Here is a 144179-nt window from a genome sequence, read left to right on the forward strand (position 1 = left end):
TGCGAGCCCAGGCAGGTGGGGGACCCTGCCGCGCTGGGACCGCGCTCAAGGAGCCCGTGTGAGAGCGCAGAGAGATCCCAAAAAATAGCCCAGCCCTGACCGAAGGGGTCACAGAGCTGCTCCAAGCAGGAATCAGACATAGGCATTAGACTCCTGAAAGGCTCAAACAAACAACCCAAGGCCCTATAGGGTCAACAACTGACATCATCAGAGGCAAGCCCACAAAGAAAAGTAAAGGACAAAAATACTTAACAGACTCTCACAAAAATGAGAAGAAAAAGAAGTTCCCCTCAAATGAGTGGAAAAGGGGGCTCCCCACAGAGAGAGCTCAATGAAATAGAGGCAAGGGAACTATCAGATATGGAATTAAAAACAATGGTACTAAGGAAGCTCAATGAGCTCAGCCAGCTCAAATAGAACTATGATAAACTGCAGAGAAACTATCAGGATCTTACAGCAAACAATATCAGCCTGGAAAAGGACATAGAAACTATCAGAAGACACAAGAGGATATGAAGAATATCATTTCTGAATTGAAGAACACAGTAGAAGGAATCCAAAGCAGGCTGGATGAAGCCGAGGATCGAATCAGTGAGATGAAGGACAAGGTAGAAAAAAGCTCCCAGAAAGAAGAAGAAATGGAAAAACAGCTCAAAAAGAATGAAGAGGCTTTTAGGGAAATGCAGGACAACCTGAAACGCAATAATATCAGTATAATAGGGATCCCAGAAGGAGAAGAAGAGGAGCAAGGGATAGAGAACCTCCTAAAAAAAGTAATGATGGAAAATTTCCCTAATTTGAGGAGAGAAAGGCTCTCATGGATCCAGGAGGCACAGAGGACCCCACTCAAGAGGGACTCAAGGAGGTCCACTCCAAGACACATCATCATTAAAATGGCAAATGTCAAAGACAAAGAGAGAATCCTCAAGGCAGCAAGGGAGAAGGAGAAAGTAACATCCAAGGGGGCCCGGATACACCTAGGAGCTGACTTCTCAACAGAAACACTACAAGCCGGAAGGGAATGGCAACAAATATTCCAAGCCATGAAAAGCAAGGGCCTACAGCCAAGGCTGCTCTACCCAGCTAGGCTCTCCATTAAAATAGAAGGAGAAATACGGAGATTCCCAGACAAAAGAAAGCTAAAAGAATACATCTCTACCAAACCAGCACTCCAACATATGCTAAGGGGACTGGTTAAAGCAGATGAAGGAAAAGAATGAGACAGAGAGGAACACAAGTACAAAGAGAAAAGATGAGTAAGTTTCTATCAGTAATATCTCTCAATGTGAATGGACTAAATGCCCCAATCAAAAGACACAGGGTAGCCGAATGGATAAGAAAACATGACCGACACATATGCTGCCTACAAGAGACCCACCTCAGAGCAAAAGACCTACACAGATTGAAAGTAAAGGGATAGAAAATAATATTCCAAGCAAATGGACATGAGAAAAAGGCTGGCGTTGCCATACTTGTATCAGACAAAGTAGATTTCAAAGCAAAGGCCATAAAGAGAGACGCAGAGGGGCACTTTATCATACTTAAAGGAACAATCTATCAAGAAGACATCAACATTGTAAACTTATATGTTCCCAATATAGGAGCCCCCATGTTTATAAGGAAATTGTTAGATGACTTCATAAAAGATATAGACAGCAACACACTGGTAGTAGTAGATTTCAACACTCCACTGTCAAAAATGGACAGATCTTCCAAACAAAACATTAATAAACATATCGTGGTGCTGAATGACACACTGAATCAAAGAGACTTAACTGACATATATAGAACCTTACATCCCAAAGAAGAAAAATACACATTCTTTTCAAATGCTCATGGCAGTTTCTCAAAGATAGACCACATGATAGGACACAAAGCAAGCCTCAGCAAATTCAGGAAAATTGAAATAATATCAAATTTTTCTCAGACCACAAGGGCTTGAAACTGGAAATCAACCTCAAAGAGAAACTTCAAAAACTTGGAAACTCATGGAGACTGAACAGTACACTATTAAACAATGAATGGGTCAATAATGAGATAAGAGAAGAAATCAAAACATTTCTGGAAACAAATGAAAATGAACAGACAACTGTTCAAAACCTATGGGACACAGCAAAGGTAGTCCTGAGAGGGAGGTTCATAGCAATACAGGCTTACCTAAAAAAGATAGAAACATTTCAAATAAAAGACTTAACACTACAACTTCAAGAACTGGAGAAACAACAACAAAAAAATCCCAGAGCAAGGAGAAGGAAGGAAATAGTCAAGATTAGAGCAGAACTGAATGACATAGAGACAAAAAGAACAATTCAGAGGATCAGCCAATCCAGAAGCTGGTTCTTTGAAAAGATAAATAAAATTGACAAGCCTTTAAGCAGACTCATCAAGAAAAATTAATAATATCAGAAATGAAAGAGGGGAAATAACAACTGATACCACAGAAATACAAATGATCATCAGAAACTATTATGAACAATTATATGCCAAGAAATTTGAAAATCTTGATGAAATGGACAAATTTTTAGAAAAGTATAATCTTCCAACACTGAAGGAAGAAGAAACAGAAAGCTTGAACAGAGTGATAACAGCTGGGGAATTGAAGCAGTAATCAAGAAACTCCCAGCACACAAAAGCCCAGGGCCGGGCGGTTTCCCAGGAGAATTTTACAAAACACTTAAGGAAGAGCTAACCCCTGTCCTTCTCAGACTATTCCAAAAAATCCAAGAGGAGGGAAGACTCCCAGACTCCTTCTATGAGTCCAGCATCACCCTGATCCCAAAACCAGATAAAGACCCTACAAAGAAACAAAACTGTAGGCCAATTTCGCTGATGAACATAGATGCTAAAATCCTCAACCAAATATTGGCAAACCGCATCCAGCAATACATTAAAAAGATTATCCACCACGATCAAGTAGGATTCATCCCAGGGATGCAGGGATGGTTCAATATAAGCAAATCAGTAAACGTGATACATCACATAATTAAAAGAAAAGACAAAAACCACATGATCGTCTCGATAGATGCAGAAAAACATTTGACAAGGTACAGCACCCATTTATGATCAAAACACTCAGCAAAATGGGAATAAATGGGGCATTCCTCAACATAATAAAGGCCATATATGAAAAACCTACAGCTAATATCTTACTCAACGGGCAAAAACTGAAAGCTTTCCCACTGGTATCGGGAACACGACAAGGATGTCCGCTTTCACCGCTTCTTTCAACATCGTATTGGAAGTCGTAGCCACGGCGGTCAGACAAGAGAAAGAGATAAAAGGCATCCAAATAGGAAAGGAGGAAGTAAAACTATCATTGTTTGCAGATGACATGATAGTGTACATAGAGAACCCTATAGACTCTACCAAAAAACTCCTCAACCTAATAAGTGTATTTGGCAAAACAGCAGGATACAATGTCAACATTCAGAAACCAAAGACGTTTTTTTGACACCAGCAATGCAATAGAAGAAGAAATCAGAAAAAATATACCATTCGATATAGCACGAAAATGATAAAGTACCTAGGGATAAATTTAACCAAAGACACAAAAGACCTGTATGCAGAAAGCTATACAATATTGAAAAAAGAAATTAAGGAAGACACAAATAAATGGAAGCATATACCGTGCTCATGGATTTGAAGAATTAATATCCTCAAAATGTCCATACTACCCAAAGCAATTTCTAGATTCAACGCAATCCCTATTAAGATACCAATGACATATTTCACAGAAATAGAACAGACATTTCAAAAATTTATATGGAACCATAAACGACCCCGAATAGCCGCAGCAATTTTGAAAAAGAAACACAAAGTAGGAGGGATCACAATACCGGACATCAAACTCTACTACAAAGCCACCATACTCAAAACAATCTGGTACTGGCACAAGAACAGACCCATAGACCAGTGGAACAGAATAGAAAGCCCAGAAATAAGCCCAGGTCTCTATGGACATCTAGTATTCGACAAAGCGGGCAGAAGCATAAAATGGATCAATAATAGCCTCTTCAACAAATGGTGTTGGGAGAGCTGGACGGCTACATGCAAAAAATTGAAATTGGATCATCAGCTGACACCGTACAAAAAAATAAACTCAAGATAGATAAAAGACTTAAATATAAGTCGCAACACCATCAAAGTCCTCGAGGAGAACATTGGCAGGAAACTCTCAGATATCCCATGCAGCAATTTTTTCACTGATATGTCTCCTAAAGCAAGGGACATAAAGGAAAGAATAAACAAGTGGGCCCTCATCAAAATAAGAAGCTTCTGCACGGCAAAAGAAAACATCAGCAAAATGAAAAGGGAGCCAACTGTATGGGAAAATATATTTGCTAATGATACATCAGATAGTGGTTTGATCTCCAAGATATATAAAGAACTCCCTGGACTCCACTCCAAGAAGACAGACGATCCAATCAAAAAATGGGCAAAGGACCTGAGCAGATGCTTTTCTAAGGAGGAGATACAGACGGCCCAGAGGCACTGGAAAGGATGCTCAGCATCACTAGCCATCAGAGAAATGCAGATCAAAACCACCATGAGGTACCACCTCACACGGGTCAGAATGGCCATCAGAAACAGATCCACAAACAACAGGTGCTGGCGAGGCTGTGGAGAAAAGGGAACCCTAGTACACTGTTGGTGGTAATGCAGACTGGTGCAGCCACTATGGAAAGCAGTGTGGAATTTCCTCAGAAAGCTGAAAATAGAACTGCCTTCTGATCCAGCGATTCCCCTGCTTGGACTATACGCTGAGAACACCATAATGCCAATACAAAAGAACCTATGCACCCCAATGTTCATAGCAGCACAATTTACAATAGCCCAGTGTTGGAAGCAACCTAAATGCCCATTAGTAGATGATTGGATCAAAAAGTCATGGTACATATACACAATGGAATACTATGCAGCAGAAAGAAAAAAAGAAGTACTAAACTTTGCGACAGCATGGATGAAACTGGAGAGCATCATGCTAAGCAAAATAAGCCAGGGGGCGAAACACAAATACCATATGATCTCACCTATAAGCGGAACCTAACCAACAATGCAAAGATGCAAGGAAAATATGACCAGCAACACTGAAAGGAAAAGAAATCAACAGAGACAAGAGGGAAGGCGGGGGGCAGGGAAAGGGAAGGGAAGGGGAAAGTCAAGGATCATATAGCAAGGACTCATGAACAAAACCGAAGGGGAAGAGCTGAGGGAGGGAAGGTGGGATGGGGCAAGGGAAAGAGGTGGGGAGGAGGCAGAGACAAAGGTATTTAAAAAATAAATAAATAAAAAAATAAAAAAATAAAGATGATACAACATGAAAAAAATAAAAACAAATTAAAAAAATAAAACAGTGGCAAAACAACATGGACATACTTCTGAAAAGAGTGACACCTCCTCAAGAAGAGCCTCAAGCAGGTCTTTCAAGAGGAATTCTAGAAAAAGTCATTCTTATCATAGGAGATGACAGTTCCAAGCATGTGATTGTTCTTGAAGACTTCCCAGTGGGACAAGACATGGAGAGGGAAGATAGTGGAATTGATGATCTTGATCCTGTGTAGGCCCAAGCTAATGTGTGTGGTGTGCCTTAGTTTTTAATAAAAAGAAACTAAAAAGTTCTGAAGAAATTTAAAAATAAAAAAATCTTAAATTAATAAAAAATAATATAAAAGAAAAAAAAGAAAAAAAAGAAAGAAAGAAAGAGAGAGAGAAAGAAAGAAAGAACTCTTACCTTTTACGATAACATGGATGGAACTGTAGAATATTATGCTAACTGAAATAGGTCAGTTAGTGAAAGACAAATACTGTATGATGTCAACCAGAAGTGAAATCCATTCAACAAATAAACTAATGAACAAAGTAAACCGCAGGCATGGTAACATGGGGCTGACTGAAAATGACCAGAGGGTTTGGGGAAAGAGGACATTGGTGTAAAGAAAGGGAAGGGACTAGACAAAGAACATATATGAATGCCCCATGGACATGGACAGCAGTGTGGGAATTGAATGTAGGAGTGGTGTTGGGGGTGGGATAGGTGGAGGAGGGCAAATGGGGGAAAAATTGAGACAACTCTAATAGAATAAACCTAATATGAAAATTAAAAATAAAAAAAGAAAAACAGGGATAAGACTCAAATAAATAATATCAGAAATGAAAGAGGAGAAATTACAACTGATACAACAGAAATACAAAGGATGGCAAAAAATTACTATGGATACTTATATGCCATGAAATTTGAAAACCTGGGTTACATGGACAAATTCATAGAAAATTATAACCTTTCAACACTGAATGAAGAGGAACCCTAAAGCGTGAACAGATGGATAACAGGTGGTGAAATTGAAGCAGTAATCAAATAACTCCTGGCACACAAACACCCTGGACCAGATGGTTTCACAGGAGAATTTTTCAAAAATATTTAAGGAAGAGATAACACCCATCCTTCTCAGACTATTCTAGAAAATCCAAGATGAGCGAAAACTCCCAAACTCTTTTTATGAGGCCAGCATCATCTTATTCCCAAAACCAAATGAAGGCACAAGAAATAAAATAAAACAAAAACTATATGCCAATTTTGCTGATGAACATAGATGCTAAAATCCTCATGAAACATTGGCAATCCACATCCAGCAATATATTAAGAAGATCATCTGCCATGATGAAGTGGGTTTCACCTCAGGGATGCAAGGATGGTTCAATATTCAGAAATCAATAGTTGTAATACATCACATAAACCAAAAGAAAGACATAAATCACATGATCATATCAATACATGTAGACAAAGCATTTGGTAAGATACAGCATCTATCTATGATGAAAACACTCAATAAAGTGGGAAGAAAGGGGGCATGCCTCAACATAACAAAGGCCATATATGAAAAACCTACAGAGCACATCACACTCAATGGGCAAGAGTTAAAATCTTTCTCAGTAAGATCAGGAATAAGACAAGAATGTCCATTCTCACCACTTCTATTCAACATAGCATTGGGTGACCTAGCCACAGTAGTCAGACAAGAAGAAGAAATAAATGGCATCAAAGTTGGAAAGGAGGAAGTAATACTGTCAATGTTTGCTGGTGATATGATAGTGTACATATAAAGCCCTATAGACTCCACAAAAAAACTACATAACCTAATAAGGGAAATTGGCAAACCAGCAGGATATAAAGTCAATACTAGAAATCACATGCATTTTTGTACCACAACAATGAACTATCAGAATCAGAAATCAGGAAAAAAAAATCCCATTTGCTATAGCATCCAGAAAAATTAAGTGCCTAGGAAAAACTTAACCAAGGAGGTAAAATACCTGTACTCAGAAAACTACACATCAATGAAGAAAGAAATTAGGGGAGACACAAATAAATGGAAGTATATACTGTGTTCATGGATTGGAAGAACTAACATAATAAAAATATCCGTGCTACCAAAAGCAATTTATAGATTCATTGCAATTCCCATTAAAGTACCAGTGATGTATTTCACAGATATAGTACAAATATTAAAGAAATTTCAATGGATCCATAAATGAAACTGAATAGGTGGCGCAATTTTGAGAAAGAGAAACAAAGTAGGAGGGATTACGATACCAGACATAAAACTCTATTACAAGGCCACTGTAATCAAAACAGTCTGTTACTGGCCAAAAAAAAAAAAAAACAAAAAAAAACAGACACATGAGGAGGATCAAGATGGCAGAGACGTTAGAGGAAGTCACATTGACCTCCTCCCAGGACAAACCTGAAATTACAACTAAATCGTGGAGAAATCACCTGGAACAAAAAACTGAACAAGAGCGAGAGAGGAGCCTTGGAACCTCAGAGACAGAAGAATCAGCTTTAGTGCAATCTAACTGATAAGGAGTACCGTATAGACCTGAGAAGGTGGGCGGGGCACCCATGGGCGGCAGCACCAGAAGGATATTGAAATGATCAGTTGGATTGCCCTGAGAAGAGTGGGGTCTAAACCAAAAGCAGGGATATCTGGCTCACAGCACCAGAGCCCAAAAAGTACACAGAAAACAGCCAGCTGCAAAAAGCGATAGGGTTGTTCTCTGTAAGAGACAGGTGGCTGGAGACAGAAAGATCTTTCCATAGGGCCAATGCAAAATTTTTACTTGCAGCCACTTACCCTGGTCTCCAGCAAAGGCAGGGGCAGAGTGGGCTAGAGAAGGCTGAGGATAGACTGGGGAAGGAGGCTTTGGGGAGAGAACTGAGAGAGAAGCCAGTGGGATCTTGGTGCAGACTCATCCCCCAAGTGGCAGCAGCCATTTTGACCAGTAAGGGACCATCCCCCTGAGTGGCACCAGTCTCAAAAGAGCCAATAGCCCCGCCCCCAGGTGGGATTCCACCTGACCCTGTGCTGTCTAAGCTACCTGCTGAGTGCAGAGTGGCAGCCACAGACAGTAGATCTCTGGTTAAAGGGGGCACAGAGAAGTCTGGCAACACTTGAGACTTGGGACAGATGCTTTGGGGAGAGAACTGAGAGAGTAGCCAGTCAGATCCCAGTGCAGACTCCTCCCCCATGTGGTGGCAGCAGGAAAGACCCAATAACCCCACCCCCAGAGGGACTCCGCCCTGCACTGAGCTGTCTAAGGTGCCCTGCTGAGTGCATAGTGAATAGATTAACAGCTGAAGGAGACAGAAACAAACAGTATATTCCTGGAAGTCACAAACAGACTGTCTAAGGTCAGACAGGGTCAACATTTAACATCATCAGAGGCAAATCCAGAAACTAAAAACAGTGGTCCCCAATGATAGAAGTTCACTGCATGAAGTCAGGAAATCAAGAAAGATCAACTTAAGAATCAGAAGCAAAAGAGAAGAGTCTCACAAATAATGGGACAAAGAAATACTCCCCACTCAAAGGGAAAGGAGGAATCCCCACTAAACAACTAAATGAAATAGAGGCAAGTAAACTATCAGTTATTGAGTTCCAAATAATCATTCTAAGGAAGCTCAAGAAGTTCAGTAAGCTCAGAGAGAGTTACCAAAAACTACAGAGAAACTATGAGGAACTTACTGCAAATTATATCAACATGAAAAAGGACATAGAAACTATCAATAAAAGTCAAGAGGAAATGAGGAACTTAGGATTTAGAGAATCTTAAAGCAAGCAAGAGAGAAAGAGGTAATAACATATAAGGGAGCCCAATACGGCTAGCATCTGACTTCTCAACAGAAACACTTCAATCCCGAAGGGAATGGCAAGCAATATTCCAAGTCATGAAAAGCAAAGGCCTGCAACCAAGACTGCTCTACCCACCAAGGCTCTCCATTAAAATGGAAGTCGAAATAAGGGGTTTCCCAGACCAAAGAAGGCTAAAAGAATACACCTCCACGAAACCAACACTGCAAAATGTGCTAAAGGGAGTCCTTTAAAATGAAGAAATAGTTTCTAGGAATACCTAGTTCCTTTCAGAGTTGCCAATATTTGATATTACCAATATTTTTAATACCCATTAATATGATTGTGGCAATGATGTTATTTTAATTGTTCCTTTACTATTTGTTGAAATGAAACCTGTTTTAGTATATTTCTTGCATATTGTTATTTTTTCAAAAAAAGCTTTAAATGATTTTTTGGTATTCTTCACCCATTTATTGATTAAATGTTTGTAGAACTTTTTTCCCTAAAAACAAACAAACAAACAAAAAAACTTTTAACCATGTTTTAGATGTGTTGCAAACACTTTCCTATTCTATTCCTTGTTCTTTATCTTTTTTATAGGTATATTACTCTATAGTTCAATATTTAATATACTCATATTGTCAATATTTACATTATAGCTTCTGGGGTCGAATATTTTACTTCAGGTCATGAAAAATATTTGTTCTATTTCCTTTGAAACTCCTTAGATTCTACATATTGATTTTTAACTCACCTGAATATTTCTTGTATAATGTGTGAAGTAGGACTCTATATTTGTTTTACTTCAAGTAGTATTGGTCCATTCACCTTATTTGTTGAATAAGCCTTATTTTCCTCATTGATTTGAAATATCAACTTAATCATACTTACATTAATCAGATATATACATTTCTCTCTAGAATGCTCATTATATTCCATTGATCTACTTGATTATATCTGTGCTGGTATCATGTTGGTTTATCTGCTGAGACTTCATAATGGTTTAAATTTTAAAAAATATTTTTAATTAACTTTTACACTGAAGAAAAATCAATCTACATTTAAGAAAGAGAGAGGCAGAGATGGAACTCCTGCCTTTTGCGACAGCATGGATGGAAGTGGAGAATATTAACCTAAGTGAAACAAGCAAGTTGATGAAAGACAAGTACCATATGATCTCACTTATAAGTGGACTCTATTCAACAAAATTATCTGAACAAAATAAACCGCAGGCACGGAAACATGGAGCAGACTGAAAGTGACCAGAGGGGAGGGGGAAAGAGGCCAATGGTGGAAAGAATGGGATGGTACTAGAGAACGAACATTTATGAATGACCCATGGATATGGACAGCAGAGTGTGAATTGACTGTGGGAGAAAGGGGTGGTGATGGGATGGGTGGAGGGGGTAAAGGGGGTAAATTGATAGTATTGTAATAGAATAGACATGATTTATATATAAATAAATATATATATATATAAATGAAGCTGAAAGACCTGGGAATTTTTGAACCAAACAAACAAAAAAAAGAGGTCTGGGAATGTTGCAGCATCTCTTGGCACGAGGAAAGAAAGAGGAGGCAAGAAGTGGTGAGGGGCATGTGTAATTTTTAAAAATTCCACCAATGAGTCTAATACATACACAATCCACCATGCTCACCCCGCACACATGGTTGAGAATCACTTTTCATCAGGAAATAAACCAACCAGCTAAGTATTACGGGAAGGAAATTTTAGGAAATAATATTATATTATAGTTGATGCCATCTAACAATGCAATAGACTGCCTTATGAGGCAGCAAGTCTCAAAATCTCAGAAAATATTTAAATAGAAACTGGACACCCACTGTCAGCGGTTTTAAAGAGCAAATTATTTGAGGAGTCAGTTGTCGAAGGAGATGGCCTAAATAATTAAGATGTTATTATTCTGTCCTTCCACTTCTCTGAATTCTCGAACCACTTAGCTTGCCCTGGTTCTCTGGCAATTACCACTCATTTCTTCAGATAGTATTTATATATGACTGTGTGAGGGTGGATTCTATGCACAGAAATTTACACAGGGTAAGCTGTCAAGTGATTAATGAGTAAATGACTCCTTAAATTGTAAAAAAAAAATTATGAAATTTCAGAAAACCAAGTGTTAGCAACATTTACTTGAAAATACACTGAAATTGGATTAAGAATACCTGGGTTCTAGGCCCATTTCAGCCACATATTAACCTTTGACCTTGGGCAAGTGATTTGAAGTTAATTAACCTTTGTTTTCTTATCTGTAAGATAAGAATAAAAATGCTTGCCTTAGCTATCACATGAGGTAATGATTCAACAGGGTAGTATATCATAAACTCTAAGCTGTAAAATTATTTCATAAACTATAAAGAACCAAATATCACTCAACTCACTGACATGAATGGGTATTCAACCCACTGACTACCTCTTTGGCAGAATTCTATTGTCACCAATATCAATATCATACCTCACACCACTTGCCTCCATCCCCATTCCAAGAGTGTGTAACCATTCTTATGGCTTAAACCATTTGGTGCTTCCTATGAGACCTAATTCCTCTCCCTGCTTGTAAACATTAAGTGAGTACAAGGAACTTCTAAAAGTGTGTTGACATAATGGAAACTATTTGGTAATGGAAGATAATTTGTCCCCTACATCCTTCATCACCCGTCTTTTAAGAATTCTCTCCTCTACTTTCATAACCCTTAGCCAAGTTTCCAATTTTTTCTCCTATTTTTATGTTTGTAAGTAGAGCCATTACAGCATTCTCCTCAGACAGCCCCCTTGGGCCTCCTTCCCTTTCTCATTTACTTTGATAACTTATTTTCTTCATCTCACTTCTGAATAACTTTTTCTTGGAAAGGTTGTGAAAAAAATCTTCCAGGCTAAAGTGCTAAGAGCTAATACTGTGTATTTTTCCTTCTCTTCTCTGTGAACTATCCATTGATATGGAACAAATACCTTTTTTATGACAAAGGCACTAGGGTACAGGTTTACCATTATTTAAGGACACAGAACCTTTCCAGAATCTCTCACATATAATCACATAGGCAACAGACTCCTCTAAAAAAGAAATGTCTCCCCCAGTACATCTGTACTCTCTGAGCCCAGTCACATTCTAGTTTGTATCTAGGTGTACGTGGTTGACCATGTAATTGTGTCCTGGGTTGAAAAGTCAGATAGATGACAGCACTCAGATCCCAGCAATATGTAGGTTGTGGTGTGAATATCAATAATAAAGTGAAAACGTGTGTCCCTTCAACCATCCATCTTCATGATTTTCCAAAATAAAGATTGCACACAGAGTCACTTGTTGTGCAGTTTGTGCATTTGAGGCTCAATATTACAATTGGATTCACTGACTGGATCTAAAGCAACACAGATATTGAAAGTGATATGAAAAGGCAGCCTTGCCAATATTTGTAGATTTAAAAAAATTGTGTTAAAGCCCCTGGCAAGCTTTCATTTTTAGACACTAATACAATTTAAACAATTTTCACAACTTTTGACTTAAGAAATCATTCTTTGTATTTAACTTCTCCCTCTGTTTACTCTTATAAAGCCAACTGGATAATGGAAGAATAAATTAAATCAATGCAACCAGCTGTGTATCTCAAATCACATTTATCTCTTTATACAGACAGGCAGAGCCCTAAACTTACGTAAGTTGCTCTAGACAAATTTATTAAGGTAGAATTTGCAGTAGCATCCGCTGTAAGAAAAAAAAATGTTTTAAAAAAATGTCACAGTATTTGGATTTTCATATTTAAAAAAATCCCCCTCACTTCATGTTCTATGCCAGGATGGTGGAGAATCATGGACCAAACTCATAAGATTCCTATTCTTGCTTTACCTCTGGTCACTAATTAGTTATGATCCCTAAGCAAATCACTTTCCCTCTCTGGGCCCCCTTTTTTTAAACTGTAGAATGAATGTAGTTGGACTAAGTCAATTGTTCCTAGATAGCAATCTGTAGACAGGAATCAGTCAGTGACAAAATACTTATCAGTCATTCCTGAACAAAACATGATATAAAGACAATGTAGTAGGTTTTTCATTATGGTAAATTCATTGATTTTTTAAAATTATGACCTATGTACTTACTGGCATTTGACTAAAGGTAGGCTATTAATTTATGATATGTTGACAGTAGAAATGGTAACATTTTTCTTTAATCATGTCTCTACTTGGCAATATTCAAATATAACAAAGTTATATGTTTTCATTTTCAAATTTTTTAAATATTATTGGTATACTATAATCAAAATTCAATACGTGGTATATAAAATTCCTTTTTGCTCAAAAGTCCTAGAATTATGCATCTTATAACTTTTTCTTGCCAAGGTTTTGCCACCTCTTTAGAGCCACATGCAAAAGTTTTGTCTTAAGAACCACTGTATTATCGGTTTTAAAAGGCATCTCCAAGAGATGTAAAGTAGTCTACTAAAACTTGGTGGATCCCTTTAACTCCCTCAATCATAATCCCAATGAACTCCAATATACAATATCCAAATGTTACCCCTCTCCAATTTTGGGGGATTCAGCTATGGCTGATGTAGCACAGAGAGAGGAAGAGAGAGAGAAGACAAATGAGAACTCCATATTCCCTCTGCCCAAAGGATTTGGGGATCTCAGGATTGTCTGAATAAATATCACTGCTCCCATTATGAAGCAATGTTTTTCTTGGTACCACACGAGAAATCACCGATCTTTCCCTCACTGCAGTAGCCACAATCCCTTTTAATCCACAATGATACTACTACATCACAAAGGCGCAGAGGTTTATTCATTTCAAAAGCAGTTTCTATTCTTTATCTTGTTGGAGCTATCCCATAGAAGATAGGCTTACCACCTGAGGAAGAGGTCATTGGCATGACATACATTGCATAAAATAAAATTAAAAAATAGTTACCACTAACATAACCAGAGTCTATGTTATCCTGATTTAAAGTAGCTTTTGTGTGGAAAAAAAAGTAGTTTTTGTGAAAGTGTCCAGTTTACTCTCAGAGACTCAAAATAAATATAAACTTTTGTTGTCATTTTGTTTGTTTGGGGTGTGTGTGTGTGTGTGTGTGTGTGTGTGTGTGTGTGTGTGTGTGAGAGAGAGAGAGAGAGAGAGAGAGAGAGAGAGAGAGAGAGAGAGAGAGGGCATATTTTTGAATAAAAGTTTTTCCTACCTGCATTGCTGACAAATCATGCATGCTTTTGTGATTTTTGAAAACACTTCTAGAGAGAATTTCTGCAGTTATAGGACATTACAGTCATGGCTAAGCCAAGCAATTTTCAAAATTAAAAAAAGAACATCAGAATGAGGAAGTACTGGGAGGGAAATAGGCAAGAAAAGGGCTCTTTGATGGCAGGTTTCAAAGATACTTAAAATAATCAGGAATCTCCTTCTCTAGAAAGAGCCTTAAAAACCAAAGTTGCATTTCTTGATGGAAGCAATATTGTAAAAGAAAGAGTTTTTATGAATTACCCTATTCCAAAGCAGTGAAGGATATCTAAAAAAAAAAAAACTACTGAGTAGTAAAATGCCTTGCCAGTGACTCTGCAACCTGTCAACTCATTCTTTTTTTTTTTTCCCTCTGCCATCAAATGAAGGAAAAGATAACCAGAGGAAATAAGGTGTTTTGTAATAAATTAACCCCATAAAATGGCAGGAATCACAGTACTTGACATTCAAAGTGTGGTTGCTTGCTCATGGTCATGGGATAACCATACACTTTACCATTCAAGCTGGGACAATTTTTAAGGGTAAAAGTGGAAGCTATTAATAATTTCACTAGCCTTGTAGGTATGAATTATAACTACCCCCAGACAAACCAGCTAGTCTGGTCACTCCCATCATGAACTCTAGTCATGAAGAATAGAATCCAGGTGGTGAATTTAGTTTCAGACATTGCTGACTAAATAGAGGCTGTGACAGTCTGACTGCAGTCAAGTTGGGGGCTGATGCTTCACTCAGATGTCAGATGATTGTTCAAAGATAGCCAGATATTCTCCAGAAAAAACACAAGTCTGTCAAAGTTTGTCCCCAATTTTAGATTTATGATGTGTTTCATTCTGTAAAAGTACTAATTAAGAAAGACAACTGTTACAGCACAGAATAAAAAGTATGTAAACAATTCTACTGCATTACCATATTACCAAGATTATGAGGAAAACAACTTTCCATGGAAGAGTCACTGATCTAAAGACAAGAGAAAAGGGCTCATACTGACATTTTTGACATTTATTTATTATCTTATCTACTTTTTAAAAAAATTTTTAAGATTCTATTTCTTTTTAGAGAGGGAAAGAAGGGAAGAAGAGAGGGAGAAAAACATCAATGTATGTTTGCCTCTTGCATGTCCCCAGCTGGGGACCTGGGCTGCAACCCACGCATGTGCCCTGACTAGGAGTCAAACTGACTACGCTTTGGTTCACAGGTCGACACTGAATCCACTGAATCATACCACCCAGGGCTTATAGTTTAAATTTTTAAATTTCATACTGATTTTTATTTTATTTTTTATTGTTCTTCAATTACAGTTGTCCCAATATTTCACCATTACTCTCCCCTGCCCTACCCACACCCCACCACCTAAATTAAATTCTCCCCCCACTTCTTTGTCTGTGGCTCCTTTCTACAAGTTAATGACTTGACCATTCCCATGCTTTCCCCTGTTATCCAACTCCCCTTCCCCTCTGGTCACTGTAAGGTTGTTCTTTATTTCCATGTATCCAGTTTTATTTAGCTCGCTTGTTTATATTGTTGAATAGGGTCCAATTATAGGTGAGATCATATGATAAATGTCTTTCACTGTCTAGCTTATTTCACTTAGCATGATGTTCTCCAGTTCCATCCATTCTATTGAAAAGGGTAGAATATTGTTTTTCTTTCTGCATCATAGTATTCCAATGTATAAATGTACCAGTTTTTTGATCCACTCATTTACTGACAGACATTTAGGGAATTTCTAGCACATAGCTATTGTAAATAGCACTGCTCTGAACATTGAAGTGTATAGATTCTTTTGAATTGGTGTTTCAGGATTCCTAGGGTATAATCAGAGCAGTCAAATTGCTAGGTCAAAAGGCAGTTCTATTTTTAACTTTTTGAGGAAATTCCAAACTGTTTTCCACGGTGGCTGCACCAGTCTGAATTCCCAGCAAGAGTGTACTAGGGTTCCCTATTCTGCACAACGTTGCAAACACTTGTTATTCCTTGATTTGCTTATGATAGCCATTCTGACTGGTGTGAAGTGCGATATCATTGTGGTTTTAATTTGCATTTCTCTGACAGCTAGTGATGATGAGCATCCTTCCATATGTCTCTGGGCTCTCTGTATGTCCTCCATGGAGAAGTGTCTATTCGCTTTATAATGGTTTTAAAAATATTTTATAATTAACTTTGACATTAAAAAATAAATCAATTTGTATTTAAGAAAGAAAGAAAGAAAGAAAAGAAAGAAAGAAAGAAAGAAAGAAAGAAAGAAAGAAAGAAAGAAAGAAAGAAAGAAAGGAAGGAAGATAAAAGAAAGAAACTCCTACCTTTTGTGACAACATAGATGGAACTGGAGAATATTACGCTAAGTGAAATAAGCCAGTTGATGAAAGACAAATACCATATGATCTCACTTATAGGTGGACTCTATTCAACAAAATAAACTAATGAACAAAATAAACCATAAGCATGGAAATATGGAGCAGACTAAAAGTGACAAGAGGGGTTGAGGAAAGAGGACAATGATGGAAAGAAAGGGAAGGGTCTAGACAAAGAACATGTATGAATAACCCATGGACATGGACAACATAGTGGGAATTGACTGTGGTGTGAGAGGTGGGGGTGAGATGGGTGGAGGGGGGTAAAGGAGGAAAAATTGAGACAACTGTTATAGAATAAACATAATTTAAAATTAAAAAAATAAAAACTACAAATGTCAAAAATAAAAAGTAAAAAATAAATGTCTTTCAGGTCCTTTGCCCATTTTTAAATTGAGTTGTTTGTCTTCTTGGAGTAGAGTCATGTGACTTCTGTATATATTTTGCAGATCAAACCCTTCTCTGAGGTATCATTGGCAACTCTACTTTCCCATACAGGTAGATCCCTTTTAATTTTGCTGATGTTTTCTTTAGCCATACAGAAGCTTCTTATTTTGAGGAAGTTCAATTAGTTTACTCTTTTCATTATGCCTCTTGCTACTGGGGATATATTGGTGAAAATACTGATACATGGAATATCTTAGAGTTTCTTGCCTATGTTCTCCACTAGGATTTTTATGGTGTCGTGACTTATACTTAAGTCTTTTATTTCTCTTTCATTCGTGTTTGTGTATGGTGTGAGTTGGTGGTTGACTTACATTGTTTTGCAGGTAGCTATCCAGATCACCACCACCATATCTTGAAGTAAATATTTTTTTTTTACATGTACCGTATTTATTGAAAAATTCCATGTATAAATAGGCCCTTGTGAGTCAAACTCATGTTGTTCAAGGGTCAACTGTATATATCAGTGCTTTATAAAATATAAAATTTACAAATATTATAATCCTTCAGGGTATCATTTTTGCCTTTACCCAATGCCAAAGCCATAACAAACAAATTTCCTTGCCAGCTCATCTATTAGACTTATTATTGTTTTTCCTTTCACTGATAGTGTAGCAAGTTCCCAAGCAGGGCATCTTAGACATCTTATTAATCTCCTGTTAGAGTTTCTTTTTTCCTTTTACGGTTATTCTATTACAATTGTCCCAATGTCCCCAACCCCTGCCCTCTTCTGTCCATCCAACCCCCAGCTCCCATAATCTCCACACCGTTGTCTATGTCCATGGGCCATTCATACATGTTCTTTGACTAGTCTCTTCGCCTTCTTTCTACACTATCCCCCTTAACACTTCACCTCTGTCCACTGTCAGTCTGTTCCATGTTTCCAAGTCTCTGGTTCTATTTTGCTTGTTAGTTTACTTTGTTCATTAGATTCCTCAAGTAAGTGAGATCATATGGTATTTGACTTTCACCATCTGGCTTATTTCACTTAGCATAATGCTATCAAGTTCCATCCATGCTGTTGCAAAGCGTAGTAGTTCCTTCTTTCTTTCTGCTGCGTATTATCCCATTGTGTAAGTGTATGATAGTTTTTTGATCCACTCCTTCACTGATGGGCCCTTAGGCCATTTCCATGGTTTAGCGATTGTACATAGTGCCACTATGAACATATGGGTGCCTAAGTTCTTTTCAATTGGTGACTTGGGGTTCTTAGGGTATATTCCCAGCAGTGGAATCACTGGGTCAAAAGACAGTACTGTTTTTACTTTTTTGAGGAAATTCCAAACTGTTTTCCACAGTGGCTGCACCAGTCTGCATTCCCACCAACAGTGCACCAGGGTTCCCTTTTCTCCATAACCTTGCCAGCACTTGGTGTTTGATTTGTTTATGATGGCCATTCTGAGAGGTGTGAGGTGCTATCTCACTGTGATTTATTTTATTATTTTTTTAATTTTAATTATTTTTTTAATTTAATTTTAATTTATTTTTTTCAAATACATTTGTCTCTGACTACCCCCCACCATTTTCCCTTGCCCCTCCCTCCTTCCCTCCCTCAGCTCTTCCCCTTTGGTTTTGTCCATGAGTTCTTGCTATATGTTCCTTGACTTTCCCCTTCCCTTCCTTTTCCCAGGCCCCCCTCCCTCCTTCCCTCTTGTCTCTGTTGATTTCTTTTCCTTTCAGTGTTGCTGGTCTTATTTCCTTGCATCTTTGTATTGTTGGTTAGGTTCCACATATAGGTGAGATCATATAGTATTTGTCTTTCGCCCCCTGGCTTATTTCACTTAGCATAATGTTCTCAAGTTCCACCCATGCTGTCGCAAACTTTAGTAGTTCTTTTTTTTCTTTCTGCTGCATAGTATTCCATTGTGTATATGTACCATGACTTTTTGATCCAATTACCTACTGATGGGCATTTATGTTGCTTCCAACATTTAGCTATTGTAAATTGTGCTGCTATGAACATTGGGGTGCATAGGTTCTTTTGTATTGGCATTTTGGGATTCTTAGGGTATAGTCCCAGCAGGGGAATCACTGGATCAAAAGGCAGTTCCATTTCAGCTTTTAGAGGAAATTCCACACTGCTTTCCACAGTGGCTGCACCAGTCTGCATTACCACCAACAGTGGACTAGTACTCCCTTTTCTCCAAAGCCTGGCTAGCACCTGTTGTTTCTTGATCTGTTTCTGATGGCCATTCTCACTGGTGTGAGGTGGTACCTCATGGTGGTTTTGAATTGCATTTCTCTGATGGCTAGTGATGCTGAGCATCCTTTCAAATGCCTCTGGGCCCTCTGTATTTCCTCCTTGGAAAAGCATCTGCCAAGGACCTTTGCCCATTTTTTGATTGGATCATTTGTCTTCTTGGAGTGGAGTCGAGTGAGTTCTTTATATATCTTGGAGATCAAACTTCTATTTGATGTATCATTAGCGAATATGTTTTCCAATACTGTTGGCTCCCTTTTCATTTTGCTGATGTTTTCTTTTGCCATGCAGAAGCTTCTTATTTTGATGAGGGCCCACTTGTTTATTCTTTCCTTTATGTCCCTTGCTTTAGGAGACATATCAGTGAAAAAATTGCTGCATGGGGTATCTGAGAGTTTCCTGCCAATGTTCTCCTCTGGGACTTGTATGGTGTTGCGACTTATAGTGAAGTATTTTATCCATCTTGAGTTTATTTTTGTGTATGGTGTCAGCTGATGATCCAATTTCAATTTTTTGCAAGTAGCTGTCCAGCTCTCCCAACACCATTTGTTGAAGAGGCTATTATCGCTCCATTTTATGCTTCTGCCCCCTTTGTGAAGTATTAGATGCCCATAGAGACCTGGGCTTATTTCTGGGCTTTCTATTCTGTTCCACTGGTCTATGGGTCTGTTCTTGTGCCAGTACCAGATTGTTTTGAGTATAGTGGCTTTGTAGTAGAGTTTGATATCCGGTATTGTGATCCCTTTAACTTTGTTTTTATTTCTCAAAATTGCTGCGGCTATTCAGGGTCATTTATGGTTCCATATAAATTTTTGAAATGTCTGTTCTATTTCTGTGAAATACGTCATTCGTATCTTAATAGGGACTGTGTTGAATCTATAAATTGCTTTGGGTAGTATAGACATTTTGATGATATTAATTTTTCCAATCCATGAGCACGGTATATGCTTCCATTTATTTGTGTCTTCCTTAATTTCTTTTTTCAATGCTGTATAGTTTTCTGTGTACAGGTCTCTTACGTCTTTGGTTAAATTTAGGCCTCGGTATGTTAATTTTCTTCTTGCTATATCGAATGGTATTTTTTTCTCTGATTTCTTCTTCTTCTATTGCATTGCTGGTGTACAAATGTGCCTTTGATTTCTCAATGTTGACTTTGTATCCTGCTGTTTTGCCAAATTCACTTATTAGGTTGAGGAGATTTTTAGTAGAGTCTAAAGGGTTCTCTATGTATACTATCATATCATCTGCAAATAATGATAGTTTTACTTCCTCCTTTCCTATTTGGATACCTTTTATCTCTTTCTCTTGTCTGACCACTGTGCCTAGGACTTCCAATACAATGCTGAAAAAGCGGTGAAACAGGACATCCTTGTCGTGTTCCCGATCTTAGTGGGAAAGCCTTCAGTTTTTGCCCATTGAGTGTGATATTAGCTGTAGGTTTTTCATATATGGCCTTTATTATGTTGAGGAATGACCCATTTATTCCCATTTTGTTGAGTGTTTTGATCATACATGGGTGCTGTGCCTTATTGAATGCTTTTTCTGTGTCTATCGAGATGATCATGTGGTTTTTGTCTTTTCTTTTATTTATGTCATGTATCACGTTTCCTGATTTGCGTATATTGAACCATCCCTGCATGACTGGGATGAATCCCACTTGATTGTGATGGATAATCTTTTTTAATCCACCACGGATTATTGCTGGATGCGATTTGCCAATATTTTGTTGACGATTTTAGCATCTATGTTCATTAGCGAAACTGGCCTGTAGTTTTCTTTCTTTGTAGGGTCTTTATCTGGTTTTGGGATCAGGGTGAAGCTGGCCTCATATAGTCTGGGAGTCTTCCCTCCTCTTGGATTTTTTGGAATAGTCTGAGAAGGGCAAGGGTTAGCTCTTCCGTAAATGTTTTGTAAAATTCTCCTGTGAAACCGTCTAGCCCTGGGCTTTTGTGTGCCGGGATTTTCTTGATTACTGCTTCACTTTCCCCACCTGTTATCTGTCTGTTCAAGCTTTCTGTTTCTTCCTACTTCAGTGTTGGAAGATTATACTTTTCCAAAAATTTGTCCATTTCATCAACATTATCAAATTTCTTGGCATATAATTGTTCTTAGTAGTTTCTCATGATCCTTTGTATTTTTGTGGTATCAGTTGTTATTTCTCCTCTTTCGTTTCTGATATTATTAATTTGGGTCCTCTCCCTTTTATTCTTGATGAGTCTGCTTAAAAGCTTGTCAATTTTATTTATCTTTTCAAAGAACCAGCTTCTGGATTGGTTAATCCTCTGAATTGTTCTTTTTGTCTCTATGTCATTCAGTTCTGCTCTAATCTTGACTATTTCCTTCCTTTTCCTTGCTCTGGGACTTATTTGTTGTTGTTTCTCCAGTTCTTTAAGTTGTAGTGTTAGGTCTTTTATTTTAAATGTTTCTATCTTTTTTAGGTAAGCCTGTATTGCTATGAACTTCCCACTCAAGACCGCCTTTGCTGTGTCCCATAGGTTTTGGACTTTTGTCTGCTCATTTTCATTTGTTTCCAGAAACTTTTTGGTTTCTTCTGTTATATCATTATTGACCCATCCATTGTTTAATAGTATACTGTTCAGTTTCCATGAGTTTGGAAGTTTTTGAAGTTTCTATTTGAGGTTGATTTCCAGTTTCAAGCCCTTGTGGTCCGAGAAAAGGTTTGGTAGTATTTCAATTTTCCTGAATTTGCTGAGGTCTGCTTTGTGTCCTATCATGTGATCTATCTTTGAAAACTGCCATGAGCATTTGAAAAGAATGTTTATTTTTCTTTTTTGGGAAGTAAGGTTCTATATATGTCAGTTAAGTCTCTTTGATTCAGTGTGTCATTTAGTGCCACAATATGTTTATTAATGTTTTGTTTGGAAGATCTGTCCATTTTTGACAGTGGGGTGTTGAAATCCCCTACTATCAGTGTGTTTTTGTCTACATCTTTTTTGAAGTCATCCAACAATTTCCTTATAAACTTGGGGGCTCCTATATTGGGACCATATAAGTTTACAATGTTGATGTCTTCTTGATAGATTCTTCCTTTAAGTATGATAAAGTGCCCCTCTGGGTCTCTCTTTATGGCCTTTGCTTTGAAATCTACTTTGTCTGACACAAGTATGGCAACGCCAGCCTTTTTCTCATGCCCATTTGCTTGGAATATTATTTTCCATCCCTTTACTTTCAATCTGTGTTGGTCTCTTGCTCTGAGGTGGGTTCTTGTAGGCAGCATATGTGTGGGTCATGTTTTCTTATCCATTCATCTACCCTGTGTCTTTTGATTGGGGCATTTAGTGTATTCACATTGAGAGATATTACTGATAGAAACTTACTCATCTTTTCTCTTTGTACCTGTGTTCTTCTCTCTCTCATTCTTTTCCTTCATGTGTTTAAACCAGTCCCCTTAGCATATGTTGGAGTGCTGGTTTGGTACAGTTGTATTCTTTTAGCCTTCTCTTGTCTGGGAAACTCCATATTTCCCCTTCTATTTTAATGGAGAGCCTAGCTGGGTAGAGCAGCCTTGGCTGTACACTCTTGCTTTTCAGGACTTGTAATATTTATTGTCATTCCCTTCTGGCTTGGAGTGTTTCTGTTGAGAAGTCAGCTCCTAGGCGTATCAGGGCCCCCTTGTATGTTACTTTCTCCTTCTACCTTGCTGCCCTGATGATTCTCTCTTTGTCTTTGATAGTTGCCATTTTAATGATGATGTGTCTTGGAGTGGACCTCTTTGAGTCCTTCTTGAGTGAGGTCCTCTGTGCCTCCTGGATCCATGAGACCTTTCTCTCCTCAAATTAGGGAAATTTCCTGACCCCTTTGGTCAGGGCTAGGCTATTTTTGCGGATCACTCTGCACTCTCACGCTGGCTCCCTGAGTGTGCTCCCCGATGCAGCGTGATCCCCCGCCTGCCTGGGCTCACATGTGCTTGCCCCAGACCGGGGGGCTTTTTGCGACCTCGCATACTCATCTGGCCCCCCTGGGTGGCCAGCTCCCCATCACTGGTCAGTTTAGTGTCTTCTATTTTGTGTTTTCCCCGCTTTTGGCTCTTTGGGTGCGTTGCTTGCCCTCGCCAAATGGGGACTACGGAAATGGGAGGAAGTCAGCTCCAGGACTCTCCGGTTAATCCTGTCTCTGGTCTCTCCTCCAGGGACTCTGGGCAGCTCTCTGACGTGTTCAGCTGGGGATCTACTAATTTTGTGGGCCGCTTGGCAATCGCGGGCGAGTGGGTCAATTTACGCATGTCCTTGTTGCTCTGTGCACTCCCTCACAGTCCGTATCTGTGCCAATCTGTGGGAGGCCTTGCTGGCCGGTGCAAGCGTTCTCCAGCCTGCGAGGTCACACACACGCTTGCAAACCCTTGCCGGTCACTCGGCGCAAGTGTGTGTGCCTACACTGGGTGTTTTGGGGGTGTCTATGGGTGCTTCTCAGGTTTTGGCTCTTTGGGGGTTGTGGCCTCTTCCTGTGCAATGGAGACTATGGCAAGGAGAAGGAGTCGGGACTCCCCAGTTCCTCCTCCCGTTCTTCCCCCAATGCCTCTGTTTCTAGTTTCTCCTCAGGGGTCTCTGGCCAGTTCTGTGACCCCTTCAGCCATGGATTCACCATCTGTATGGCCTACTTTTCGATCGCAGGCAGTCTTATTCCTGCGCGCCCCTCTTCTGCCTCTTTGGGGGTGCGCCTTTCCTGCCCACAATGGAGACTCCGGAACTGGGAGGGAGTCGGGAATCCCAGGTTCCTCCTCCCGTTCTTTCCCCAATGCCTCCATCTCCAGTCTCTCCTCAAGGCTCTCCCAGCCAGTCTGCACCCAGTCCCCCAGCTTACATGCACAAGCTGTGTGCAGAGTGCACAAAAGTCAGGTTAATTGATTCCCTTATGCCTGAGCGAGATGGTAGCTGCAGAGTGGGAGGTGTGTTATCACCCGGGCTCCACCGGCCGCTGTGTCAGTTCTCTTCACAAAGTTTTTCTCACCAGTCTTTTCCCAGGCACCAGCCCACCCTGCTGCTGCATCTACCCAGAGATCAAGGAGGGTGGCTGCCACTACAATATTTGCGTTGGCCCTTTAAATGTCTCTTTGCATCCCCAGCCACCTGTCTCTGGCAGAGAGCACCCCTAAGCTTTTCAGGGCTGCGTTTTGCCTGTATTTTCTTGGTTTTAGCTGCTGTAGTTTAGGGGTCCCTGATTATGATTCAGACCCCGTTCTTCTCAGGGGAGCTAACTGGCCATTTCAATGTCCCACTGGTGCCAGTGCCTGTGGGCATCCAGCCCACCCTCTCGAGCCTCCACCGCACTTCTCACCCGTTGGGATGTGTGAGAGTAGAATCCACTGTCCGCGGCACCAAGGTTCCTCTCCCACTATCGCTCCACTGCTTTCCAGGTGATTACTCCAGTATTTAGTCGAAATTCCAGTTTGGTCTTGGGAGGAGGTCAGCGTGACTCCCATTCACTCCTCCGCCATCTATGAAAATCTCTCTGAAGTAAATACTCTTACTACATTTTCTACTTCCGTCCACTTTGTCAAATATTAATTCACTATAGAGACATGTTTTTATTTCAGGGCTGTCTACTCTGTACCATTGATCTATATGTCTTATTTATTATTATTATTATTATTATTATTTTATATATAAATCATGTTAATTCTATTACAGTTGTCAATTATTCCTCCTTTACCCCCGTTCACACATCCCACCCCATCTCCGGCTCCCACAGTCAATCCCCACTCTGTTGTCCATGTCCATAGGTCATTCATACATGTTCTTTTTCTAGTCCCTTCCCCTTCTTTCCACCATTGTCCTCTTTCCCCCTCCCCTTTGGTCACTTTCAGTCTGCTCCATGTTTCCATGCCTGTTTTTTTTTTTTTTTTGTTCATTAGTTTATTTTGTTAAATAGAGTTAACTTATAAATGAGATCATATGATAATTGTCTTTCATCAAGTGACTTATTTAACTTAGCTTAATATTCTCCACTTCCATCTATGTTGTCACAAAAGCTAGGAGTTCCATCTCTCTCTCTTTCTGTCTTTCTTAAATGTAGATTGATTTTATTTATTTTCTAAAATGTCAAGGTTAATTATAAAATATTTAAAAAATTTAAAACCATTATAAAGCAATTAAACCAACATGACACCAGCACAGAAATTATCAAGTAGATCAATGGAATATAATGAGCGTTCTAGAGACAAACGTATATATCTGATTAATATAAGTATGATTAAGTTGATATTTCAAATCAATGGGGGAAATAAGGCTTATTCAACAAATAAGGTACATGGACCACTATTACTTGAAATAAAACAAATATAGAGCACTATTTCACACATTATACAAGAAATATTCAGGTGAGTTAAAAATCAGTAAGTAGAATCCAAGGAGTTTTAGAAGAAAATAGAACTAACATTTTTCATGACCTGAAGTAAAATATTCAAACCCAGATAGTATAAAATGAATATTGACAATATGACTATATTAAACATTTAACTATAGACTAAGGTACATATAAAAATGTTAAAGGACAAGGAATAGAATAGGAAAGTATTTGCAACACATCTAAAACATGGTTAATAAGTTTTCTGGGTTTTTTTTTTTGTTTGTTTTTTTGTTTTTTCTTAGGGACAAAAGTTCTACAAACCTTTAATGAATAAATGGGTAAAGAATACCAAAAAGTCATTTAAAGCTTTTATTGAAAAAAATAATAGGCAAGAAATATGCTAAAACAGGTTTCATTTCAACAAATATTAAAGGAACAATTAAAATAACATCATTGTCACAGTAAGATTAATGAGTATTAAAAATATTGGTAATATCAAGTATTGGCAACTCTGAAAGGAACTAGGTATTCCTAGAAACTATGTTTTCATTTTAAAGCAGTCCATTTAGCACATTTTGCAGTGCTGGTTTGGTGAAGGTGTATTCTTTTAGCCTTCTCTTGTTTGGGAAATTCTTTATTTCATCTTCCATTTTAATTGAGAGCTTTGCTGGGTAGAGCAGTCTTGGTTGCAGGCCTTTGCTTTTCATGACTTGGAATATTGCTTGCCATTCCCTTCTGGATTGAAGTGTTTCTGTTGGGAAATCAGATGCTAGCTGTATTGGGGCTCCCTTATTTTTTATTACCTCTTTATCCCTTGCTTGCTTTAGGCTTCTTGGATTGTCTTTGATATTTGCCATTTTAATGATGATGTGTCTTGGAGTGGTCCTCATTGGGTTCCTCTTGAATGGGACCCGCTGTGCTTCCTGGACTTGTGTGACCTTTTTTCTCCTCTAATTAGGGAGGTTTTCCCTCATTACTTTTTCAAACAGATTCTCTATCCCTTCCTCCTCCTATTCTCCTTCAGGTATTCCTATTATACATATATTGTTATGTTTCAGGTTGTGCTGCATTTCCCTAAATGCCTCTTCATTCTTTTTTAGTCTTTTTTTCATTTTCTTGCTGTTTTGGGGAGTTTTTTCTACCTTGTCCTCCATCTTGCTGATTCCATCTTCAGCTTCATTGAGCTTGCTTTTGATTCCTTCTACTGTGTTCTTCAATTCAGAAATTGTACTCTTCATTTTGTCTCTTCTCTTATTGATATTTTCTACGTCCTTTTTCATGCTGATATAGTTTGAAGTAAGTTTCTTGTAGATTCCCTGTAGTTTTTGGTAATTCTCTCTGAGATAACTGAGCTCAATGACCTTCCTTAGAACCATTGTTTTGAACTCAATATCTGATAGCTTACTTGTCTTTATTTCATTTAATTCTCTCTCAGGGGATTCCTCCTTTCCCTTTAAATGGAGGGTGTTTCTTTGTCTTTCCATTATTTCTGAGACTCTTCTTTTTTGCTTCTCTTCTTAAGTTGATTTGTCTTGATTTCCTGATGTTGTAGTGTGGACTTCTATGGTAGGAGACCTCTCTTTTTTTTCCTGGATCTGCCTCTGATGATGTCAGATATTGACCCTGTCTGACCTTAGGGAGTCTGTTGGAAAATTCCAGGAATCTACTGTCTGTGAATGTCTCTCTCAGTTGTTAATCTAGTCGCTCTGCACACAGCAGTAGGCTTAGACTTCACAGTGCGTGGCAGGGTCCCACCTGAGGCAGGGTTATTGAGTCCTCTCATGTTGCTGCCACTCAGGGTAGTGGTCTTCCTGTGCCACATGGCTACTGCCATATGGGGAATAGTCAGCACTGGGATCCCTCAGACTACTCTCCCCATTCTCTGCCTAATACCTCCATCTACAGACTCTCCTTGAGTGTCTGTAGACCACTCTGTGCCCTCTTCATCCAGGGATCGACTCTCTGTGGCTGTCGTTCTGTACCCAACAGTCAGGCTTTAGCACCACCGGGCCAGGGAAGAGTGTTCTTTGAGCAGGGCCATTGTGTCCTCTCACACTGTTACCCTTCAGGGGAGTGGTCTGCCTGAGCAAGATTGTGGCTGCCATATGGCAGAGGAGTCAACGCCAGGATCCCACTTGCTATTCACTCAGTTCTTTACCCGAAGACTCCTTCTCCTGTCCCTCCTCTGGTGTTCTAGCCTACTCTGCCGCTGCCTTTGTGGAGATCAGGGTAAGTGGTTGCAAATATAAATATATGCGTTGGCCATTTAAAAGTCTCTTTGCATCTCCAGGCACCTGTGGCTGTAAGAATGCAACCCTTTCACTTTTCGCAGCTTGCTGTTATCTATGTACTTTTTGGGCTCTGATGTGGTAGGGTGGAGATCCTTGCTTATGGTTTAGGCTCCACTCCTCTCAGGTGGATTCAACTGACTGTTTCAATATCCTTCTGGTGCTGCTGCATTGGGCACCCTTCCTGCCTTCTTGTGTCTCTTCTGGACTCCTTACGTCCTTACAAGTTAGGTTGTGCTAAAGCTGATTCCTCTGTCTGTTGTAGGTTATAAGGCTCATCTCTTGCTGTTTTTCAGTTGTTTGTTCCAGGTGATTTCTCTACAATTTAGCTGTAATTCCAAATTGGTTTGGGAGGAGGTGAGTGTGACTTCCATTAATTCCTCCACTATCTTGTTTTGGTCACTGCTGGCTTACACTGACCTTGAGACCAACTAAAATCCCCAGGTCTATTTCACACAAGCTGTTGTCAAGTCCAGTCTCTCCCTATCCTGTTCCCGTGGATTGATATTTTGAATGCTATTCCTAGTGCATATTATTGAATTTTTTTGGTTTAGGCATTTTATTTTGTTTTATAGTTATCATTTTGAATCTTGATTTGGTTATACAACTCATTGACTATTTCTTCTCAGGAATGTGTGTAATGCTCACATTTTATATGTTTGTCTTCTGTATTCAGTCAGGTTGCTGTAAAACTTTCTGTTTAGAGGGTGTGGGGATTAGAATGGGCTTCAAGGAGGAGGTTGATATTTTTGTTAGGGCCTTGGTGTGGATTCCCTTACTCTCCAAGGACATGAAATTTCCTGATTTGGAGAAAGTCTAAAATTAGAGCTGTTCATTTGTCTATTCATGCATTGAATATTTCCTGGGCTCCCATAATATCCTCAACATCATTCAAAGTGCTGGGGCTACAGTTGCAAACATGATAGTTATAATAACTACCCTTAGGAAGCTTAAAGTTCTGTTGGCTGACTAAAATATAGCTCATTAGAGCTACTCATAATTGCCAGATAATGTTAAATATCCAAACTATAAGTTTATTCTTTTGGTAGCTTTCATTTCTGTGGAATTTCAAATACAGTTATATTCAATTTGATTCAACTCAACAAATACTTATTTACTAAGTACTTTGTTAGGTGTTGAGATATATGGAGAAAAATAAATACATTGTATCTGTTTTATTAACCTTATAGTTTAATACATATAATTAGGCCAGCAAATAAACAATTATAATGCAGTGTGATGAGGAATCTTCTCTGACAGGGATATGCATTGTGTTATGATTACATATAGCAGTATCAACTAACCCAGACTTGTGGAGTGGGGATGATCAGGGAAATCTTTTTGAGAGAATGACATTCTGGTGGGATCAGAAAGATGAGTAAACACAAGTGAAATAGCAGGGTAAGAATATTCTAGGCAGAGAAAATAGCTGATATGAAGGTTTAGAGGAACAAAAGAGCACAGTCCATTGGAACAACTCTACGATATTCCTGGGGTGAAGCAGATATTGAAGGGCTGGGGATTGCCTGTTAAGTTAATTTGACCTACATAATGAGTTTGGGGTACTGAGTTGTTATTTGACTCACCCTGTTTATTTCTAAGGATCTGCTATGGAAGGCAGATCGCTACTTAATACCTGCTATAGCTTTCAAGGATGGCATTATAAAATCACTTCCATTTTCCTAAAGCCTAAATGTCTTTAGGAAATAGTTGTTGCTGTAATAATTAAAGTTCTTCACCTTTATAAGTACTTTACTTTTCTCCATGTTTCCTTTAACACTTTGGATATTTTAAAAATATAGTTATATAAACTGATCATTTGATTCAATCTTGCTAAGTTGTTTGAACCTGGGGATGAAGGTCATTCATTATAAACACTGCCTTTTGCTTACCTTGTTGAAATAGAAACAGTGCAATTGCTTTATGGCAAAAATAAGACAATTGTAATTGAAAATAAATGGTAGGTCTAACCATATGGTATATGCACTCTAAATATTTCAGTGTGGGGGTTAAGAATTCAAACTTTTATTCAGTGTGAATCAAGTTAACGTAACAATTTGGTTCTTTGCGAAGGATTTGAAAGGGAACTGATCTATGTATAGAAAGGGTGCTGTGAAGGGGACTTAAAACCTTTGTTTGAGATATGATACAATGAAGACATTCTCAGAGATCATGTCTACAAGAAAGGATTCTGAAATTGGGTAGATGCTTAAGACAGGTGTTTTCAAGGATTGATTAGTAAATTTAGTTATTATGGGAGAAAAATCTTATGCTTGATTAAAAAAAATTCTGAGACTCTTGTTTCTCTGAGAATTCTTCTCCTTTGGCATGGCACTTTTATTTTAGAGGGAATGTTTACATAATTTACTGCATTTTTTCTGTGTATAATGTGCACTTTTTTGCTTACATTTTTTAGGGAAAAATAAGGATGCACATTATATATACATAGTATTAAGGATGTGTATTATACATGGGTAGCACTAAAATGTGAGTGCATATTATATAGGGCAGAATATGGGTAATCCATTGCTTTTTTATTTTATTCTTTTGATTGAAGTATAGTTGGTATATGATGCTATATTACATTCAGGTGTAGGCATGGCACTTTTAAATTTTGTGGAGATTCTGAATCCATATTATAACTAGTAAATCTTACAGCTGGACCATGGCTTGTAGAGTACTAAGGGGTATATGCCACAGCTGCATTTGTGCTAGAAAATTGTCAGGCATATCTCAAAATGTAGGGAAGGTAATTCCTTTATTTTATACATGAAAATATTAATAATATACTAATAATGATAGTGAAGATTTATTAAACACAATATATGCCAGACACTATGCCAAGTGTTTTATATGCATGATCATACTACAACTTTATGAGTTATTTACCATAACCTTATTAACCTAATTTTATGGGTGAGAAAACAAGGACCCAGAGATAATTAGAGATGCTCCTCAACTTATAATCAGGTTAAGTCCTAATAAACCCATCATAAGCTGGAGATACATTTAATACACCTAACATACTGAACATCATAGCTTAGCCTAGCCTACCTTAAATGTTTTCAGAACACTTATATTAGCCTACAGTTGGACAAAATCATCTAACACAATGAATACACCAGACCAACAATTTCAACATTTTTCATCTCGTGGATCACATAAACTAATTACTAAAATTTGCAGCACACCAAAATTTTGATTCACTCACACCAGATGGCCTATTATGTTGGCTGTTGCCATTTTTGTAATTTGACAATCTAAAGGAAAAGAGGTCAGTGCCCCTGATTAATAGTCAGGTATTGCATGTTTAAAAATTCTGTGGCACATTGGTTGAAAATATTGCTGCACTAGAGTATTGGTTGTTTACCTTCATGATCACATGGATGACTGAGAGCTGCAACTCATTGCCACTGCACAGCATCACAAGAATGTACCACATATCACTAACCAGGGAGAGGTAAAAATTAAAAATTCAAAGTGTATTGCTTCCTCAACATTATAAAGTTGAAAAATTTTAAGTTGAACCATCATAAGACAGGAAGTGTCTTCACATCATCCAAGATCCCACAACTAGCAAGTGGTAAAACTGGTTTTTCCAGGTCTTTCTGATGCTAAGCTCACGTTGGTAACACTTATGTTGTCTTTTCACCACCACATCCAAGAGGAAGGGGCTCTTAAGATGGTGCGGAACCTTCTCTTAGTCAACAGGTCAATACTACTGCTGAAAATGATCACTTTCTTTCTCTGCCTCTCACATAGCTGAGGCACAGTGTTTACACTGAAAAGGGTATAGGCTTCGGATTCAAGCAGAGCAGGTCCAATCCTTGCTGTCCAACTTAAAGTTGTGTGAGGATGAGTAAGTGACTTAATTTCCCTAACTCAATTGCCAAATCTGTAAAATGAATGTCATGATGTCTACTTGGCAAGATTGTTTTTAGGATCAAATGCAACAAAATAAGCAACGTGCCTAATTTAAAGTCTGATGAATCATAGGTACCCAGTAAGGGTGGCTGTTTCAGTCATTAGAAGGGGTCCAATTAGATTACTGGTTTGCTATATATTTTGGTGATGAGTACTTAACATCTTTACTCAGAGCCAAGGGGATAAAAACAGCAACTGCAGGTAGCTCTTTAAGCAGGTCTAATTCAATGTGTAGCTTCTAATCTCTCCTGCCTCTAACTGCTACTTCCAATAGATTAGCCTTAATAAAGGTGACAGAAATTGATATCCGTAAATTGTGGTACTAACCTAAATTCAATTAAAGTGCCACATTGTATTACTGTACTCCTCCACCCATTTGTGATTTCACACCACTCGACGAAATGCTGGTTTCCATGGCTTTGTTTCAAAGCAACACATACAACACATGGAACTCAGGCTACAGTACAGAGAGGGACATGATGAGAAGTTACTTGCAGGTTAAGGAAAAACAAAGTATCCTTAATTTATACCTCATTCACAATGCACAGCCATTTGTTGAGCAAATATCATTGCAACATTTACACAGTAAATTATTTGCTGGAAATTTGAACTACAGAACGAAGCTGAGTTCAATTTCTTTGAATTCAATTGCAGCAAACCTACTTATTTTCATTCTTTTGCCTGGGAAAGTAAATCCTTTAGTCTAGTGCATTCCCCACACAGTCAAGACTTGGTTATTTTTCACTGTTGAATTTTCATACCCCTACTTTTCATCAGAAGCAATTATAAAGCCATGATCATGAAAATAATGAACACAGATACATGTTTCAACATGTCTGCATTATGACTCTTTGGTCCATTCAAATAAAGCTCCAGGGTTAATTTCTTTACACCCAATTTACAATTCTTCCTCTTTGGCCCTACATGTGCTAAAAATCATTATTGTCACGCAGCTCTCTCTTCTGTGTCCTCCGATATTTGAATATGATGAATAAAACAAGAGTGAGAAATAAGCTGAGGGGAAAAATCCCACAGAGAAGATTTTTTTTACATTTTTATTATTTTTTAAAATTTATAAATAATGTTTATTACAGTTGTCTCAGTTTTTACCCCTTTACCACCCTCCACCCATCTGACCCCCACCCCCAACTCCCACAGTCGATTCCTACTCTGTTGTCCATGTCCATGGGTCATTCATACATATTCTTTGTCTAGTCCCTTCCCCTTCTTTCCACCATTGTCTTCTTTCCCCATCCCCTTTAGTCACTTTCAGTCTGCTCCATGTTTCTGTGCCTGCGGTTTATTTTGTTCATTAGTTTATTTTGTTGAATAGAGTCCACTTAGAGGTGAGATCATATGGTAATTGTATTTAATCAACAGGCTTATTTAACTTAGCTTAATATTCTCCAGGTCCATCCATGTTGTTATAAAAGGTAGGAGTTTCAGCTCTTTCTTCCTTTCCTCCTTCCTTTCCTCCTTCCTTCCTTCCTTCCTTGCTCCCTTCCTTTCTTTCTCTTCTTTCTTAAATGCAGATTGATTTTATTTATTTTTAAATGTCAAAGTGAATTATAAAATATTAACAAAATTTAAAACCATTATAAAGTCTCAGCAATTAAACCAACATGACACCAGCACAGAAATAATCAACCAAATCAATGAAATATAATGAGAATTCTAGAGACAATCATATATATCTAACAATAAACTATATGATTAAGTTGATAGTTCAAGTCAATGGGGATATATAAGGCTTATTCAATAAATAAGGTGCTTAGCCCACTATTACTTGGAATAAAACAAATATAGAGCCCTATTTCACACATTATACAAGAAATATTCAGGTGAGTTAAAAATCAATATGTAGAATCTAAGTAATTTTAGAATCTTAAGACAATTCATTCAGCTGAATACCAGAGGGAAAAACCTGGTTCTCCCCTGCACAAACACTGACAATTGTTTGGAAAATGTCACCAGCTCAAGGATGTTTTGAAAGAAGAGTGAGACAAGGTTCATTTCTATCAACATGTAAAAGTGCTTGGAAGATTCCGAAATTATCCTTACCTATTAAAATTAATCCCAGCCCTGGCTGGTATGGCTCAGTGGATTGAGAACTGGCCATCTAGCCGGGGGGGTTGCTGGTTTGATTCCCAGTGTAGGGCACATGCCTGGGTTGCGGGCCAGGTCTCCAGTGAGGGGCATGTGAGATGCGGCCACACATTGATGTTTCTCTCCCTTTTTCCCTCTCTTCCCCTCTCTAAAAATGAATAAATTATTTAAAAAAAATAATCCCAAAGAAAAGGACATGCCCCATTTTTCAGTGGATATTTTAGGCCAGGAAGCATAAAATCCATCAACAAACAGAAACTAGTTATAAGGCTTGAAGGATATAACACATTTGAGCACCCAGCATTGTGATTGGCCAACTACAGGCTGAACAACAGTCAAGAATCCAATTAATAAGGGCTTCATATGGGAACAGCATGATGCTAAAGAATTATTGAAATATCAACAGACTTAAGGTATCATCTTAGTCCTTAAAGCTTATCATAAGCTGTGTGATCCAAGGCCCACTATTAAAGAAAGAGAAGCAGTAATATGGTGCAGTGTATGTAAGTGTCAAATGATGGATGCAAACAATGAGGAAGTAAACTAGAGTTTGTTGAGCATCTATTTCATTCCATTGATTCTTCACAACAATTATAGTAGTTTGGCTCTATGATTATTTCCATTTTACAGATGACAAAGGTGAAGTTTAGAGTGGTACTATGGTTTTGTCCTAATCACACAGGTAGTAAATGACATCTGGGATTTTCCCCACTGTTCCAAATTCTCTACTCTTTCTATAGTATGTACCATGTTTTTTTGTGGACAACTGGAGAGAGCCCCCTTCATCCTTCTTGATCACCTATTATTTGCTAGACTTCTTGTCTTTAGACTTCTTTTGCCTTTGCATTTGGCAGCATATTACTATAGTGTAAGGGTTAAGTTCACGGACTCCCTAGGTTTAACTCTTCTCCACCCACCAGCTGTGTGACCTTGGGCAAATTATTTAACCTTTCTGTGCCTCAGAAGTATATAAATATATTAAACACACTTACAAAAAGTTTTGGCATGTTGTAAGTAAAATATAAGTGATTATTATTATTATTTTTATTATTTAATCCTTACAAATCATTATGAAGTAAGGACTATGGTTATGTTCACTTTACAGATGAGGGAGTTGCCCATTAAGGAGATAAAATGACATTTCTAAAGTTATCATGGCAATAAATTCTTGAGTTAGAATTCATGTACTAGCATTTCTTACTCCAAACTTTTTTTTTCTTACTGTACTGAATTGCTGCCCTAAGTGCTATTGCTGCTCAAGAGAGGGAGAAGTCTGTGAGAGCTGAAGGCTTTATTGAGGATGTGAGACTCTAGGTTAGAAAAGGATGAGAAAAATAATATGCATAGGAAGCTTGGATAGCATATGTAGAGGGGATGATGAGGGAGGACCAAACCTCTCTCCTTCCAGAAGACTGTTAAAATCTGAGAAAAGCCAATCTTACAATTAGTAACATGGAAACAAGCACAGGCTTATTCAAAGGAGCCTGTCCTTCAAATGAGTCATAAGTAAGATGTAGAGGGCAGCAGGCAGCCCTCACCTTCCCAAGAAGAGTAAATCTGAGGAAAGCTGTAAATGAATATGAAAGTAATCTCTTAAAAAGGTGTGCCTGGAATCCTACATCTGAGTTTACTGAAGCCCTGTCTGCCTCCAGGTTGTTTCTACAGTCAGGCCCATTGCAGACAGTCCCAGAGCAGAGGAATATCAGGAGGAGAAACTAGCACTTAAAGCACCACATTATGAAGAAAAGAATCCAATTGTTTAATTGAAAATCTGTAAAAAATATGCACCATTATAAGTCAATTACATCATGAAGCACAAACCTACACTGCAGAGTTGTTTAACTGATGTTCGTATCCTGTTCTGCATAGCTGAGTCTCCCAGGGGCCCTTGCTTTGGCAGTTTGGTTATCTCAGCTGGTATTGTGCCTCCTCATTGTCTTCCATTACCATTTTGAGTAGTGTGACTTGGGAAGCCGACCATGTCCTTTGTGAAGCCTGCCAGTTTGCGTATGTAGCTGGTAAGTGCTGGTGATTTATGTTTGAGAGTTTGTTTAGGGTTTTTGCCTGCCTGAAGATTCCAGTGGTAATAGCCCTCCTAATTAACTGTGTTATTCTTTATTTTCATCCTCTGAGCTTCCTTTGAAACTCTCCCAACTTTGGATGACTCAGAGTTTTAAAGAAGCATTTTTCTTGTAGAGGAATTTCATTTAGGCACCATCCAGTCTTTCAAGTCTCACATTGGCACCTGTGCCTGCATGCACTTTCTACTGAACTCCAGTGTTTCAGTAGAGAATTGCCTCGATGAATCACAATTACACAGACTTGAGCTAAATGACTCTGTGACAACCTACAGGGAAAATTCATTTGTTCAAGATCTTATGTCTGAAGAAAGTATACCTGTGCCCGTTGACTCTAAATGGATGATAGGCTGACCTAAAGCAATGAGATTCTGAATGAAAAATTCCCAAAGCAAAAGGGGAAAGTTCTGAATTAGCTTTGCAAACAAAACACCTTTCTGTGCTTCTGAGATGCAGTTAGGAGATGGCTTGACACAGATTCAGAAAAGAGTTATACCATATCCTTCCCAAGCCTGATTTGCTGACTCAGGGTTTTATCATTTACATATGATACAGAGAGCACTCTATAACTTCTGAATGTTCTAGGCTGACATGGTGGAAGACAAATTAATTTCCATATAAGCTATCCCAGGATACTTTCTCATGACCCTTTATTAATGATTGGATAGAGTGATATAATCCTATTGTAAAAATATGATCAAGGGAAGACTGAAGGTTGTGTTGCCTTATTGGGATCTCGGTGACATGGGTAAATGAGGCAAAATGAATTACCAGGTTGGGAAGACCTATATTTCTCTGATTCATTAGGACTAAGTACTCATGCAATGCTTACATTCTTTTAATCTGGCTCTGCCTATATCCACTAGGTGTTTGGAGCACAAACTGAGAAGTATAAGGTTCTTATCAATGTTTTTTTTTTCCTTACTTTACCATCTTTATATCAATTTGTTGTCCTGAATCATTGACATTTGTGCTGAAGCTCATGGGAGGTTCAAACACTCTGATTATGTCACCTCTCTTGGTTTCTACACACTACTCAGCAAAATACCAATGATGTCCACTGATATTACTATGCCAAACTCTGAGGGACAAATCACTGTGAGTAAAGCAAACAAAAACTACTTTTTCTTTGAGTAAAAGTGAGATTGTGACAGGATAAATAGTTGAAAAGGAAGTGAAAATGTAGAGACAATAACTGTTGTCTACTTCTTTTAAAAGTGAAATTGTGGACCAGGGACATTTAGAAGGATTTTTCAGTGCCCACTGGGGTATCTATTAAGACACAGCTAAGTTTGGACACTAATACTTCAGACCACAAAGCACATTTGCTTGATTTTTATAAATTCAGTTATGGCCTATAGCCTGAATGTCACAATAGGTAAGGTAGGTAGTGGGATTGATTAAAAGCTAAACGTTTTCAAGGAGACAGTGGATTTAAAGGTATTGAAAAAAGAATGTTTAAAGATTGGATTGTAGATTTGATGCAATGGAGAAAAGAAAGTGAAGACAGAAATGGACCAATAAATTCACAAAAATGAAAGACTCACAGGACTGGGGAACTCAGTGAAAGTGAAGATCAGGGGAGGTGGGAGTAATAGAATGAGTTTAACAAATAAAATTAGTGCTCAAAGAAAGAGCTATTGGCAGCTAAGATTTCTCAAGTGGAACAGTTGTGGTAGGAGACAAAGTTTACTCTGTGGCCCTTAGAGTATGCTTCTGAAATGGAATGGAGGGGAAACACTTTGCAGTAGATGTAGAAAAACTGTGGGCAGCAATGGGCTTGCAGCATGATTTAGATACTGGAGTTGAGGTGGAGAAATTGACTAATAGTGTGGTGTCAAAGACCTTAGGGAATGTGGGTGAGTGGTCTAGGAACCCAGAGAAGACAGTGATGAACAACAATAAAAAAAAATATGTCGTGATCCCTGAGAAAGGACGGTGTTCTGTAAGAGAGTGGAAGGCAGCATTGTGAGGTTAGGGTAATTAATTGTTAAAATACTTTAGCCACTCTAATGGCCAGAACAGAAACTTCTAAATTAAGTGAGTGTGAGGTAGAGAAATGATTTCGTGGTTTCTGAGAGCCTCCTTGGAAAAACACTGGGTTCCATGTGCATGCTATAAACCAGTGCAATCATTATCCTTGCAACTATTGATGTAGAATGAAAGAGTAGAATGATTTACAATGGTTCCTCATGCTGGTCCTGTGGGATAAGGGAGTTCAATCATTCCCATTTGAAAAGGAAGGAATAAATAATGGTTCTGTGGTCAGATTTAAAGCAAAGTTATTGATTGAACTCCTTTTAATTGGCTATCATTTTCTAATTGGCTGATGATGTACAGGTCCCTTGAAACTCCCAAGAGAATTTCCAGGAATCCAGGCTGCATGGTAGTGATAAATGATAACTTGAATAACCTTGTTTCTTTGCTAAGGACATCCACTGGTCAAGTCTGTAAGACTGTGTTGTGAGCCTTTCCCCCTTACTTCCAGGTAAGGATGTGAGATATTTTCACCATCAGTACTTTTGATTATTAGGACATAAAGGACATATTATTTGTATTTAGTTTTTAACTTATTTATAGCCAAAGATACTGTGAATTTAGATGGTTGTCTGCTAAGCATTTATATTTGGTGCAAATAAAATAGTTTTATCCCTCCTGTACTAATCTTTTTATCACTTTCAAGAATAACACCTTCCTTACTTTGTTAAATTTATGGACATTATACTATGCGGTCAAGGGAAAGTTTTCCCTTTCCAGAGCTCACTATGAATTTTACAGCCAGTTCTGGATTTGGGCACTGGGAGGATCAAGCTGTTTTGGAAGAATAGTGCCTGTAACAATTAACAAGATAGTAGAAATTAATACTTGAAATGTGTACAGAATCATGGACCAGATTGTTTATCCTAGATGTTTCTCTGTAGAAAGCTATAGCTAAAGGTTTTTTTTTTTCCCTCTTCTTCTCTAAGGGTCGGGGATTATTTTGGTATCTTTCACAGAATTTCTTTCTTTTCCTTTATCTTTCTTTGTTGTCAGGTAGATTAAAAAATCTATCTAAATGTATGTGATCATCTTATTTGTAGGCAAATGGCTCTGACTCAAAGTTGCTTTGAGTGAATATGTATTTTAAAAAGGACTCTAAGCTTGCTTTGAGGTGAGGAATTTTGTTTTGGGTACAGACCATCTACAGAGCAAGTGCTCTCTTGTGTTAGTGACCTTTAGGTTACTTGGTTGAATGAAATATGGCTTCTCCTCACTGTATTGTTTTTTGCTGATACAAATTGTTAGAACTTAGGCTTTACTTGCACTCAGACACTATGTAGTTTTACTTGGCAAATGTATCTAAAATCCTTAATATTTCTGAGAATTTTGAGTTGAAGGGAGACAACACATTCCATTAAATCACATCTTAAATTATTTATCTTTCCATTCTTTCCCAATCAATGCCTTGGGGGTTTGTGTTATTGTTCATGATTTGATTCTCTATTTTTTTTCCAGTAAACAGCAATAACTCTCAGGTACACCCCAAGGATCTTATTCCCCAGTTTCCTTAGTGAGTTTCCTTAGATGAGACTGTGACAGATACTTGAAGAAGCCCTCAGATATGGAGAGATGAGGTGACTTTTCACACCTCTCTGCAGTTTCATACTTGTATATGGACACTTCCTTGAACACCCACACCCCATCTTTTCTTACATCAGTCCCATAAAGCTAGATATCATTGTTAATAGCACATTTCCCCCTGGATTTGTTTGAATAGAAAGTTACTTTCAAGTTGATCACTCTTTTTTCCTCAGGTAGTTTGGGGGAGCACTAGGATAAAATAATTCAGATATTGTTTCCTTCTGGAATTGGATCTCAGAGATTCATTCAGGTGTAGTAATGCACTCTCCAAGAGTATACAAGGTCTGTCCAGGAAAAGTCCAGCCATTGTTAATATAACAAGAACCTGGCAGCCAATAAGAGTAGACTGGAGTGTGCATGCATGAACAATGATGACTTCACTGTACTAATTATTGGGGACAATAGATGCTGTTGAGTGAGCATGTGTACTATGTGGCTGTTGCATTCAAAATGACTGAGTAAAGCAATGAATCTGCATCAAATTTGCATTAGGCTTGAACATTCCTCCATTTAAGCTATTTGGGTGATTCAGAAGACCACAGCTATGGGCAACTAACTGGTGATTGGCAACTTCATCACAACAATGTGCCTGCTCATGTATCATGTGTCATGCAGAGTTTTTTTTTTTTTGTTTGTTTTTTGAAACATCAAATCACCTAAGAGATTCAGCCCTCTACAGCCCAGATTTGGTGCCCTGCGACTTCTGGCTTTTCCTAAAACTAAAAGCACCTTTAAAGGGAAGAGATTTCATACCATCAAAGAGATTCAGGAAAATAGAATGGGGCAGCTGATGGTGATTGGGAAAACTGTGAGAGGTCCCAAGGTGCCTACCTTAAATGGGACTGAGACATTATTGCCCTATGTACAATGTTGCTTGTATCTTGTATCTTTCTCAATAAACTTCTCTATTTTTCATATTACATGGTCGCATATCTTCTGGGAAGACCTCATATTACTGGCCTTCCAAGAAGGTGATAGACATACCAGATGAAGAACAGCCCTAGAGGATCATATGCTCTTTTTACTCAGCGGGTTACGTTGGTTCATATTTGATGGACCAGAGCGATTGTTAAAAAGTTTCCTTCAGAGAGGGCAGAGGCATCATGAAATGTCTAGGTGTGATATGGGCTTCAGAGGTTAATTGACTGAGTCAGTGTTTGCTTCTTACATTCAGCCCTGCCAATATCATGAAGCTTTGTGGGTTTGGATTTGGATTGGTAGCTTGAATGCTTTACCAGCATCAGAACAAATATAGACAATATCATATGCAGCATGCTGAATTTGGCAAGTAAACATCAGCTTGAATTGACCTGCACTTCTAGGTCAAATTTCTATAGAATTGCTTTCAATGACTTTCAACCTGTCAGAGACAGCTACTGACTACTTTATTTTCTCTGTTTTTAGTGTGTTCTAAGCTCCATACTCACCCCCACAAATAACCCCATTTCATTAGGTCTCTGAGGAGATTCACTTTTCTCTTGGAACATCCTTAAACACTCTTTTCTTCAAATTACTCTTCTTGAGTAAAAATAATACAAAATATTTTAAATATAATGAAAATTCTAAAGAAAGTATTTACTTTGATAAATTGATGTTCTGTTCAATCACACATTTCTAGACTTGGTTGTTGGAGAACTTTATTAAAAGCTATAAAATTGAATGTGTCCTCCACTTCCCTTTGCTCTATCCTCCCTTGCCGTTCTCTACATACCCCTTGCTCTCCCTTTCTTATCGCCTTTAGCTGTTTTTTCCCCATACTTTTACTAGTTCTCTTTGTTCCAAAAATCTTAATCTTACTTGACTGGGTTCTGAGTTGCAAAAGGAAAGATAAATGCATCTCTTTTATCTGAATTATTTTGCTAATGTTCTTCTATCTAGAAGTGTTTATTTTTATTTTTATTTTTATTTAAATCTGTCTAAATGTTTGCTATTTTACATTGGTGTTTTTCTCGGTGTCCTCATATGTTGACACCTACACCATGATGGGATCTCAATTGCTCCACTGATCTCTCTTCAGAGTCCTTATATTTACCTCTGCATTTCCCTTTTCCCCCTGTAGTTTAACAGAGAACCTGAATATGACACCAAACTTAAGAATTTGGAGAACTTTGTGCTCTCTCCATATCTTCAGCCTTTTTTCTTGGATTACTATGAAAATGTAGACCCTTTTCAATTAAAACAGGACCAGATTTAAAATGATTCCAGCATGAAAGAAATATTAGCCTCTCAAATGAATCACTGACTAATCTCTTACATTTTATAAGATTAATGCTGCTATAGATATTGTTTTGTGTATTTAAATGTAAGGATACACTAAAAAGACATCATTAATTGTAACAGTAAAAAGTAGACTTAATGAGCAGAAAAGAAAATCCTCCAGTTTTAATCTAAATTGGTAGTCCAATGATTTTAAAATGTTTTGACTTCTGATGGGCTAGTTCTACAATAAGGGATAGAGTATCTGATAAGATAGAAGAACCCTGGGGATAAGAGTGTGGGTCCTGCACTCTCCATATGTTCAAATTCCAACTCTACAACTTTCTAGTTGTGTGACCTTTGCAAGTAAGTTAACTATCTTCTCTTAGTCACATTTTCCTTATATGTAAAATGAGAATAATTATAGTACCCCATCTAATAAGGTTGAGAATTATATGGGTAAAATATGTAAATGCATATATGTGACACATATAATTTGATACATGTTAGATGTCAAGTTTATGATGATAGATTCCTCATGGCAGTAACAGGACATTATAATATAATTAAATGTGCTGAGATTTGTAATTGAAGTTACAATTCAGATTTCACTAGGGTTTGTCTTTCTTGTGAATATGATAATAAAATTATTTAAGTGTGTGGCTGGTTGCCTGTGTAACAGATTTTCTCCATTTGAAATATCTTACTTTGTAATCTTGGCCTTGTTAACTTGGCATGCTTTCCAGATGCAAATTTCTAGCCCTCAAACTTTTTTTTTGTGTGTGTTAACTTTTTATGGGTAAGATAGGCATTCTCTCCCCACCCTTATCCTTCCTGTATATATGCTGAAGACCTAGTATTGGCAATTATTTCTGGATGGTCCTGTAGCATAATACTTTGAGAGATTGCTTTAGCGGGCAGGAGGGCCTAACAATGTCCATCACTGCATTTGGTTTTGTAATTCAGTCATTTTCTTATTATGATATATATTTTTTTAATATCCTTAATGAGAAAATGGCTCCAATTTGGATCAGAATTAATTATCACAGTGAAAATAGTAGTGTAGTGAGAAACACATACTATGATGCTCTTGACTTGTTTTCTGCTTAGAGATTTTCAAGGTGGTAAAGCTTTAGGTGGCCTTTATGTGTTAAAGCCACAGTAGTCTTACTTTAAAACTACGTAGGTTGGGAGTGGCACTTCCTTGTCCTGTTGATGTCTGTCTGTGAAACTTTAGATATGTTGGCTCTGATAAAGTGTGTTAGTGGACAACAGAGAGAGGGTTCTTTTATTAGAATTCCAGTTGACTCTTGTTTCTTTTGGCTAAAAATAGCAACTAGATGTTCTCTCTCTCTCTCCTTGTCTCTCTCTCTTTCTCTCTCTCTTTCTTAATGTACCATACATAGTTCTTCTCAGATTTTAATATGCATAGATATGAGGTGGGGCATGTGATTCTGCATTTCTAAAAGATGCCAGGATATTCTGATGGTGCTACTCAGTTGCCTTGTGTGATTAGTAAGGATGATGGTGATGCCCCATCCATGTTTCTTGACAGTGACTCCTACACACTGGAGGTTGCTTACCGTGAACAACTTTGACTCTCTGCCTGGTTTTCTTTTTTGTCTGTGGAAGCACTTGTTCTGTATCCAGGGAAGCCTCAAGTGCCAGAGAATTAATGGCACTTGAAGTAGTCATTAACCAATGTCTGATGGGAAGTTTGTGGAAAAATATTCTAGTCTCCTTGTCTCTTAGTCAGAATAAATTTCTCAAGTTCCACACCAAGATTCAGCACCTGTTGTCATCCTTTATTGGCCTCTTTCCCTTCCATGACTGACTTATCCATTCTTCTGTAGATGTTTCCTGGGATCAGCCTCCCCAAAACTTATAGAACTTGAATCTTATCTCACTATATGTTCCTGGGGGAACCCAAATCAATAGCTTTGCTAAATATATATTTTTATTTTATTAACCTGGTTACTTGAAATATACATCCTTTACTATAAACAATACTTCATTTGGCTTGATGAGTCAAATTATGTTAACTGTTGGATCATAGATTTGACCTCCACATTAAGGAACATGAAGAATCTCTGAATTGGAATTGACTAGTTCCAGAAATTCCGTAAAAACACACTAATACTGGCTTTCAGTACTTGGTACTGAACTCCAATCAACTCCATGACACCAGATAAGGGAGAATTGTTTGGAAAGAATGTTTAAGTGCAAAGAAATGAATAATTTTATCTAAACTAAGTATGTTTCATGTCAAAAAGGATACTCATGAATTGAGTACATCACATACATTAGAAAAATAAAACCCTGAAAGAGTATTTAAGAGCAACCCTTGGCCAGCTGGACTGTAACTCCCAAAGGTGACTTTTATACTAAAAAATCCCATTTGAGTCCCACTTTAACATTCAGTTATCACTAAAGTCCCTGAGTGCAACTGCATAGCATCCCCCTAGAACAGCTTCTTTAGTCTAATGGGAGTTTAATAATTAAACATTAAAATTCTGCAGAGGTGTTCTCCCACTCTGCTTGTATTTGGAGCTCACTAATACTGTGGTAAATTGGGGTTGGTAGATTACCAAGTTTTGGATGCACTACCTGCCTTATTTTATCAAAAAGTTGTCTAAAGAAGTATGTGTTCAAATGTTTGTTTTGACCATCAATGTTAACATGCAGTAAAATTGTGTGGGCCCAGTAAAACATTGATTATGGCAAAGCTATAGCTGAAATTATTATAAGCCTTTAGCTTTGTGTAACACTTCCCCACTTTCAAAGTGCATTCTCTCATGTTATCTGATGTAAAATACCTTGATATTTTAAGTAGACAATTAAAAATTCATTGAATGATGAAGTTAACAAAGCATGAATGGCCAGTTTGAAACAGTACCCCCTACCAACCAACATCCTACCAAAGTAAGCCAAAGCTTCAGTATAGCAAAATGGATGAACTACCAGGGACAAAGTAAAGGGCCATGGTTAAACTTTGATTTAGATTTATATCCTGGCTGTCATTCATCTAATTTTATGCAGAGTGGGTTTACCAAACCCCAGTAACTTTAATGTGAATTTATTTCTAACCATACCTCTACCCTCTAGCTCTCAACCTCTGCAGTGGCTTCAAAATTTCTATAGAGGAAGAGCTAACAGGCAATTATCTATTGGTTGTGAGTTTAGGAGACTTGTCTTAAAATGTTTAGCAGTATACTCTTTTATTTAAGTTGTATGTTATGAATCATTTTAAAAATTGCCAAGTCTTTCAATTTTTTTTTTATTTATTTAAACAGTATAAGATTCTCTTATTGTTTCCTAATTTTATTTAGAGTGCCTTTGGGAAAAGATTGCCCAAACCACCTTTATAGGTTACATCATGAGAAACTTCAAGACTTAATTAATTTGCCAGAACCTGTTTAGCATTATAGAACTATGTGTTGCTGGAGAAGTCTGTTAATCCCTTCATTTTTGTTTCCTGTGAAGCCTGCTGTTGCCGTTTGTTGAGTGATTGTGTTAACAATCTATCAGGCATGCCTTCCTGCATTCTCTTTTTTTTGGGGTCAATTTTGGCTTTTTGATAGAAAGAAGCTGCTTTCAAAAGATCATTCAAAAACTTCCTATTTCTTGTTTTCGTAGGCTAGCCTCCTGTTAAACTGTTACAAAAACACACATATTTTTTGAAAACCCATAAGAAGCCTCTTTCACGTCCATGTGCAGATATTCCTTACATCACCAATCCAGAATTTTATGGATTCTGGAGTTCCAGTGAGAAACTTGTTTTTCTTCCACTGATTTTTAGGACATATTCAACAGGAACTGATTATGCAAAGACAGTTGCTGCCCAATTGGCTTTCTTGCTAAGACAGATTCTTATAATTATTTGGAATAGAATATAGAGAAAAATAGACCCATTTACCAGTATATTGCAAACAGTGCTCTCTCAGTAATCAATGATGCTGTTAAAGAAGAGTTTCAGAATCTCCAGCTTTTGTATTCTGATGATACACATAAATCCCAAAGTATGGTTTATACGAGAATTACAATTTTGACTTGCCTTTAGTATCAGTCAACTATATAGGAATTTGGTACACTGCTGGGCAATTGTGCTGGGGATTCCCCCCACTCTTTTATACAGGTGAAGGAAGAAAGATTAAGGAAGGTTCTTTAGAACACATTATTAAAAGACCAATTTAGTGAGTACATAGTTGGGGTTTAATAGCTCCTTATTGAAATGCCAGAACTTGCTCGGCAGTTTAGAAATCCCACTGAATAAACCATTTTCTTTTGTACCTATCCCATTATTCAAAGATATAAATCAATTGCTACACACATTTTGAAAAGTATATGTTTGTTTTAAATTATTTTTTTAAAATATACCACGAAAAGCAAAACATCTCCATGAAAAAGGAAAAGGTAGTCGTGGACATGGGCAACAGTGTGGTGATTGCAGAGAGGGGGGGAAGGGGTATAAGGGGGAAAATGGTAATGGAAGAAATACAATAAAAAACACAGGAATTATCAGTTTAGAAATTTATCCGTGTGTCAACTAGGCATTATTCTGACTAGACATTTTTTTTTTTGAAAAAAAAAATGGTTGTTGACACTATTACAGATGTCCCACACTTTCTCCCTTTTTCCCTTCTCCACCAAACTCCCCCACCCCAGCCTTCTCCACATTGTTGTCTCTGTCCATGGACTATGCATATACATTCCCCAGCTATATATCTTTAATATAATTTCAAAGAGATAAGAAAGAATGTATATTAACAGCCAAATTGATTGGCTTCCCACAGATTGTATGCTCTTTTCTGTACCCTAAAAGTCAACTTTCCTCTTTCTCACAACACAGTTCCCTGGGCCCTCCCCATAGGTTACTGCAGCTTCTTCCAATGATAAGCTACTGATTTGATATATTATAAAGAATAGAAGCAACAAACTAGTTTGGGCTAGAATTGGGAGTGGGAGACTGAAGGAAAGCTGAACCTTCCTGGAACAGTGGTAATAAACAATATGGTCCCTGTTTTTTTTGACAGAGTTTAAAGGAGAGCAGAGCACTGTTTGATTAAGAGCAGTGACCCTCCTTCCCTCCCTCATTACGAGTAAATTAGACAAATAATATTACATTTCTTCTGACCTCATGCACTGAGAGGAACTCAACATCACCTCTGGAGTATAACCTGAACTAACAAGGAAAATGGGGACAGACTCAGGTGGAGAGCAGCATGACAGCTCATGGGGAGGGGGACGACAGGGGGTGGAGGGGTTGAGCAAAAAGGAAAGAGGTCACCTGGACAACAGCGTGGTGATTGCTGGCAAGGGAGGGGAGATAAGGGGACTAAATGGAAATGGAAAAATACAATAAAATTAAATCAAAATGCAAAAAAAATAAAGAGCAGTGACCCTGTATGAATGCCAGGAAATATGCCTCAAGTTGATGAATTACCATGGCTTTATATAATATCATGGATATGTCAGAATTTGATTGTTCTGACACTCCAAGAATCAAACAAACCACTGCGGTCCTTTTGAAAGCAAAGATATTCCTAGCAATATAAACAAATGCAACAAGGGCAAGTTATTTAAGCTGCTCCACTTCTTAATAGTAGCCAAACAGATGTATTACATACCTAAGACTTCTTCTGTTCCTTTCTGCATTCTGACCAGACCTGGGACTGGTTAATAACATGAATGATTACTCTCTATACCATTTTCATGGAATATTATCAGCTGTGTAATAAAGACTCCTCTGCTGTAGAAAGTAACATAAAGCTTAGAATTCTTTATTTTATGTTCAGCATCCCTTAAAAAAGAATATATTAAAAACAAATGTCAGAAATAGAAATGATTAGAAAAATGAGAAATATCTGGAAGAGGCAAGATTTAAACATTCTAGATTGTTTCCCTTTTGAAAAAGGAAGAGGGAATAGGGGAGATGGGTAAACATGATTAACAATAGAGGGCTGGCAGAGTGTTACCTTTACAATTTCTTATGATGTAGGAATAAGAAAATATTTTGTGAAATTAAGCAGCAAGCATCTTGAAAAAAGCTCAAAGCCAATCCTTTTCCATGTGTCACATGAAATAAATGAGATCATTTATGTAACCTGGCATGCCAACACTTTTTTTTTTTCATTTTAGTAGGTTTATCTTAAATGAATTAACTTTCATGAGCAGATACAATAGCAGGGTTAAATTTACCAGGACCATTAAACTTTATGCCTCAGGATGGTCAATTCATTCTTGAAGTGATCAAAAAAGAAAATTTCTCATCTACTCAATTCTTTCTAGGAACATTTTATCTCCCTTAGGAACTAGTAAAAAATGGGTCTTTGCTACATTTTCTTCATAGCATTATTCAGAACTTGGAATTGTTGTCTTCATTTGTTTACTTCTTTACTGTACATTTTTACTAGATTGTAAGTTCTATGAAATCATGGATCACATCAGTGAGGTTCACCATTGATTCCCCAACACATATTAGGTCCTCAGTAAGTATGTGCCGAAATATCGAACGAATGATCGAGTGACCTCTACATATGATGGCATAAGATTGGCATTGCATTATATTACAGTAAAACACAGCTATGTTTCTGTATCACCTTTTAGATGCACCTGATAAAAATACCCTGAAATCTTTTAGTAAAAGGGCCCCAAAAGTACTTAACATGTGCAGAAGTGCATTTTAGAATTAATAAAGCATGGACAAGGAACTGTCATCACACTTCTTACAATCATATTTTCACCTGTCTTGTATGTCAGCAACTGGAAGCTGGTAGGCAGTATTTACCAAATGAAGAAAACTCATCACCACCAAACTTGCTTTGGACAATCTGTTTTGCACCTTTAAAAATATTTTAAAATGAGACACACATCTTCATTGGTTGATTCAGTTAATTCTCCTACAGTTGAGGTTCAACAAAAGAGTGATGGGGAGGTGTTTCTGTTCTTTGAATTTAAATGATTGAACAAGCATTTCTGTTGTCTAATTTCAAGTCCTAACAAACATTGTAACTATAGCCATAATTACTAGATTTCATTTTTGTTCTGCTGAACCATTTTTTTTTTTTTTGCGGTCTTCTGTTAGAATGCGCTCTTTTTTAAAAATTTTATTTTAATTTATTTTTTCAAATACATTTGTCTCTGTCTCTCCCCCACCACTTTCCCTTGCCCCCTCCCCCCTTCTCTCCCTCAGCTCTTTCCCTTTGGTTTTATTGAAAAATACCAAGCACAGGCAAGATTGCATATAAACATTGAATTTAAACAAAATGACTCTAGAATTCAGCAGACCTAAAGAGCATTAATAATAATAAAAAATATGGCTACTGATTTTCCCCTTGGAATTTGCATTTTCTCACTCATATTCTCATCCTATAATCATGCTAAAGTTATCATTGTTTTGCAGGTATTAATATGAGAGCTACTTGATTTCCCAGAAAAGATTTTAATGATCCACTTCCATTCTGTTTCATTATAGGGAAAATTAAGAGCCTTTGTTGTGCATGCTCACTCTCTTGTAATTTCTTCCTTCTCATTTTTTATTCCAAATGCCAAAAATGTGCGCCTATCTATTCTGACATCAACAGAATGGGACTGGACCAAATAGCAAACATAGTGACCTCAGTTTCTCCCTTTACCTTAGAAGGTTCCTAAGGTCGCCTTTGGAGGTACTGATGACATAAAACTTGCTCTCTGCCTTATCTACCAGGTCTTTATGGAAAAAGTTCAGCCATTGTTAATATAACAAGGATGGTTTGCATGACATTGATGTAACCTGGAAGCCAGAGAGAATGGACTGGAATGTGCATGCGTGAACAATGACTACTTCACTGTAATAGTCACTGGGGGTGGCAGATGCTGTTGAGTGAGCAGGTATGCTGTGTGGCCATCACATTCAAAATGACTGAGTAAAGCAACAAATCTGCATCAAATTTTGCATTAAGCTTGGACATTCCTCCATGTATATTATTCAGGTGATTCAGAAGGCCACAGCTATGGGCAACTGGTAATTGTCAACTTCATTATAACAATGCACATGATCATGCATCATGTGTTGTGCAGAGTGTTTTTTTGTTTGTTTGTTTTCTTTTTTGTTTTTTGGTGAAATATCAATTCACCCAAGGCATTCAGCCCTCTATAGCCCATATTTGGTGCCCTAAGGCTTCTGGTTCTTCCTAAAACTAAAATCATCTTTCAAAGAGAAGAGATTTCATACCATCAAAGAGATTCAGGAAAATAGGATGTGGCAGGTGATGGCGATTGGGAGAACTGTGTGAGGTCCCAAGGTGTCTATTTTGAAGGGGACTGAGACATCATTGTCTTATATACAATGTTTCTTGTATCTTTCTCAATAAATATCTCTATTTTTCATAGTACATGGCTGGATACCTTCTGGACAGACTTAGTATATCCCGTTTGTAAATCTTCAAAGTAGAATACTTTTGTAGAATTGGCAAGGTGTATGGTGGATGAGAATTTCCATTCATTGCCTGTTTACTATTACACAAATAACTTTCATGTAGCATCTCATTTGCCATTTCAACATATAGATTAAAAAATACTGGAACCTAACCAACAATACAAAGATGCAAGGAAAATAAGACCAGCAACACTGAAAGGAAAAGAAATCAACAGAGACAAGAGGGAAGGAGGGAGGGGGGCGGGGAAGAGGAAGGGAAGGGGAAAGTCAAGGAACATATAGCAAGGACTCATGGACAAAACCAAAGGGGAAGAGCTGAGGGAGGGAAGGAGGGAGGGGGCAAGGGAAAGTGGTGGAGGGTAGGCAGAGACAAATGTATTTGAAAAAATAAATTAAAATAAACTTTAAAAAAATAAAGTCTTTCAGAAAGAATAGTTTTCAAAAAAAAAAATACTGAAGTCTAGGGAGGTAAAGTGACTTGTTCAAGGCCACACTCAGTAAATGGTGGAGCTGGGGTAAAAATTCAAATTAGTTGCCAAAGCTCTTCATCACTATGATAAGCTGCAAGCATGGCTTTTTTTATGTTCTAGAAAGTCAATGCCTAGATGTAAGTTTAAGGAACAGCTTCATAAATGGACACTACAAATATAGATTTTAATGGCAGGGCTTTTCATCATCACCTCTAGCTGCCTGCCCAGATGGGGGTTATTAAGCTATACAAACATATAGATTTAGCTTTTGACTTGAAACTCCCTAAGTAATTCATCTAAGAAACCCCTTCCATAGCTTTATAATAATGTATTCATCAACTACTAAGGAAAGAATCAGGCACAATATGACTTTTATTAATTAAGTACTCTATACAAGCTGAGACACGGTGCAGAATATGGAGTGCTACTGTTTCTATGTAGATGATAAAACAAGTGGTTGAGTGCACAAATGCCTATTTCTGGGCCCTGTGAGAGCCTGTCACTGGACTTGTGTGGCTGAAATTGGAAAACATTATCAGTAATATGTTTATTGGTTCATTTGTAAGAAAAGTTATATTGTGCTAGGTAGCAAGAAGAAATACAAAAGACAATGATTGAAACCAATTTTAGAAAACACATAAAATGCACAAAAATCATTGATCAATTTTTATAAAACACATTGATACCACCAAGACATTAAGACATCAAGAAGGGCCAATGCGAGGGTTTAATTTAGGGACAGAAAGCAAAAAATAGTTCTCAGTTCCTCCGAAGATGATGGGAGGAAATGGAAAAGGAAAAATATCTTTTGGGAGGAGAAAAGAAGACAAGGTAGGAGTGAAGGATTAAATTAACTTTCCTCAACTTATGTGGGAAATATGTTACAAATTTACTTATTAGTGTATGTGACATATTGTCTTGATGCTTCTGTATGTGGGTAGCAAGGCACTATATCATTGTAAGAATTGGGGGAGGTACGGGGAAGAGTGTGGGATATAGAAACAGAGTCCCTCAGATCAAACACCAGTTCTGTAATTTATTAGCTATGTGACTTTGAATAAATTACTTTACATTTCTGTACCTTATTTTCATAACTTGTAAAATGAGAACATCACTAGTATTTACATCATAGGGTTGTTATAAGAATTGAAAGAAATAATTAACCTTAATTACTTAACATAGTTTCTAGTATAGAGTAAGAGCTTAATAATTTCCAGCTGCGTCTACTTTATGTTTTTAGCATGATGTTGTCAATGTGTCTGTATAATTGTTAACCATAGTAGTGTATTCTATTGGAGTTTCTTGAGGGATGGGTATGTATGAACTTCCCTCCTCATTAACTTTCCTTTGAGATTTGGCAAACAGGTGTTATTTGCAAAGATGTGAGGACAGAGTTGACTGTGTTTGGAAATTGTTATGACTATTAACATGGAGACTTTCAGATCAGAAATGCCTGTGGGTGTTTTGTGATTACATTTTTATTCCCTAAAAAAATCCCTACATCCCTTCATCACCCTAATCTTGACCTAAGTCCAGGGTTCATTTTGCTTGTACCTCTACAGGTATTAAGAAGGTATTTGGGAAATGGACAACAAGGAGACAAGAGAGGTAGGCTAAGCCGAACATACAGTGTTGGCAGAGAGCCACAATTTCATTGATAACTTCAGTGCCAGAAGAAAGCTCCAGTTTCTCTCACTCTTTGATGGTTCTCTTTGCATGGTTGAAAAATAAAACCCAATATGCCACATAACTAATTGAATTCCTTTTAAGTGCTTAATTCCACACTCTGTGCAAACCAAATTCCTTATGATAAGTTTACTGTTCGTTCCAGATGTTAGTCCTGAAAACAATTTTATGTGGAATGGAAGTCCAATCCAGGAAATAGAAGTAAAATATTGATTTGATATGGTACTAATGAGTCAGCCTAGAAGCCTTGATGTACCTGGTATTTAGAAATTGTAATGATCAACATTAAGTAGGTTCTGGAGTTGTTTGAACCACTTGAATGAGAATCTGAAAGCTTAGAGTTAATTGTTCCATTTTATGGATGGAAGTGTTGACATTTAAAGCTCATATGTCTGAAGCTGTCTTAGCCTGATGAGTTGCTTTACTTGAATCCAAAGATAAATGTTAGTCTAGTTTGGAGGTTCATGTGGCCTGAGGTTTCAAGGGGATTGCAGATATAGTCAAGTCTTTCCATTGAGACTTGTTTCCAAGATTCAAATGTTCCTTTTTGCATTCCAGCTCACTAAAAAATAAATTAAACAATGGATTCCCATTATTTTTGACTGACTACTGAATAGCTGTCAGCAACAAACTGGCAGGGTAGGTAACAAAGGGGAAAGAAAACTTCTATGTAACAATATTGTGCTTTTAAAAAAGACTCCTTAAGTACTGCATGACATCTGGGAATCATATTCACTTTAATAGCTATACATTGTTTCACATAGGGTCTCAATGAAGTGTTTAAAAATATATTCATGAATTCATGCTTGGTTTTTTCAATAAAAAGTTGATATTAAATTGTCTCTCTAACTCAACATGCTTTATTTTCTTAATATATTTAGAAAGCTTATGAAGAGATTTGTGGGGGCAGTTAAAAGTGCACCAGCAATAACAACAAAAACTCACATTCATATTGATAAAAGCCTCACTCCTACACCAGATTTTGAAAGGTAAGATTTCTATGAGTCTAAACTGTGGAAAAATACTCTACTCACGTGGGTATAACTAGAGGCCAGACACACTAAGTATATTGATTGGGTTGTCTGTTCCTTTTGGAATGCTGGTTGATCCTAGAGTCACCTAGTTGCACAATTTTATTAGTCACAGATACTGAATACTTTATATACCTAGCCTGAAACTTGTTCTTTCCTGGAGAAATGATTATTCTCTAAGTATCATGTATACTTTTGACACTGGTGCTTTAAATAGTGGTAAAAAATGTATTTCAGAATGAATGTTGATGGTGGTCTGTCATGGACAAAATAGTGATAATCCAATCCAATGTACACATCTGTTACTGTCTACAAGAAATCAATACATGGTGTTGAGAGAACCGGACTAGTACACACAAAATATAAAATAAAACTAGGCCACTAATTTACACCATACACCAGAATAAACTCAAAATGGACAAAAGACATAAATATAAGTCAGGATACCATAAAAGCCCTAGTAGAAAACATAGACAGTAAAATTTCAGAGATAGCTGTTCTTTTAATAGCACTTAAAATTGTCTGGTTGGTTCACATTAAATTAAAAAGCTTCTGCACGGCTAAAGAAAACATCAACAAAGTAAAAAGGGAACCAACTGTATAGGAAAATATATTTGCCAATGATATCTCAGACAAGGGTTTAATCTCCAAAATACATAAAGAACTCTATGACTCCACACTGGGAAGACAAAAAATCCAATTTAAAAAATGGGTAAAGGACCTGGACAGACACTTCTCTGAGGAGGAGATACAGAGGGCCCAGAGGCATAGGAAAGGATACTCAGCATCACTACCCATCAGAGAGATGCAAATTAAGACCACAATGATATACCACTTCACACCAGTCAGAATGGCCATCATAACCAAATCAACAAACAAGTGCTGGAGACATTGTGGAGAAAAGAGAACCCTAGTGCACTGTTGGTGGGAATCCAGACTGGTGCCACTGTGGAAACAGTATGGATTCTCTGCAAAAAACTAAAAATGGAATACACAAATGGTTATGCCTTTTGATCCAGAGATTCCGCTACTGGGATTATACCCTAAGAATCCTGAAACACCAATTCAAAATAATCTATGCACCCTAATGTTCATATCAGCACAATTGACAATAGCCAAGTGCTGGAAACAGCCCAAGTTTCCATCACTAAATGAGTGGATCAAACAACTATGGTACATTTACAGAATGGAATACTGTGCAGCAGAAATGAAGAAGGGGCTCCTACCCTTCATGACAGTATGGATGGAACTGGAGAATATTATGCTAAGTGAAACAAGCCAGGTGGTGAAACAAAAATACCACATGACCTCACCTATAAGTGGATCCTAATAAACAAAATAAACAAGCAAGCAAAATAGGACCAGAGGCATGGAAATAAAGATCAAACTGGCAGTAGCCAGAGAAGGGGGGGATAATGGGAGAAATAAAGGGAAGGATCAAATTAAGGAACATGCTTTCTCTGCATCTATTGATATGATCATGTGGTTTTTGTCTTTCCTTTTGTTTATGTGATGTATTGTATTTATTGATTTGCATATATTGTACCATCCTTACATTCCTGGGATGAATCCCACTTGACGATGGTGAATGATCTTTTTAATATATTGCTGGATCAGTTTTGTTAATATTTTTTGAGGATTTTAGTGTCTATGTGAATCAGCAATATTGGCCTGCAGTTTTCTTTGTTGTATCTTTACCTGGTTTTGGAATAAGGTAATACTGGCCTCATTAAAAGAGTTTTGGACTCTTCCTTCTTGAAACTTCTGGAATAGTTTGACAAGGGTCAGATTTAGCTCTCCCCTAAATATTTGGTAAAATTTGCTTATGAAGCCATCCATTACAGAGCTTTTGTGAGACAGGAGTTTTTTGATTACTACTCCAATTTAACTAATTGTTATCAGTCTATTCAGGATTTCTGTTTCTTCTTGGCCCAGTTAGGGAAGATCATATGTTTCTAGAAATTTGTACATTTTGCCCAAACGTTGTCAGATACCTTTGTGTATAGTTGTTCATAGTAATTTCTTACAACCCTTTGTATTTCTGTGGTATCAGTTGTGATTTCTCCTCTTTAATTTTTACTTTTATTTATTTGGGTCCTCTATTTTTTTCTTGATGAACTTGGTTAAAGGCTTTTTCATTTTGTTTATCTTTTCAAAGAACAATCTGCTGGATGTATTGTATCTTTGAATTGTTCTTTCAGTATCTATGTAATTTAATTCTGCCCTCATTTTGATTATTTCCTTCTTTCTTCCTGGAGGTGAGTTAAGCTCATTTGATCTAGCATGTCGTTCGGTGCCACAAGGTTCTTGTTGATTCTTTGGAAAATTTTTCCAATGTTGACAATGGGGAGTTAAAGTCCCATACTACAAATGTGTTGTTGTCTATATCTTTCTTGAGGTCCCCCAAGATTTTCTTTATATATTTGGGTGCCCCTCTGTTGGGTGCATATATATTTACATTGTTTATAACTTCCTGGTAGATTCTTCCCATTAGAACTATTAAGTGACCTTCTCTGTCTCTTTTTATGACCTTTTTTTTTTGAAATCTATTTTGTCTGATATAAGTATTACTAACTTGGCTTTTATTTCCCTTGTCCATTTTCTCAAAATATGTTTTCCCACCCTTCATTTTCAGTCTGTGTAGGTCTTTGTTCTGAGTTTGGCCTCTTGGAGACAGCATACGCAGAGGTCATGTTTTCTTATCCATTGAGCTACCCCATTCTTTGGATTGGGGCAATTAATCCACTTACCTTTAAAGTTATTATGAATATATATTAATTGTCATTTTCCCCTTTGTATCTCTGTTCTTCTCTTTCTCATTCTATACCTTCATCTTCGTAAAGCATCCCCTTTAATATATCTTGCAATGCTGGTTAGGTGTAGGTGTATTCTTTTAACCGTCTTTTGTCTGGCAAACTACTTATATCATCTTACATTTTATATGAGAGCCTAGGTAGGTGGAGTAGTCTTGGTTGCAGGTCTTTGCTTTTCATTATAAGGAATATTTCCTGCCAGTCACTTGTGTCTTGTAGCATTGCTGTTGAGAAATGATCTGCTAGCCCACTTGTATGTTACTGTCTGTTTATCCCTTCCTGCCTTTAAGATTCTCTCATTTTGTTTAAAATTTGACATTTTAAATATGATGTATCTTGGAGTAGGACTTTTTGGGTTCATCTAGATTTGGACCCTCTGTACTTCCTGAAATTACATGACTTTTCCCTTTTCCAGACTAGGGATGTTTTATGTCATCATTTTTTCAAACAGGTTTTGTATTGTATTCCATGCTCCTTTTCTTTTCCTTCTGGTATTCTTATCATGCGAATGTTGTTACATTTCATTTTGTCCTGAAGTTCCCTTAAACTATTCTTATACTTTTTGGGTCTTTTTTTCATTTTGTTGTTCTATCTGTGTTATTTATTTCTACCTTGTTTTCCAGCTCACTGATTCAGTCCTCTGCTTCATCCAGCCTGGTTGTAATTCCTTCTAGTGTATTTTTTATTTCAGATATTGTATCCTTTGTTTCTTCCTCATACTTGCTTTTGGTTTATATTTCTTTTTTTCATGCTCTGTGGTTGCCACTCAGTTCCTTGTAATTGTCACTGAGTTCTTTGAGCATCCTTATAACCATTTTTTTAATTCTATGTCTCATAGAGTGCTTTCTTCAATTTCATTTTGCTCTTTTACTAGGGATTCTTCCATTCCACTTAATTGAGAGTTCTTTCTTTGTCTCCCCATTTTAAGAGACTCATTTTGTTCATTATTCTCTGCTTTGCCTGCCTGTCTTCATGGGGTGGACTCCTGTGGTAGGAGTTCTGTGGAACTCAATGGTCTCTTTGATCTTCTTGTCTGGATGCTCTAGGGTTGCCCTTTCTTCCATTTGTTTGGGTTCTCTTGCTGTACTTAGGCTTTACTTGTTGGTGGCAGCCTCTCCTGTCCAGTGGGATTACTGGCAGTCACAACTCCCACCTTGTCCTATATGCTGTTGTACAGCTGTCAGTTAAAAAAAAAAACACAACAAAACCCTACCATATCAGCAGTCTCAACTGCAACTGAGCAAAAATTAATAAAGGTGAAGAGAGATTACAAATATAATGTATCTCAAAGAGAATATGAGATAATGTTTTTGAGTGGGAAGAGGGAAGAGAATTGATAATAGTATGGATAAACACAAGGTGAGGAAAGGGAGAGAACAAAATTTAAAACATAAGTAAAACACATAAGGGTGATTGGAACAATGGGGTAAGAAGAGGGAAAAGTATAAAATGAGGTTTGCAGTAAAATTAAAAATGTATTGGGCCGATGGTAGCAACATTGCAGAAAACCCATGGCACAATTGATAGCAAAAACAGTTGAATGAAGTTTAATAAAGGTTGGATGGGAACAAGAATATTGTACAAAAGTGAAAAGTGAATATCAGATGTCTAGGGAAAAGAAAAATGATTTTGAGATGATGTGTGAAACAAAGTAGTAAGAGTAGGGAGTAAAGCCCAGGTGAGAGAGGGGGAAAATGGAAAAAAAAATTCTCACTCTACTAATCAGAGGCAGGGGGAAGGCAAAATGGAGTAAGCAAAAGGAGAGAATACAATGGGATTTAAAGTTCAAACAAATAGTGAGCAAATAAGAGTCCTTTGGAGAAGTACAACAATAACTGTGGTATTTTGATGAACTAGCCACTGTTTGTAAAAGTTGCAAAGGAAGTAGGACTCATAAGTGTGGAAGAAGGATGTAAGCTGATTTAAGAAAGAAGAACAGAGAAAAATCAAGACGACGGAGGAGTGAGTGGAAGTCATACAGACCTCTTCCCATGACCAACCTGGAATTACAATTAAATTGTAAAGAAATCACCTGGAACAGACAACTGAACAATAGCAAGAGAGGAGCTTTGTAACCTCAGAGACAGAAGAATCGGCTTTAGTGCAATCTCACTGGAATGGAGTTCTGTACAGACTCCAGAAGGTGGGCAGGGTGCGTATGGGTGGCATCACCAGAAGGACACTGAACTACCCAGTTGGATTCCCCTGAGCAGAGTGGGGTCTAAACCAAAAGCAGGGATCTCTAGCCTATAGCAAAAGAGCCCAAAAAGTACAGCCAGCTATGAAAAGTGGGAGGGTTGCTCTCTGCCAGAGACAGGTGGCTGGGGATGCAAAGAACTGTTTAAAGGGCCAACCCATAAATTTTTATTTGCAGCCACTTACCCTGGTCACTGGTAAATGTAGGGGCAGAGTGGTCTAGAGGCGCCTGAGGAGAGACTGGGGAAGGAGGCTTTGGGGAGAGAACTGAGAGAGTAGCTGGCGGGATCTCGGTGCTGACTGACCCCCATGCAGCAGCAGCCATCTTGCTCAGGTAGAGACCACTCACCCTGAGCGGAACCAGCATCAAAGGGACAAATAGCCCCACATCCAGGTGGGATTCCACCCCGCCCTGTGCTGTGTAAGTCACCTGCTGAGTGCAGAGTAGCAGCCGCAAACAGTAGATCCCTGGCTAAAGGGGGCACATAAAGTTCCGGACACTTGAAGAAAGACTGGGAATGGAGGCTTTGGGGAGAGAACAGAGAGAGTAGCTAGAATGATCCCATTGCAGACTCCTCCCCCGTATAGCAGCACCAAAAGAGGACCCAATAACCCCGCCCCCAGGAAGAACTCTGCCCCTCCCTGAGCTGTCAGAGGTGTTCTGCTGAGTGTAGTTGACTAGATTAACAGCAGAAGGAGACAGCCACAACAGTAGATTACTGGAAGTCTTGAACAGACTGCCTAAGGTCAGACAGGGTCAACATCTGACATCATCAAGGCAGATCCACAAAGTAAAAACAGTGGTCTCGAACCATAGAAGTTCACACCACAAAGTCAGGAGATCAAGACAGATAAACCTAAGAAGCAGAATCAAAAGAGGAGTCTCACAAATAATGGGAAGACAGAGAAATACACCTTGCTTGAAGAGAAAGGAGGAATCCCCAGAAAGAGAACTAAATGAAATAGAGGCAAATAAACTATCAGAAACTGAGTTCCAAACAACAGTTCTAAGGAAGCCTGATGAACTCAGTGAGCTCAGAGAGAATTACCAAAAACTACAGGGAAACTGCAAGGAACTTATTGTAAACTATATCACCATGACAAAGGACATAGAAACTACCAATGAGAGACAAGAGGAAAAATACAATTTCTGAATTGAAGAACACAGTAGAAGGAATCAAAAGCAGGATAGATGAAGCAGAGGATTGAAAAATGAGCTGGAAGATAAGGTAGAGAAAACCTCCCAGGAAGTGCAAGAAAATGAAAAGACTCAAAAAGAATGAAGAAGCATTTTAGGAAATACAGGACAACCTGAAGCATAATAATATTCATATAATAGGGAAACCAGAAGGAGAAGAGGAGGAAGAAGGAATAGAGAACCTGTTTGAAAAAGTAATGAGGGAAAAATTCCCCAATTGGAGGAGAGAAAGGGTCACACAAGTCCAGAAAGCACAGAGGGTCCCATTCAAGAGGAACCCAAAGAGGCCCACTCCAAGACACATCATCATAGAAAAGGCAAATATCAAAGACAAACAGAGAATCCTAAAGCAAGCAAGGGAGAAAGAGGTAGTAATATATAAGGGAGCCCCAGTATGGCTACCCTCTGACTTCTCAACAGAAACACTTCAAGCCAGAAAGGAATGGCAAGCAATATTCCAAGTCATGAAAAGCAAAGGTCTACAACCAAGACTGCTTTACCCAGCAAGGCTCTCAATTAAAATGGAAGGTGAAATAAGGACTTTCCCAGAAAAAAAGAAGGATAAAAGAATACACCTCCACCAAACCAGCACTACAAAATATGCTAAATGGCGTGCTTTAAGATGAAGAAAAAGTTTCTATGAATACTCAGTTCCTTACAGAGTTGCCAATACTTGATATTACCAATATTTTTAATACTCATTAATCTGATTGTGACAATGATGTTATTTTGATTTTCCTTTACTATTTGTTGAAACTAAATCTTTTTTTGTATATTTCTTGCCTATTTCTATTATTTTTAAAAAGTTTTAAATTACTTTTTGGTGTTTTTTATCCATTTATTGATTAAAGGTTTGGAGAACCTTCCCTCCCCCCCCAGAAAAAAAAAAACCCTATTAACCATGTTTTAAATGTGTTGCAAATACTTTTCTATTTTATTTCTTGTCCTTTAACTTTTTTATATGTATATTACTATAGAGTTTTAAATGTTTAATATAGTCATATTGTCAATATTTACTTTATAACTTCTGGGTTTGAGTATTTTACTTCAGATCTCGAAAAATATTAGTTCTATTTTCTTCTAAAACTCCTTAGATTCCACATATTGATGTTTAACTCACCTAAATATTTCTTGTATAATGTGTGAAATAGGGCTCTATATTTGTTTTTTTTTTCAAGTAATAATGGTCCATGCACCTTATTTGCTGAATAAGCCTAATTTTCGCCATTGATTTGAAATATCAACTTAATCATATATTATATTGTCAGATATATACCTTTATCTCTAGAATGCTCATTATATTTTATTGATCTACTTGATTATTTCTGTGCTTATGTCATGTTGGTTTAATTGATGAGACTTTATAGTGGTTTTAATTTTTTTCATATTTTATAATTAACTTTGAAATTGAAAAAAATAAATAAAATCTATCTGCATTTCAGAAAGAAATAAGGAGAGAGAGAGAGAGATGGAACTCCTACCATTTGTGACAATATGGATGGAACTGGAAAATATTAAGCTAAGTGAAATAAGCCAGTTGATGAAAGACAAATATCATATGATCTCACCTCTTAGTGGACTTTATTCAACAAATTAAACTAACCAACAAAATAAACCATAGGCATGGAAACATAGGCCAGACTGAAAGTTACCAGAGGAGAGGGAGAAAGAGGACAATGGTGGAAAGAAGGGGAAGGGACTAGACTAAGAACATGTATGAATGAACAACAGAGTGGGATTTCACTGTGGTGGTGGGGGTGGGATTGATGGAGGGGGGTAAAGGGGTAAAAATTGAGACAAGTGTAATAGAATAAATATGATTTATAAATTTAAAATATAAAATAAAATAAAAATGCATTAAAATAAAAAAAATGAAATGTAACTCTAAAAAAAGAAAGAAAGAAGAACGCTTATGTGATGTTAGATGGAGGAGAAAGAATGAGAGTAAGTTATAAGAACATGACATAGTACGAAAGAAAATAAAGTTTACAACAACAGTAATAAAGCTTATGAAGCTTCCAAAATGGATTAAGATCAGGGAATGTTGCTGTGTGAGATTTAGAATAACAATATGAAAAAGCTATATAATCTGAATAAAAATAATAAAAAGTAAAAGACCAAGAATAGTGAACTATTTGGAATACAGGTGAAGTGAAAGAAGAAAAATTAAAATGCAATTTGAAAGGGGGCAAAAAACCACCAAAACAAACAAACAAAATAAAAACAAAACTAAAAAAAAGAAAAGAAGAAAAAAATTCATGCAAATCCTGGTGAAGTGGAAGGTGAAATTTATCTCAGCTCTTGGCATCTACCTTCTTTTTTCTGGATCTGTCTCTGGTTTTCTCTCAGCTCTGCGTCCCAGGTGGGTTGTCTTAACTTCTTGCAACACCACCTGAATCTCCTTTCCCTGACTCTAGAGGGAGCTTCTGTTGCTATCTAGAGGGTGAGGTCTCTGTGTCTTCGCTGGGAGGCACTGTTCAGTCTTTGGAAAAATTGCGGGTGCATTCCCCCTACCCCTATACCTCCCTTCTTAGTCTGTCCCTGTTTATTTCCAATAATGTAGAGTTCTGCTTAGATAACTGACTGTTTCACAGTGGGGAGGGGACAATCTGTAAGAGTGTCAGCTCTCTCTTGCTTGGTGTAGCTGGCAGCTCTGTGTGTGAGTCATATCTGTGCAGCACCCTGAATCCCACTTGTTGTATCCTTTCTTTACTTCCCTTTTTGATGGCCTCAGTGAAATAGAGCCCTAGGACTGAGTATACTTTGTATCTCTGTGGAGAGTTCAAAATGGGCCCTTTTAGGTGTTAGCCTTGCTGTCTCAATCTTGGGGGGCAGGGAAAGCCCTCTTTTGGTTGTTATGCCTATCCAGCCAGATTTGCAGATCTCAGCTCCTGCAGACAGTGGAGGGTTGGGCTCAATTTTCCTTTCTAGTGATGCCACCAAGGAAGGAGGCTTAGTCTGTCCTACAATAATCACAAGTGCACAGTCTGTAGCCCACTTCCCTCAGAGCACTCTTCAGCCTACATTCTCCATTCTGTGCCATTGTACCAGACTGGAGCCAAGAGAACACCTCGCTTTGCACCCCTTGGATAAATCCATGAAGTGCACTGAATGGGAGAATATCATACTCACAATCCTCCCTCCTTATTGGCCAGGCAGATTTGTGCACAAGGTCCCTGCCCAGCACACCTCAATTTCCCTTTTGAAGAAATCTCTGTGGGTGCCACTGCTGTTCCAAGCCACTGCCCAGGTTTCCACACACTGCAACTCTCTGGCAAGTGAAGAGTCTCTGGCAAGTGAGATGTCAGCCATGGCCAGTCACAATCCTCCTCTTCCCCCAGCTCCAGGTGCCACCAGAATCCTCCAACTCTCTGGCACTGTCCTGGTCATTGACCACCATCCCAGGTTGAGTGCACCACCAGCTGTGTGCATGTGTGCTGCCTGTTTTCCCCAGCAAACTTACATGTTCAAGGTGCTTCCTTCATGGGTCTGTGGTTTCCTTGCCCTGGGAGGGAAGGGACCCTCTAGCCTGCTATCACTGACTTGGCTCTCCTCCAATGTTGTCCCTGTAGCATCTGTGGTTTCTGGTGCCACGCCTGGGTACTTTGCCCATCCAGCTATAAAACCTCCTTACCAAACATGTTGAAGCATCCTTTGCACACTTCGGTTTCCAAATTTCATAACAGCTAAGATTCTGTTGACTGTTCACTTTGTTTTATGGAAGACAAGCTAAGTATCCCTGTTGGGCGCATGAGCAAGTGGGCTCAGCTCCCACTTACTTGGCTGCCATCTTCTGCCCTCTAAAGTTATTACTGATAGATACATGTTCATTGTCATTTTCCCTTTGTACCTGCATTCCTCTCTCTCTCTCTCTTTCACTCTCTTTCTTTTTCTTCATCTCCTTAAAGCAGTCCCTTTAGCATCTCTTGCAATACTGGTCTGGTGGAGATGTATTCTATTAGCCTTTCTTTCTTTTTCTTTTTTTCATTTTTCTTTCTTTTTCTTTTCTTTTTTCCTTTTTTTTTTTTTTTTTTTGGTCTGGGAAACTCTGAATTTCACCTTCATTTTAAATGAGAGCCGTGCAAGATAGAATAGTCTTGGTTGCAGGCTTTTGCTTTTCATTATTTGGAATATTTCTTCCCATTCCCTTCTGGCTTGTAGTGGTTTCTGTAGAATAATCAGCTGATAGCCTTGTTGGAGCACCCTTGTATGTTACTAGCTGTTTCTCATTTGCTGCCTTTAAGATTTTATCTTTGTCTTTATATTTTGCCAATTTTAATTATAATGTGTCTGGGAGCGGACCTTTTTGGGTTCATCTTGATTAGGACTCTCTGTACTTCCTCAACTCACATGATTTTTTCTCTCAAGTTAAGGAAGATTTCTGTCATTACTTTTTTCAAACAGTTTTTTTTATCCCTTACTCTTCTTCTTCTCCTTAGGGTATCCTTATAATATGGTTATTATTATTTTTCTTGTCCTTCAGCTCCCTTAAACTCTCTTCATTCTATCTGAGCCTTTTTTTCATTTTATTGCTGTGTCTGGGAATTTTTTCCCACCTTATCCTTGTGCTTGCTGATTTGATCATCTGCTTCATTAGACTGTTTTTAATTACCTCTACTCTTCTTCATTTAAGTAATTCTATTATTCATTTCCTCCTGGCTCTTATTCATAGTTTCTATGTCCATTTTCTTGCTGATGTAGTTCCAGTAATTTCCCTGTAGTTTCCATAGATTTCTTTGTAGATCTCATTGAGCTCATCGAGCATCCTTATAACCATTATTTTGAACTCAGTGTCTGATGGTTTGCTTTCTTCTATTTCATTTAACACTCATTCTGGGGATTCTTCCTTTCCTTTTAATGGGGATTGTTTCTTTGTCTCCCCATTTTAAACAACTCTGCTTGTTTTTTTCTGCTTTGCCAGAGTCCAGGGTAAGCGGCTGAAAAAAAATTGTGTATGTTGGCCCTTTAAGAGGCTTTCTGTGTCTCCAGCTATCTCTTCCTGGTAGACAGAGACCCTGCCACTTTTCACAGATGGATGTTATCTTGGTTCCTTTTGGGCTTTGGTGCTGTAGGCTGGGGAGACTAGCTTCGGGTTTAGATCCCAAACTTCTCACGGAAAACCCCCTGGCCACTGAAATTTTCCTCTTGCACTTCCGCTGCCACTTGTGGGAGCCCAGCCAGACCTCTTGCATCTCTCCTGCATTCTGTACCAGTCAAATCATGGTTAAGTGGTTTCTTCTCTCTGTCCTTGGTTTAAAGGCTTCTCTCCCACTAGTGTTCAGTTAGTTACTCAGGATAATTTCTCTACAACTTAGTGGTAATTCTGGGTTGGCCCTGTAAGAAGGTTAGTGTAGCTTCCACTTATTCTTCCGCCATCTTGGATCTCCTCAAAACACAAGAACTTTTAAATATGCAAGAGCAGTAAGTCCTAGAGATATACTCTGAGCAGTGTGCCGTTTCTTCCCCTGTTCCTCATCCTCCTCCTTCTTTTGCGTAATCCTTCACATCTTTCATCCAGGTTCCAACCTCCCTCTCCTCTGACAGCTGTTGGTCTGTTCTCTGTCTCTATGAATCTGTTTCTATTTCGTTTGTTAGTTTATTTTGTTAATTAGATTCCACATATGAGTGATATCATAAGGTACTTATCTTTCTCTGACTCGTTTGTTTCACTTAGCAAAATACACTCTAGGTCTATCCATGCTATTGCAAAGGGTAACATTTCCTTCTTTCTATGGTCATGTAGTATTCTACAGTAAAAATGTGTACTGCAGTTTTTTATTTACTCATGTAATGATGGACACTTGGCCTTCTTCCAAGTCTTGAATATTTTAAATAATGCTGCAATGAACTAATGGGCACATATATTCTTTTGAATCAGTGTTTCAGGATTCTTTGAATATATTCCCGGAAGTGAAATCACTGGGTCATAAGGCAGTTACATTTCTAACTTTTTGAAGTAACTCCATACTCCTTTCTACAGTGGCTGCCTCAGTTTGCATTCCCATAAACAATTCATGAGGGTTCCCCTTTCTCTACATTTTTTTCAACACTTGCTTGTTGATTTATTGAGGAATTTCTTTTTGAACATCACCTGCAGGAAGCAATACAGCAAAGAGGTTATCATCTTTAGTCTCCTATCATGTATTTTACTCTAGCTATATTCTGCAGCTTGATCACATATGTGATTCACTGGATGTGGCTCTGAATACTAGTGATTGTCTTCAAGGGAGGAAGTTTTTCTATCAATGATATTAATCATTTCTTCAATTAATTAATTCATCATCTATCAGTGTTACTTTTGTGAAGTATTTAAAATGTTTTTCATGTTGTTACCAGAGTGATTTATCTAAAACATAAATCAATAATCTGATGTTCACTTCTTCAAAAAAAACCCCATCATTTTGCCTCCTCATTATTTACAAAATAACACTTAAACTTCTTAGTATGTCATATGTGCTAGAAAAATTTTGTTTCTTCAGAATTATGCTACACCTTTTCCTCATGCTTTTTGCATGGGGACACTGACCACATATAGACTGAATGAATAGACTTCTTTGCCTCTGCATTCCAGCTGGGTTTGGTCAATGGGAGGCTTCAGCATGAGACTGGAAGGTACTGAGTGTTGTTGGGATATTTAATTTCCAGGTTCTTTCCCTGCCAGTTGCTGGATATTGGTTTCATCATTTTACTCAATGGTGTAACTACAATTAGACCTTCTCCCTACCTTGACTCTTCAAAGCTTCATGGTAGCAACCACCTACCATTATTTGTGACAGAGTTCCACACACCTTGTTGCTTGTCATAAACCCTGCCCAACTTTGTAAGTGGTTTCTTTATTGATCTCTTCTGAAATTACCCACTTTGTTTGTGTCATTGGTTAGCTTCCTGGAATCTGACTGATAATGCATATACTGTCCCTTTTAATCTATTCTTTACCTACCTTGTCTTCTCTAGCTGCTACATTTCTTGCATTCTTTACTCCAGCAATACCAAACTCCATGAATTTCTTAGAAATTTATCATGTCCCTATACTTTTGCACACTCTGATCCCCTTGCCTGGAATGTTCATCCATCTGCTAGACTACCTAGGATTCACAAAATAAACATAAAAACTTAAACTAAATGTTTCCCTACTGCCCCAATCTCAAGCATTGTTTATCACTGTGATACTAGTTGTAATAATATACATTATTATTATTATTTTATTATTATCTGTCTTTATGTCTATATTCACTACTACATGGTGAATTGCTTAGGAGTATGAACTGGACATTATTTGTCTCTACAACCCCACACCTTAATATAGTATCTAGAGTTATGTATGTTTCACCAACAATCACTGAGTACTGAATGAGTACTACACTCTACATTGGTTTCCCTTGACAATTTCAAATAATAATATTTAAAAAAACCCTCAGAAATAAGAAGTGGTGAATTAAAACATTTGGTGAAGTGCCTTTACATATTATATGTTTCTATATAAATTCACTGCCCTTTTATTTAATTAGAAAAGACCTATACTTTCTTTATGTATATCATTATGACCATTGTGACCCTACAATTGGAATTTTGCTGCTTTGACATTCAAAATATAAAACAAAAATCCAAACTTTAATTTCTCTTAAAATAGTTTTTATTGCATTATTTTTGGATTATAAGTAGAAATCATGTCAGTTTTTAAGGTTATCTGTTTAACTTAGGAACTACAGAAATAAACTCATAGAATTAAGATTTCACTGAATGAACCATGCTGTAGCCACAGGTCGATACTCCATTTATCACTGGAATTCAATAAGGCTCAACTTTAACTGATGGTTTCACAGAGATTACTGTTAAATGAAAGGTAGTATTTAGTAATCCTAAAAATATTTGAGTGCTTAACGTTTCCAGTGCACAGTTATCCATTAAATGGCTAAGCTTCCCTTAGAGAAGGCTTAAAGAATAATTTAAGTATTTGTATTTTTGTTTCTATGGTAGTATTGTGTATTTAGCAAGACTGTCATTCAAAAACAAGGATGGAGAGGATCTATACTCTTTTTTTGCCCCATTGTGGAAATTGTAACTCTTTCACTGGGGTTTGGCTGCTTTGACAGTCAAAAACCAAACAAACAAACAAAAAACCCAAAACAGTAACACCTGTTTCAGTAAACTTTACAGCTTAAATAAATGCAATAGACATATTACAAAAACTATCTTTATTTAAATTTATCTAAATAGGATATATGCTTTCTTTCTGTATCTTGTAATAGAATGGGGTAAGTAGGGAAGCAGGGGTCAAGGGGAAGCCTTAATTCAATGGTCTATAAGTATTTTGTTGACCTAAAATACCCTGAGTTTGTTAAGTGCACATTCCCAGGTCTTACTTATTCTTTCTCCCCAACTGAGACTCAACAATAATGATGGGTCTGGAATTGACAACTTACATGTTTAACATGAACTTTGGATAATCTTGATGAAAGTGACACTCAGACCATATTGTCAGAAATACTGGTTTATTGTCCTGGCTGGTGTGGCTCAGTGAATTGAGTGCCAGCCTGGAAATCAAAGGGTTACTGGTTCAATTCCCAGTCAGGGAACATGCCTGGGTTGTGGGCCAGGTCTGATTGTTAACCTCAGGAGGTGTATGAGGGGGAACCACACATTCATGTTTCTCTCCCTCTCTTTCTTCCTCTTTCCCCTCTCTCTAAAAATAAATAAAAAATACTGGTTTATTCAGACAAATCTAGTCTTTTTAGTGGAATCTTTGGTCATTCTACAAGTTTAAGTCTTTCATACCACAGTGAGTGTGTCTCTATCACCCCTCAGGTATTCTTTGTCTCCCTCAGGGCCTAGCTTTTTGTGGTTCTCCAAATGATGACTAGCCAATCTGATCAAGTAATTGTTATTGTTGAAAGGGTCCTGGAGATTAGCAAATTTACTCAAATTTCCCCAGGATTCACCAGCTTACAGATAAAAAATGAGTGGTGGTCACATATAATAAAGTTCAAACTCTATCGTTTTGTGCTTCTATTGAATTAATGCTAGATGTCTAACTACCTCTTATCCACCGTTCCTTAATCTGACATTTTATTTTTTCCAAGAAACAGTGATTTATTTCTGAAAGCAAAGCAATTAATAATGTCTTCCATTTTCCTTGCATCTTTGTATTGTTGGTTAGGTTCCACTTATAGGTGAGATCATATGGTATTTGTCTTTCGCTCCCTGGCTTATTTCGCTTAGCATAATGCTCTTCAGTCCCATCCATGCTGTCGCGAAGTTTAGTAGTTCTTTTTTTATTTCTTCTGCGTAGTATTCTATTGTGTATATATTCCATAATTTTTTTATCCATTCATCTACTGATGGGCATTTAGGTTGCTACACTGATAGCAAGGACTCATGGACAAAACCAAAGGGGAAGAGCTGAGGGAGGGAAGGAGGGAGGGGGCAAGGGGAAGTGATGGGGGGTAGGCAGAGACAAATGTATTTGAAAAAATAAATTTTAAAAAAAGAAGAAAAAGAAAAAAATAATGAACATCAAAAAAATGTCTTACAGTCTTCATTAAGCTGCAGTCATTTTCTTTCTTGGGAAAAAGGAGATATTTGTACTTTTTCTCATTGTGAATTTTATGTTGTCACTATAACACCAAAATAACACTGCCTGTGTTTATATTCCTCAAACAGGCTCTTATGAAAATAACTTCTCAGTTTTTTCATATAGGCCCCTCCTTTCTCACACAGAGATCTTAAACATGAATCCATAATGCCCAGCATGGGAACAAACGAGCCATACTTTTCACTCTCTCCCTTATTTTCACTTATTCTAGGTACTCCTTTCTCCCACTCAGAAGCACCCAATGCAAATAGATAACATACTCCGCCCATTCACTATTTCATCAATCATAGTTTAGAATATCTTCAGCTCTATTGAGATCATCTCCCTGCATCATTACCATCCCACTCCACCCGACAAGTAATATTTGTGAATTTTGAGTAATGTCTGCATATTAGTCTCTAATACAAGCATTTTCCTCTAATTTAGGGATAATAAGGAAAATTTGCCAGTGCAAGATGTGGGAGGTAGCTAGGGGAATTGTTTTGGGCAGTGTAGTACTATGGCTTTGTTTTAATTGCACCACCAACTACACCACATGGGCAGGACATTATAGGAATTAAAATAATAAAAATGAATTAAAAGGCATAACACCAGAGTAGATATAGCTCTTATTGAGTTTTTAAAATATGTCCTCAAAAACTAATTTTGTAAGGTCTGGGATTAAGAGGAGAGTATAGGAGGTTTCTGAACTCCCCTCCTCCCATGGACACACCAAATATACATCTGAACGTGGAGCAACTCCCTCTGAAAAAAATCCAGAAATGAGCTGGGTGATTCCTACATATAGATAAGGAAAAAAATACTCATATTAAAACATGTAGGAAAGGGTAAGACACATTCTTGCCATAAACCCCATAGTACCATACATTTGGGAGACAACCCCCAACTCCCAGCTTCTCTGTGAGGAATGAAAGGTTTTGACAGCATATCTAGTGCCCCAAGATTTAAGGCTCCAAAATGAGAGATGGGTCCCTAAAATACCTAGCTCTGAAAGCCAATGGAACTTGCATTTTTATGTGTCTAACCAGATATAGCTAATGAAGATGCAGTTCTTTTTTTAAAATATTTTATTTATTTATTTTTAGAAAGAAGAGGAAGGAGGAAGAAAGAGAGGGAGAGAACCATCAACGTGTAGTTGCCTCTCACACGTCCCCTACTGGGGACTTGGCCCACAGCCCAGGCATTCCCCTGACTGGGAATCAAACCTTTGGTTTGCAGGTCAACACTTAATCCAGTGAGCCACACCAGCCAGGATGAAGAAGAAGTTCTTAATGGGAATATGAGCACTCATCTTGGCTATCCCTACTAGAGCTCAGCAGAGTGAGCTTGTAAAAATGTCCATGTTCCATTTTTTTTCCATGGAAGTAGTTTGACTACACACTTACAAGTTTCCATCTGAAAGTCTGGCCTCTAATAAGCATGCCTCTAGGTACAGACTGTTCTCTTCCACAGAAAGTCAATAAAATGAGGAATAACCTGATCTTAGCGAAACAGAGATAAATGATTCACCAGATGGAGAATTCAAAATAATGATCATAAAGAGCCCTGGCTGGTGTGGCTCAGTGGATTGAGTGCTTGCCTATGGACCCAAGGGTTGTCGGTTTGATTCTCAGTCAGGGCACATGCCTGGGTTGTGGGCCAGGTCCCCAGTGGGGAACACATGAGAGGAAACCATACATTGATGTTTCTCTCCCTCTCTTTCTCCTTCCCTTCCCATCTCTCTAAAAATAAATAAAATCTTTGAAAAACAAAATAATGGTCATAAAGATATTCATTGAGGTTGAAAGAAAAATTCATGAACAAAGTGAAAGTTGCAACAAAGAGAGAGAAAATATAAAAAAAAAGTACCAAATAGAAATCAGAGTTGAAGCATAGTTGGACTAATAAATTCAATGGATGGTTTCATCAGTAGATTTGATGAAGTACAGTAGAAGATCAGTAAACTCAAAGACAGGGCAGGCAGTAGAATTAATCTAATTACAACAACAATAGAATGAAAAAGAGTGAGAATAGCTTAACAGACTATGGGCCCTCATCAAGCCAAACCCATATACACTTACAGAGGTCCCAGAAGGAGAATAGAAAGATAAGGGGTAGAAAGTTTATTCAAAGAAATAATGACTGGCAACTTCCCTAAGCCTGGGAGAGAAATAGACATGCATATCCAAGAAGTCCAAAAAGTATCAAATAAGATAAATCAAAAGACACCCATACAAAGACACACTATAATTAAAATGTCAAAAGTAAAATACAAAGAGAGAATCTTAAAAACATGAATAGAAAAGCATCTTGTTATGTACAAGGGAAGCTTCATAAGACAAGCAGCAGGTTTTTGAGGAGAAACCTTGCAGCTTAGAATGCAATGGCAGAAAATATTTGCAAATGACATATCTAAAAAGAGGTTAATATCCAAAATATATGAGAAACTCATACAACTAAATATCAAAATTAATTAACTAATTAATTAATTATTTATATAACAACCAAATAACAGTTAAAAAATGAGAAAAGAGCCTGAATAGACAATTTCCAAAGAAGACAAATAAGTGGCCAACAAAGAAAGACAAGTACCATATGATTTCACTCATATGTGGAATCTATTGAACAAACTGAACTAACAAGAAAAATAGAGACAGACTCATAGATACAGAGCAGACTGGGAGCTCAGTGGTGGGGGCTGGGGCTAGGGTGGTGGAGGAATTGAACAAAAAAAAAGAGAAAGAACACATGGACATGGGTGACAGTGTTGGGATTGCAAGTGGGAGGGGACTGGGAAGAGGTGAAAGATGGTATGGGGAAGATAAATAGTGATGGAAGAAAATTAAAAAGATGCTCAACACCACTAATCATTAGTGAAATAAAATAAAAACAATAAATGAGATATATCATATTTCACACTTCTTAGGAGATACATTAAGAGATAAATGCTGGTGAAGACAAGAGACAAGAGATAAATTCTGGTGAAGATGTAGAGGAAAGAAAACACTTGTACACTGTTGGTGAGACTGTAAACTGGTATAGCCACCATGAAAAACCTTATTAAAGTTACTCAAGAAATTAAAAATAGAATTACCATACAATTAAACATCAATCTCATTTCTAAGTATATACCAGTGGAAATGAAATCACTATCTCAAAGAGCTATATGTACTCCTATGTTTATTGCAACATTATTTACAATGGCCAAGGTATAGAAATAACCTGTGTACATTGACAGATGAATGGATAAAGAAACAGTGGTGTATATATACAGTGGACTGTTGCTTAGCTTTAAAAAGAAAATCCTGTCATTTACAACAATGTGGATGAGCCTGGTAGGCATTATCTTAGGTGGAATTAGCAAGACAAAGAATGACAAATGTTGCATGTTACCACTTATCTGTGGAATCTAAAAAAAAAAAAGTTGAACACATAGACAGTAAAATTGTGATTGCCAGTGTCTTGGGTGGGGGAGTGGGAATAAAAAAAGGCAGGCAAAAGGGTACGAACTTTTAGTTATAGGATGAATACAGTATGAGGATCTAATATATGACATGCTGACTATAGTCGATGACACTGTCTTGTGCAATTGAAATTTGCTCAGAATGCAAAACTTGTATACTTACCAAAAAAAAAAAAAGGGTAGATATGTGAGGTAATGGAAATGTTAATTAACTCTGTTGGTATCTTTTCATAAGTATACATATATCAAATCATCATATTGATATGTTAAATATTTTTTCAATTATACATCATAAATATAAAATAAAACATATACATTCATAAATATAAAAAACATAAATTCCTAAAAGTGTGGCTGTAATGTGAAGTATTTACTAAAAGCATGAAAATTAACAAATACTGAATTAAGTACTTGAGGTAGCCTGAATAATGGGCTCCCAAAAAATATCTACATTCTAATCCCAGGAAAGTGTGAATATTTTACCTTACATGGCAAAAGAAATTTTGCTAACATGATTAAATTAAAGATCTTGAGAAGGGGAGATTATCCTGGATTAGGCCCAGAAGTAATCACCAGAGTGATTAAAGAGGGAGGCAGGAGATCAGAGTGGCTACTACATGATGTGAGAACAGAAAGGAACTGGTTATTCATAGAAAATTTTTCTTCATTTTAAAGCAGTCTCTTTAGCATATTTTGCAGTGCTGGTTTGGTGGAATTGTATTTTTTTATCCTTTTGTCTGGGAAACTCCTTATTTCCCCTTGCATTTTAATTGAAAGCCTTGCTGGGTAGAGCAGTCTTGGTTACAGGCCTTTGCTTTTCATGACTTGGCATATTGTTTGCCATTCCCTTCTGGCTTGCAGTGTTTCTGTTGAGAAGTCAGATGCTAGCAATATCAGAGCTCCCTTTTATGTTACTACCTCTTTCTCCCTTGCTTGCCTTAGGATTCTCTGTTTGTCTTTGATATTTGCCTTTTTTATGATGGTGTGTCTTGGAGTAGGCTTCATTGGGTTCCTCTTGAATGGGACCCTCTGTGCTTTCTGGACTCATGAGACTTTTTCTCTCATCCAATTGTGGAAGTTTTCCATCATGAGCTTTTCAAACAGGTTCTCTATTCCTTCTTCCTCCTCTTGTCCTTCTGGTATCCCTATTATACTATTATTACATTTCAGGTTGTCCTGCATTTCCCTAAGTTCTTTTGTGTTCTCTTTAAGTCTTTTTTTCATTTTCTTGTTGTTTCTGGGAGCTTTTTCCTACCTTGTCTTCCAACTTGCTGATTAGATACTCAGCTTCATCTATCGTGATTTTGATTCCTTCTACTGTGTTCTTCAATTCAGAAATTGTATTCTTCATTTTCTCTTGTCTCATATTGATAGTTTCTAATAGATATGTCCTTTTTCATGCTGATATAGTTTGCAGTAAGTTCCTCATAGATTCCCTGTAGTTTTTGGTAATTCTCTCTGAGCTCACTGAGCTCATTGAGCTTTCTTAGAACCATTGTTTGGAACTCAATTTCTGGTAGTTTACTTGCCTCTATTTAATATAGTTCTCTTTGTGGGGATTCTTCCTTTCCCTTTCAGGGGGGGTATTTCTTTGTCTTTCCATTATTTGTGATACTCTTTTGATTCTGCTTCTTAAGTTGATCTGTCTTGATTTCATGAGTTTGTGGTGTGAATTTCCATTATTGGAGACCGCTGTTCTTACTTTCTGGATCTGCCTCTGATGATTTCAGATGTTGACCCTGTCTGATCTTAGTCTGTTCGAAACTTCCAGTAATCTTCTGATTATGTCTGTTTTCTTCAGCTGTTAATCTATTCACTCTACACTCAGCAGGGTGCCTTAGACAGCTCAGGGTGGGGCAGAGTCCTTCCTGGAGGTGGGTTTATTGGGTCCTCTCTCGCTGCTGCTGTATGGAGTAGGAGTCTGCTCTGGTATCCCGCTGGCTACTCTCTCTGTTCTCTCCCCAAATCCTCTGTCCCCAGTCTCTCCTCAAGTGTTGCCAGACCCTTTAACCAGGGATCTACTGCCTGTGGCTGCCACTCTGCAATCAGTAGGCAGCTTACACAGCACATGAGGGTGTGGAATCCCACCTTGGGGCAGGGCTATTGGGTCCTTTGACTCTGGTGCCACTCAGGGGGCATCTTCTCTGCCTGAGCAAGATGGCTGCTGCTGCATGGGTGTGTCAGTACCAACGTCCTTCCAGGTACTCTCTCAGTTTTCTCCCCAAAGCCTCCTTCCCCAGTCTCTCCTCAGGTGTATCTAGCCCACTCTGCCCCTGACTTTCCCAGAGACCAGGGTAAGTGGCTGCAAATACAAATTTATGCATTGGCTCTTTAAACAGTTCTTTGGGTCTCCAGTCGCCTGTCTCTGGCAGAGAGCATCCCTGCTGCTTTATGCAGATGGCTTTTTTCTGTGTACCTTTTGGTCTCTGGTGCAGTGGCCTAGAAATCTCTGCTTTTGGTTTAGACAACACTCTTCTCAGGGGGATCCAGCTGGCCGTTACAATATCCTTCTGGTGCTGCCTCCCGTTGTTGCTCCACCTGCCTTCTCATGTCTGTACTGCACTCCTTAACAGTTAGATTGCACTAAAGCAGATTCTTCTGTCTCTGAGGTTACAAGGCTCCTCTCTCTCTCTATTGTTCAGTGGTTTGTTCCAGGTGATTTCTCCCCAAATGAGTTGTAATTCCAGATTTTTCCTGGGAGGAGGTCAGTGTGACTTCCACTCACTCCTCCACCATCTTGGTCCCCCTCTTTCCATGAGATAGATTTTTATCCACTGAAGGGCAATTGATTATTATGCTTTGAATACTAGTGAGATGTCTGTCTTGTGACACTGATGGAATAGTCTATTTTAAGTTATATTCCAAGCACAAGGGGATAAAATAAGGAAGGCAAAGCCTGGCGAGTGTTTGAAAATTTAATGGTGAAGGTGATGATGGTGATAATGATTATTGCCTTTTTTGCATAAATATTTTGTGTGGTATTATATATAAGGCACTGGATTATGTACAGTAAGTGAGATAAAGGTAATGAGACCCCAGTGTTTAAGAAACACCTGGACCCAGAAAGAAAAAAAATGATAAGTGACAATACAAAGAATCACATGCTAAGGGCCAAATGAATATTGCCCCTTTATAGTGTAAGCTAAAATCTATATAACGGAATGCCTGATTTTTGGTCTTAAATCTATCCAAGATTTCCCTTATTTATTATCAACATAACAATACTTTCTTTCTTAGGTTGTTTTGATTGTTCAGGATATGAAAAAAACACAAGTCAGTTTCATAGGGTAAAGATGAGGAAACAAGAAGTAGGTATATTAGGGTTCTTAAGAGAAGAAAACAAATTGTATGTATAGTATGTGTGTGAGAGAGAGGGTGAGATTTATTATAGGATTTGGCTTATGTGATTATGGAAGCTTAGAAGTCCCACAGTTTGACATCTGCAAGCTCAAGAACCAGAAAAGCCATTGATATAATTCAGTCTGAGTCCCAAGGCCTGAGAACCAGAGTATCCAGCAGTGTAACTCTCAGTCCAAAGGCAAAGTCCCAAGAATGAGGAGATTCAATGTCTGAGAGCAGATGAAGATGGATGCCCAAGCTGAAGCAAAGAGAATGAAAATTCATTCTTCGTTTGCCTTTTTTTTTCATTAAGGCCCTGAAAGGATTGGGTGATGCCCACCCACATTGGTAAGGGCAGATCTTTTTACTCGGTCTACTGAGTAAAATCTTAATCTCTTCCAGAAACACCCTCATAGATAGCCCCAGAAACAATGTTTTACCAGACATCTGGTCATCCCTTAGTCTAATCAGAATGGCATATAAATTTTATCCATCACAGTAGGTGAAAGTACACCCAGAAGCTAAACTGTAGGGAAGCACTTATGTTTTTAAGAATAAGTACACTGTGTAGTTCAGTCCATTGTGAATTGATAGACAACCCCCACCACCATCTCAGAGTATCCCAGATAGTATTCTCTTTTGTGTTGGGTACTTTGTAAGCTATTTTTTTCACTATATTGCCAGATAAAAAGATACTGGGTTATAAATCCTCCCTAAATTATGATCCTATTTTATTGTAAATCATTTAATAATTTCTATTGTAGAATTTCAAAATGTATTGGTGGCCTTTCATTTATTTATTTTAAACACAGTTTATCCATGACTAATGTATATCAGGCAATACTGTAGGAGCTGAGTATAAAGTGAATAGAACAGGTACTATAGCTGCTTTAGAGTTACTTACAATCTAATAAGGGAGCAACATATCTGGAAAATTGATTCACAAATAAATGAATAATTACAAATTGTGATAAACACTATAAAGGACAAATTAACTGGCTCTAAAGAAGATTAATGATGGAGCTTGTGGTACTACTTTAGGTTAACCAGGAAAGGCTGTTCTGGGGAAATGATTTCAGCTGAGCTTTGCTTCAAAGGAGTATGTTATAAAGGGAATACTGGACTTTGGGTATTCTAGGGAGAGAAAACAGCATGTGTGAAAGTATATAAGATGAAAAGAGCTTGTAATTGAACTAGGACATGAAAGGAGCCCACTGAGACTGGGCCAGGTGATTTATTTTATAAAAGGATTGAAGATCAATTAGGACTGTGTAGGTTCTGGTAAACATCAAGATATGAATTTTATACTAAATGCAAAGAGAAGACATTGAAGTACTTTAAGCAAGGGGCAATGCAATTTATGTTTTTAAAACAACTGTCTATTCTATAGAGAATGTAATATGAAGGAGAGAGAAAAAACATTATTTAAGAGATCATTTGAATAGTGTAAGATAAAAATGGTGGGGACTTGAACTAGAATGGTTTCAGGAAGAAAGGGCAAAATTGAGAGACAGTTGACATTTTTGTAAGAAATATGGACACTATATTTTCTCTTATTTGGAATCTGAGACAGAGAAAGTTTGAGGATAGATCTGCTTGATGGATAATTCCTTACCATGCTACATAAATATACCCATGTACTCACTGAAGGGGTCAGGTTGGGTGAGACTCCAGGACACTCAACCCGGTATTGGTCTTGATTTATATCAAGCTGGTATATCCTCTGAGAATCCACTAAGGTCTGATGATTCTGAATACATTTAGTAGGTGATGATAAATAGTGGTTTAAAAAGTGTTAATTATTTTATATTTGGTTAAAGTTATTTTCCCCCCACCACTTTCCCTTGCCCCATCCCTCCCCCCCTCAACCCTTCCCCTTTGGTTTTGTCCATGAGTCTTTGCTATATGTTCCTTGACTTTCCCCTTCCCTTCCTTTTCCCTGCCCCCTCTTCCCTCTTGTCTCTGTTGATTTATTTTCCTTTCAGTGTTGCTGGTCATATCTTCCTTGCATCTTTGCACTGTTGGTTAGCTTCCGCTTATAGGTGAGATCATATGCTATTTGTCTTTCGCCCCCTGGCTTATTTCGCTTAGCATGATGCTCTCCAGTTCCATCCATGCTGTCGCGAAGTTTAGTAATTCTTTTTTTCTTTCTGCTGCGTAGTATTCCATTGTGTATATGTACCATAACTTTTTGATCCAATCATCTACTGAGGGGCATTTAGGTTGCTTCCAACACTTGGCTATTGTAAATTGTGCTGCTATGAACATTGGGGTGCATAGGTTCTTTTGTATTGGCGTTTTGGTGTTCTTAGGGTTAAAGTTATTTTTGAAATTACTTTAAATATTAAGCTAAAACTCAATCTACATAAAATTATTGTTTGATTAATGATCAGTCAACTGATAATATGACTGTAAATACTCAGTATATACTAAACACCATTGAGGACATCAGAGAGCTATAAGATATTGTTACGGCTGTTTAACAAATTATTCCCAAAACAATGGTTTAACACTATAGCAATCATTTATTTTCCTCATAAATATGAGGGTTAACTAAACTCAGTTAGGCAGTATATTTGGAGTTATCTCAAAGACTTCTTGACTCTATGTCCTGAGCTATGCTTGAAAGATTTAAACTGGAATTTGAAACATCTGGAGTACCCCATAAATCTTTCTTTGTTTTTGTGTAGCCCCTCCACATGATGGTCTAAGGGTAGCTGGATTTCCTACATGGTGGCTAAAAGATTTTAGAATGAGTGTCCCAGGAGGAAGTAGCAGAAGCCTAGCCTCAGTAGTCACGTCTGCTGCATACTTGTGAGGCAGTCACAAAATTCACTCAGGTTCAAGCAGAGGGACCTTAGACTCCATCTCTTAATTGTAAGAGTAACAAAGCATTTGCAAAATGTTTGATCTCCAAAGGCATAGACTCTTATTATTATTTTTTTTCAAAAACTTACACTGTAGTCTGGCATGACGAAAAAATGGCAACCCTGAAGTGAATTGTGCATATTTTATAAACATACTATGTACAGTCATGCACCACTTAACAACAAAGATAAGTTCTGAGAAGTGAATTATTAGGCAATTTTATCATTGATGGAATGTCATAGAGTACACTTAGACAATTCTAGATGGTATAGCCTAATACACACCTATGGTATAGACTATTGCTCCTTGGCTACAAGCCAGTAAAGCATATTTCTGTACAAAAAAAAACCTCACAAGATTAAGTCAAACACAAGAGAAGATGATGCAATCAAGAAACATAGTAAACATGAAATGCATGACACAGCAGCTGGCTAACATTTTTTTTTAACAATAAGCAAACTTTAGTTTTACTTTTATATTTTTATTTTCTTTTTATCTATTGTTTTTGTTCAAATACATTTGTCTCCAACTTCCTGCCACAACTTTCCCCTGTGACCACCCCCACCACTCTCCCTCATTTGTTCCGAACTTTGGCTGTGTCCATGGGTTCTTTATATATGTTCCTTAACTTGACCCATCCCTTCCCTTTCCCTGACCCCTCTCCCTCCATCCCTCTTGACTCTGCTGATTTCTTTCTTCTTTCAATGTTGCTGCTTATATTTTCCTTGCTTCTTTGTTTTGTTGGTTAGGTTCCACTTATAGGTGAGATCTTATGGTATCTGTCTTTCGCCCCCTGGCTTATTTCACTTAGCATAATGTTCATCAGTTCCATCCATGCTGTCGTGAAGGGTAGTAGTTATTTTTTTTCTTTCTTCTGTGTAGTATTCAATTCTGTAAATGAATCATAATTTTCTTTTTTTTTGAGAAAAATTAATCTTCATTGGCAAGAGTCGACAGAGGTGAAAAGTTTTGTTATTTGAATGGCTAGCAATTCAGCAACCACATACACAGTCATATAGAAAAGGCAAAGTTCTAACTTTTAGCCAGTGGGAAACAATCAGATGGGAAACAAAAGTATAAACCCCTTTTCTTGTATTCTCTTTCCCTCTCATTTCACTTTATTAAACTGAAATGTATATATTTATTTATTTTTTTACTATTCTATTTATTTATTTACTTTTTAAATACATTTGTCTCTGCCTCCCCCCTACCATTTTCCCTTGACCACTTCCTCCTTCCCTCCCTCAGCTCTTCCCCTTTGGTTTTGTCCATGAGTCCTTGCTATATGTTCCTTGACTTTCCCCTTCCCTTCCCTTTCCATGCCGCCCTCCCTCCTTCCCTCTTGTCTCTGTTGATTTCTTTTCCTTTCAGTGTTGCTGGTCATATTTTCCTTGCATCTTTGTATTGTTGGTTAGGTTCCGCTTATAAGTGAGATCATATGGTATTTGTCTTTCGCCCCCTGGCTTGTTTCGCTTAGCATGATACTCTCCAGTTCCATCCATGCTGTCGCGAAGTTTAGTAGTTCTTTTTTTCTTTCTGCTGCATAGTATTCCATTCTGTATATGTACTATAATTTTTTGATCCACCATGAATCATAATTTTCTGATCCAATCATCTACTGATGGGAATTTAGTTTGCTTCCAACTCTTGGCTATTGTAAATTGTGCTGTTATGAACATTGGGGTGCATAGGTTCTTTTTCATTAGTGTCCTGGGATTCCTAAGGAATAATCCCAACAGTGATCTCACTGGATCAAAGGGCAGTTTCATTTTTAGCTTTTTGAGGAGATTCCAAACTGTTTTCCACAGTGGTTGCACCAATCTGCACTCCCACCAACAGTGTGCTAGGGTTCCCTTTTCTCCACTGCTTCATCAGCATCTGTTGTTTGTTCATTTGTTTATGATGGTCATTATGACTGGTGTGAGGTAGTATCTCATTGTGGTTTTAATATGCATTTCTCTGATGGCTAGTGATTCTGAGCATCCTTTCAAATGTCTCTGGGCCCTCTATATCTCTTCCTTAGAGAAGTGTCTGCACAGGTCCTTTCCCATTTTTTAATAGGATTATTTGTCTTGGAGTGGATTCCTGTGAGTTCTTTATATATTTTGGAGATCAAACCTCTATCTGATGTATCATTGGCAAATATATTTTCCCATATGGTTGGCTCCCTTTTAATTTTGCTGATGTTTTCTTTATCAATGCAGAAGCTTCTTATTTTGATGAGGCCCCCCTTGTTTATTCTTTCCTATATGTCCCTTGCTGTAGGGGATATATCGGTGAAAATATTGCTGCGTGAGATATCTGAGAGTTTCCTGCCTATGTTCTCCTCTACGACTTTTAAGGTGTCATGATTTATATATAAGTCTTTTATCCATCTTGAGTTTATTTTCGTGTATGATGTCAGTTGATCAAATTTCAATTTTTGCATGGAGCTGTCCAACTCTCCCAACACCATTTGTTGGAGAAGCTATATTTACTCCATTTTATCCTTCTACCACTGTCATCAAATATTAACTGACCATAGAGACATGGGTTTATTTCTGGGCTTTCTATTCTGTACCACTGATCTATGTGTCTGTTCCTGTGCCAGCACCAGATTGTTTTGATTACAGTGGCCTTGTAATATAGTTTGATGTCTGGTATTGTGATCCCTCCTACTTTGTTTTTCTTTCTCAAAATTACTGTGTCTATTTGGGGTCATTTATGGTTCCATATAAGTGTTTGAAATGTCAGTCCTATGTCTCTGAAGTTCATCACTGGTATTTTAATAGGGACTGTAATGAATCTATAAATTGTTTTAGATATTATGGGCATTTTGATTATGTTAATTCTTCCAATCCATGAACACACTGTATGCTTCCATTTATTTGTGTCTTCCTTTATTTCTTTCTTCAGGGTTGTATAGTTTTCTGCATACAAGTCTTTTACCTCCTTGGTTAAATTTCTTCCTAGGTACTTCATTTTTCTTGTTGCTATAGCAAATGGTACTTTTTTCTGATTTCTGCTTCTTCTGTTTTATTGGTGGTGTCCCAAAATGCCTTTGATTTCTGAATATTGACTTTGTATCTGAGTATTGACTTTGTATTGACTTCTGCTTTGCCAAATTTACTTATTGGGTTGAGTAGTTTTATTGTGGAGTCTATAGGGTTTACTATGTACATAAACATGTCATCTAGCAACAATGATGGTTTTACTTCCTCCTTACAATTTGGATGTCTTATATTTCTTTTTCTTGTCTGACTGTTATGGCTAGGACATCCAATACTATGTTGAACAGAATTGGTGAAAGCAGATATCCTTGTCTTGTTCCAGATCTTATTGGGAAAGATTTTAGTTTTTGCCCATTAAGTATGATGTTGGCTGTAGGCTTTTCATACATAGCCTTTATTAAGTTGAGGTTTGCTTCTTTTATTCCCATTTTGCTGAGTGTTTTTATCATAAATGGGTGCTGTACCTCATCGATGCTTTTCCTGCATCTAGCGAGATGATCATGCAGTTTTTCTCCTTTCTTTTGTTTATGTGATGTAATACATTTATTGATTTCCATATATTGAACCATCCTTGCAACCCTGGGATGAATCCAAATTGCTTGTGGTGGACGATCTGTTTATGGTATTGCTGGATGCACTTTGCCAATATTTTGTTGATGATTTTAGGGTATATGTTCATCATCAATATTGGCTTGTGGTTTTATTTCTTTGCAGTGATTTTATCTGGTTTGGGGATTACAGTGATGCTGGCCTCATTTCCCTGATGGGACTATACCCTAAGAATACCAAAATGCCAATAGAAAAGAACCTATGCACCCTAATGTTCATAGCAGCACAATTTACAATAGCCAAGTGTTGGAAGCAACCTAAATGCCCATCAGTAGATGATTGGATCAAAAAGTTATGGTACATATACACAATGGAATACTACACAGCAGAAAGAAAAAAAGAACTACTAAACTTCGCGACAACGTGGATGGAACTGGAGAACATTATGCTAAGCGAAATAAGCCAGGGGACGAAAGACAAATACCATATGATCTCACCTATATGTGGAACCTAACCAACAATACAAAGATGCAAGGAAAATAAAACCAGCAACACTGAAAGGAAAAGAAATCAACAGAGACAAGAGGGAAGGAGAGAGCGGGGCAGGGAAAAGGAAGGGAAGGGGAAAGTCAAGGAACATATAGCAAGGACTCATGGACAAAACCAAAGGGGAAGAGCTGAGGGAGGAAAGGATGGAGGGGGCAAGGGAAAGTGGTGGGGGTAGGCAGGGACAAATGCATTTGAAAAAATGAATTAAAATAAAATTTTAAAAAATTACCCCAAGATCAAAAAAATTTCAAGGATCTTTATATATGAAAATATTCTGGTTTTGACATTGTTCTGTAGTACAATGTTACCACTGGGGGAACTTGGGCAAAGTGTACATGAGAACCTGAGAGAGAAATTTTAAATTATTATATTATTAAAAACAAACAAACAAAAAAAGAGTCTAGGAGTCTTCCCTCCACCTGGAGTTTTTGGAATATTCTGAGAGGGATTGGGGTTAGCTCTTCCTTAATTGTTTTGTAAAATTCTCCTGAGAAGCCGTCCATCCCAGGGCTCTTGTGTGTCAGGAGTTTCTTGATTATTACTTCAATTTCCCCATCTTTTACCAGTCTGTTTGGGCTTTCTGCTTTTTCTTCATTCAGTGTTGGAAGATTATACTTTTCTAGAAATTTGTGCATTTCATCGTGGTTTTCAAATTTCTTGTCATATAATTGTTCATAGCAATTTCTGTCAATCCTTTGTATTTCTGTGGTATCAGTTGTTATTTCTCATCTTTCATTTTTGATATTATTTATTTGGTTCCTCTCCCTTTTTTTCTTGATGAGTCTGCTTAAAGGCTTGTCAATTTTATTTATCTTTTCAAAGAACCAGCTCCTGGGTTGATTGATCCTTTGAATTGTTATTTTAATCTCTATGTCATTCAGTTCTGCTCTGATCTTAATTATTTCCTTCTTTCTACTTGCTCTGGTATTTACTTGTATTTGTTTCTCCAGTTCATGAAGTTGTATGGTTTGGTCATTTATTTGAAATATTTATATCCATTTTAGGTAGGCCTGTATTGCTATGAACTTCCCTCTGATGACTGTCTTTGCTGTGTCCCATAGGTTTTGGACCGTTGTGTGTTCATTTTCATTTGTTTTCAGAAACTTTTGATTTCTTCTCTTATCTCATTATTGACCTATTCATTGTTTAACAGTGTGCTGTTCAATCTCCATGAGTTTACATGTTTTTGAGGTTTTTTCTTGTGGTTGGTTTTGCTTCAAGCCCTTGTGGTCCAAGAAAATGCTTCTTATTATTTTATTTTTCCTGAATTTGTTAAGGCTTGTTTTGTGTCGTATCATGAGGTCTATCATTGAAAATATCCCATGTACATTGGAAAAGAATGTATATTTTGCTCCTCTGCGGTTAAAGGTCCTATATATGTCAGTTAAATATTTTTGGTCTCATGGGTCATTCAGTTCCACAATATCCTTGTTGATGTTTTGTTTGGAAGATCTATCTATTTTTGACAGTGGGGAATTAAAATCCCCTACTATCATTGTATTACTGTCTATATCTTTCTTGAAGTCCTCCAAGACTTTCCTTATATGTTTTGTTGCTCCTATGTTGGGTGCATATAAGTTTTCAATGTTTATGTCTTCTTGTTGGATTCTTCCTTTGAGTATTTTAAAGTGTCCTTCTGGGTCTCTTGTTATGGCCTTTGTTTTGAAATCTATTTTATCTAATATAAGTATTGCTACCCCTGCTTTGTTTCCTGTCCATTTGCTTGGAGTATTTTTTTCCATCCCTTTAATTTCAATCTATGTAGGTCCTTTGCTCTGAGGTGGGTCTCTTGAAGGCAGCATATGTTTGGGTCATATTTTCTTATCCATTCAGTTATTCTGTGTCTTTTGATTGGAACATTTAGTCCATTTACATTTAGAGTTATTATTGATAGGAACTTACATATTTTTTTCCTTTCTGCCTGTGTTCTTCTCTTTCTTCATCTTCTTAAATCAGTCCCTGTAGCTTATCTTGAAGTGCTGGTTTGGTGATGTGTTCTCTTAGTCTTCCTTTGTCTGGGAAGCTCCTTATTTCACCTTCCATTTTAATTGAGAGCTTTGCTGCATAGAGCAGTCTTAGTTGCAGGGCACTGCTTTTCATATTTTGGAATACTTTTTGCCATTCCCTTCTGGTTTGTAGTATTTGTGTTAAGAAGTCAACTGCTAGGCATATTGGGGTTCCCTTTCTGCTTATACCTATTTATCCCTTGCTTCCTTTAGGATTCTTTCTTTGTCTTTGATAGTGCCATTTTAATGACGATATGTCTTGGAGTGGACTTCATTGGGTTCTTCTTGAATGGGGCCCTCTGTGCTTCCTAGACTTGTGAGTCTTTTTTCTCTCCACAAGTTAGGGAAGTTTTACATCATTACTTTTTCCAACAAGTTCTCTATCCCTTAATCCTCTTCTTCTCCTTCTGGTATCCCCGTTATGCAGATATTATTACGTTTCAGTTTGTGCTGCATTTCCTAAATGCCTCTTCATTCTTTTTTAATCATTTTTCCATTTATTGCTCTTTCTGGGAGCTTTTTTCTACTTTGTCCTCCAGCTTACTGATTTGATCCTCTGCTTCATCTAGGTTTCTTTTAATTCCTTTTACTGTGTTCTTCAATTCAGAAATGGCATTCTTCATATTCTCTTGTCTCTTATTGATAGTTTCTATGTCTTTTTTCAGGTTGATATAGTTTGCAGTAAGTTACTGATAGTTTCCTTGTAGTTTCTCATAGATCTCTTTGAGCTCACTGAGCTCCTTGAGCTTCCTTAGAGCCATTGTTTTGAATTCAATATCTGATAGTTTACCTGCCTCTATTCATTTAGTTCCCTCTGTGAGGATTCCTCCTTTCCTCTCATTTGTGGTGTGTTTATTTTCTTTCCCATTATTTGTGAGCTTTTTCTTTTTCTTATTTTTCTTAAATTGATCACTCTCAATTTCATGACTTAGTGAATTAAACTTCTATGGTAGTAGGTGGGTCTTCTTCTTTTTTTCTTTCCTTTTCATTTTGGGTCTGCCTGTGATGATGTTAGTTGTTGACCCAGTACGACGTTAGCCAGTCTGTTTGAGACTTCCAGGAATCCTCTGTGTCTGTCTCCTACAATTGTTAACCTACTAACTCTGCCCTCCGCTGTCAGGCTTAGGCACCACAAGGCGGGGAGTGCCAACTGAGGGCAGGACTGTTGTGTCTTTACATATTGTTTCTACTCAGGGGAGTGGTCTGCCTGAGTAAGATGGAGACCTTGGAATAGGGAAGGAGTCAGTACTTGGATCCACCTGGCTACTCCCTTAGTTCTCTCCCCAACACCTCCAAATCCAGTCTCTCCTTAAGAGTCTCTAGGCGCTCTGTGTCCCATTTTGCCAGGGCTCTACTATCTCTGCAGACAGCTCTGTACTCAGCTCCAAGACCTGCATGCAACTCATGTCTGTGCTGGACTCTATTGTGGGTAAGGGTATTATTTCCTCTTCCACTGCTGCCTCTTTGGGGTGTGGCCAGCCTGAGTAAGATGGAGACCACCAAATGGGGAAGGGTCAGTACCAGGAACCCCCCAACTACCTCCACAGTTGTTTCCCCAATGCCTCCATCTCCATTCTCTCCTCAAGGGTCTCTAGGCACCTGTGTGCCCCCTCTGGCCAGAGATTTACTCTCTCTGCCGGCAGAACTGCACTCAACACCCAGAACTGTGAGCAACTCCTAAGTTGAGTGCCCTGAGGGCAGAGGTATTATTTCCTTTCCTGCTTCTGCCTCGTTGGGACCTCACCTGCCTGCACAAATTGGAGACTGTGGAATGGGGAAGGAGTCATCTCTGGGAACCCCCAGCTACTCCCTCATTTTTTTCCCCAATGCCTCTGTCTCCAGTCTCTCCTCAAGTGTCTCTAGGCAACACTGTGTCCCCTTTGGCCAGGATCTACTATCTCTGCTGGCCGCACTGTACTCAGCACTCAGACCCCCGCGCTCAATTCCTGGGCAGAGTTTCCTGAAGGCAGGGTTATTGTTTCTTTTATGCCTGAGGGAAGCTGAGGAGTGAGAAGTGAGTCATCACCGGGGCACCACTGGCCACTGTCTCAATTCTCTCCCCAAAGCTTTCCTCACCAATCCTTCCTCAGGCTCCAGTCCACTCTGTTCCCTCCTCTTCCCAGAGACCAAGGAAGGTGGCTGCCACTGCAAACTTTTGCATTGGCTCTTTAAACATCTTTTTGCAACTCTAGCCACCTGTCTCTGGCAGAGAGCTCCAGTACGGTTTTCGCAATTGTCTTTTGTTTGTGTGCTTTTTTGGGTTCATGTGTTGTAGTCTAGAGGTCCCTGCTTATGATTCATACCCTGTTCTTCTTAGCGGGATCCAACTGACCATTTCAATATACCTATGCTGCTGGTACCCATGGGCACCCAGCCCACCCTCTTGAGCCTCTACCACACTTCTCACCCATTAGGATGTGCAAAAGTCAATTCCACTGTATGTTCCAGTCTCCAAGACTCCTCTCTCTTATTTTTTTTTATTTGTTCAAATTTATTTCTTCAAATATTTTTGTCTCCATTTTACCACACCATTTTTCCATATGCCAAATCCCCACCACCACCTTCAATCATTCTCCACTTTGGCTTTGTCCATGGTTCCTTTATACATGCTCCTTGATTTGACCCTTCCCTTTGTTTTCCCCATTACCTGCCTCCCTGTTTCTGTCTCTTTACTGTCAGTTTATTTTTTTTCTTTCAGTGTTGCTGGTTATCTCTTTATTGTTTGTTTCTTTTGTCACTTAGGTCTCACTTATAGCTGAGATGATATGGATTTTCTCTTTCACTGCCAGGCTAGTTTCACTTACCATAATGTTCTACAGTACCATCTATGCTGTTGCTAAGGCTAGTAGCTCTTTCTTTCTTTCTGCTGTGCAGTATTTAATTGTGTAAATATACCATAGTTTTCTGATCCACTCATTTACTGATGGTCACTTAGGTTGCTTCCAGCACTTGGCTATTATAAATAGTGCTGCTATGAACATTGGGGCGCATGTGTACATTTGAATTGGTGTTTTGCAATTCTTAGGGTATAATCACAGGAGTGGAATCGCTGGGTCAAAATGCAGCTCCATTTTAGCTTTTTGTGGAAATTCCACACTGTGTTCCACCATGGCTGCACCAGTCTACATTCTCACCAACAGTGTACTCGGGCTCCCTTTGCTCCACAACCTTGCCAGCACTTGTTGTTTGTTGATTAGTTTATGATTGCCATTCTGACTGTTGAAAAGAGGTGTCCCATTTCTGTATCAGTTTGCATTTCTCTTATGGCTACTGATGGTGAACATCCTTTCATGCGTTTATGGGCCCTCTGTATGTCCTCCTTGGAGAAGTATCTTTGTTTTCCTAGAGTGGAGTCATATGAGTTCTTTACATATTTTGGAAATCAAACACTTATTCAAGGTTTTATTGGCAAATATATTTTCCCATATATTTGGTTTCCTTTTCATTTTGCTGATGTTTTCTTTAGCTGTTCAGAAACTTCCTATTTTGACGATATCACATTTGTTTATTCTTTCCTTTATGTCTCTTACTGTAGGGGACATATGGGTGAAAAGGTTGCTGCCTAGAATATCTTCAGAGCTTCCTGCCTATGTTCTCCTCTAGGACTTTTATGATGTCACAACAAATACTTAAGTTTTTTTTTTTAATATTCTTTGTTTTAAAGATTTTATTTATATTATTTTCAGAAAGGGGATGGGAGGGCAAAAGAACGAGAGAGAAATATCCATTCATAGTTGCATCTCAGTGCCCACCACTGGGGACCTGGTCTGAAACACAGGCATGTGTCCTGCATTGTGAATTTAACAGGTGACACTTTGGTTCACAGGCCAGCAGCTAATCCCCGGAGCTACAATATCCAGGGCTTATATTTAAGTCTTTTATCCATTGAGTTTGTTTTTGTGTATGGTTATAATTGGAGGTTGAATTTAATTTTTTTTTTTACATTTAGCTGTCCATATATTCCAATAGAATTTTTTGAAGAGGCTATTTTTCCTCCATTTTATGGTTATGACCCCTTTGTCCAATATTAATTGGCCATAGAGACATAGGATTATTTCGGGGCTCTCTATTCTGTTCCATTGATCTATGTGTCTCTTCTTATGCCAGTACCGGACTGTTGTGATTACAGTGGCCTTGTAATATAATTTGATGTCTGGTATTGTGATCCCTCCTGCTTTGTTCTTCTTTCTCAGAATTGCTGCAGCTTTTGGGGGCATTATTGGTTCCATGCAACTTTTTTACAAATATTTGTTGTGTATCTGTGAAATTTGTCATTGGTATTTTAATAGGGATTGCATTAAATATATAAATTGCTTTCAGTAGTATGGACATTTTGATGATGTTCATTCTCTCAATCCATTAACACATATATACTTCCATTTGTTTGTGTCTTCCTCAGTTTCTTTCTTCAGTGTTGTGTAGTTTTCTGACTAGAGCTCTTTTATATCCTTGGTTATGTTTATTCAAAGGTTGTTTATTTTTCTTGTTGCTATAGCAATAGGATTCCCCCCCCCCATTTCTTATCCTGATATTTAATTGCCGGTATACCAAAATGTCTTTGATTTCTGAATATTGACTTTGTATCTCTTGTTTTGCAAAATTCACTAATTAGGTCAAGGAGTTTTTTGGTGGAGTTTATCGGATATTCTATGGACACAATCATGTCATCTGCAAACATTGATAATTTTACTTCCTCCTATCCAATTTGGATGCCTTTTATTTATTTTTCATGTCTGATCATTGTGACTAGGACTTCCAATACTATGTTGAACAGACGTGGTGAAAGCGGACATCCTTGTCTTCCTCCCGATCTCATGGGGAGGCTTTTATGTTTTGCTTCTTGAGTATGATATTAGCAGTAGGTTTTTCATATGCAGCCTTTATTATTTTCAGATATACCCCCTTAATTCTCACTTTGCCAAGTGTTTTGATCATAAATGTGTGCTGTACCTTAGCAAATGCTTTTTCTGCTTCTACTGATATAATCATGCTATTTTTGTCCTTTTTTTTGTTTGTTTATGTGATATATTACATTTATTGTTTGTGAATATAGAACCATCCTTGCATCCCTGGGATGAATCTGACCTTATCATTGTGGATAATCATTTTAATGTATTGCTGGATGTGGTTTGCCTAAATTTTGTAGATGATTTTATCATCTATGTTCATCAGCAATATTGACTTGTAGTTACTCGTTGTTTTGTCTTTATCTGATATTCTGATTAGGACAATGCTGGCCTCATAAAAAAGGTTCATATAGGTATACAATGTTTATGTCTTCTTGATGGATTCTCCCTTTGAGTATTATGAAGTGTCCTTCTGCATCTGTTTTTATGGCCTTTGTTTTTAAATCTGTTTTGTGTGATATAAGTATTGCTACTCCGGCCTTTTTTTCCTGCCCATTTTCTTGGAATATTTTTTCTGTCCCTTTACTTTCAGTCTGTGTAGGTCTTTTTTTCTGAGATGTCTCTCTTGTAGGCAGCATATGTGTAGGTCATTATTTCCTTTTCTGTTCAGCTATCCTATGTCTTTTGATTGGAGCCTTTAATCCAATTACATCTAAAGTTATTATTGATAGGTACTTATTCCTTTTTTTCTTTGTATTTGTATTCTTCTGTTTCTCACTCTTTTTCTTTATCTTCTTAAAGGAGTCCCTTTAGCATATCTTTCAGTGCCAGTTTGGTGGAGCTGTATTCTTTTAGCATCTGTTTTCTGGGAAACTCCTTACTTTGTCTTCCATTTGAATTGTGATCCTTGCTGCTCCTTCTAGAAGCTTTTTTTCTTCCATGTCCTCAAGCTTGCTGATTCAATCCTCTTTCATCTAGCCTGTTTTTTATTCCTTCTACTGTATTTTTCAATTAAGAAATTATATTCTTCATTTCCTCTTGCCTCTTGTTGATAGTTTCTATGTCCTTTCTCATGCTGATATAATTTACAGTAAGTTCCTTGTAGTTTCCCTGTAGTTTTTGGTAATTCTCCCTGAGCTCCCTTATAACCATTGTTATCAACTGAATATCTGATAGTTAACTTGCCTCTATTTCATTTAGTTTTCTTTCTGGGAATTCCACCTTTCTCTCTGATTGGGTGGTATCTCTTTGTCTTCACAATATTTGTGAGATTCTTCCTTTTTGTTTCTACTTCTTAAATTGATCTGTATTGAGTTCCTGACTTTGTGATGTGAAGTTTTATGGTAGGAGATCTGTGAGATTTAGCGGTGCAGTCTCCTTGATTTCCTGAACTTTACACTCCTTGAATGCCTTTTATGCCATTTATGTTGGTTCTCTGGAAGTAATTGTATTTTGATTGTTGTTTGGTCATTCTTTGGTGGGTCATACCCTCCTGCTGGGTAACTGAGGGCATTCTGCACAACGTGTCATGTGTGTTTTTGTGCCCATGGTAGTGAAACAAATCTACAAAGCCCAGGAAACAAATCCACATTTGCCAAAAAACTCTGCCCTGCAAGTCTACTATCAACAACAAATGAACCACTATTAATAAGGCTGTAGAGAGATTATGACTATTATAATAAAGGAGAGATATAATGTAGTAATATAAAATCTAATGACTTAATTTGCAGAAACTTGAAGGACCCGAAATGGACATTAAAAATCTATAGTGAAGAAAATATTGCAAATTATGGAGAATACCACAGTAGATTTCTTCTTAGTAGCCTCTAGTATTTACTGCTGATTTTTTCTTTCTGGATCTGCCTCTGATGATGTCAGATGTTTACCCCATTTCTCCTTAGCCAGTCTTTTGAGACTTCCAGAAATCTACTCTCTGTGTCTGTCCCCTTAAGTTTTTAATTTAGTCAATCTGCACTCAGCAGTCAGGCTTAATCCCCCCAGGCCAAGGCAGATTCCCTCCTGGGGAGCAGGGCTATTGTTTCCTCTCACGCTGCTGCTGCTGCCCAGGGGAGAGGTCTGCCTGTGCCAGGTAGCTGTTCTTGTATGGGTGATGAGTCAGCACCAGGATCCTGCCGGCTATTCTTTCAGTTCTCTCCCCAAAGCCTCAGTCTCTGGTCTATCCTCGAGTGTCTTTAGTCCACTATGTGTCCCCTTTAGCCAGAGAGCTATCTTGGCTGCTTCTCTGCACTCAGCAGCCAGGCTTAAGCACCACAGGGCCAGAGAAGAGGCCCTCCTGGGGACAGGGCTATTGTGTCCTCTCACGCTGCTGCTACTCATGGGATTAGTCTTCCTGAGGAAGATGGCTGTCGCCATGTGGGAGATGAGTCAGCAAGGGGATCCCACCAGGATACTCTCTCAGTTCTCTACCCAAAGCCTCCTTTTCCAGTCTCTCCTCTGGTATCTCTAGCCCACTCTGCCTTCGCCTTTGCTGGAGCCCAGGGTTAAGTGGCTGCAAATAAAAATTTATATGTTAGCCCTTTAAATGGCTATTTGCATCTCTAGTCACCCATCTCTGGCAGAGAGCTACCCTGCCTCTTTTTGCAACTGGCTTTTATCTGTGTCCTTTTTGGGCTCTGGTGCTGTGTGCTGGGGATATGCTCTTATAGTTTAGACCCCACTCTTCTCAGGGGGATCCTAGTGGCCATTTAAATGTCCCTATGGTGCTGCTCTGTGTGGGGGCCCTGCAAGCATTCTGGAGTCTCCACCTCACTCCTTACCAGTCAGGTTGTGCTAAAGCTGATTCTTCTGTCTGTCTGAGGTTTTAAGGCTTCTCCCTTGCCATTGTTCAGTTGTTTGTTCTGGGTTATTTCCCCACAATTTAGTTGTAATTTCAGATTAGGCCTGGAGAAGGTCAATGTGGCTTCCATTCACTCCTCTACTATTTTGAAAACTCTTTAAAATTACTTTTAATACACCTAGTTTTGACTATCTAAAGAGTAGTCCAGATGTGGTTTCTGAATTCATTAATAATGGTAATAATGTAGAATAGCAGCTTATCTTTGTAAAACTTTCCTTGTTACAATCTAATTTTTATTACCCCTCCTCAAGATAGAAAAAAAAAATGACTTAAACCGTTAAGGAAGTGGGATGATCTTATGACCAGATCTCATTAGAAGTCATTATGGGATAGCAGAGTATATTGAAATTCATATAGAATGTTCTATGGGTAAGATAAGTACAGTTGAAACTGCCCAGTGACAATTGAGCTTAATTTCTCAGAACTCTGTTGTTGATGGTTAAGGTGATTTTTGAGACTGAGAGCTATGAGAAGGGAAGTTTGTTGGGGGCCAGGTGGAAACAGTGAAGGGATTATGCAAAACAAAAAAACTCAAAACAACAACATAATCCCTTATAAGTACAGATAACAGTATGGTGATCACCAGAGGGTAAGTGGGGTGCGGGTAGGTAAGAGAGATTAAAGGGGATAAATGGTGTTAGAAGGAGACTTGATTTCAGATCATGATCACAGGATATAATATACAGGTGATATATTGCATTAATCATTTTATACAATTATACACCTGAAAGCTATAAAATTTTATTAACCTATGTCACCCCAATAAATTCAATAAAAATGAAAAATATTGACATATATATATATAATAAAAATTTTAAAAAGTCAGATTATTAGAAAAATAATACTTTGGTGTTACTACATTATGGGGAATGTATGATTATACCCCTTCTTATATAGAATATTTCAACTTATTTTTGTAACTAAGAAACAAATTTGTATTAACATATTAAATATAAAATATGATAGAACATGTAAAAGTTGATTCATTATTGTGGATTTTGAGATCTAGATAAAGCTATTTGTTATTTGGCATTCAGACTAAAACAAATGAAAATGCTGCCATCCACTTTATCTTTGGAGTATTAAATCTGATTCAAAATTTAGTCTATTTGTATATGATTTCCAGGTATATAACAAAGCTTTAACCTTAAACAGTATTATAAACAATGTTGTAAATCAAAAGGTTAGAGCCTGAGAGGAAGAAAATCCATAAATAACTACTTATATATTACCTTTTGCAAGATTCAACACATACAAATTTTATCCATAAGACTTCTTAGTTCCAGTTAACAAAGAAATCCAGATATCTCTGTGACAGAGACATTGTAACAAGAGCTGAGATAATTTCAGAGTGAAGCATTTCAATTGAAGAATAGAAGTTATGCAGTTAAATAAACATAGATTTCCACTAATGCTCTGTTCTTCAGCCAGAAACTTAGCCAGGAAATTATCTCTCTTTTTCCCTTCTTGAAAAGCTTCCAGGAGATTTTAAGTGACCCATAAAGTTCAGCTCCTTTTGTTCTACATCTTATTGAAAACCAGTACCATGGCCTACAATGGGTTGCAGTTTCCTAGTCTTTGTATGCTGAGATGAGCACTATCATCTCTGTCTCGACTGGGTGAGGTGCTAATTTGCATTGCTAATTAGTTGGAAACTGGCTCCCTAGGGCCTTGCATTTAAAGAAGTAGCCTATTGCTACATTTTAATTCTGAGCTGTGATTTATTTAGCATGCCTTTTAAAAATGAATTAGAAGTTTCAATAAAGCCCTTGCCTTTAATATATGTAACCTGGTTAAAAATAACCCTAGCTCAAAGCAGGAGAGTGACCTTTGCAAAAAAAGTAGTAGTGGGATATTTTGGTTCTTTTTACCATGCTAAAATAAGTCTATTTAATCATGCAAATGGAGTACAGAAAAAAATGGATGGCCATTAAGGAGATCTCAGTCAGTATTAGATATGGTTTGTAATGAAGAGATGCTACATATTTGAAATGAATATATACAGAATGCTTGGACTGTTTATGTGAATCACACAGTTGTGGAATATAATGGTACTGTTTGATGACCTAATTTTTAATATTTTCTTTATTTATTTAAAAAATATTGTTGTTCAATTATACCCATCTTCCCCTATTTTTATCCCCTGACCTACCCACCCCCACCTCCCACATTCAATACTTCCCCCGATCCATTGTCTTTGTCCATGGGTTCTTTATACGGGTTCCTCAATAACCTTTCTCTTCTTTCTCCTGTGTTCCCACTCCCTCCCCACTGGTTGCTGTCAGATTGTTCTTTATTTCCAAGTCTCTGGTTATGATTGTTCTTTATTTCCAAGTCTCTGGTTATATTCTCAATGCACATCATGTGTTGATGAGAAAATGTGTAATGTCATTAGATACAGTGAGCATTCTCTTTGATAATTGGCTTGAAGATATTAACGCCATTTCTCCCAAATGATTCTATTTCTAATGGGAGTAGTTTAACATTAAAAGTTCTTGGTCTTTTGCCTTTGAGTAAGACAGATTTTTGGCTGATGTCCCTTTAAAATATCCTAGAAGTTTTGCTTATTCCTTCAGAATTCTAGGGTACTCTGGAGCTCTAACATATTGTGCAGGTGCAATCTGAAAAAGTTAAAGGACCAAGTGCCATTTTATTAATACTGCTTACTTATTGAAATAGGAAATATGGTCAGTTCAATAGCTTATTTCACTTATAATTGAATATAATTGAATGAAAAAAGAGAGTCATAGAGTACATACTTAATGCAGTATTTATTTTTTCTAAAAATGCTTACCTGTACATAATTTCATTTCCCTAGAAGGAGTTAAGTATTTTGATGAATGGTAGACTGAGTTGAGGCAATAGCTCTTCTCAACTGCTTGATACAAATTATGTCTCCAACTATTTCACAAGGGCAAAAATAATGGAAAGGGCTATGAAGGGCTCTGGTGGCAGGTAAATACACTTGAGACAGATGTGTAAGAAAAGTTGCTTCAAAGACACAAATCCATTTCTGTCCAAGATGGCAGCATAGGCATACAAAGCTCACCTCTTTGTAAACCACATCAAAATTACAACTAAAATATAGAACAACCGTCAGAAATCAAGTTGAATGGATGTCTGACAACTATGGAATTAAAGAAACCACATCCAACCAGACTTGTAGGAGAGGTGCAGGCACAGAATGGTCTGGTCCCACACCCACATGTGGTGGATAAAATTTTGGGAGGGATATCTCAAAGGTGAGGAGTCCAACCCCTACACCAGGCCCCCAGCCCACAGTTTCAGTGCCAGGAATATAAGTCCCCACAACTTCCGTTTGCAAAAACCAGCAGGGATTGAGTCAGTGGAAGAAACTTCTGGAGCCCTATGCAGTTCCTCTTAAAGAACCCACACACAGAGTCACCTACTCAGACTCACTCCCTCTGAGCTCCGGCGGCACTGTAGCAGCTTGGAAGGCACTGCTGGCATACAGGGAAGAACTGAAGGGTCTGACATCAAGGTGAGCAGAGGTCATATTGCCTTTTCTAAACCCTTCTGCCACAGGGCCAACAAGCTGATGCCATATCTGAGACTCCAGCAACCCACCTTGGAGATCCCAAGACTCCACCCCACCAAAATTATGGGCCCTACCAAGATGTTTTTCCATATGAATGGCTGGTCTTGGCTTATGATCCACAACTTCCTAAATCCTCTCAAACAAACAACAGCTGGCTTCAATGAGTCCCTGGCCTGGCACTATCATCAGCCAGACTAGATTCACTGTGGCTTAACCTGGGAATCTCCAAGCTCAGCACAAGTAACAGCCATCTCATATTGCTTTATAACTCAGGCAGGGTGGCCCCAGGCAAAATACAAATGGGGGCTGACCTTGACCTGCACCATCCAGGAAACCCCAGGGCTAGCACACCCAGTGGACAGCTACAGACCATGTTGGAGCACTACCACCCTGCCCCTGCATAGCTGATGATCCTCCAAGGTGGGTGGAGGTTTTTGGTCAGTGGTGACAGCCAGTCCTTGCATTGGGTATACCCCTCCCATTGACTTGCCAAGAGCAACCAAGGTTCAACTATAAGAGGAGGGTGTACTCAGCCCACACAAAGGACACATCTTGAGTACCCAGATTGGGTAACAGGGAAGGCTGTGCCACTAGGCCCTACAGGATACCTACTACATTAAAGCACACTGCCCAGACACAGAGTCAAAGCAGCTCTATCCAGTACATAGAAACAAATATAGGGAGGCTGCCAAAATGAGGAGACAAGAAAACATGGCCCTAATGAATGAATAGATCAAAACTCCAGAAAGAAAAGCTAAACTAAATGGAGATAAGAAATCTATCAGATGCAGAGTTCAAAACATTGGTTATAAGGATGCTCAAGGAACTTAGTGAGGATCTCAACAGCATAAAAATGATCCAGTAAGAAATGAAGGATACACTAATTGAAGTAAAGAACAACTTACAGAGAAACTGCAGTGGAGTAGATGAAGCTGAGAATCAAATCAATTATTGTGAACATAAGGAACAAAGAACAACCAATCAGAATAACAAGAAAAAAGAATAAAAAAAAATGAGGAGAGTGTAAGCAGCCTCTGAGACAACTTCAAGAAGTCCAATATTTGCGCCATAGGTATACCAGAAGGGGGGGGGGAAGAGCAAGAAATTGGAAATCTATTTGAAAAAAATAGTAAAAGAAAACTTCTCTGATTTGGTGAAGTAAATAGACATACAAGTCCAGGAAGCACAGAGAGTCCCAAACAAGATGGATGCAAAGAGGCTCAGTCTAAGACACATCATAATTAAAATGCCAAAGGTAAAATATAAAGAAAGAATCTTAAAAGCAGCAAGAGAAAAGAAGTTAGTTACCAACCAACTAGTTCCCATAAGACTGTCCACTGACTTCTCAAAAGAAGCTTTGCAGGCTAGAAGGAATTTGCAATAAATATTCAAAGTCACAAAAAGCAGGGGCCTATAGCCAAGATTGCTCTATCCAGCAAAGCTATCCTTTATAATCTAAGGACAGATAAATAACTTCCCAGAAAAGAGAAAAAACTAAAGGAGTTCATCATCACAAATCATTATCATATGGAATGTAAAAGGGATTTAAGGATATGGAGAACATTTTGATAGTTACCAGATGGGAGTGGGGTCAGGGACAGTGGTTGAAGAGGTGAGAGGATTAAGAAGTACAAATAGGTAGTTACAGAATAGCCATAGTGATATTAAGAACACTGTAGGAAATGCAGTAGCTAAAGAACTTACATACATGACCCATGGGCATGAACAATGGTGGGGGGTTGCCTCATGGAGTAAAGGGCACTGGGTGGAGGGGGGCCAAGGGGAAAATTAGGACAACTATAATAGCATAATCAATGAAATATAATTTAAAAAAGACACATCCATCCTTAACAATTGCCTAGTGGTAAGGTAGACTGAGGGGCTTTTTTCTCTCTTTGTAATGAGGTATCAACGATGAGCTGCCCAGCAGGAAACTCACCAGGGTACTGAGTTAAGAACGGTGTGCTATGTTTGTTAATGCTACTGTTTCCTTTTCAACTTCCTGCCCAAGTTCTTGGGCTGGACGCTCTGCCTGCCACTGGAATGCCAAGAAACACAACAAATGATCTTCCATGTGTTTTTCTGTTAGTTCTGTGCAGTGAGGATTTTGCTGATGTTTTAGGCCCCAGAGAATATTTGAAAACCAGATTTTTTTTTCTTGAAATCTCATAGCAGTTTGTACTTCTCTCTAGTAGAACAATCACTGTTCTGTATTGTAATTATTGTGTCTGTCTTTCCCAGCATACTGAGTTCCTTGATGGAAAGAACTTGGTCTTATTTATCTTTGTATACCCAGAGTCTAGCACAGTTTCTGGCACATAGTAAAAATTCAACAAATGATTGTGGAGTGCACAAAGTAAAAAAATGTTAATCCAGGCTCTGAGTAGAGGTCAAAACTTCCACATGTATAAGACTACATGTATTTTTTTCATAATACTTCATACCCTATGGGCTAAGAGATTGCTTCCAGGCTTGGGCACACATGTTTTGTTCCATGGGGCATGGAGGTGTTCTAATCTTTAGAGAACATGGTTATTTCTGAGCTGTCATTTTCTCCAAACTTAATACCAGCGTGCAAGCATAGCACCCTGCAACTCTCATTTATTGGAACCATAAAAATTTCAATTAAATGTTTTTTTTTTCTGTGTTTATATGATTCCTTGACTAAGGTATGCATCCACCACTAGGTTGTCAGTCCATTGATAGAGGGTAAATACTTCTGATTTTGTTCACTATCACACACCCAAGAAGTACTATAGTGCCTGGAAGAGACTAGGTAATCCATAATGAATTAATGGTTTTATTTAATCATACAGGGTTTTTTTCTTTGCCTTTTAATATATATGTTAATCAATATTCTCAGCATTAGCCTGAAAACTTTCTTCAGGTTTTATTCTAATACTTGGATATCCAGGCTCTTTTCAGAAAACTTTAATAAAATTTCTTCTAATTATATGATCAGAATATTGATTAAAAAAGTTCATCTCCAAAGGTAAGATGTTTGCTTTTTTATTGTCGTTCAAGAGAACATAAGCAGGAAAATCTCAGATATTCCACGCAGCAATATTTTCACCAATATGCCCCCTAGAGCAAGGGACATAAAGGAAAGAATAAACAAATGGGACTTCATAAAAGTAAAAAGCTTCTGCATGACTAAAAAAAGCATCAGCAAAATGAAAAGAGAACCACCTGTATGGGAAAACATATTTGCCAATGATAACATAGACAGGGATTTGCTCTCCAAAATATATAAAGAACTAACACAACTGCACATCGGGAAGACAAGAAACCCAGTTAAAAAATGGGCAAAGGACCTGAACAGATGCTTCTCCCAGGAGGACATACACAGGGCCCAGAGACATGTTAACCTGTAAAGTTTGGAAAACCCTGCAATTTTTATCTCAATAGAAACTTTATGTTCATTATTTAAAGAAGTGAGTGTTTAGCTGCTATGTATGCTTCTCTCAAGGGGAAAGACCTTTACAGTCACACTCAATAATTTAGCAATTATGGTTAATGTTCATCTTCTCTATATCTATTGAAACTTCTAGGGTAGGCAGTGAAAATAACTTATTAGGTAGTTTTAAAGGTCATGTGCAAAAGGAAGAAAAATCCTTCTCATGGAAATGTTCATAATAATCAGTGCCTGTTTATGGCAGGAGGGGCCTGAGGGATTCTCCCAGTTCATCTATTTTGTCTTTTCCTCCAGGTCACTTTGTGACAGTTTTTGAGCTGGTGGTAGCCCAGTCTGAAACATAGCTAGCTACGTACAACCCTGCTTTCTACATTAGTTAAGGTAATAAATTTAAAAAAAATCATTGAAAAAAGAAAGGAAAGAATGAGTCTGCAATAATGATAAAATTAACAATGCATTCCCCCAAGCATATCAAATAGTTGATTTGCATATGAATTCAGTAGTAAGATGTGAATCTGCTTTGCATTCTGTTTTATTATCTGCTTCTAAGAATTTGAAGTCTATCTGGAAAATGTCCAGCCATTTTTAATATAATGAGAATGGTTTGAATGATATTGCAACAGTGATCTTACCTGGCAGCCAAGGAGAGTAGAGTGGAATGCATATGTGTGAATAATGATGACTTTTTGGTACTAGTCAGTAGGGGCAATAGACGCCGCTGAGTGAGCATGTGTACTGTGTTAGTTGTCATATTCAAACTGACTGAGCAAATAGAACAAAGAATCTGCATCCGATTTTGTGTTAAGCTTGAACATTCATCTACAGAAACTATTTGGATCATTCAGAAGTCCTCAGTTATGGGTAATTGGTATTCGCTGCTTCATCACAACAACATGCCCACTCATGTACAACGTCTCATGCAGAATTTTTTAGCAAAACATCAAATCACCTAGGCAACTCAGCCCCTCTGCAGTCCTGATTTGGCACCTTCAACTTCTGGGTTTTCCCAAAACTAAAACCATCTTTGAAAGAGAAGAGATTTCAGACCATTGATGAGATTCATGAATATACAACAGGTAAGCTGACGGCATTTGGGAGAACTGTGTGAGGTCTGAAGGTGCCCACTTTGAAGGGGACTGAGGCATCATTGTCCTGTGTACAATGTTTCTTGTATCTTCTTCAATAAATGTCTGTTTTTCATATTACATGGGCAGATACCTTTTGGAAAGACCTCACATAGCAGAAGGTCTGGGGAATTATATTTTATAGGAAAAGTTATATTTTCAAAATCGTATTGATAACTTCATTCACTTCCCTCTCCCTGCCTTGCCCCTCTCTGCTTTCCTGATCATTGATGGGAATTCTTTAAAATATGGGAGAGTTTTCATTGTTCATATATGCAACATGTTTTTGTTTTCTACAACTTTGCAATCTTCTATTATTATATTTGAATAGAAATTTCTTGACAAGAGTTCATGAGGCACAACAGAGAAGTACTAGGGATGGCTAAGCAGATTAATTTGCAAATATACAGCTAAGAGAAGAATATAGTTTTATTGAAATATAAACAAAACACAATATTATATTAGGTTCAGGTATATAACATGATTCAACATTTGTACACATTACAAAATGATCACCACAATAAATCTAGTTACCATTTGTCATCATACAAAATTAATATACTGTTGTTGAATATATTTGCCATTCTATACATTAGATCCTCTCATTGTACATTTAAAAGTTTGTACCTCTTGCCCTCCTTTATACATTTTGTCACCCCTGCCCTTCTCTCTGGCAACCAACTAACTTTTCTCTGTTTCTATTAGTCTGATTTTGTTTTGTTTGCTCTTTTGTTTTTTGTTTTTTTTTAGATTTCACATATAAAGTAAAATCATCTTGTGTTTGTCTTTCTCTGTCTGATTTAATTTCACTTAGCATACTACCCTCTAGGTCCATCCATGTCATAAATTACAAGATTTTATTTTTTCTTTATGGCTGAGTAGTATTTTATTTTATATACAAAATCTCAAATAAACAATCTAAATTTACACCCAAAGAAACTAGAAATAAAAGAAAAATTAAATCCCATAATTAGTATAAGGAAGGAAATAATAGAGATCAAAGTAAAAGTAAATGGAATACAGAATGAAAAACACAATAGAAAAGACCAATGAAACTGAGAGCTGGTTCTTTGATAAGGTAAACAAAATTGACAAACCTTTAGATAGACTGACCAAGAAAAGAAGAGAGAGGGCTCAAATAAATAAAATCAGAAATGAAATTTATACTACAGGAATGGAAAAGATCATAAGATAATACTAGGGAAATTATAAATCAATAAAGTAGAAAAATGGAAGACAATGACAAATCTTTAGAAATATAGAATATTCTAATTCCGAGCCTTAACACCCCCCACAAAATCTAAATACACAGAAAACTAGAAAGGAAATTGAATCAGTAATCAAAGACCGCCAAACAAACAAAAAACCAAGGGCCAGCTCTGCTTCAATGGTGAATTCTGCCAATCATTAAAAGAAGATTTAACACTTATCAGCCTCAAACTCTATCAGAAAATTAAAGAGGAGTATATAGTTCTAAATCATTTTATGAAGCCAGCATCACCATGATACCAAAACTGAACAAGGATACAACAACAATGAAAACATTACAGGTTAATATTCTCAATGAACATAAATGCAATAATCCTTGACAAATATTAGCAAATCAAATTTAATAATACGATAAAAGAATCATACACATAATAAAGTGGGATTTATTCGGGGAATGCAAGGATGACTCAACATCCACAAATGGGTTAACATGATGCAACCCAATAACACTATGAAGAATAAAAATTATACAATCATATAAACAGATGAAGAATAAGTATTTGACAAAATTGAAAATATATTTATGATAAAAACTCTCAAAAAAGTAGATATAGAGGTAACTTGCCTCAACATAATAAAGACCATATAGAACATCAAGATGGTGGAGGATTGAGTGGAAGTCATGCTGACCTCCTACCAGGACCAACCTGGGATTACAACTAAATTGTGGAGAAATCACCTGGAATAAACAATTGAACAAGAGCAAGAGAAGAGCCTAGTAACCTTGGAGACAGAAGAAACAGTTTTAATGCAATCTAAACAGTAAGGAGTACGGTAAAGACCTGAGAAGGTGGGCAGGGAGTGCAAGGGCGACAATACCAGAAGGATATTAAAATGGCCAGTTGGATCCCGCTGAGAAGAGCGGATTCTAAACCAAAAGCGGGTATCTCTAGCCTACATCACCAGAGCCCAAATAGTACACAGAAAACAGCGAGCTGCGAAAATCAGCAGGGTTGCTCTCTGAGAGAGACAGGCAGCTGGAGACCCAAATAACTGTTTAAAGGACCAACACATAAATTTTTATTTGCAACCACTTACCCTGGTATCCAGCAAAGTCTGGGACAGAGTGGCCTAGAGACACCTGACGAGAGAAAGGGAAGGGAGCTTTGGGGAGAGAACTAAGTGAGTAGCCCACAATATCTTGGTGCTGACACATCCCCCATGCGGCAGCAGCCATCTTTCTCAGACAGAGACCACTCCCCCTGAATGGCACCAGCCTCAGAGGACCCAATAGCCCCACTTCCAGGTGGGGTTCCACCCAGCCTTGTGCTGTTTAAACTGCCTGCTGAGTGCAGAGTGGCAGCCAGATACAGTAGATCCCTGGCAGAAGGGGGTGCAGGGAGGTCCAGTGACACTTGAGGAGAGACTGGGGACAGAGGATTTGGGGAGAGAATCGGGAGAGTAGCTGGTGGGATCTCTGTGCGGACTCCTCCCTTACACGTAACAGCGTGAGATGACCCAATATCCCCGCACACAGGAGGGACTCTGCCCTGCCCTGAGATGTCTAAGGCAGCCAGCTGACTACAAAGTGAATACATTAACAGCTGAAGGAGATAGCCACAGACAGTAGATTACTGGAAGTCTCGAACAGAATGTCTAAGGTCAGACAGGGTCACCTTCTGACATCATCAAAGGCATATCCAAAACGTAAAAGCAGCAGTCTCCAATAATAGAAGTTCACACAACAAAGTCAGGAAATCAAGACGGATTAATTTAAGAAGCAGAAGCAAAGAAAAGGGTCTCACAAATAATGGGAAGACAAAGAAGTATGCCTCACTTGAAGGCAAAGGAGGAATCCCCACAAAGAGAAGTAAATGAGATAGAGGCTAGTAAAGTATCAGATATTGAGTTCCAAACAACGGTTCTAAGGAAACTTAATGAGCTCAGTGAGCTCAGAGAGAATTACCAAAAACTACAGGAAAACTATGAGGAATTTACTCCAAATTATGTCAGCTGAAAAAGGACATAGAAACTATCAATACAAGACAAGAGAAAATGAAGAATACTGTTCCATAATTGAAGAACACAGTAGAAAGAATAAAAAGCAGACTAGATGAACCTGAGGACTGAATCAGCGAGCTGGAGGACAAGGTAACTCCCAGAAAGAGAAGAAAATGAAAAAAAGACTCAAAAAGAATGAAGAGGCATTTGCGGAAATGCAGGACAACCTGAAACATAATAATATCTATAAAATAGGGATACTAGAAGAAGAACAGGATGAGGAAAGGATAGAGAACCTATTTAAAAAAGTAATGATGGAAAACTTCCCTAATTTGAGGAGAGAAATAGTCACACAAGTCCAAGAAGCACAGAGGATCCCATTCAGAAGAACCCAATGAGGCCCACTCCAAGACACATCATCATTACGCCCAAAAGAATTTACACCCAAAGAAACGTCATCATTAAAATGGTAAATATCAAAGACAAACAGAGAATCCTAAAGCAAGCAAGGGAGAAAGAGATAGTAACATATAAGGGAGCCCTGATATGGCTAGCATCTGACTTGTCAAAAGATACACTGCAAGCCAGAAAGGAATGGCAAGAAATATTACAAGTCATGAAAAGCAAATGTCGGCAACCAAGACTCCTCTACCCAGCAGGGTTCTCAATTAAAATGGAAGGTGAAATAAGGAGTTTCCCAGACAAAAGAAGGCTAAAAGAATATAATTCCTCCAAACCAACACTGCAAAATATGCTAAAGGGACTGCTTTAAGATGATGAAAAAGTTTCTATGAATACCGACTTCCTTTTAGAGTTGCCAACACTTATTACCAATATTTTTAATATCATTAATCTGATTGTGACAATGATCTTACTTTAATTGTCCCTTTACTATTCGTTGAAACTAAGCCTGTTTTAATATTTTTCTTGCTTATTTCTATTATTAAAAAAAAAAAAAACTTTAAATGACTTTTTGGTAGTCTTTTTCCATTTACTGATTAAAGGTTTTGAGAACTCCCCCCGCCAGAAAAATATACTATTAACCATGTTTTAGATGTGTTGCAAATACTTTTCTGTTCTGTTTCTTGTCCTTTAACTTTTTTTATGTATATTACTATATCCTTAAATGTTTAATGTAGTAGAATTTTTAATATTTTCTTTATAAGTTCTGGGTTTGAATATTTTACTTCAGTCATGAAAAATATTAGTTCTCCTTTCTTCTAAACCTATGTTCTACATATTGATTTTTAACTCACCTGAGTATTTCTTGTATGATATGTGAAATTGGGCTCTATGTTTTATTTCCAGTAATAGTGGTCCATGCATCTTATTTGTTCAATAAGCCTTATTTTACCATTGATTTGAAATATCATCTTAATCATATGTTGTTAGACAGATGTATTCATTTGTCTCTAGACTACTCATTATATTTTATTGATCAACTTGATTATTTCTGTGCTGGTGTCATGTTGGTTTAATTGCTGCGACTTTATAATGGCTTAAATTTTTTTAATATTTATAATTAACTTTGACATTTAAAAAATAAATAAAATCAATCTGAATTTAAGAAATAAAGAAAGAGAGAGAAATGGAACTCCTAGTTTTTGTGACAACATGGATGGAAGTGGAAAATATTAAGCTAAGTTAAATAAGCCAGTTGATGACAGACAAGTACCATATGATCTGACTTATAAGTGGACTCTGTTCAACAACAACAACAACAACAACAACGACAAAAACCTAACGAACAAAATAAACCATAGGCACGGAAACATGGAGCTGACTGAAAGTGACCAGAGGGAATGGGGAAAGAGGAAAATGGTGGAAAGAAGGGGAAGGGTCTAGACAAAGAATATGCATGAATGACCTATGGACATGGATAACAGAGTGGGAATTGACTGTGGGAGTGCGGGGTGGGGCTGTGATGTGTGAAGAGGGCTTAAGGGGGAAAATTGAGACAAGTGTAATAGAATAAACATGATTTATAAATTAAATAAATAAATAAATAAATAAAGGTCATAGATAATAAATGCACAGCTAACATATTGTGTTGAAAAGCTAAGCGCTTTTTCTCTAAGATCAGGCATAAGAAAAGAATGTCCACTATTTTTACTTTCATTCAACATATTATTGGAATCTCTAGCCATAGCAATTAAGTATGAAAATAAAATAAAAGGCATCAAAATCATAAAGGAAGGACAAATCTATTAGTATTTGCAGATGAAAATATATTGTTTATTTAAAACCTTTAAGAGTCTACCAAGAACATTGGTTAGAATTAATAAATAAAATCAGTAATCTTGCAGAATACAAAATCAATATGCAGAAATCTCTTGTGTTTATATACACTAATAACCAAACTATCAGAAAGAGAAATTAACAACCCCGTTTACAATAATATAAAAAATACCTAAAAATAAATTTAATCAAGAAAGTATATACCTGTATACTGATAAATATAAGATACTGATTAAATAAATTGAAGAAGACAGAAATCAATGGAACTATGTAAAGTGCTCATGTATTGGAAGACTTAATTTTATTAAAGTATTCAGTACAAGCACACACACAACCAGTGACCACCCCAGGTTGTGGTGGTGGTTGCTGGCCAGGACAGTGCTAGAGAATTTGGGAGATCCTTTGGCACTTGGATCTGAGAGAGAAGGGGGACTGTGATTGGCCATGGCCCAGGTAGACTCTGGACTTTCCCAAGAGTTGGAGTGTATGGAAAGCCAAGCAGTTGATTGGAGTGGCACCAGTACCCAAAGATAACTTTTTCAAATGGGAAACTGAAGCACAGTGTGCAGGGACATCGCACATGCAGCAGTCCAGCCAATAAAGAAGGAGAGTGGGCACAATTTTTCTCCCACTCAGTGTACCTCACAGATTGAGGAAAAGGGTGCAAAACAAGGTGACTTATTGGTGCAAGCTGGGCACAGCTGCTCAGAGTGGAGATTGTGGGCTGAACAGTGCTCTTAGGGCATGGAGTGAAAGCTGTGAACCTGTGAATATTTTAGCCCAGACTGAGCCCCTGTTCTTGTGGAACCACAGGAAAGGAAAAGCAGAGCCCAGCCCCCAACTGCCTGCAGGCATGGGAATATCTTCAAAACCAGCTGGGTAGACTTAACAATCAGCAGGAGCCTTCCTTTTCCTTCCCTTCTCTTCCCTTCCCTTCCCCTGCCCTGCCCCGCCCCGCCTCTCCTCTCCTCTCCTCTCCTCTTCTCTCCTCTCCTCTCCCTTCCCTTCCTTTCCCTCCCCTCCCCTTCCCTTCCCTCTCCTCTCCTCTCCTCTCTTCTCTTCTCCTTTCCTTTCCTTTCCTTTCCTTTCCTTTCCTTTCCTTTCCTTTCCTTTCCTTTCCTTTCCTTTCCTTTCCTTTCCTTTCCTTTCCTTTCCTTTCCTTTCCTTTCCTTTCCTTTCCTTTCCTTTCCTTTCCTTTCCTTCTTTCTAAGGGTTAGACAGTAAGTCCTGGAGCTGAGGGAAAAACAGAGACAGATACAGAAAGAACTCGAGAAGGTGAACACCAAATGTGCAACAAATTTCACTTTGCTCTTCATCAGAACTTGCATATTTTTAATATTTCTCCTTCTTTCCATTTCTTTAGGTTTTTATATTTATTTGTTTTTATTGTTCTATTGGTTATTTATTCTCCCTTTCATATTGCATTTTAATTTTTTCTTTTGAATATCTCATATTCCAACTAATTAACTACTCTTGATAATTTACTTTTTATTTTTTTATTCAGATTATATATTTTTACTGTACTATTGTTATTCCAAATTCCACACAGTACCCTTCCCTGGTCTTAATGCATTTTGCTATCTTCCTGAGCTTTGTTGCCGTTGGTGTAAACTTTGTTTGCTGTCACACTACACCGAGTTTCTATCCCTCACTCTCACTATTTCTCCTCCATCTAACTTCACAAAAGCGCCCTTCTTTCTTACATCAGGCCACATAACTTTTAACGTTTTATAAGAGTCTTATTCTTTCCCACCATTTATAAACAGTGGCTAGCTGGGCAAAACACCATAGTTACTGCAGTCCTTCTTCAAAGGACCTCCTATTTGCTCATTACTTGTTTGTACTTTAAATCCAATAGAATACATTCCCACTCATTCAATTTCACCTTCCCCATACACATGACCTATAGAGTGAGGAACTTTTTTCACTGTTTTCTCTCTCTCTTTTCCCCCCTCTCCACTAGGGCTTTGTTCCTTATGTTTATTAACGTGCTTCCCCCATCCCTTCAAAATCATTTTTCTTTACTGTAGACATCTAATTCACTTTTGCTTTCCCACAATATTCTCAACACATTCCACCTTTATTAAACTTCATTCAGCTGTCATTGCTATTGACCCTGTTGTTTTTTCTGGAATTTTGCTCCTGCTGGTCCAGTACTTGTTCAATTTTAATTCAAACCTCATAGTATGTTCTTCCCTTTTATTGCCCCATTGTTTGCATCATCCTTCCATGTTTTACTAGCATGTTAATTTTGTTCTTTCCCTTTCTTTTCCTCTGTTCTATGCCAACTAATCAATTTTCTTCCCTCTTACCACTCAATATCCTTTCCCCTTTTCTATTCAACTCATATTCCCTTTGTCATATCTTATAAAATCTGAAATCATTTTTCACCTTTATTTTCTTAGTTCAATTGCAGTTGATATTGCTGATGCGATTCTTTTTGCTGGCATAGGTTTGATTGTCTGGTAACATTACTTTGTTAACCAACACCTATACAACAGAACACAAGACAAGATGGGAGTTGTGACTACCAATAAACCTGCTGGTGGAGAGAACATACCAATAAAGGAACCACCAACAGGTGAAGACCAAGTACAAAAGAGAACACACAAAAATGGAACAAAGGATAGTCCTAGGGCACACAGACAAGGAGATCAAAGAGACTGCACCACTGAGTCCTACAGAAACTATACCACAGAAGTTCACTCCAAAAAGACAGCTGGCAAAGCCGAGCATATGGAATCACAAAAACAAACACAAAGAATCACCTAAAATAGAGGTACAAAAAAAGAACACTCAATCAAAAGGGGTGGAAGAATTCCCATTAAAAGAGCTAAATGAAATAGAGGCAAGCAAGCTATCGAACATAGAATATAAAAAAAAATGCTTATAAGGATGCTCAAGGAACTCAGTGACAACTACAAGGAACTAAGTAGGAACTACAACTACGTAAAAAAAAGAAGTAGAAAATAGAAACAAGAACCAAGAAGACATTAATACAATAGCTGAAATAAAACATGCACTAGAAGGGATCACAAGCAGGCTGGATGAAACAAAGTACTGAATTAATGAGATGGAAGACAAAGTAGAAAGAAAGATCCAGGTAGAGCAACAGCACACACAAAAAAAAAAGACTAAAAATAATAAGAAGATACCTTAATGGAATTACAGGACAACATGAAATACAACAACATTGGAATCATAGGATTAAGGAGGAGAAGAAAAGGAGCAAGGGATAGAAAACCTGTTTGAAAAATTGACAGAAAACTTCCTTAACCTGGAGAGGAGAAAAAGCATGCAAGTTCAGGAAGTACAGAGGATTCCAATCAAGATGAACCTAAAAAGGCCTACTCCAAGACACATCATAGCTAAAATGTGTTTTTTTTCTTTTTTTTTTTAATTTATTTTCTTTTAAATAAGATTTTCCACATACATTAGTCTCCATTTATCCACCACCACTTTCCCCTGCCCCGGCCATCCCCACCTTCCCCCACGCAATCCATCCCCACTTTGGCTTCCTCTATGTGTCCTTCACACCTGTTCCTTGATCTGACCTTTCCTCTTCCCCTCCCTACTACCCACTTCCTTTTCTCCCTCTCATCCCCGGTGGTTTCTTCTTTCTTTCAATGTTGCTGGTCATATTTTCCTTGCCATGAAATGCCAGATTTTAAATACAGGCAATCTTAAAAGTAGCAAAGGAGAAATAAGAAGTAACAGGAAGTAATAAAAAGGAGCTACAATAAGGTTACATCTGATTTCTTAAGAGAAACACACAAGTCAGAAGGAAATGGCAGGACATACTTGAAGTAATGTGAAGCAAAGGATTGAAACCAAGACTACTCTACCAAGCAATGTTCTCAATTAAAATGGAACGTGAAATAAGTAGTTTCCCACACAAAAGAAGGCTAAAAGAATTCACCCTCATCAAACCAGCATTGCAACATAAACAAAAGGGACGGCTTTAAGAAGATAAAGAAAATGAGTGAGAGAGAGAGGAACACAGGTACAAAGGGGAAAATGAATAAGTACCTTTCAATAATAACGTTAAATATAAGTTGATTAAATGGTCCAATAAAAAGACATAGGGTAGCTGAATGGATAAGAAAACATGACCCGCACATATACTGCCCACAAGAGATCCACCTCAGAACAAAAGATCTACACAAACTGAAAGTGAAGGGCTAGAAAAAAATACTTAAATAAAATGGAAAGGAAAAGAAAAGTTGGGGTAGCAATACTTATATTAGACAAAATAGACTACAAAACAGAGGTCATAAAAAGAGACACAGAAGGACACTTCATAACACTCAAGGGAATAATCCATCAAGAAGACATAAACATTATAAACATATATGCACCCAACATAGGAGCACCCGAATAAATAAGGAAAATCTTGGAGGACTTCATGAAAAAGACAACACCACACTTATAGTAGAGGATTTTAATACCTCATTGTCAACAATGGATAGATCTTCCAAACAAAATATCAACAAGGATATTGTGGCACTGAAAAATGTGCTAGAACAAATGGAATTAACTGAAATATATATGAAACCTTTCAACCCAAAGAACCAAAATATGCATTATTTTCCAATGCACATGGAACATTTTCAAAGATAGGGCACAAAACAAGCCTCAGCAACTTCAAGATAATTGAAATTATACCAAGCATTTTCTCGGACCACAAGGAACTGAAACAACAAACCAACCTCAAGGAAAAATCTCAAAATCATTCAAATTCATGGAGATTGAATAAACTGCTATTAAACAATGAGTGGGTTAATAATAATGTCAAGGAATGAATCAAAAAGTTCTGGAAATGAATGGATATGAACACACAACAGTCCAAAATCTATGGGACACAAGGCAGTCCGGATATGTAAGTTCATAGCAATTCAGGCCTTCCTAAAAAAGATGGAAACATTTCAAATAAACAATCTAACCCTACAGCTACAAAAACTGGAGAAACAACAATGAACAAAGCACAGAGTAAGTAGAAGGAAGGAAATAACCAAGATCATAAAAGAATTAAATGATATAGAGACTAGAAGAACAATTCAAAGGAACAATAAATCCAGGAGCTCGTTCTTTGAAAAGATAAACAAAATTGACAAGCCTTTGACCAGACTCATCAAGAAAAAAAAGAGGACCAGAATAAATAAAATAAGAATTGAAAAGGAGAAACTTCATTTGATACCACAGAAATAAAAAAGGATAGTAAAAAATTACTATGAACAATTATATGCCAAGAAATTTGAAAACATGGCTGAAAAGGACAAATTTGTAGAAACATATAATCTTCCAAAACTGATTCAAGATGAATCAGAAACCCTGAGCAGACCAATAACAGCTGGAGAAATTGAAGCAGTAATCAAAAAAACCTTGTACTGCATGGCTTCATAGGAGGATTTTACAAAATATTTATGAAAGGGCTAACCCTAATTATGCTAAAAGTATTCCAAAAAATCAAGATGATAGAAGATTCCCAAGCTCTCTTTACAAGGCCAGCATCATCCTAATGCTAAAACCAGATAAAGACACACACACACACACACACACACACACACACACACACACACACACACAACTATAGGCAAATATCGCTGATGAATATAGAGTCCAAATCCTCAACAAAATATTTGCAAACAGAATCCTGCAACACATTAAAAAGACCATACACCCTGATCAAGTAGGATTCATTCCAGAGATGCAAAGATAGTTCAATATTCACAAATCAATAAACATAATACGTCACATAAACAAAAGGAAAGATGAAAATCACATGATCCTATCAATAGATGCCAAAAAAGCATTTGATAAGGTACAACATCCGTTTATGAGAAAAACACTCAGCAAAGTGGGAATAAAGGGGACATACCTCAACACAATAAAGGCCATATATGATAAACTTACTGCCAACATAGTACTCAAAGGACAAAACCTAAAAGGATTTCACTAAAATGAGGAATAAAACAAAGGTGTCTGCTTTCATGAAATCTATTTAACATAGTATTGGGAGTTCTAGCCACAGCAATCAGACAAGAAAAAGAAATAAAAGGTATCCAAATTGGAAAGGAGGAAATAAAACTGTCACTGTTTAGATGACATGATAGTATACAGAGAAACCCTACAAAGTCCACCAAAATATTACTCAACATAATAAGTGAATTTGGCAAAACAGCAGGATGCAAAGTCAGTATTTAAAAATTGAATGCACTTTTATACACCAACAATGTAATATCAGAATCAGAAATCAGGAAAAAAATACCATTTTCCATAGCAAAGAGAAACATGAAATACCCAGGAATAAATTAAACCAAGGAGGTAAAAGACTTGTACTCAGAAAACTACTCAGCACTGAAGAAAGAAATTAAAGAAGACACAAACAAAGGGAACCATATACTGTGCGCATTGATTGGAAGAGTTAATATCATCAAAATGTCCATACTACCTAAAACAATGTAGATTCAACACAATCCCGATTAAAATGCCAATGACATATTTCACAGTGGTAGAACAAAGATTTCAAATTGTATATGGAACCATAAACAGCCCCCAAAACACTTAGCAATTTTGTGAAAGAAGAACAAAGTAGGAGGGATCAAATACCTGATATCAAACTGTATTACAAGGCCAGTGTAATCAAAACAGTCTGGTATAGGCATAAGAACAGACACATAGATCTATGGAGCAGATAAAGAGCCCAGAAATAAGCCCATGTCTGTATGGTTGATTAATATTTCACAAAGGGTGCAGCCGCATAAAATGGAGCGAAAATAGCTTCTTTAACAAATTGGTTGGGAGGTCTGGACAACTACGTGCAAAAAAAAAAAAAATGAGGCTAGATCAATAATTTAAGCCATGCACTGGAATAAACTCAAGATCGATAAAATACTCAAATATAAGTGATACCACCATAAAAGTCTTAAAGGAGAACATAGGCAGGAAAATTTCAGATATTCCACACACCAATATTTTCACCAATACATCCTCTTAGGGCAAAGGAAAGAAAGAATAAATGAGTGGGACTACAGCCAATTAAAACTTCTGCAATGGCTAAAGAAAGCATCAGCAAAACGAAAAGGGAACCAACCGTATGGGAAAATATATTTGCCATCATACCTCAGACAAGGGTTTGATCTCCAAAATAAATAAAGAACTCACATGACTCCACACTGGAAAGACAGACAATCCATTTAAAAAATGGTTAAGGGACCTGAACAGGCACTTCTCCAAGGAGGACATACAGAGGGCCCATAAACACATGAAAGGATGTTCAGAATCACTAGGCATTAGAGAGATGCAAATTATAACCACAATGAGATATTGCTTCCAACCAGCCAGCGTGGTTATTATAAACAAATCAACAACGAACAAGTGCTAACAAGGTTGTGGAGAATAGTGAACCCTAGTATACTTACTGTTGGTGGGAATGCAGACTGGTGTTGCCATTGTGGAAAATAGTATGGGATTTCTTCCAAAAACTAAAAATGGAACTGCCTTTTGATCCAGTGATTCCACTTCAGGAATTATACAGTAAAAAAATCCTGAAATACCAATTCAAAAGAACCTATGCACCCCAATATTCAAGCAGCATTATTTACAATAGCCAAGTGCTAGAAAATGCTCAAGGGCCCATTAGTCAATGAGTGGATCAAAAAACTGTGATACATTTCCACAGTAGAACACTACACAGCAGGAAGAAAGAAAGAAAAAGAAAGAAAGAAAGAAAGAGAGAGAGAGAGAGAGAGAGAGAGAGAGAGAGAGAGAGAGAGAGAGAGAAAGAAAGAAAGAAAGAAAGAAAGAAAGAAAGAAAGAAAGAAAGAAAGAAAGAAAGAAAGAAAGAAAGAAAGAAAGAAATTCCTATTCTTTGCAACAGCATGGATGGAACTGGAGAGCATTATGCTAAGTGAAATAAGCCCATCAATGAAAGACAAATACTATATGAGCTCACCTGTATGTGGAACTTAATCAACAAAACCAACAAGCAAACAAAATAGAATCAGATATATGGAAGGAAAGAACAAACTGACAATGACCAGATGGGAGGTGGGAGGGTGATAATGGGGCAAAAAGGGGAAAAGTTGTCAGGGATCATGTAAAAAGGACCCATGGACAAAGGCTACAAGGGGCAGGGTTGAATGTAGGATATGGTGGTTTGGTAAGGCAGAGTGAGAGAAATGGGGGGAAAATGTGCCAACTGTAATTAAACAACAATTTAAAAAAATGTGGCTACTACCCAAAGCAATCTATTCGTTTATTGCAGTCTTTACCAAAATTCCAATGGTGCTTTCCCCAGAATTATTACAAATAATTATAAATATGTATGTAACCACAAAGATCCCAAATAGCCAAAACAATATTGATAAAAATGATCAAAGTTCCTTTGTGGATAAAAAAGCTGTGGTACATTTACATAATGGAATACTATTTGGCCTTAAAAAGAAGGGGATCTTACATTTTGTGATATCATAGTTGGGCCTGGAGATTATTATGGTAAGTGAAATAAACCAGTCAGAGTAAGACAAATATCATATGATCTCACATATATGTTAAATCTAATGAACAACATAAACTAGTGAACAAAATAGAAACAAACTCATAGAGGCAGAAAACATGCCTGCTGTCAGAGGGGCAGGGACACTGTTTAAAGGAGGTGAAGGAATTAGCCAAATAATATACATGGTTAACCCATAGACACAGACAACTGTGGTGATGACCAGAGTGAAGAGGGAGTGGGCCTCGTTGGAATTGGGCAAAGCAGGGATTAGGACATCTGTAGTTGTGACAGCAATAAAAATAAAGTGAAAAAAGAAAGTATTCTTGTCAGAACTCCCAGTGACTTTAAAGTTAGCAGATATAGTGGCTTATTCCAGTCTTTCTCCTTTACTTACTCGTTTTGCAACTTTGTCATGGTTAAACCAATCTTCCTTAGGGGGTTATTTGAAAACATGTAAAATAAAAAGTAAAAGTTTCCCAACCCTACTCCAGCTTTCTTATTTTAACTCCCAAGAAATAATAACTGCAACAGTTTATTGTGCATCCTTCCTGAAATTTTTGGTGCTTAATCAAAAATCTTTTTATTATAAAAAGGATCATATTGTATATAATATGTTATATAGATTGCTTTATCCAATTATAAAAATGTGCTGTCTGTCCTTGTAAGGATGATTCATAACTTATTTAACAGGTTTCCCATTGGTGGACATTTTGGTTCTTTCCAAATTATTGCTGTCACAGTGTTGCAGTGAACATGTTCATTGAAATAAATATATTTGCATTTGATTGCTTTATGTGATATATCCCTAAGAATAATTTCTAGATTTGGAAATGCTACTAAGCTCCCTCTCTCAATTTTAAAATATGGATAATTTTACAAATAAAAAATATTCATGTAATTTTCAGATGAAGAAATAGAATACTTACATAACTTATATTCCTCTTCCTTATATCTTTGTCCATCCCCATCACCCAAGTAATAACTCATCTGAATTTTATGTTAATCATCTCCTTGCTTTATAAAAATAATTTTACTGTACCTATGGTCAGTTTATACAAACTAGGTTTTATCTGTCTTTCATTAATCTTTATAAATGGAACCAAACTCCCATGACTTGTATCTATGTTATATTTATCCAATTTATCCACGGTGATATTTTCAACCCCTCCATCTTAGAATTTTTTTCTCCATTGACATTCTATCATCTGAATCTCTTCTTACTTTGTTCACTTTTTCTCTTTTATTTTCCTCCCTGTTTTCTTTCCATCTCCTCAATGTGCCTTTTCTCTGAGTATTAGTCCTCTGTACTCTGTTCCTCATCTCAATGTCCAGTAAGTGATCTTATCCCTATTTTTATATCTTTTATTCTCTTATTCATGTGAATGACTTCCTCTAACCTCTTTCCTGAGCTCTAGTGTATCATTTTCAACATCTTTACTTGTGTATCTTGTTATATCACCTTACATTATATTGGATTCAAATAGTATTTATGGGGAAATATATGTATATATTTATATATTATATATATTATATTGGATTCAAATAGTATTTATTGGGATTATATATATATATTTTTTTTCAGACCCTGTGCTAGATGCTAAATATTCAGAGAAGCATAACATGATGCTGCATTTTAATAAGCAAAACAGGTGTGCACACTTGCATAAATGTTTACCTAAATTGTCCTGGCTGATATGGCTCAGTTGATTGGAGCATTGTCCTGTAACCAAAAAGTTGTAGGTTTTACTTCCACTCAGGGCACATACCTAGGTTGCAGATTTGATCCCTGGTCCAGCCATGTATAGGAAGCAACTGATTGATTCATGTTTCACTCTTGAATTAATATTTATCTCTCCCTTGCCTTCTTCTTTCCTCTTTCTCTAAAAGCAATGAAGAAAACTGTCCTTGGGTGAGGATTAAATTTATTTTACATAAAATTATTGTATTTTTCCTAGATTTGTTCTGCCTCTTAAATTTTTTACTTCTGAAATAATACCATCATTTCCCCCCTGATCCAGGCTTATTCAGTTATCGTAGCCTTTCTTTTTCCTTGAGATTTCTTTATTCTTTTTTTTTAATCTTTTTTTGTCTTGCTCCATATGATGAGTCAGTTACCACATTTTATCAGTTCTTCATTGTTTTGGATAACCCTTCCTTTTTTTGCCTTACCACCGCTCTTCCTAGACTTTCCCTCTTCACACTAAAGCTGTTACAAAAATTCTGTTTACTTTCAACCTCAAATTCACTGTGCATGCTGTACACTCTTTAACCTTTCCAATATTTAACTCGTAATATTGTTGCTCATTCACTGAAACTCCTTCAATAGCTATCTGCTGCCTATTTAATAAGATCCAAATTTCATAATCTCATATTTAGGGCCATCTATAAACTGAACCCAAGCTCTGTCTTCAATTTTCTTTCTTCACACTGATTTCCTATGTGAGGATTTGAAAACTCAAATGACGACAGGAATCAAGAAGGTAATATAAATTAGTGAATTTGGCTGAGTGAGTTCTGTGGCAAATTGGAAAGAAAATTTTCTATCTCAAGTGAATAGTTTATGTAAGAGCTTAAGCTGATTAGTGCTATGTGGGATTTGCAAACCCAGTGTAGCCAGATTTTTCATTTTTAAGAGAAGCCAAAAATTCAGAGTTTAATATACAATCTTTCCATTTTTAAATATTGACAATCACTTAAAATGGTTTTGTCAAAAGAACACATGACTGAAGGCTTCTCTATGTAAACTCTGGACAAGCTGATACACCAATGGGATTTTCATCTCTATTCTGCTTGATTAGGATTTTATCCATTCTCTGCTTTTCAGAATCTTTTATAACCCACATCTTTCAAAAACTGACTAATTTAATCATTTGTCATTTTAAAATTCCTTATATTGCTGCTTGTCTTTTTCCCTGTTTTTGTGCTTCTTACAATATTTCTACAATTATACAGACAATACAAATTCATTATATGAAATTTGAAACATATATACAACTTAAATTATAATTACCCATTGTCCTACCACTAAACAACAAACACTGTTAACATCATTTTATTTTCCCATTTTTTTCTAGGTATTGTGAGAAATATATCTATTGTCTTTATCTCTATCACTTTTCATCTATCTCCAAATTATCTTTTCTAAAAATTGTAGTGGTTTACATTCCTAAAACAATGTACAAGAATATCCTTTCCCTATCATCATTCTCAATACTAGATATTTCTTTCTTTCTTTTCTTTCTTTTTTTTTTTTAAGTGCTTGTCAATATGGTAGCATGAAATAATATATTACTCTCTTTTTTATTGTAGTAAAAATGTATAATATATATCATTTGTACATGAGTAAGTGTACAATTTATTGACAATAAACACATTCACTATGTTCTGTAACCATTGCCACTATACCCCCCAAGTTTTTATCAACCCTAACAAAAAATCTGCCCATTAAATAATAACTCCCACTCTTTTCCTCCTCCTCAGTTTCTGTTAACCTCTATTCTACTTTCTATTTCTATGAATTTGCCTATTCTAGGTATCTCATATAAGTGGAATTATATAGTATTCATACTTTATCTGTCTGGCTTATTTCACTACGATAATGTTTTCAAGGGCCATCTATGATGTAGCATATATTGAAATTTAATTATTTTTATGGCTGATTAATATTACATTGTATGTATATGCCACATTTTGTTTTATCCATTCATCTGTCTATGGAAAGTGGTCTTTTGCACATTTTTGCTGTTGTGAATAATGTTGTAAACATTTGTACACAAATATCTGTTTAAGTCCCTATTTTAAATTATTTTGAATTTATGTTTAGGAGTAGAATTTCTGGGTCATATAGCAATCCTAAGTTTAGAAAAACTTCCAAGTTTTCTCCAATAGTGACCAAAGCACTTTATATTCTCACCAGTTATTCACAGGGGTTCCAATTTTTCTACATACTCGCCAACATTTGTTTTATTTCTTTTTTTCATTCTTCCTTCTTTTCTTTCCTTCTCTCTCTCTTTCTTTTTTTCTTTATTTTTAATTATAGCCATACTAGTATCTGTAAAGTGGTATCTCATTGTAGTTTTGATTTGTATTTCCTAATGACTAATGATGTTTAGCCCCTTTTTCACATGTTCATTGATTATTTGTATATCGTCTTTGAAAAATTGTCAATATGTATTATACATTTTTTTGAATTTTTTGGTTGAGTTTTAGAAGTTCTTTACGTATTCTGGATATTAGTCCCTTAGCAGATATATAATTTCCAAATATTCTCCCCATTCTCTAGAATGTTTTTTTTTCTTATTGATAGTGTATTTTGATTTATGAAAGTTCTTGATTTGTTGATGATAATATATTTAGTTTTTTCTATGTTGCCTGTGCTATTAGTGTAACATCCTTGAAATCATTGCCAAATCTAATGTCATAAAGATTTTCCCAATTATTCATTTTGGTAGGATTATGGTTCTAGTTCTTCATTTTTTAAATTTTATATATTTTTATTGTTATTTACAGTTGTCCCTATTTTCCCCTACAATTGCTCTTCCCCGCCTCATCCAACCCTTGCTCCCAAAGACATTTCCCATTCCATTGTCATTGTCCATGGGACTTTGTATGTGTTCCTTGACTTGACCTTACCCTTCTTTCCCCCGTTACCTGCCTCTCCCCTCCCCTATGGTCACTGTCAGCTTGTTCTCTCTTTGCATGTCTCTAGTTCTTTTTTGCTTGCTTGTTTGTTTTGTTGATTAATTGAGATTATATGGTATTTGTCTTTCATTGCCTGACTTATTTCACTTAGCATAGTGTTCTCCAGTTCCATCCATGCTGTTGTGAAGGGTAGGAGATCTTTCTTTCTTTCTGCTGTCTAGTATTCCATTATGTAAATGTATCACAGTTTTTTTGATCCACTCATTTACTGATAGGCACTTAGGCTTTTTCCAGCACTTGGTTATTGCAAATAACACTGCTATGAACATAGGGACACATAGGTTCTTTTGAACTGATGTTTCAGGATTCTTAGGGTATAATCCCAGTACTGGAATTGCTAGATCAAAAGGCAATTCCATTTTTAGTTTTTTGAGGAAATTCTATATTGTTTTCCACAGTGGCTGCACCAGTCTGCATTCCCAACAACAGTGTACTAGGGTTCCTTTTTCTCCACAACTTTGAAAGCATTTGTTGATTCTTGGTTTGTTAATGATGGCCACTCCGACTGGTGTGAAGTGCTGTCTCATTGCGGTTTTAATTTGCATTTCTCTGATGGCTAGAGATGTTGAAAATCCTTTCATATGCTTATTGGCCCTTTGTATGCTGTCCTTGGAGAAGTGTCTTTTCAGGTCCTTTGCCCATTTTTTAATTGAATTTCTTATCTTCTTGGTGTGGAGTCATATGAGTTCTTTATGTTTTGGAGATCAAAGCCTGATACAACGTATCATTAGCAAACTCTTATACAAGGTATCATTAGCAAATAAGTTCTCCCATACAGTTGATTCCCTTTTTAGTTTACTGATGTTTTCTTTAGCCTTGCACAAGTGTTTAATGTGATGTAGCCCATTTGTTTATTATTTATATCCCTTTCCCTAAGGGACATACTGGTGAAAATATTGCTACATTGAATGTATTTCTTTGTCTTCCCATTATTTGTGGGACTCTTCTCTTTTGCTTCTGCTTCTTAAATTGATCTGTCTTGATTTCCTGACTTTGTGATGTGAATTTCTATGGCAGGAGACCACTTTTCTCTCTCTCTCTCTCTCTCTCTCTGGATCTCACTTTGATGATATCAGATGTTGACCCTGTCTGACCTTAGACATTCTGTTCGAAGCTCCCAGAAATCTACTGTTTGTGTATGTATACTTCAACTATTTACTCTGCACTCAGCATTCAGGCTGAGAGACACCACAGGGCTGGGCAGAGTCCCTCCTTAGGGTGGGGTTATTGGGTCCTCTCATTCTGCTACAGCTCAGAGGAGTGATCTGCCTGAGCAAGATGGTTGCTGCCATCTGGGGGATGAGTCAGGACTGGGATCCCCCTGGTTACTCTCTCAGTTCTCTTCTGAATGCTTCCTTCCCCAGTCTTTCCTCAGGTGTCTCCAGCCCACTCTGCCCCCGCTTATGCCAGAGTACAAGGGAAGGGTCTTACACTACAAATTTTTGCATTGGCCCTTTAAATGGCTCCTTGATTCTCCATCCACACATGTCTGGCAGAGAGTAACCCTACCGCTTTTCACAGCTGGCTGTTTTCTGTGTACATTTTGGGCTCTGGTGCTATAGGTTGGAGATTCCTGCTTTTGGTTTAGACCCTACTTTTTTCAGATGAATCCAAGTGGCCCTTTCAATACTCTTCCAGTGCTGCTGCCTGTGAGTGCACCACCCACCTTCTTGAGTCTGTCCTGCACTCTTTACCAGTTAGGTTGTGCTAAAGCTGATTCTTCTGTCTGTTTGAGGGTATAAGGCTCCTCTTTCACTATTGTTCAGTTGTGTGTCCTGGGTGATTTCTTCAGAATTTAGTTGTAATTCCAGGTTGGTCCTGGGAGGAGGTCAGTGTGAATTCCACTCACTCCACCACCATCTTGGTTCTCCTTTCTTCTATTTTTTTTTAAATCAGTAAGTTCTTCTTCATCCTGGGAGGTGCATCAACATAAAAAAACATCAAGACCTATAGAGAAATTTTATGAATTTATTTGAGCCAAAATTATGACCATCACCACGAAGGAAAATCTCAACAGATTGAAAAAATGTTCTGGAGAATGGCTCTTTTATACATTAAAAGCAAATGAGAAATTGTAAGGGGGGTTACATTAAGTCCATTGGTGGTATTAAAAGGGGGTGGGAGAATGCAAAGCAGGAAATCTCTGTGATTAAATAAAAAAGTACAGTGGAGAGAAACATACTTCTTTTGCTTTGCAGGGTATAGGATACATAATAATTAACATTAATAGCATGTAAAGATAGGTTTTGGGGTAAACAATGAAAGTGAGGGGTTCTGTGGTCTTGTACTCTGGTGGGAGATTGTGTCCTGAGGGTTCTGGTGGGAGGTAATTTCTCTGACTTCCAAAGGTATTTTATCATACATACAAAAAGACAATAGATAAGCTCAGATAAGGTAAAGATTGACCTTTGTCAAAGAAGATACTGGCCCAGTACATGACTACCACCATTACTCAGTTAAGAAGTTTGAATTTGAGACTACCCTATGTAATCATTTTTGTTCTCTTAGTTAATAAGGTTCACCATGCAGGCCTCCTCTGAGCTTCTCAGGTTTAGTATGTAGCCCCTTTTTTATCCACAGCTAGTTTATATTGACATATTTTCTTATAGTTAAAAAAATAAAACACTTAACTCTTTGAACCATTATGTTGGTATATGATGCCATGTTTTATTTTTTAAATATGTATGTATTATTTTGAAAGAGAGTGGAAGAGAGGGTAAAAAACATCAATGAGCGGTTGCCTCTCACACACATGCTACTGGGGACTGGCCTGAAACCCAGGCATACCCATACCTGCCAGGGCCTGATGAAAAGTTTTAAATAGATTTTTCCCTGACATAATTTATATTTGGTATTTATAGAATAACCCTTCCTTTTTCTGGTTTTATATTTAAAAAATCTTGCTAACATTTGATTTCACTTTACTTATTTATTTTATTCTTATGTACCTTAGCTTGCAAATCTCAATCTTATTGTTGTGCTTCTTTTTTTTATTGATACATTTGTCTCACTGTATATCAGGCCCAAATTATTTGAATTATTAAAGTTTTGGAATATGTTTTATTATACATATGATGTGAGTGAATTTCCCATCAATACATGTTCTTTCCTTGAAAAGTTAGATACTTTTATATATAAATCCCATATAGAATATTGGATATTTGATGAGAAAGGGTGTGCCCTATCCATGTATTTCCTATTCATACTACCATTTTGGTCAATATAGTACCTAAAAAATAAATTGTTATTCAATTTGTAGACTATTTATTTTACAGTTCTTTTTAAAAAAAAAATATTTATTTATTTTGAAATTTTTTCAAATACACATCTCCATTTACCCACCACCACTTCGCCCTGCCCTACCCACACCCACATCTCCCCCTCAATCTTTCCCTGCCTTGGTTTCGTCCATGTGTCCTTCACACCTGTTCTTTGAACTGACCTTTCCCCTCATCAGTATCCCATCCCTCCTTCCCTCCCATCCCCTTTGGTTTCTTCTTTCTTTCAATGTTGGTGGTCATATTTTCCTTCAATGCTTGCATTGGTGATTAGGTTCCACATATAGGTGAGATCATATGCTATTTGTCTTTTACTACCGGGCTTATTTCACTTACCATAATGCTCTCCAGTTCCATCCATGCTGTCACAAAACATAGTAGCTCTTTCCTTCTGCTGCGTAGTATTCTATTCTGTAAAGGTACCATAGTTTTCTGATCCACTTATTTATTGATGGACACTTAGGTTGCTTCAAGCACTTGGCTATTGTAAATTGTGTTGCTATGAACATTGGGGTGCATAGGTTCTTTTGAATTGGTGTTTTGAGATTCTTAGGGTATAATTCCAGGGGTGGAAATGCTGGGTCAAAAAGCAGTTCCATATTTTGCTTTCTGCAGAAATTCCAAACTGTTTTCCACAGTGGCTGCACCAGTCTGCATTCTCACCAACAGTGTACTAGGGTTCCCTTTTCTCCACAACCTCACTAGCACCCGCTCTTTCTTGATTTATTCATGAGGACCATTCTGACTGGTGTGAAGTGATATTTCACTATGGTTTTAATTTGAATTACTCTGATGGCTAGTGATGATGAGCATTCTTTTATAGGTCTCTGGGCCCTGTTTATGCCCCCCTTGGAAAAATGTCTCTTCAGGTTCTTTACCCAGTTTTAAATTGGAATATTTGTCTTCCTGGAGTAGAGGGTGATAGTACTTTATGTATTTTGCACATCAAATCCCTGTCTGAGGTGTCATTGGCAAACATATTTTCCGATATTGTTGTTTCCCTTTTCATTTTCCTGATGTTTTCATTAGCTGTGCAGAAGCTTCTTATTTTGAAGAAGTACTATTTTTTTTCATTCCTGTATGTTTTTTTGCTCTAAGGAACATATTGGTGAAAATATTGCAGCTTGGGATATTTGAGAGTATACTGCGTATATTATCCTCTAGGCCAATTATAGTCATGACCTATATTTAAGTCTTTTATGCATTTTGAGTTTCCTTTTGAGTACAGTGTAAGTTGGTGGTTGAATTTCATTTTTTTGCATATAGCTGTCCAGGTCTCCCAGCACTGTTTCTGGAAGAGACTACTTTTACTTCATGTTATGCTTCTGAATTATTTGACAAATATTAATTTACCATTGAGACATGGGTTTATTTCTGGGCTATCTATTTGGTTGCATTGATCTATCTGTTCTTATGCCAGTACCAGACCATTTTGATTACAATGGGCTTGTAATATAGTTTGATGCCAGGTATCATGATCCCCCTTACTTTGTTCTGCTTTCTCAAACTTGCTGCAACTATTCAGGTTCATTTATAGTTCTATATATATTTTATAAATGTTTGTTCTATGTATGTAAAGTACACCATAGGTATTTTAAAAGGGATTGCATTGAATCTATAAATTGCTGTGGGTAGTATGGACATTTTGATGATGTTAATTCTTCCAATCCATGAACACAGTATATGCTTCCATTTATTTGTGTCTTCCTTAATTTCTTTATTCAGTTTTGTATACTTTTCTGAGTACAGGTCTTTTACCTCCTTCATTAAGTTTATTTCTAGATAGATTATATTTCTTACTGCTATAGCAAAGGGGATTTTTTCCTGATTTCTGCTTTTGGTATTTTATTTTTGGTATACAAAAGTGCCTTTAATTTCTGAATATTGACTTGGTATAATGTTGTTGTGCCAAATTCACTTATTAGGTCGAGTAGATTTTTGGTGGAGTCTAAGGGGTTTTCTACGTACACTATCAAGTCGTCTGCCAACAATGATAGTTTTACTTCCTCCTTACCAATTTAGGTGCTTTTTATTTCTTTTTCTTTTCTGATCAATGTGGCTAGGACTTCCAATACTGTGTTGAATGGAAGTGGTGAAAGCAGACATCCTTGTCCTGTTCCCAATCTTAGTAGGACAACTTTTTCTTTTTGACCATTGAGTATGAGGTTGGCTGAAGGATTTTCATATATGGCCTTTATTATGTTGAGGTATGCCCCCTTTATTCCCACTATATTGAGTGTTTTATCATAAATGAGTGCTGTACATTTTCAAATGCTTTTTTTGACATCTATTGATATGATCATGTGTATTTTGTCTTTCCTTTTGTTTATGGGATGTACTCTGTTTATTTATTTGCAAATATTGAACCATCTTTGCATCCCTGGAATGAATCCCACTTGATCATGGTGTATGATCTTTTTAATGCATTGTTGGATTTGGTTTACAAATATTTTGTTGAGGATTTTAGTCTATGTTCACGAGTGATATTGGCCTGTAGTTTTCTTTCTTTGTTGTGTCTTTATCTGGTTTTGGGATTAGGATGATGGAGGCTTCATTACAAAAAGAAATGTTTCCAAGTCTACCCTCAATTTCATTTTTTGGAATAGTCTGAGAAGCACTGGGATTAACTCTTACTTGAGTGTTTTGTAAAATCCTCCTGTGAAACTGTCCATTCCTGTTTTTTTTTTTTTTTTTTTTTTTTTGGTGCAGGAAATGTTTTTATTACTGCTTTAATTTCAGCACATGTTATCATTTTGTCCAGGCTTTCTGCTGCTTCTTCATGTTGGAAGGTTATATTTTTTGTAGAAATGTGTCCATTTCATCGAAGTTTTCAAATTTCTTAGCATGTAATTGCTCATAGTAATTTCTTACAATCATTTGTATTTCTGTGGCATCAGTTGTTATTGCTCCTTTTTCATTTCTGAAATTATGTATTTGGGTCTTCTCCCTTTTTTTCTTGATGAGTCCACTTAAAAGCTTGTGGATTTTGCCTATCTTTTCAAAGAAACTGCTCCTAGACTGCTTGCTCCTTTGGATTGTTCTTTCCATCTCTATGTCATTCAGTTCTGCTCTGATCTTGATCATTTCCTTCCTTCTACTTGCTCTGGGGTTTATTTGTTGTGGTTTCTCCAGTTCTTGAAGTTGTAGTGTTAGGTCTTTTACTTGAAATGTTTCTATCTTTTTTTAGGTAGGCCTGTATTGCTATGATCTTCCCTCTCAGGACTGACTTTCCTGTGTCCCATAGTATTTGGACTGCTGTATGTTCATTTTCATTTGTTTCCAGAAACTTCAGCCTTCTTTTGTCTGAGAAACTCCTTATTTTGCCTTCCATTTTAATTAAGAGCCTTGCTGGATAGATTAGTCTTGGCTGCAGGCCTTTTCTTTTCATTACTTGCAATATTTCTTGCTATTACATTCTGGCTTCGACTGTTTCTGTTGAGAAGTCATTTGCTAGCTGTATCATGGCTCCCTTGTATGTTAGTACCTGTTTCTCCCTTGCTGCCTTTAGGATTCTCTGTTTGTTTTTGATATTACCCTTTTATTGATGATGTATCTTGGAGTGGGCCTCATTGGGTTCCTCTAGAATGGGACCCTCTGTGATTCCTGGATTTGTATGACTTTTTCTCTCCTACAATTAAGGAAGTTTTCCATCATTATTTTTTCAAACAGATTCTCTATCCTTTCTTCCTCTTCTTCTGGTATCTGTATTATACTTATATTATTACACTTCAGGTTGTCCTGCACTTCCCTCATCGCCTCTTCATTGTTTTTAATCTTTTTTCATTTTCTTATTCTTTTTGTGAGCTTTTTCCTACCTTGTCCTTTGGCTCACTGATTCTTACTCTGCTTTCATTGAACCTGCTTTGATTCCTTCTGCTGTGTTCTTCATTTCAGAAATTGTATTCCGCATTTCCTCTTGCTTCATATTGATAGTTTCCCTGTCTTTTTTCATGCTGATATATTTTCCTATAAATTCCTCATAAGTTCCCTCTACTTTTCGGTCATTCTATTTTAGCTCATTGAGCTCACTGAGCTTTTTTAGAATTGTTGTTTTCAACTCAATATTTGATAGTGTGCTCGCCTCTATCTCATTTATTTCTCTTTGTGGGGATTCCTTCTACTCTTCAATTGGGGGGTGCTTCTTTTTCTTCCCCTTATTCGTTGGGCTCTTTTTTGCTTCTGTTTCTTAAATTGATGTGGCTTGACTTCCTGACTGTGGTGTGAACTTCTATGGTAGGAGACCACTCTTTCTTTCTTTCTTTCTTTCTTTCTTTGTTTCTTTCTTTCTTTCTTTGTTTCTTTCTTTCTTTCTTTCTTTCTTTCTTTCTTTCTTTCTTTCTTTCTTTCTTTCTTTCTTTCCTTCCTTCCTTCCTTCCTTCCTTCCTTCCTTCCTTCCTTCCTTCTTTCTTTCTTCTTTCTTTCTTTCTTTCTTTCTTCTTTCTTTCTTCTTTTTCTTTCCCTACCTCTGATGATGTCAGCTGTTGACCCTGTCTAAGCTTATTCAGTGTTTAAGAGGCTTACAACAATCTACTGTCTTTGTCTGTTTCCTTCAGTTGTTAATCTAATCACTATGCCCTCAGAGGTCAGAGTGGGGCAGTGTCCCTCTTATGGGTGAGGCTGTTGTGTCCTTTCTTGCTTCTGCCACTCAGGGGAGTGGTCTGCCTGAACAACATTGCTGCTACTTTGTGTGGGAGGAGTCAGCACTGGGATCCCCTTGGCCACTCAGTCAGTTCTCTCTCCAACTCCTCCACTGCCAGAGTTCTTCAAGCTTTTCTATACTACTCTGCATCCTTTCTAGCCAAGGGTTTACTATCTTTGACTGACCTTCTGTACTCATCACCTGGTCCTGCAGAACACTGGGCCATGGCAAAGCTTACTGGGAGTATGGCTACTGTGTCTTTGCATGCTGCTGCTGCTCGGGGGAGTGGTCTGCCTGAGCAAGATGGCAGCTGTAAAATGGTGGGTGAGTCAGCACCAGGTCTCTGCCACCCACTTTCTCAGTTCTTTCCCCAAAGCCACCCTCTCCAGTCTCTCCTCAGGCGGCTCCAGTCCACTCTGCCTCCACCTCCCCCAGACCCCAGGATAAGTGGCTGTCAGTACAGATTTTACCATTGGCCCTTCAAATGCCTCCCCGCATCTCCAGCCACCTCTCCCTGGCAGAGAGGACACTGCTGCTTTTCATAGCTGGCTCTGGTGCTGTGGGCTGGAGATCCCCACTTTTGGTTTAGACCCCACTCTTCTCAGGGGGATCCAACAGGCTGTTTCAATATCCTTATGGCGCTGCCACCCGTGGGTGCCTAGTCCAACTTCTTGAGCCTCTACTGCACTCCTTACCAGTTAGTTTGTGCCAAAGCGGATTCCTCTGTCTGACCAAGGATTTAAGGATCTTCTCTCACTATTGTTCAGTTGTTTTCAAGGTCATTTCTCCAGAGTTTCATTGTAATTCCACATTGGTCTTGGGAGGAGATCAGTGTGACTTCTATTCACTCCTTTGCCATTTTGAAGTCTCTTATTTTACTGTTCTTAAGTCTCTGTTTTTTTCTTTTTGTCCGACCACCCAAATACATCTCTGAACCTTAGGATCTTTGATATTAAGCCCCATGCATAAGGGAATTTCTTAAACATTTTTTTTTATTTTTAAGTTTGAGTGCTCTTTCAGAATTTAGGAGCTGTTATTTTCTGAAGTGCCTTTTTTTTTTTTTTTGCAGTCATGTCATACATTTAACAAATGTTAATTCTGTGCACACCAACATCCTGGTAAATTGAACCCATTATTTACTAACTGAGACTTGATTTTTTTTCTCCTTTTTGCCCTCATCTGTTAGCCTTATGTCACAATATTTGGACTCTTTTATATGCTGATTTTCCCCTCCTTATCGTGACCTAGTCCTAGTGCTTACTAAATCTAGACAGCCATTTATTTATTAAAACTAGCCTTACCCATCTAGTTTTCTTTAATCCCACTGCTAAAATTCTGGGTTATTACTTAGCTGTCACTGATCATGGACACTAACACCATTGTTTTGGCCTTCTTTCAATATACAGCTCATTTTATACAATGTGTAAATCACTGTAGCTCTTATCACTACCTTCTTTTAAATTGTTCATTGAGCCTTTTTTTAAAATTATACCAAAGCCTGGAGGTGCCACTGGTAGGCCCTTTCAGCATCTGCCTATGAAAGTCAGGACAAATCTCATTTACCAATAAGACTTTCTTCTAAAATGGTTTTGGGTACTGCTTTTGCCTGTCTGTATATCAGGGAAGGTTATGTTATGTCCACTAGTAGAAAAAGATGCCTCTTTTTTCCATTGGCCATATATAGGTCAACTCTTGTATCTTTGCACTTCTACAGAGACCCCACCCATAGTATGCTAGTTGCTGTACAAAGGAAAACCATTCAGGATGTTGGCTGACCTACAAATTTAGGTTGCTTATCATTAAGCATTTTGACAGATATCAGAGAAAAACTAAAAATGACTTGATAAATTAGGGAAGATAGTGTCTTACTATAAAGAAAAATGATAAAAGGATGGACTATCACATGGAGATGAAAACCCAAATACTTAAATACAAAGTTGAAGAAGACTGACTAGTCTGAAGCATCACAGAAAAGATATAAATGTTATAGTTAATCTCAAGCTAAGTAAGAATCAGCAATGTAGGACCATGGTGAAAAAAATCAACTTATATTAAATGTATAAGATAATTCTTCTGTTAGATTGTGGAATATAACTTTACGAAAACTGCATATGGAATTTATTATTGTTACTTACAAAAATCATTAATATTTGTTTAACATTCAACAAAGTCCTTTAATATACATTATAAGTTTATTTGGCCCTGACAATGGCCCTGTGAGTTATTTATTATTATATTTTATTTTTAACAGAAGAGAAAACAGACTTAGAAAAGATAAGTGAAATGCCTGAGGGAACACAGGAAGATCTTGCTTTAAATACACTCAGGTCTTTTTTTAATTACAATTTTTTTAAATTTATAAATCATGTTTATTTTATTACAGTTCTCTCAATTTTTACTCCTTAACTCCCCTCCACTCCCCACCCCCACCCCTCCACTCCCACAGTCAATTCCCACTCTGTTGTCCATGTCCATGGGTCATTCATACAAGTTCTTTGTGTAGTCCCTTACCCTTCTTTCCACCATTGTCCTTTTCCCCATCCTCTCTGGTCACTTTCAGTCTGCTCCATGTTTTGGTGCCTGTGGTTTATTTTGTTTGTTAGTTTATTTTGTTGAATAGAGTCCACTTATAGGTGATATTATATAGTATTTGTCTTTCATCAATTAACTTATTTCACTTAGCTTAATATTCTCCGGTTCCATCCATGTTGTCACAAAAGGTAGGAGTTCCATCTCTTTTTTCCTTTCCTTCTTTCTTTCTTTCTCTCTTTCATTCAATATGGAGATTGATTTTATTTATTGTTTTGATGCCAAAGTTAATTATAAAATATTTTTAAAAAATTAAACCATTATAAAGTCTCAGCAATTAAACCAACACGACATCAGCACAGAAATAATCAATCAGATCAATGAAATATAATGAGCATTCCAGAGACAATCATATATATATCTAACAATATAATATATGATTAACTTGATATTTCAAATCAATGGGTAAAATAAGGTTTTTTCTACAAATAAAGTGCATGGACCACTATTACGTGAAATAAAACAAATAAAGAGCCCTATTCCACACATTGTACAAGAAATATTCAGGCGAGTTAAAAATCAATATATAGAATGTAAGGAGATTTAGAAGAAAATAGAACTAATATTTTTCATGATGGAAAGTAAAATATTCAAACCCAGAAGTTATAAAGTTAATATTGACAATATGATAATATTAAACCTTTAACTATATAGTAATATACATATAAAAATTAAAGGACAAGGAATAGAATAGAGAAATATTTGCAACATATCTAAAACATGGTTAATAGGGGTTTTTTTAGTGAAAAATATTCTCCAAACCTTTAATCAATAAATGGATAAAGAGTATCAAAAAGACATTTAAAGCTTTTTTTTTTTTAAATAATAGAAATAGGCAAGAAATATACTGAAACAAATTTAGTTTCAACAAATAGTAAAGGAACAATTAAAATTAAATAATTGTCACGATCAGATTAATGAGTATTAAAAATATTGATAACATCAAGTATTGACAACTCTGAAAGGAACTGGGTATTAATATTTTTTTTCTTTATCTTAAAGCAGTCCCTTTAGTATATTTTGCAGTGCTGGTTTGGTGGAGGTGTACTCTTTCAGCCTTCTTTAGTCTGGGAAACTCCTTATTTCACCTTCCTTTCTAATTGAGAGCCTTGCTGGGTACAGCAGTTTTGGTTGCAAGCTTTTGCTTCTCATTCCTTGGAATATTTCTTGCCAGTTCCTTCTTGCTTGCAGTGTTTCTGTTGAGAAGTCAGCTGCTAGCCGCATTGGGGCTACCTTATATGTTATTAACTCTTTCTCACTTACTTGCCTTAGGATTTTGTTTGTCTTTGATATTTGCTATTTTAATGATATTGTCTTTTGGAGTGGGCCTCATTGAGTTCCTCTGAATGAGACCTGTGCTTCCTGGACTTGTGTGACTTTTTCTCTCCTCCAATTAAGTAAGTTTTCCCTCATTACCTTTTCAAACAGGTTCTCTATCCCTTCTTCATCCTCTTCTCCTTCTGGTATCCCTATTATACAGATATTATTACATTTCATGTTGTCCTGCATTTCCCTCAATGCTTCTTCATTCTCTTTGAGTCTTTTTTTTTTTTTTCTTGCTCCTCCTGGGAGCCTTTTACTACTTTGTCTTCCAGCTCGCTGATCGTTCCTCAGCTTCTTCTAGCCTGCTTTTGATTCCTTCTATTGTGTTCTTCAATTCAAAAATTGTATTCTTAATTTCATCTTCTCTCTTCTTGATAGTTTCTGTGTCCTCTTTCATGATGATATAGTTTGCAGTATGTTTCCTGTAGTTTCCCTGCAGTTTTTTTTATAGTTCTCTATGATCTCACTGAGCTCACTGAGCTTCTTTAGAACCATTGTTTGGAACTCAGTATCTGATAGTTTACTTACCTCAATTTCATTTAGTTCTTTCTGGGTATTGCTCCTTTCTCTTTGAATGGGTTATATTTATTTGTGTTCACATTATTTGTGAGATTATTCTATTTTGCTTCTGATTCTTAAATTTATCTGTCTTGATCTCCTGACTTTGTGGTGTGAACTTTTATGGTTGGAGACCATTGTTTTCACTTTCTCTCTCTGCCTCTGATGATGTCAGATATTGAGCCTGTCTTACCTTAGACAGTCTGTTTGAGACTTCCAGTAATATACTGTTTGTGGCTGTCTTGTTTAGCTGTTAATCTATTCGCTATGCACTCAGCAGGCTGCCTTAGACAGATCAGGGAGGGGTGAAGTCCCTCCTGGTGGTAGGGATATTGGATCCACTCATGCTGCTGCCATATGGGCAGGAGTCCGCACTGGGATCCTGTGGGCTACTCTGTCTTTTCTCTTCCCACAGCCTCTGTCTCCAGTCTCTCCTCAAGTGTTGCCATACGTCTCTACCCGCCCCCACCCCAATTTAGTGAGTGATCTACTATCTGTGGCTGCCATTCTGCACTCAGCAGGCAGCTTAGACAACACAGGATGGGGTGAAATCCCACCTTGGGAGTGTGGCTATTGGGTCCTTTGATGCTGGTGCTGCTTAGGTGGAGTGGTCTGTGACTAAACATGATGGTTACTGCTGCATGGGAGATGAGTCAGCACCAAGATTTCACCAGCTACTCTCCCAGTTCTCTCCCCAAAGCCTCCTTCCCCATTCTCTCCTCAGGTTTCTCTAGCCCACTTTGCCCCTACTTTTGCTGGAGACCACAGTAAGTGGCTGCAAATAAAAATTTATGTGTTAGTCCTTTAAACAGTTCTTTGAATCTCCAGCTGCCTGTCTCTGGCAGAGAGCAACCCTGCCACTTTTTACAGCTGGCTGTTTTCTGTGCACTTTTTGGGCTACGGTGCTGTGGCCTAGAGATACCCACTTTTGGTTTAGACCTCCTCTTCTCATGGGGAATCCAACTGGCCATTACAGTATCCTTCTGGTGCTGCCACCTGTGGTGCCCTGCCTGCCTTCTCAGGTCTGTACTGGACTCCTTACCAGTTGGATTGTGCTAAAGCTGATTCTTCTGTCTCTGAGGTTAGAAGGCTCCTTTCTCACTATCACTCAGTTGTTTTTTCCAGGTGATTTCTCCACAATTTAGTTCTAATTACAGGTTGTTCCTGGGAGGAGGTCAGTGTGACTTCCACTCACTCCTCTGCCATCTTCATTCTCCTCCACACTCAGGTCTTTTGACATCAAAAATAATGTAATTCCCATTAACCTATACTTCCTCATGAAGAAAAAAAACAAATAAAGGAAGATTACTTAATATTTCTTAATAGAAAAATAACTTTTTTCTATTTTAAAATTATTTGTATAGTCTCCAAATAATAAACCGCTATGGTGAATTTTATATAGAAATGGATTTGTCATATTCAATATAAAACCAACTATTTGAAATAAATATAAATGCATAAATTGAAGTACATTCCAACACAGTTATCAGTGTGTATAACCCAATGATTCTGATCTTGATTGCATAAAGATAAATATACTTAAACACAGTTATTGATTCATAAAACACTATGATCCTGATCTTGATCAACCTACCAAAACAGATATGGAAATATTAGTTGTCAATGGATCTGTTGCCTTCATATTCAAAAAATAAATCCTATCAAAAGGAAAGAATTTGGGGTTGTTTAGTTAACAAAAGACAAAAGGAGATTGCTAATATTGGTCTTCGTAAGGATGGTTTTATGAACAGGAAACTGCTCAGTTCTTTGCTCACAAGTGAGACAACATAAAATTTACTTAACTTGTTCATTCAAATTTGTAATATGTTCTAGTTACTCTGGCAGATATGAGTATACAAAGATAGGTAGAACATTGCCTCTGCACTCTAGGGCTCTCTGTTGGGATGGTGGCAGGTTTAGAAACTGTAACATTATTGTATAAATAGCATAATACAGGTATATGTGCCCAGAATGTTGAAAGATTAAGGAGCTAATTTAATATAGATGTTTCAGGAAATCATTCAGAGAAAGTCTTTTTAACTGATTTTGAAACTTGAATAGAAACTAATTAAAGCAGGGGAGAGTTCAGTTCAACTTCAAGAACTGTTAAATATTAGCTTAAGAACTATTATATCTCATTAGTAGAGGTAAGACATTTTTTTTTAACTTCAGGAAGATTTAAAAGTAAAGTCTAATCTTCCCAAAGGCAGGGGACTGTACCACATGATACTTTAGCAAGGATACTAGCTTTGGTGTTTTTCTGATCAATTAAGAACTCATCCTGCATGTTCACAGATTTGCAAAATCAGGCAGTAGACACAATGGAAATCATGCAGTCTACCTAAAAGCAATTTAATAAAAAATAATTCTATTGCCTCTATGATTTGTTTTTGTGGGAATCTGTATTTGAATAGAAATTAAATGTATTTGTTATAAGCAGATGTTCATGTGCTCTCAGCTAAATGAGATGATGCCTGAGTATGAGGCAGTGGGTTGAATAATGTGAATGGTGCCAATGAACTTTATGAAAGAAAGAAGATTGTTGCTTTCTGGTGAATATCTTTTGAAAAAAAAATGCTGTGGTATAAAAACTGAGATAAACCTGGAAGAATGCATCAAAGTATAAGCTTAAGGGTATCACCTTCCTCTGAGGATCTTCAATCTCTATCAGAATATGTTAGTATCAGTGTTCAGCTTACTTTGGAGGGAGTGGATTTCCACCACTTATTAAAGCTAAAAGAAACAACACAGTGTAATGATTAAGAGTACAGAAACTGAAAACAGACTTTATGGGTTTAAATGACTGTGCCTATTTACTAACTATTGTGCGACCTCGGGCATGATTTCTCATTTCCCTCTGTCTCATTTCTTTCATCTATAAAATGTGGATGATGATAATTAAAATTATCTACTTTATAGGGTCATTTGAGGATTAAGTTAATATAATAAGAAAATTAGACTGCTACTTCAAGCATTGTAAATGTCATGAGATATAAGTACTGCATTTTACAGTTTTCAAATGCCACCTTCGGAATCTTATGTGAAGGCCTAGGCAGATTACATCAACCCAATTTGACAGATGAGGTTACAGACTCAAAGGGACAGAGTAGCTTGCTCCAGTTCAAGCAGAGCCAGGACATGAAGTAGGCCATCATGACTCATTTAGTATTCTTTCCACTTGATCACATTTGTTATTGGGTCCACATTTCTTTTTAGAACTTCATTAGACAACTGAATAAAATAAATGTGTTATCCTTTATTGATTCTCTATTACTGCATAAAAATTCCAATGTAAGTCCTTGAAACATCACACATTTATTATCTCACAATTTTGATGAGTCAGGAGTCTGGGTACAACTTAACTGGATCCTTTGCTCAGAGTCTCACAGGTTATAGTCAATGTGTCAGCCTTGCTGCATTCTCATCTTAAGGCTCAACTGTGAAATGATGTGCTTCCAAGCTCATTCAGGTTATTGATGAAATTTATTACCTTGTGGCTGTGGAATTCATGGCAACTTTCTTCTTCAAAGGCTTCAATACAGTGAATTTCTGCTGCTTGAAGGCCCCCATTTCCGAATGTCCTAGCTCCTCTATTAAAGGTTTCACTTTATTAGGTCAGGTCCAACTAGGTTAATCTCCCTTTGATTAATTAAAAGCCAGTTAGGCACCTTAAGTATATCTGAAAAATTTCTTCACCTTTCCACTATTAAATGACACAATCACAAAAGGAAGTGACATCCAATCACCTGTGACATATTTTATTGGTTAGAAGCAGTTTGCAAATTTTGTCTTCCACTCAGTGGTAGGGGGTTGCACAAGGGATTACCCATTAGGGTTTAGCCATGGGTGTGCCTACCACACAGTCCATTATTTTTAAGCTGTCAAATGATATTAAAAGTCAAAGTCAGGGTATAAATCAGAGTAGATATGAAAAATAGCAAACATTTTAGAGGACATGTAAATAACTGCCCCTATCTTACCAGTTTATTTTTTTTCAACAGTTTGATTTTCTTTTCCATCCAAATATAGTCCTACTCAAGGCACCTTACTCCCTGAGTTGCTGTTAGTTTCAGACATACTTTCTTTTTATTTAATAGCCAAGGCTGTAATGGTTAAAAATATAGGTAAAAATATTAGAGCCTCTTTCAATAGATGCCAACAGAGGATGTGAGCTTTGGGATGGGTTTCCTTCAAATCATGGCTGAGATAAAAACTGAATTTTTCATAGGATTAAGACTCAAATACCCCTTCGCATTATATCACTTCAGTAAGCTGCCCAGCTCTCCCAACGCTATTTGTTGAAAAGGGTTTTTTACTGCCTTTATGCTTCTGCCCCCTTTCTTGAATATTAATTGACTATGGAGACATGGGTTTATTTCTGGGCTCTCTATTCTGTTCCACTGATCTATTTGTCTGTTCTTATGCCAGCACCAGACTATTTTGACTACAGTGACCTTATAATACAGTTTGGTGTCAGGTGTTGTGATCCCTCCTACTTTGTTCTTCTTTTTAAAATCGCGGCAGCTATTCGGGGTCTTTTAAGTTTCCATATAAATTTTTGAAATGTTTTTCTATGTCTGTGAAATATGTAATTGGTAATTTAATAAGGATTGCATTGAATCTATAAATTCCTTTGGGTAGTATGGACATTTTGATGATGTTAATTGTTTCAAGCCATGAATATGGTAAATACTTTCATTTGTTTCTGTCTTCCTTAATTTCTTTATTCAGTGTTGTATAGTTTTCTGCATACAGGTCCTTTAACTGTTTGGTTAAGTTTTTTTCTAGGTACTTTATTTTTCTTGTTGCTATGGCAAATGGGATTTTTTCACTGATTTCTGCTTCTGATATTTCAATTTCGGTGTACAAAAATGCCTTCAATTTCTGAATATTGACTTTGTAGCCTGCTGTTTTTCCAAATACTTTTATTAGATTGAGTAGTTTTTGTTGTTGTTGCTGTTGTTGTTGGAGTCTATGGGGTTTTCTATGTACACTATCATGTCATCTGCAAAAAATTATACATTTATTTCCTGCTTTCTAATTTGGATGCCTTTTATTTATTTTTCTTGTCTGATTGCTGTGGCTAGGACTTCCAATACTATGTTGAATAGAAGTGGTGAAAGTGGACATCCTTGTTTTGTTCATGATCTAAGCAGGAAAGCTTCTATTTTTTGCCTGTAGAGTATGTTCCTTAGTGTAGATTTTTCATATAGAGCCTTTATTATGTTGAGGTATGCCCACTTTAGTCTCACTTTGCTGAATGTTTTTATCATTACCTTATCAAAATATTTTTCTGCATTTTATGGTCATGTGATTTTTGTCTTTCCTTTTTTTTTTTTTTAATGTGCTGTATTATGTTTAATGATTTGTGAATATTGAACCATCCTTGAATCCCTGGGATGAATCCCACTTGATAAGGTGGATTATTTTTTTAAAATTATTGCTCCATGAAGTTTGAATATATTTTGTTGAGGATTTTAGCACCTGTGTTCATCAGCTATATTGGCATGTAGTTTCCTTTCTTGGTTGTGCCTTTATCTGGTTTTGGGATTAGGTTGATGTTGGCCTCATATAAAGAGCTTGGGAGTTGTCCCTCTTCTTGGATTTTTTGGAATAGTCTGAGAAGGACAGGGGTTAGCTCTTCCGTAAATGTTTTGTAAAATTTTATTGTGAAACTGTCTGGTCCATGGCTTTTATGTGTTGGGAGTTTTTTGATTACTGCTTCAATTTCACCAGCTGGTATCTGCCTGTTCAGCCTTTCTGTTTCTTCTTCAGTGTTGGAAGATTATACTTTTCTAGAAATTTGCCCATTTCATTGATGTTTTCAAAGTTCTTTTCATATAATTGTTCATAGCAATTTCTTACAATCTTTTGCATTTCTGTGGTATTGTTATATTTTACTGTCTTTCATTTCTCATTTCATTTACTTGCATCCTCTCCCTTTATTTTTTGATGATTCTGCTTAAAGGCTTGTAAATTTTGTTTATCCTTTCAAAGCTTCAGCTCCTGGATTTGTTGATCCTTTAAATTGTTCCTTTAGTCTCTATGTCATTCAGTACTACTCTGATCTTGATTATTTCATTTCTTCTACTCACTGTGGGCTTTGTTTGTTGTTATTTCTCCAGTTCCTATAGCTGGAGGGTTATGTTGTTTCTTTGAAATTTGTCTATTTCTTTTTTAGGTAGGCCTGTATTGCTATGAACTTCCCTCTCAGGACTGCCTATACTGTGTCCAGTAGGTTTTAGACTGTTCTTTGTTCATTTTAATTTCCTTCCAGAAACTTTTTAATTTCTTGTTTGATCTCATTATTGACCCATTCATTGTTTAATAGCATGATATTCAGTCTCCATGAGTTTGAATGTTTTTGAGTTTATTCCTTGAGGTTGGTTTCTAGTTTCTAGCCCTTGTGTTCTGAGTAAATGCTTGTTATGATTTTGAATTTCCTGAATTTGTTGAGGCTTGCTTTGTTTCCTATTATCTGGTCTATCTTTGTAAATGTTCCATTTGCATTTGAAAAGAATTTGTAGTTTGCTTCTTTAGGATGAAAGATTCTATATATGTGTCTTATGTCCATTTCATCTAATGTTTCATTCAGTTCCACAGTATTCTTGTTGAGGTTTTGTTTGGAAGATCTATCCATGTTTGACAGTGTAGTGTTAAAATCCCCTACTATCATTGTGTTATTGTGTACATCTCTCATAAAGTCCTCCAATATTTTCCTTAAGAATTGGGTTTCTCCTCTGTTGGGTGCATATAGGTTTGCAATGTCTATGTCTTCTTGATGGATTCTTCCATTGAGTATTATGAAGTGTTGTTCTTTGTTTCGATGTATGGTCTTTGTTTTGAAATATATTTGTCTAATATAAGTATTGCACCCCCCCTGCTTTTTTTCCTGTCCATTTGCTTGGAATATTTTTTTCCCATAATTTTATGTCTGTTTAGGTCTTTTGTTTAGAGGTGGGTCTCTTGTCAGCAGCATATGTGTGGCTTATGTTTTCTTATCCATTCATCTATCCTGTGTCTTCTGATTGGGGCATTTAATCAATTTACATTTATAGGTATTATTGATGGGTAGTTATTACTTTTTTCCCCCTTTGTACCTGTGTTCCTCTTTTCGCACTCTTCTTCATCTTCTTAATGCAGTCCCTTTGGCATCTCACCAACTGTTGACAACAGACGGGTATGGGCCTGTTGCTCCAGCACCATCCATTTTCAGAGCTAGTTGATTTTACAGGTGAGTTGTTATTTACTCCTTAGCAGATTCCAACTTCCATGGCCACTGTCATGCTTGAACACATATGTTAATTGATAAATAAAAGATAAAGATGGGTCGACATAGACAGCATTATAGTCTCTGAAAAGAAGCTTGAAGAATGACCAGAGTGTGCTACTGTGGTTATTATCTTTCTTCTCCTTATCTAACTGTTTATTTCTCTGGCCCATGGGGAAACACTCAGTGTCCCAAAGTGTGCTATGATTCTTCTGGAGGTCCACTATAGGAAATAATGTTAAAACTGTTGCTACAGATTAAAACAATGAAAAGGAAAGGTAAGTTCCTTAAGTTCCCAGGTATACTTTAAAGAAAATCTCAGCCCCTAATTGGTTCCTCCAGTACCCTTTTCTTCTAAAGAGTTTGAAGGGAGTGCACAGTCACAGCTGCTTAAATTGAACAAGAGGTTCTTGGAGGCACTTTATTGTTTCTCATAAGGATGTCACTAGCTCTCATCTGAATTATAACAGACAGAGACATTGTTAAAAATCAAACATTATATTGCCATGAAAGATGCAGAGGTCCAGGTGAAGCTTTAGCACAAGGAAGGTAGCAGTGCATCTTTTGCTTGGGTTGTGCTATATTTAGAACTCATTGATAGTAAATAAATGTTATTTTGCTTTGTATCTAAGAGACTTATACAATACATGAAATAATGAAGAACAAAAGGGTGTTCTAGGGCCAGGGATACTACCTAGTAGGTGTGGGTATGTGACCCTCAGGAGCTTGCACCAGAGTTTTTCATGGGCCTTTATAAAATATATTATAAATTAGTCATTTTTGACTATATGTCTTTTGATTAGTGATGGCTTGGAATTATATAAAGAGATACAGAATCCACATGCTCAACAAACATTGCTGTAGAGTGAATAAATAATCTACTTTTGATATCCATATACTTTCAAAAAGTGTGTAATGTTGCCATGATCAATAAATTATGTATTTATTTGAAAGTGTTGCTGAATTTATCATAGGCTTTCTGTTGTTGAAAGTATTCTTTTTGTTGTTATTTATTTATTTATTTTTGTTAATTAATTTATTTTTTCAAATACTTTTGTCTCTGCCTTCCCCCCATCATTTTTCCTTGCCCCCTTCCCCTCCCTCCCTCAATCCTTCCCCTTTGGTTTTCTCCATGAGACCTTGCTATATATTCCTTGACTTTCCCCTTCTCTTCTTTTTCATCTGCCCACCCCTTCCTCCTTCCCTCTTGTCTCTGTTGGTTTCTTTCCTTTTCAGTATCACTGGTCTTATTTTCGTTGCTTCTTTGTATTGTTGGTACGGTTCTGCTCATAGGTGAGATCGTATCGTATTTGTCTTTCACCTCCTGGCTTGTTTCACTTAGCATAATGCTCTCCAGTTCCATTGATACTGTTGTAAAGTTTAGTAGTTCTTTTTTCTTTCTGCTGCGTAGTATTTCATTGTGTAAATGTACCATGAATTTTGATACAATCATTTACTGGTGGGCATTTAGTTTGCTTCCAAAACCTAGTTATTGTGAATTATGCTGCTATGAACATTGGGGTGCATAGGTTCTTTTGAATTGGCATTTTGAGATTCTTAGGATATAGTCCCAGCAGGGGAATCATGGATCAAAAGGCAGTTCCATTTTCAGCTTTTTGAGGAAATTCCACACAGCTTCCCACAATGGCTGCACCAGTCTGAATTCCCACCAACAGTGTACTAGTGTTCCCTTTTCTCCACAGCCCTGCCAGCACCTGTTCTTTGTTTATCTGTTTAAGGTGGCAATTCTGATCAGTGTGAGGTAGTATCTCATTGTGGTTTTGACCTGCATTTCTCTGATGGCTAGTGATGCAAAGCACCCTTTCAAATGTCTCTGGTCCCTCTGTATCTCTTCCTTGGAAAAGAATCTTCCCAGGTCCTTTGTCCATTTCTCTATTGGATCATTTGTCTTCTTGACTTGGAGTGAAGGGAGTTCTTTATATATCTTGGATATCAAATCTCCATGTGATGTATCATTAGCAAATATATTTTCCCATACGGTTGGCTCCCTTTACATTTTGCTGATGTTTTCTTTAGCCGTGCAGAAGCTTCTTGTTATGATGAGGTCCCACTTGTTTATTCTTTCCTATATGTCCCTTGATTTAGGAGACATATCGGTGAAAAAATTGCTGTGTGGGATATCTGCGAGTTTCCTGCCAATGTTCTCCTCTAGGATTTTTATGGTGTTGTGACTTATATTTAAGTCTTTTATCCATCTTGAGTTTATTTTTGTGTATGGTGTCAGCTGATGATCCAATTTCAATTTTTTGCAAGTAGCCGTCCAGCTCTCCCAACATCATTTGTTGAAGAGGCTATTATTGTTCCGTTTTATGCTTCTCCCCTCTTTGTCAAATAATAGTTGCCCATTCAGACCTGAGCTTATTTCTGGGCTTTCTATTCTGTTCCACTGGTCTAGGGGTCTGTTCTTGTGCCAGAACCAGATTGTTTTGGGTATAGTGGCTTTGTAGTACAGTTTGATGTCCGGTCTTGTGATCCCTCCTACTTTGTGTTTCTTTCTCAAAATTGCTGCGGCTCTTCGGGGTCATTTATGGTTCCACATACCTTTTTTAAATGTCTGTTCTATTTCTGTGAAATACGTCATTGGTATTTTAATAGACATTGCATTGAATGTAAAAATTGCTTTGGGTAATATGGACATTTTGATGATATTAATGCTTCCAATCCATGAGCATGGTATAGGCTTCCATTTATTTGTGTCTTCCTTAATTTCTTTCTTCAATGTTGTACAGTTTTCTGTGTACAGGTTTTTTACCTGCCTTGTTAAGTTTATTCTTAGGTACTTTAATTTTCTTTTTCCTATATTGAATAGTATTTTTTTCTCATTTATTCTTCTTCTATTTCATTCCTGGTGTTCAAAAATGACTTTGGTTTCTGAATATTTACTTTGTGTCCTGCTGTTTTGCCAAATTCACTTATTAAGGTGAGTAGTTTTAGTGGAATCTACAGGGATTTCTATATACACTATCATGTCATCTGCAAAAAATGATAGTTTTACTTTCTCCTTTCCTATTTGGATGCCTTTTATTTCTTTTTCTTGTTTGACTGCTGTGGCTAGGACTTCCAATACCTTGTTGAATAGAAGTGGAGAAAGCAGATATCCTTGTCGTATTCCCAATCTTAGTGGGAAAACTTTTATTGTTTGCCTGTTGAGTATGATGTTGGCTATAGGTTTTTCATATATGGTCTTTATTACATTTAGGTATGCCCCATTTATTCCCATTTTCCTGAGTGTTTTGATCATAAATGGGTGTTGTACCTTATTAAATGCTTTTTCTGTACCTATCGAGATGATCATGTGGTTTTTGTCTTTTCTTTTATTTACATGATGTATTACATTTATTGACCTGCATATATGGAACCATACCTGCATCCCTGGAATGAACCCCACTTGAATGTGGTGGATAATCTTTTTAATGTATTGATGGATGCGGTTTGCCATTATTTTGTTGAGGATTTTAGCATCTATGTTCATCCTTAATATTGGCCTGTAGTTTTCTTTCTTTGTAGATTCTTTATCCGATTTTGGCATGAGGGTGATGCTGGCCTCATATAAAGAGTCTGGGAGTCTTCCCTCCTCTTGGATTTTTTGGAATAGTCTGAGAAGGACAGGGGATAGCTCTTCCTTAAATGTTTTGTAAAATTCTCCTGTGAAATCATCCAACTCAGGGCTGTTGTGTGCTGAAAGTTTCTTCATTACTGCTTCAATTTTTCCAGCTGTTATCGGTCCGTTCAAGTATTCTGTTTCTTCCTCCTTCAGTTTTGGAAGATTATATATTTCTGGAAATTTGTCCATTTCATCACGGTTTTTAAATTTATCGGCATATAATTTTTCTTAGTAGTTTTTTGCAATCCTTTTTATTTATGTGGTATCCGTTGTTATTTCTCATCTTTTATTTCTGATATCATTTATTTCAGTCCTCTCATTTTTCTTGATACATCTGCTTAAAGGCTTGTTGATTTTATTTATCTTTTCAAAGAACCAGCTCCTGGATTGGTTGATCTTTGAATTATTCTTTTTGTCTCTATGTCATTCAGTTCTGCTCTGATCTTCATTGTCTCCTTCCTTCTACTTACTTTCAGACTTATTTTTTGTTTTTCTCCAGTTCTTGAAGTTGTAGTGTTAGGTCTTTTATTGGAAATGTTTCTTTCTTTTTTAGGTAAGCCTGTAGTGCTAAGAACTTCCCTGTGAGGACTGCCTTTACTGTGTCCCATAAGATTTGGTATGTTGTCTGTTCATTTTCATTTGTTTCCAGAAACTTTTTTATTTCTTCTCTTATCTCGTATTGACTCATTCATTGTTTAAAACTCTACTGTTCAGCCTCCATGAGTTTGGAAGTTTTTGGGTTTCTCTTTGAGGTTGATTTCTAGTTTCAAGTCCTTGTAGTCCAAAAAAAAGCTTGGTATTATTTCAATTTTCCTGAATTTTCTGAGGCTTGCTTTGAGTCCTATTATGTGCTCTGTCTTTGAAAAACTTCCATGCACATTTGAAAAGAATGTGTATTTTGCTTCTTTGGGATGTAAAGTTCTATATATGTCATTTAAGTCTGATTCAGTTCATCATTCAACTCCACAATATCCTTGTTGATGTTTTATTTGGAAGATCTGTCCATTTTTTACAGTGGGGTGTAGAAATCCCTTACCATGAGCGTGTTGCTGTCTATATCTTTTTTGAAGTCATCCAAGATTTTCCTTATATATTTGGGTGTTCCTATGATGGGTGCATAAAAGTTTATAATTTTTATGTCTTCCTAATAGATTCTTCCTTAGAGAATTATAAAGTGCCCCTCTGGGTCTTTTTTTATGGCCTTTGTTTGAAATCTATTTTGTCTGATATGAGTATTGCAACCCCTGCTTTCTTCTCTTGCTCATTTGCTTGGAATGTTTTTTTTCCATCCCTTTACTTTCAATCTGTCTAGGTCTTTTGTAATGAGGTGGGTCTCTTGTAGAGAGCATATGTGTGGGTCATGTTTTCTTATCATTTCTGCTATCCTGTGTCTTTTGATTGGAGCATTTAGTCCAT

Source organism: Pteronotus mesoamericanus, unplaced genomic scaffold, assembly GCF_021234165.1.
Source record: "Pteronotus mesoamericanus isolate MK-2021 breed Mesoamerican mustached bat unplaced genomic scaffold, CSHL_Meso_final scaffold_12, whole genome shotgun sequence".
Classification (NCBI taxonomy): domain Eukaryota; kingdom Metazoa; phylum Chordata; class Mammalia; order Chiroptera; family Mormoopidae; genus Pteronotus; species Pteronotus mesoamericanus.